This window comes from Echiichthys vipera (genome assembly GCF_963691815.1).
Source record: "Echiichthys vipera genome assembly, chromosome: 19".
Taxonomy (NCBI): Eukaryota; Metazoa; Chordata; class Actinopteri; order Perciformes; family Trachinidae; genus Echiichthys; species Echiichthys vipera.
Genome location: NC_139844.1, coordinates 4550330 through 4694508, shown reverse-complemented (window position 1 = coordinate 4694508; position 144179 = coordinate 4550330). Strand labels below are relative to the sequence as shown.

At 41.3% G+C, this 144179-nt stretch overlaps 2 protein-coding genes across 2 annotated transcripts; one reads left to right on the top strand and one right to left on the bottom strand.

Annotated features, from left to right (window-relative positions):
- Positions 1-30546: 30546 nt before the first annotated feature.
- amd1 (adenosylmethionine decarboxylase 1) lies at positions 30547-45988 on the bottom strand. Its single transcript, XM_083934389.1, has 9 exons — positions 45697-45988; positions 42398-42484; positions 37631-37757; positions 37411-37513; positions 35927-35969; positions 35395-35539; positions 33810-33902; positions 33566-33721; positions 30547-33473 (listed from the first exon to the last, which is right to left on the bottom strand). The coding sequence occupies exons 1-9, from the start codon at positions 45807-45809 to the stop codon at positions 33330-33332; spliced, it is 1011 nt and encodes a 336-aa protein (XP_083790515.1). The 5' UTR covers positions 45810-45988; the 3' UTR covers positions 30547-33329.
- Positions 45989-47524: 1536 nt separating this feature from the next.
- Positions 47525-142332, top strand: cdk19 (cyclin dependent kinase 19). The gene is made up of 13 exons (XM_083933842.1): positions 47525-47728; positions 57793-57868; positions 93179-93289; positions 97174-97314; positions 114205-114262; positions 116920-117051; positions 121018-121161; positions 122089-122158; positions 122267-122339; positions 125207-125304; positions 125517-125595; positions 133181-133411; positions 137772-142332. Exons 1-13 carry the CDS (start codon positions 47601-47603, stop codon positions 137895-137897), a joined length of 1467 nt encoding a protein of 488 aa, XP_083789968.1. The 5' UTR covers positions 47525-47600; the 3' UTR covers positions 137898-142332.
- The last annotated feature ends 1847 nt before the right edge of the window (positions 142333-144179 follow it).

The window sequence follows — 144179 nt, the reverse complement described above, 5'->3', positions numbered from 1 at the left end:
ATACTGTATGTTTATACTTTCTGTATTTATTTAAGAGTATATCGGTGATCTTATACTGTATGTTTATACTTTCTGTATTTATTTAAGAGTTTATCGGTGATCTTTGTTACGACCTGCTCGTTAAGGCCGCAACAAAGAAGGGAGGACCACACACAACAGAGTCAATTGTGAACTTTTACTTCCAGTTTGTGAATTCAATAAACACAATCACCACAGGTACAAGCTTCATCTCGGCAGTCAGGAAGAGAGTGAACTCAGGAGGCCGGGTTTTTTAAAGGCTCCCCCACAGGTGCAGCCAGTGGCAATCATAGGTAGAGGCGGAGACACACAGCAGCAGAGGCAGGGCTACAGCAGCAGAGGCAGGGCTACAGCAGCAGAGGCAGGGCTACAGCAGCAGAGGCAGGGCTACAGCAGCAGAGGCAGGGCTACAGCAGCAGAGGCAGGGCTACAGCAGCAGAGGCAGGGCTACAGCAGCAGAGGCAGGGCTACAGCAGCAGAGGCAGGGCTACAGCAGCAGACAGCTTCCCATCAGCAAAGGCAGCAGGCCACAGACACCTATAAAAGGCAACAAAAGTACACACGGCTATGGCCGTCACACTCCCCCCCATAAAAAAAAGACCCTTAGGGTCTTCATAAAGGCCCTTTCTAGGTCCGAGACAGAGTATCTGCCATCACGTTCTCCCGACCTTTAATATGGCAAATGTTCAGATTAAATGGTTGTAAAAACAGTGACCAACGCATCAACCGTTGGTTGTTGTTCTGCATACTGGATAGGAAGGTAAGAGGATTATGGTCAGTGTACACAGTAATTGGCATCATGCCAGATCCTACATAAACCTCAAAAAATTGAAGAGCCCATATTAATGCTAGGGCTTCCTTCTCCACAACTGAATAGTTCAATTGGTGACATTTGAACTTACGGGAGAAGAAACAAATTGGGTGATCAATTCCTGCTTCCCCTTCCTGTAACAGTATCGCTCCTGCACCAACTCCGCTTGCATCCACCTGAATCTTGAAGAGTCGTTCAAAGTCAGGAGCTGCAAGTACAGGAGAGCAGCAGAGGAGGCGCTTCACAGCAAGAAAAGCAGCTTGACACTGGGGAGACCACACAAATGCAGCTTTCTTACTCAGCAGGTTAGTTAGTGGAGCAACAACAGTGGAGAAGTTTTGACAGAAACAACGATAAAATCCCACCAATCCCAAAAACCTCCCCAACTCTTTTTTGGTTGTTGGCACAGGGTACCTATCAATCGCTTCCACTTTAGCCCTCACTGGACATACCTGGCCATGGCCCACAACCTTACCAAGATATGTAATGGCTGCCTTGGCAAATTCACATTTCGACAGGTTAACTGTCAAGTTGGCCTCCACTAGGCGTTTAAACAGGGCATTGAGTCTTTGAACATGTGATTCCCAAGAATCACTATACACAACAACATCATCCAAATATGCCGTGCATCCAGAAAGCCCCTGTAAAACCCTGTTCATTAAACGTTGGAACGTAGCTGGAGCATTTCGCAATCCAAATGGCATGACATTATACGCAAACAGCCCTCTAGGAGTAACAAATGCACACATGTCTTTTGCCCTTTGTGTCAATGGCACTTGCCAATACCCCTTTAAAAAGGTCAAGTTTTGTCACAAACATTGCATTCCCTACCTCGTCCACACAATCCTCAATACCCGGCATTGGGAAGCAATCAGGTTTTGTGACAGCATTGACTTTCCTAAAGTCTGTACAGAACCTGTCAGATCCATCCTGCTTTAGAACCAATAAACATGAAGAAGCCCAACTGGATGATACTGGTTCTGCCATGCCATTGTCTAACATGTACTCAACCTCTTTCTCCATTCGCCTTCTCTTGTCTATTGGAAGACGGTAGAAGCGTTTTTTAATGGGTTTAGCATCCCCAACATCAATGTCATGTTGGATCAGGTGAGTACGTGACGGAGTGTCTGAAAACAAAGAAAGATGGGAACTGATTAACTGAATCAAATCTGTTTGTTGAGGACCTGACAGGTAACTCAACTGATTGTCCAGGTTGTTCAAATAAGCAGAGTTGTTCAGTTTCCCTGTAACAGTTTCCTCTGATGGAACAGCAAAGTCTTCAGATGACCTACTAGCAGATGTTGCAACAGCCAGGACAACTTTAGATTCGCTTTTATGTGGTGATACGACACTACTCCCACTGACAGCCCCCACATTTGCCTGCCCACCATAATATGGCTTCAACAGATTAATGTGACACCATTGAACCTTCTTTCTTCTCTCTGGTGTATAGATAAGATAGTCACATTCAGATATCATACTTTTAACTGTGTATGGTCCATGAAACCTTGCCTGAAAGGGGGAGCCTACAATTGGCAACAGTGCCAAAACTTTATCACCTGGCTGAAACTGGCAAGCCTGAGCTTTCTGATCAAAGAGGTCCTTCATCTTCGTCTGAGCCCCACCAAGCTTCTTCCGGGCAGTTGCACAAGCTGTATACAAACGACAGCGGAAATCATTGACATAAGTCAAAATGTTATCAGGAGGATCCACACTTTTCCAGTGATCACTCAAAACTGCCAATGGGCCACGGACTTTATGACCGAAGACCAAGTCATTCGGGCTCAATCCTGTACTTTCTTGGCAAACTTCTCGCACTGCAAGCAAAAGCCAGGGAAGACCTTCCTCCCAATCATGTGACAACTCTGTACAATACGATCTCAGCATTGACTTCAATGTTTGATGAAACCTTTCCAGAGCCCCTTGAGACTCTGGATGGTAAGCACTTGAAATGTTATGTTGCACATGAAGCTGCTTCATCACGTTAGCAAAAGTTCGAGACATAAAGTTACTTCCCTGATCTGATTGTATGACCTTAGGAATGCCAAAAGTGGCAATAAAACTAGTCAGAGCTTTAATCACAGGCTTAACTTTAATGGAACGTAAAGGAAATGCTGTTGGGTACCTTGTAGCCTTACACATCACTGTCAACAAGTAGCTGCTGCCATTCCTACTCTTTGGCAGTGGGCCCACACAATCCACAATCAGGTGCTCAAAGGGATTCTCCAGTACCTTAATTGGACATAATGGAGCTGGCTTGATTTTCTGATTTGGCTTACCAGTCAGTTGACATGTGTGACACATTTTACAATATGCAGACACATCACGTTTCAACAACGGCCAGAAGAAATGACGAAGCACACGATCATAGGTTTTTTTTATTCCCAGATGCCCAGCCGCACCATCATGCGCCGTATGTAACACCAATTGCCTAAAAGCTGCTGGCACCACAACCTGCACCACCTGATCCACCTCAACATTGTTAACTACACAAGACCATTTCCTCAACAGCACACCCTCTTGAAGAAAATAGCCATTTTTAAGCTCTCCTACTTTGCTCTTGGGACAAACCATGTCGAGCACATGTGTTAAAGTGTGGTCCTTTGCCTGCTCAGAAATGAGTTCTTCCCTACTGATGGATAGCAAAGGGAAAGGACACAGCACAGGCTTATCCTGGACTTTCTCAGGCAGCTCCCCTTGAGAACCCAACTCTGAAGAATGTGCTTGTGAATTAGCCTTGCTCATTGCTCGAGTCACCGCACACAGTAAAAACATTAGGATGCTGTCTTGAACACTGATCTTGCTCCTCACAACACCTTGGTGATGCTGTCAGTACCAGTGGTGGTAACACATCCTTCCACACTTTCGCCCCAGCCAAGTCGTTACCCAGGATAACATCCACGCCATCCATAGGCAATGAATTGCAGATTCCCATCACCACTTCGCCCTCAACCAACTCAGAAAATAAATTAAGTCGGTGCAAAGGTACCTTTAAAGGGACCAAACTAATGCCAAGAACTGGAGTAGCGTCACCAGTATCAGTAGCTGGTGAAAATGGCAGCAGGTCTTTTACAATGAAGGTCTGTGATGCCCCTGTATCTCTCAGGATTTTAACAGGCCTCCGGTCACCTTCACAAATAGAAACAAAACCCTTTGTCATGAAAGGAGCATACATATCTTCCTTTGGGAGCACCGGAGAAGTTGATGCAGGCAGTGGTTCAGTCACCTTTGATGATCCTGGGGCCACTAAACCTGCAGACTTGACATACACATTAGATTCCATTACATTGTGATCAGACCTAGAAATTGGACATTCCCCCTTCCAGTGACCCTTATTTTTACAGGAATGACAGACCCTTCCTGGATCAAATCTACCATCTGTCCCTGGAACATTTCTGACACAAGTCTGGGAGTCTTGATGAGAACCACCATACTTGTACGGATTAGACCCCCCATTCTCTCTTTTTGAGACTTTTGCACCATATTTATATTGTTCTGAGCCACCAACATGGGTCAATACATATTCATCTGCTAAAATAGCAGCTACTGAAGCTGTTTTAACCTTGTTTCCATTAATATACACGGCAATGTGATGTGGCACAGAGTTTTTAAATTGTTCTAACACGATGAGATTACATAGATCCTCATAGTTATCAACATTAGAGGCAGAGCACCAGCGAGCAAAGTGAGCTGAAATTTCATGTGCAAACTCAACATGCGATTGCCTGTCATCCCTCCTCCATCTCCTGAACTTCTGCCTGTATGCCTCCAGCACCAGCTCGTATGCCTTCAGTACTGCAGCCTTTACTTTAGCATAATCTAAACTATCAACAGAGTTAAGGGAAGAATAGGCGCTCTGTGCCTTACCTGTGAATACACATTGTAGCATTAATGTTTTATCTGCATCAGGCCATCCTCTAGAATCTGCCAGTGGCTCAAACAAAGTAAAAAATGTATCGGGATCTCTTTCATTAAATTTGGGTAACAGGCGCAACTGAGCAGCAACATCAAAGCTGGTAGGACCAACAGGTTGCCATGGTTCTCCAGCCCCCAAGAGAGATTCGCTAGACCTTCTTTCCCTCAAAGACTCCAGTTTTAACTGTTCCAGCTTCAACTTTTCCCTTTCCAAAGCTAGCCTCTCTGCCTGTATATCCATTTCCCTAGCTCTATATGCTTGCTCAGCCTGCAGTTTTTTATGTTCCAACTGAAAGTGCAATTTTTCCCGTTCCAGCCCGAGCTTGTCTTTCTCAAGCTGCATATACTGCTCCGCCGATAACTTATCACATGTTCCTGAAAGCATCACATCAAAACCTTTAACCTGCTCAGGTTCAATAATATCCATTGACTTTGTCAACTCCTCAACAATGCCCTTTAATTCAGTTTTATTAGGCATCTGTTCAGGTTTTTGCCAGCCTAAATGCAAAGCCAAGTCAATCAAATCTGCCTTTTTAAATTGAGACAACGTACTACGCACCGGCCGCTGTAAAAACTCATTGACCAACGGATTACTATGGTCACAAGACATATTTTTGATATTAAATACCCCAATCACACAGAATTTTAAATTTCTGTTCACCAGTTACGGCAGAACCATAGCACAGCACAGACAGCCCACTAGAGTGAATGGGATTAAAAAAAAAAAAAAAGGAGCTTCCCCCCTGAACTGCCTAGCCAAATTCTAGCTAACTCAACCCTAGTCTTCGTATGTGTACTGGTGGTGGGTATTTATGCACCTAAAACCTGCTTGCACTGGGGAAGACAAACTGTCCCAGCCAATGCTACGGATGGTGCCCCCGAGACCATTGCTACTAACCACACGGACAACACACCAAAACAACAAACAGCCCTGAAAAACAACAACCTCAACAATCCTTCCTAACGAAGAACTGTTGCTACAACCTGTCTGGGGGAACAAACAAATGCTCCAGTCAGGACAACAGTTTTATATGATTAAAATCCTCCCCCACAGCCAAATACTGTCTGAGCACATGGCATGGTTCTGCAGCTACAAACAATATCCCCAAACCTCACCACAGCAAAGCAGTATGTGTTAGTATGGCCCCTCCCCAAATATTTTCCAAACAAAAGAAATATCCAACATCAATAAATATATAGATCAATGCCCTAGATGTTCATCCCGGACGAGCCCCCATTTGTTACGACCTGCTCGTTAAGGCCGCAACAAAGAAGGGAGGACCACACACAACAGAGTCAATTGTGAACTTTTACTTCCAGTTTGTGAATTCAATAAACACAATCACCACAGGTACAAGCTTCATCTCGGCAGTCAGGAAGAGAGTGAACTCAGGAGGCCGGGCTTTTTAAAGGCTCCCCCACAGGTGCAGCCAGTGGCAATCATAGGTAGAGGCGGAGACACACAGCAGCAGAGGCAGGGCTACAGCAGCAGAGGCAGGGCTACAGCAGCAGAGGCAGGGCTACAGCAGCAGACAGCTTCCCATCAGCAAAGGCAGCAGGCCACAGACACCTATAAAAGGCAACAAAAAGGCAAGCACACAAGTACACACGGCTATGGCCGTCACATCTTATACTGTATTTTCATACTTTCTGTATTTATTTAAGAGTTTATTGGTGATCTTATACTGTATTTTTATACTTTCTGTATTCATTTAAGAGTTTATCAGTGATCTTATACTGTATTTTTTATACTTTCTTTATTTATTGAAGAGTTAATCGGTGATCTTATACTGTATTATTATACTTTCTTTATTTATTGAAGAGTTTATCGGTGATCTTATACTGTATTATTATACTTTATTTATTTATTGAAGAGTTAATCGGTGATCTTATACTGTATTTTTATACTTTCTGTATTGATTTAAGAGTTTATCGGTGATCTTATACTGTATTTTTATACTTTCTGTATTTATATAAGAGTTTATTGGTGATCTTATACTGTATTTTTATACTTTCTGTATTTATTTAAGAGTTTATCAGTGATCTTATACTGTATTTTTTATACTTTCTTTATTTATTGAAGAGTTAATCGGTGATCTTATACTGTATTATTATACTTTCTTTATTTATTGAAGAGTTTATCGGTGATCTTATACTGTATTATTATACTTTTTGTATTTATTTAAGATTTATCGATGATCTTATACTGTATTTTTATACTTTCTGTATTGATTTAAGAGTTTATCGGTGATCTTATACTGTATTTTTATACTTTCTGTATTTATTTAAGAGTTTATCGATGATCTTATACTGTATTTTTATACTTTCTGTATTTATTTAAGAGATTATCGGTGATCTTATACTGTATTTTTAGACTTTCTGTATTTATTTAAGAGTTTATCGGTGATCTTATACTGTATTTTTAGACTTTCTGTATTTATTTATTTAAGAGTTTATTGGTGATCTTATACTGTATTTTTAGACTTTCTGTATTTATTTAAGAGTTTATCTGTGATCTTATACTGTATTTTTAGACTTTCTGTATTTATTTAAGAGTTTATTGGTGATCTTATACTGTATTTTTATACTTTCTGTATTCATTTAAGAGTTTATCGGTGATCTTATACTGTATTTTTATACTTTCTGTATTGATATAAGAGTTTATCGGTGATCTTATACTGTATTTTTATACTTTTTGTATTTATTTAAGAGTTAATCGGTGATCTTATACTGTATTTTTATACTTTTCGTATTTATTTAAGAGTTTATTGGTGATCTTATACTCTATTTTTATACTTTCTGTATTTATTTAAGAGATTATCGGTGATCTTATACTGTATTTTTATACTTTCTGTATTTATTTAAGAAATTATTGGTGATCTTATACTGTATTTTTATACTTTCTGTATTTATTTAAGAGTTTATCGCTGATCTTATACTGTATTTTTATACTTTCTGTATTTATTTAAGAGTTTATCGCTGATCTTATACTGTATTTTTATACTTTCTGTATTCATTTAAGAGTTTATGGGTGATCTTATACTGTATTTTTATACTTTCTGTATTTATTTAAGAGTTTATTGGTGATCTTATACTGTATTTTTAGACTTTCTGTATTTATTCAAGAGTTTATCGGTGATCTTATACTGTATTTTTATACTTTCTGTATTTATTTAAGAGTTTATTGGTGATCTTATACTGTATTTTTAGACTTTCTGTATTTATTTAAGAGTCCATCGGTGATCTTATACTGTATTTTAATACTTTCTGTATTTATTTAAGAGATTATCGGTGATCTTATACTGTATTTTTATACTTTCTGTATTTATTTATTGAAGAGTTTATCGGTGATCTTATACTGTATTATTATACTTTCTTTATTTATTGAAGAGTTAATCGGTGATCTTATACTGTATTATTATACTTTCTTTATTTATTTAAGAGTTTATCGGTGATCTTATACTGTATTTTTATACTTTCTGTATTTATTTAAGAGTTTATCGGTGATCTTATACTGTATTTTTATACTTTCTGTATTTATTCAAGAGTTTATCGGTGATCTTTTACTGTATTTTTAGACTTTCTGTATTTATTTAAGAGTTTATTGGTGATCTTATACTGTATTTTTATACTTTCTGTATTTATTTAAGAGTTTATCGTTAATCTTATACAGTATTTTTAGACTTTCTGTATTTATTTAAGAGTTTATCGGTGATCTTATACTGTATTTTTATACTTTCTGTATTTATTTAAGAGTTTATCGCTGATCTTATACTTTATTTTTATACTTTCTGTATTAATTTAAGAGTTTATCGGTGATCTTATACTGTATTTTTATACGTTCTGTATTTATTTAAGAGTTTATTGGTGATCTTATACTGTATTTTTATACTTTCTGTATTTATTTAAGAGTTAATCGGTGATCTTATACTGTATTTTTATACTTTCTGTATTTATTTATTTAAGAGTTTATTGGTGATCTTATACTGTATTTTTAGACTTTCTGTATTTATTTAAGAGTTTATCGGTGATCTTATACTGTATTTTTATACTTTCTGTATTTATTTAAGAGTTTATCGGTGATCTTATGCTGTATTTTTATACTTTCTGTATTTATTCAAGAGTTTATCGGTGATCTTTTACTGTATTTTTAGACTTTCTGTATTTATTTAAGAGTTTATTGGTGATCTTATACTGTATTTTTATACTTTCTGTATTTATTTAAGAGTTTATCGTTAATCTTATACAGTATTTTTAGACTTTCTGTATTTATTTAAGAGTTTATCGGTGATCTTATACTGTATTTTTATACTTTCTGTATTTATTTAAGAGTTTATCGCTGATCTTATACTGTATTTTTATACTTTCTGTATTCATTTAAGAGTTTATCGGTGATCTTATACTGTATTTTTATACGTTCTGTATTTATTTAAGAGTTTATTGGTGATCTTATACTGTATTTTTATACTTTCTGTATTTATTTAAGAGTTAATCGGTGATCTTATACTGTATTTTTATACTTTCTGTATTTATTTAAGAGTTTATTGGTGATCTTATACTGTATTTTTAGACTTTCTGTATTTATTCAAGAGTTTATCGGTGATCTTATACTGTATTTTTAGACTTTCTGTATTTATTTAAGAGTTTATTGGTGATCTAATACTGTATTTTTAGACTTTCTGTATTTATTTAAGAGTCCATCGGTGATCTTATACTGTATTTTAATACTTTCTGTATTTATTTAAGAGATTATCGGTGATCTTATACTGTATTTTTATACTTTCTGTATTTATTTATTTAAGAGTTTATCGGTGATCTTATACTGTATTTTTATACTTTCTGTATTTATTTAAGAGTTTATCTGTGATCTTATACTGTATTTTTATACTTTCTGTATTCATTTAAGAGTTTATTGGTGATCTCATACTGTATTTTTAGACTTTCTGTATTTATTTAAGAGTTTATCGATGATCTTATACTGTATTTTTAGACTTTCTGTATTTATTTAAGAGTTTATTGGTGATCTTATACTGTATTTTTAGACTTTCTGTATTTCTTTAAGAGTCCATCGGTGATCTTATACTGTATTTTAATACTTTCTGTATTTATTTAAGAGATTATCGGTGATCTTATACTGTATTTTTATACTTTCTGTATTTATTTAAGAGTTTATCGGTGATCTTATACTGTATTTTTAGACTTTCTGTATTTATTTAAGAGTTTATTGGTGATCTTATACTGTATTTTTATACTTTCTGTATTTATTTAAGAGTTTATCGGTGATCTTATACTGTATTTTTATACTTTCTGTATTTATTTATTTAAGAGTTTATTGGTGATCTTATACTGTATTTTTAGACTTTCTGTATTTATTTAAGAGTTTATCTGTGATGTTATACTGTATTTTTAGACTTTCTGTATTTATTTAAGAGTTTATTGGTGATCTTATACTGTATTTTAATACTTTCTGTATTTATTTAAGAGATTATCGGTGATCTTATACTGTATTTTTATACTTTCTGTATTCATTTAAGAGTTTATCGGTGATCTTATACTGTATTTTTATACTTTCTGTATTGATATAAGAGTTTATCGGTGATCTTATACTGTATTTTTATACTTTTTGTATTTATTTAAGAGTTAATCGGTGATCTTATACTGTATTTTTATACTTTTTGTATTTATTTAAGAGTTTATTGGTGATCTTATTCTCTATTTTTATACTTTCTGTATTTATTTAAGAGATTATCGGTGATCTTATACTGTATTTTTATACTTTCTGTATTTATTTAAGAAATTATTGGTGATCTTATACTGTATTTTTATACTTTCTGTATTTATTTAAGAGTTTATCGCTGATCTTATACTGTATTTTTATACTTTCTGTATTTATTTAAGAGTTTATCGCTGATCTTATACTGTATTTTTATACTTTCTGTATTCATTTAAGAGTTTATGGGTGATCTTATACTGTATTTTTATACTTTCTGTATTTATTTAAGAGTTTATTGGTGATCTTATACTCTATTTTTAGACTTTCTGTATTTATTTAAGAGTTTATTGGTGATCTTATACTGTATTTTTAGACTTTCTGTATTTATTTATTTAAGAGTTTATTGGTGATCTTATACTGTATTTTTAGACTTTCTGTATTTATTTAAGAGTTTATCTGTGATCTTATACTGTATTTTTAGACTTTCTGTATTTATTTAAGAGTTTATTGGTGATCTTATACTGTATTTTTAGACTTTCTGTATTTATTCAAGAGTTTATCGGTGATCTTATACTGTATTTTTAGACTTTATGTATTCATTTAAGAGTTTATCTGTGATCTTCTACTGTATTTTTATACTTTCTGTATTTATTTAAGAGTTTATTGGTGATCTTATACTGTATTTTTAGACTTTCTGTATTTATTTAAGAGTCCATCGGTGATCTTATACTGTATTTTAATACTTTCTGTATTTATTTAAGAGATTATCGGTGATCTTATACTGTATTTTTATACTTTCTGTATTTATTTATTGAAGAGTTTATCGGTGATCTTATACTGTATTATTATACTTTCTTTATTTATTGAAGAGTTAATCGGTGATCTTATACTGTATTTTTATACTTTCTGTATTGATTTAAGAGTTTATCGGTGATCTAATACTGTATTTTTATACTTTTTGAATTTATTGAAGAGTTTATCGGTGATCTTATACTGTATTTTTATACTTTCTGTATTTATTTAAGAGTTTATCGGTGATCTTATACTGTATTTTTATACTTTCTGTATTTATTTAAGAGTTTATCGGTGATCTTATGCTGTATTTTTATACTTTCTGTATTTATTCAAGAGTTTATCGGTGATCTTTTACTGTATTTTTAGACTTTCTGTATTTATTTAAGAGTTTATTGGTGATCTTATACTGTATTTTTATACTTTCTGTATTTATTTAAGAGTTTATCGTTAATCTTATACAGTATTTTTAGACTTTCTGTATTTATTTAAGAGTTTATCGGTGATCTTATACTGTATTTTTATACTTTCTGTATTTATTTAAGAGTTTATCGCTGATCTTATACTGTATTTTTATACTTTCTGTATTCATTTAAGAGTTTATCGGTGATCTTATACTGTATTTTTATACGTTCTGTATTTATTTAAGAGTTTATTGGTGATCTTATACTGTATTTTTATACTTTCTGTATTTATTTAAGAGTTAATCGGTGATCTTATACTGTATTTTTATACTTTCTGTATTTATTTAAGAGTTTATTGGTGATCTTATACTCTATTTTTATACTTTCTGTATTTATTTAAGAGATTATCGGTGATCTTATACTGTATTTTTATACTTTCTGTATTTATTCAAGAGTTTATCGGTGATCTTTTACTGTATTTTTAGACTTTCTGTATTTATTTAAGAGTTTATTGGTGATCTTATACTGTATTTTTATACTTTCTGTATTTATTTAAGAGTTTATCGTTAATCTTATACAGTATTTTTAGACTTTCTGTATTTATTTAAGAGTTTATCGGTGATCTTATACTGTATTTTTATACTTTCTGTATTTATTTAAGAGTTTATCGCTGATCTTATACTTTATTTTTATACTTTCTGTATTAATTTAAGAGTTTATCGGTGATCTTATTCTGTATTTTTATACGTTCTGTATTTATTTAAGAGTTTATTGGTGATCTTATACTGTATTTTTATACTTTCTGTATTTATTTAAGAGTTAATCGGTGATCTTATACTGTATTTTTATACTTTCTGTATTTATTTATTTAAGAGTTTATTGGTGATCTTATACTGTATTTTTAGACTTTCTGTATTTATTTAAGAGTTTATCGGTGATCTTATACTGTATTTTTATACTTTCTGTATTTATTTAAGAGTTTATCGGTGATCTTATGCTGTATTTTTATACTTTCTGTATTTATTCAAGAGTTTATCGGTGATCTTTTACTGTATTTTTAGACTTTCTGTATTTATTTAAGAGTTTATTGGTGATCTTATACTGTATTTTTATACTTTCTGTATTTATTTAAGAGTTTATCGTTAATCTTATACAGTATTTTTAGACTTTCTGTATTTATTTAAGAGTTTATCGGTGATCTTATACTGTATTTTTATACTTTCTGTATTTATTTAAGAGTTTATCGCTGATCTTATACTGTATTTTTATACTTTCTGTATTCATTTAAGAGTTTATCGGTGATCTTATACTGTATTTTTATACGTTCTGTATTTATTTAAGAGTTTATTGGTGATCTTATACTGTATTTTTATACTTTCTGTATTTATTTAAGAGTTAATCGGTGATCTTATACTGTATTTTTATACTTTCTGTATTTATTTAAGAGTTTATTGGTGATCTTATACTGTATTTTTAGACTTTCTGTATTTATTCAAGAGTTTATCGGTGATCTTATACTGTATTTTTAGACTTTCTGTATTTATTTAAGAGTTTATTGGTGATCTAATACTGTATTTTTAGACTTTCTGTATTTATTTAAGAGTCCATCGGTGATCTTATACTGTATTTTAATACTTTCTGTATTTATTTAAGAGATTATCGGTGATCTTATACTGTATTTTTATACTTTCTGTATTTATTTATTTAAGAGTTTATCGGTGATCTTATACTGTATTTTTATACTTTCTGTATTTATTTAAGAGTTTATCTGTGATCTTATACTGTATTTTTATACTTTCTGTATTCATTTAAGAGTTTATTGGTGATCTCATACTGTATTTTTAGACTTTCTGTATTTATTTAAGAGTTTATCGATGATCTTATACTGTATTTTTGGACTTTCTGTATTTATTTAAGAGTTTATTGGTGATCTTATACTGTATTTTTAGACTTTCTGTATTTCTTTAAGAGTCCATCGGTGATCTTATACTGTATTTTAATACTTTCTGTATTTATTTAAGAGATTATCGGTGATCTTATACTGTATTTTTATACTTTCTGTATTTATTTAAGAGTTTATCGGTGATCTTATACTGTATTTTTAGACTTTCTGTATTTATTTAAGAGTTTATTGGTGATCTTATACTGTATTTTTATACTTTCTGTATTTATTTAAGAGTTTATCGGTGATCTTATACTGTATTTTTATACTTTCTGTATTTATTTATTTAAGAGTTTATTGGTGATCTTATACTAAGCCTGTGAATGTTCTCATTCGTCCAGGTCATCGTTATCCTCAAAGCAATTTCAGTCAAAAACAACTGGACTGGTTGTTTGTCTAGGAAGACGTTTCACCTCTCATCCAAGAGGCTTCATCAGTTCATGTACGCATCTGACCAGGCTGGGACTGGTCCAACTAACTGGTGTGGAGATCCTGGTATTTAACCTCTCACAAGGCCGATGATGTCACTGAAACCCTTTGTGCTCCAAGTGCCCACGCCCGTCGTTAGAGTGACAGTCGGTGGTGGGCAGTTGGTTTCGACGTCGTTAGTGCTCTATTGAGTCTGAACGACAGTCGTTGGGGTCACCCGGGCCATGTGTGAACAGTTGTCCTTTGAGGTTAGATTGTTGAATCTCCTGGGAAGGGACGAAAGGGCGGCATTGTAAATTGGAGATAAGTGGTGTCTCAGACCCCCTCCTCTGTTTAGCGATGGTTTCTCCACTTTAACATAGATGGCTTCTTTTACTCCTCTTTCAAACCATCTGTCCTCTCTGTCCAAGATTTGGACATTGCTGTCATCAAAGGAGTGGGCTTTCTCCTTGAGGTGTAAGTGGACAGCAGAGTCCAGGCCTGAGGAGTTAGCTCTCCTGTGTTGGGCCATGCGTTTATGCAGTGGTTGTTTTGTTTCTCCAATGTAAAGATCTTTGCATTCCTCGTTGCATTGGACAGCATAAACCAGGTTGCTTTTGTGGTGGTGTGGTGTTCTGTCCTTCGGATGTACTAGTCGGATGTACTAGAAACAACATAGTCATCCCATATGTGGCTGGGGTATCGGAGAAACTCAGGAGGATTTTCAACAAACACTGCATCCCTGTGTATTTCAAACCCGGTAACACACTCAGACAGAGACTAGTACATCCGAAGGACAGAACACCACACCACCACAAAAGCAACCTGGTTTATGCTGTCCAATGCAACGAGGAATGCAAAGATCTTTACATTGGAGAAACAAAACAACCACTGCATAAACGCATGGCCCAACACAGGAGAGCTAACTCCTCAGGCCTGGACTCTGCTGTCCACTTACACCTCAAGGAGAAAGCCCACTCCTTTGATGACAGCAATGTCCAAATCTTGGACAGAGAGGACAGATGGTTTGAAAGAGGAGTAAAAGAAGCCATCTATGTTAAAGTGGAGAAACCATCGCTAAACAGAGGAGGGGGTCTGAGACACCACTTATCTCCAATTTACAATGCCGCCCTTTCGTCCCTTCCCAGGAGATTCAACAATCTAACCTCAAAGGACAACTGTTCACACATGGCCCGGGTGACCCCAACGACTGTCGTTCAGACTCAATAGAGCACTAACGACGTCGAAACCAACTGCCCACCACCGACTGTCACTCTAACGACGGGCGTGGGCACTTGGAGCACAAAGGGTTTCAGTGACATCATCGGCCTTGTGAGAGGTTAAATACCAGGATCTCCACACCAGTTAGTTGGACCAGTCCCAGCCTGGTCAGATGCGTACATGAACTGATGAAGCCTCTTGGATGAGAGGTGAAACGTCTTCCTAGACAAACAACCAGTCCAGTTGTTTTTGACTGAAATTGCTTTGAGGATGATCTTATACTGTATTTTTAGACTTTCTGTATTTATTTAAGAGTTTATCTGTGATGTTATACTGTATTTTTAGACTTTCTGTATTTATTTAAGAGTTTATTGGTGATCTTATACTGTATTTTAATACTTTCTGTATTTATTTAAGAGATTATCGGTGATCTTATACTGTATTTTTATACTTTCTGTATTCATTTAAGAGTTTATCGGTGATCTTATACTGTATTTTTATACTTTCTGTATTGATATAAGAGTTTATCGGTGATCTTATACTGTATTTTTATACTTTTTGTATTTATTTAAGAGTTAATCGGTGATCTTATACTGTATTTTTATACTTTTTGTATTTATTTAAGAGTTTATTGGTGATCTTATTCTCTATTTTTATACTTTCTGTATTTATTTAAGAGATTATCGGTGATCTTATACTGTATTTTTATACTTTCTGTATTTATTTAAGAAATTATTGGTGATCTTATACTGTATTTTTATACTTTCTGTATTTATTTAAGAGTTTATCGCTGATCTTATACTGTATTTTTATACTTTCTGTATTTATTTAAGAGTTTATCGCTGATCTTATACTGTATTTTTATACTTTCTGTATTCATTTAAGAGTTTATGGGTGATCTTATACTGTATTTTTATACTTTCTGTATTTATTTAAGAGTTTATTGGTGATCTTATACTCTATTTTTAGACTTTCTGTATTTATTTAAGAGTTTATTGGTGATCTTATACTGTATTTTTAGACTTTCTGTATTTATTTATTTAAGAGTTTATTGGTGATCTTATACTGTATTTTTAGACTTTCTGTATTTATTTAAGAGTTTATCTGTGATCTTATACTGTATTTTTAGACTTTCTGTATTTATTTAAGAGTTTATTGGTGATCTTATACTGTATTTTTAGACTTTCTGTATTTATTCAAGAGTTTATCGGTGATCTTATACTGTATTTTTAGACTTTATGTATTCATTTAAGAGTTTATCTGTGATCTTCTACTGTATTTTTATACTTTCTGTATTTATTTAAGAGTTTATTGGTGATCTTATACTGTATTTTTAGACTTTCTGTATTTATTTAAGAGTCCATCGGTGATCTTATACTGTATTTTAATACTTTCTGTATTTATTTAAGAGATTATCGGTGATCTTATACTGTATTTTTATACTTTCTGTATTTATTTATTGAAGAGTTTATCGGTGATCTTATACTGTATTATTATACTTTCTTTATTTATTGAAGAGTTAATCGGTGATCTTATACTGTATTTTTATACTTTCTGTATTGATTTAAGAGTTTATCGGTGATCTAATACTGTATTTTTATACTTTTTGAATTTATTGAAGAGTTTATCGGTGATCTTATACTGTATTTTTATACTTTCTGTATTTATTTAAGAGTTTATCGGTGATCTTATACTGTATTTTTATACTTTCTGTATTTATTTAAGAGTTTATCGGTGATCTTATGCTGTATTTTTATACTTTCTGTATTTATTCAAGAGTTTATCGGTGATCTTTTACTGTATTTTTATACTTTCTGTATTCATTTAAGAGTTTATTGGTGATCTCATACTGTATTTTTAGACTTTCTGTATTTATTTAAGAGTTTATCGATGATCTTATACTGTATTTTTAGACTTTCTGTATTTATTTAAGAGTTTATTGGTGATCTTATACTGTATTTTTAGACTTTCTGTATTCCTTTAAGAGTCCATCGGTGATCTTATACTGTATTTTAATACTTTCTGTATTTATTTAAGAGATTATCGGTGATCTTATACTGTATTTTTATACTTTCTGTATTTATTTAAGAGTTTATCGGTGATCTTATACTGTATTTTTAGACTTTCTGTATTTATTTAAGAGTTTATTGGTGATCTTATACTGTATTTTTATACTTTCTGTATTTATTGAAGAGTTTATCGGTGATCTTATACTGTATTTTTATACTTTCTGTATTTATTTAAGAGTTTATCGGTGATCTTATACTGTATTTTTATACTTTCTGTATTTATTTAAGAGTTTATCAGTGATCTTATACTGTATTTTTATACTTTCTGTATTTTTTTAAGAGTTTATTGGTGATCTTATACTGTATTTTTATACTTTCTGTATTTATTTAAGAGTTTATCGGTGATCTTATACTGTATTTTTATACTTTCTGTATTTATTTAAGAGTTTATCGATGATCTTATACTGTAATTTATTACTTTCTGTATTTTTTTAAGAGTTTATCGGTGATCTTATACTGTATTTTTATACTTTCTGTATTTATTTAAGAGTTAATCGGTGATCTTATACTGTATTTTTATACTTTCTGTATTTTTTTAAGAGTTTATTTTTATACTTTCTGTATTTATGTAAGAGTTTATCGCTGATCTTATACTGTATTTTTAGACTTTCTGTATTCATTTAAGAGTTTATCTGTGATCTTATACTGTATTTTTATACTTTCTGTATTCATTTAAGAGATTATCGGTGATCTTATACTGTATTTTTATACTTTCTGTATTTATTTATTTAAGAGTTTATCGGTGATCTTATACTGTATTTTTATACTTTCTGTATTTATTTCAGAGTTTATCGGTGGTATTATACTGTATTTTTATACTTTCTGTATTTATTTATTTAAGAGTTTATCGGTGATCTTATACTGTATTTTTATACTTTCTGTATTTATTTAAGAGTTTATCTGTGATCTTATACTGTATTTTTATACTTTCTGTATTTATTTAAGAGTTTATTGGTTATAGAACCCTAGCCAGTGTTGCAAACATAGAATTGAAGTGATTAGATCGCTGTAACTGTATTTCTGTTTATGATATTAATAATAAAGATGTGACTGGATCAGCCTCATTCATCGAATATCTGATCCAGGTATCGGATCGGTGGATCTCTATTAAATACTGTTTTTTAGCACCAGAATTTGGAAGAACATCCACTTTGGCCATACCACTGCTGTACTCCAACAAAAAACTTTATTTAGAGAAAAAAACAGTGATCAAATGAGAGATGGGTGTTCATTGCGTCAGAAGAGAGGATATATTGTTAACAATTATTATTACAATGTTTTCTTCTCTAGGATTCAAAACTGAACAGGAAGTGTAGAGGCCGCAGCTTTGAATGACCTCAGCACATCTGCGCCCACAGGACATCACTAGTTTCTCTCACTGCTCTGGTTTGATCTGCGTCCATTCTGACTCAGTCTCTTCCACAGTTTACTAACTGGAGTGGGTTTCTTAGACATTACTTTGTTACCAAGGGTTTTCCAGAGATTCTCTATGGGGTTTAGATCTGGACTCTGGGCTGGACATTTCACAAACATTTGCATTCATGCTGCCATGTAGCTGTACAAGAGGTCCAACTCCAGCTGCAGAAAACAAACCATGACACTTCCTCCTTCAAATTTAACTGACTTCTTTACAAACTTTAGGTTCAGTCTTTCCCCAGTCCTTTGCCCAACATCATGTTTCCATCAGACCCAAATGAACTGAACTGTCACCTGTCACACGGTCACCTGACGTCCTGTCACACAGCTACTGTGAGCTGTCTAGCTAACAGCAGCTGCTGTTTTACAGCTATCAACTAGTGCAAACGGACAATTAATGGGTCCAAAGAAGCTACCAGAGGTCGACGACATAAAAAAGTCGCTCGACTTCTTAGCCAAAGAAGTTTCCGCTGTCAAGCTGCAGCAGAAGGGGATCTTGATGCTGGTGGAGGAGGTAAAAGCCCTTCGCATCCAGAATGAGGAGAAGGATAGGAAAATAGCCTTCCTTGAAAACAGAGTTGCAGACCTGGAGCAATACACCAGGATAAATGACATCATAATCTCTGGACTCGATATTAAACCCCGGTCATACGCTCGTGCGGTGGCCATCACCAACGGGGATGAGTCCGGAGACCTGGATGTAAGCTCCACGGAACAACAGGTGGCCACATTTTTGCAGACCAGAGGCATTGAGTTTGACTGTGAGAACATCGAGGCTTGCCACACTCTGCCCAGACGAAACAGCAAAGAAAAAGCAGCTGTCATCTTGAGGTTTGTGAACAGAAAGCACAAGATTGCACTGCTGAAACAGGGGAGGAAACTGAAAGGGACAAATGTATATATCAACGAGCACCTGACCAAACACAACGCAGACCTCGCCAAACAAGCACGCTACCTGAAGAAACAGAAAAAAATTCAACATACCTGGACTTCTAACTGCAAAGTATTCATCAAACTCAACGGAACGCCAGAAGAGGCAAAAGTACTGATGGTTATAAGTATGAACGACCTGGACAAATACCAATGATCAACATGGGCTGGACTGGACTGTAAGGTAACAAACACAAAAACATGATGCACGTTGAAAGAACTCACTTATTTAGTCCTGGAGACAACAGCAACACAACACAGAGGATCAATGATCATGATAACCCTGAACTACAAACATTTCAATACACGGAACACAACTTATTGGATATGGTACATGACATAGACTCAGACAACTACCTCTTCAACACCATCAATAATAGCTGTTGTTATTACACTGATGAACAATATAACCAAATCAGTAAGGATGGAAAACTATTACAATTATACACATTAATAGCAGGAGTCTGTATGCAAACTTTGCAAGTATCAAGGATTACGTGAATCAGTTTAAACAATCATTCAACATCATTGCAATATCTGAAACATGGATTAACGCAGGAAAAGGGGTGTACTTTGAATTGGAAGGTTATGAGTTTGTGCATATGGATCGACAAAATAAAGGGGGAGAAGGAGTTGCAATATATGTGGACAGAACCATTAATTTTAAGGTGTTGGAAAATATGTCAATGGTTGTGGACAACATGCTTGAATGCATATCAATTGAACTGTGCAAAGAAAAAAATAGACTAATCATTAGTTGTATATATAGAACACCGGGCTCAAATATTGAACTGTTCAAGGAATGGATGGAGGAAATGTTCACAAATAAGAGTCATAAAATAATTTTTATCTGTGGAGACTTCAGTATTGATCTCCTTAATCCAAATAAATATAAAATGACTGATGATTTTTTTAACACAGTGTACAGTTTGAGCCTATACCCAAAAATCTCCAGACCCAGCAGGATAACTTCCCACTGTGCAACTCTTATAGACAATATATTCACAAATGACATTGTTCACAACACAACACTGCTCATCAGTGACATCAGTGACCATCTGCCAGTTTTTTGAGTGTATGACAATGACTACAAGACTAATCGACCTGACAATAAAACTGTACATAGGAGAGTGAGAACAGAAGGATCAATAACAGCGTTCAAAAATGACCTAATGGCGCAAAACTGGGATATTGTATACAATAGCAATAATACAAATAGTGCATATGATGACTTCTTAAAAATATTTAAAATACTGTATGATAAAAACTCTCCTGTAGAAAAAATTAATAGGAAACTAAAATATGCTGATCATCCTTGGATCACAAAGGGTTTGCAGAATGCCTGCAAAAAGAATAATACACTATACAGAGCATGCATAAGACAGAGAACCAAGGAGGCAGAAAATAGATATAAGAAATATAAGAACAAGTTAACTAACATTATAAGAGTAGCTAGGAAAGAATACTATAACAAACTATTAGATAATAACAAGAACAACATTAAAGGTATATGGAACATACTGAACACTGTAATAAAAAATAGCTCTCCTAAGTATTTTATTATCAATAACACTGAAAAGCATGACATGAATGAAGTAGCTGAAAGCTTTAATAAATTCTTTGTTAGTGTTGGACCTGACCTAGCAGAACAAATCCCTGATCCAGTAACATCTGTATAGCAGAGCGACAGTTTAATAGACCGAAATCTGAGCTCAATGTTCCTCACAGCAGTGGATGAGAAATAAATTTTAAATACTGTTACCAAATGTGCAAATAAGACATCTAAGGATTGTGATGATATTGATATGACTGTTGTGAAAAGGGTGATTGAGGGGATTTCAAAACCATTAACATACATCTGTAACCTATCATTCCAAACCGGTACATTTCCAGACAAAATGAAAATAGCAAAGGTCATACCTCTGTACAAAACTGGGAACAAACACCAATTCACAAACTACAGACCTGTGTCTTTACTATCTCAGTTCTCTAAAATTCTAGAAAAGCTTTTCAATAACCAACTGGACAATTTCATAAATAAACACCAATTACTCACTGAAAGTCAGTATGAATTTAGATCCAACAGAGCAACATCACTGGCATTAATTGATTCAGTTGAGGAAATTACAAAGTCAACAGATCGAAAAGAGTATACAGTTGGGATATTCATAGACCTAAAAAAGCTTTTGACACAATAAACCATGATATATTATTCAAGAAACTAGACCGGTATGGCATTAGGGGGAAAGCATTAGAGTGGATCAAGAGCTACTTGACAAAAAGGAAGCAGTTTGTGAAATTGGGTGATGCTTCTTCAAAGTGTTTGGACATTACCTGCGGCGTCCCTCAGGGGTCAGTGTTGGGCCCCAAACTCTTTATACTCTATATCAATGATATACTGTATGTAAGGTATCAAAAGTGTCTTAGTTGGTCTTGTTTGCAGATGATATAAATATTTTTTGTTCTGGTAGTGATCTACAAATTTTAACAGGAGTGATCAATACTGAATTGAATAAAATAAAAGAATGGTTGGACAAAAATAAATTATCATTAAACCTTAGCAAAACAAGACTAATACTTTTTGGAAGTCACAGAACTAATGTACAACCAGAGATACTATTAGATGGGGTTAGTATTGAAAGAGTAAGTGAAATTAAATTTTTAGGGGTGATCATAGATGAGAAGATTAGTTGGAAATCACAAATTAAACATGTACAAACCAAAATGTCAAGATGCATCACAGTATTAAATAAAACAAAACATGCACTGGATCATTAATCACTGTGTACTCTATATTGTACATTAGTTCTGCCATACCTTATTTACTGTATAGAAGTTTGGGGCAACAACTATATGACTACAATACATCCACTTTGAATTTTACAAAAGAAAGCAATACAGATCATTCATGGGGTTGGATACAAGGATCACACAAACTCACTATTCTTACAGTCAAAACTAATCAAATTCAAAGATATGGTGGATTTTTATACAGCACAGATACTATTTAAAGCCAAAAATAATATACTACCAGAAAACATTCAGACACTATTCACTGGAAGGGAAGGGGGTTATAATCTAAGGGGAACATTTAAATTCAAAACACTGAAGGCACGCACAACAAGAAAAACTTTTTGTATTTCAATATGTGGGGTTAAATTATGGAACAGTCTGGAGGGGACGCTTAGGGAATGTCCAAACATAAAGCAGTTTAAAAAATATATATAAGGAGATGATTTTTACAAGGTACAGAAATAAGGAGGGTGTATGATTATTACTGTGTATATTGTTTATTTACTTTGTTATTTATGTATCTATGTTTTATCTTCAGTATTTGTGTGTGTAGGTAATATGTATGTATATGTGTATATATATGTGTGTGTGTGTATGTCAGTGTGTATGTATTTATGTTATATATTATAATAATATAAAGAATAATATCATATTTTATTGAGATAAATATCTTTGTAATAGAATTATGCTTTGTTAGATATAGAACAAGGATAATTGAAGAATAACAAATGGAAGTTATTATTATTGTTATTACTACTATATAGATAGAAGGCAAAATATTTCAGTACGTGTTATTTCAGTCATATTTATTAAAAAGGGGTGGAATTAAATAAGATTACACTTCTTCCCACTCCTTTTCGGATATGTAAACAGAATTTATATTTTTTCAGTTTACTTTGTTAAGCTTTGTTATTGTACATTTATTTTTATCTCTGTTCTTTATTCCTTTTCTTTATGATTGCCCATTAAAGTATGATAATTTCGTTTTTTCACATATTCAAAATAAACTATCTAAACTACAAACGTCCTCTCATCACTGAAGTCACTCTGGACCAGTTCTCCTCTGTCCACACAACATGCTCCTCAGCAAAGACAAGTCTAGCCTTTTTATTCTTTCTGCTGATGAGAGGTTTGGTCACTGCAGAGTGGGCTTTCACTCCAAAAAGTCTTAAACAATGAGACACTGTGCAGAGAAAGATCCTTGTTCTGTTCAGCACTGAACTGGAGACCAACTCCAGCTGCAGTGTTGAATCGATTCCCCATTGAGAGTCTTCTCATAATCCTGTCCTCTTGTGCACTTGTTTTACCTGGACGACCGGCCTTTTTGAGGGACTTAAATTAATCTGTCTGCTTGGTAAGTTTCAGTATTCTTGAAATCACAGAATGTGAACGCCCAACCTCTCTCTGATGGCTGAGAGGGTCATCCCTTTGTTCTTCATCTGGACAACCTGCTGTCTCAGGGTTTAAGTCTCCTTAGAGCAGCTTCCATCTTACAAAGTAACCAGGAGAGCTGCAGCAACTGATAAATACACGTACAAGTCATATTTAAGAAAGTAACCCAATAAATAAATAATAAACATCAACCCCTGTTTGTCAACCATCCCCTTCACCCCTGTCTCTTGTTTTTGAACTGGTTCATATTTGGATGTTGCTGTTCCATAATCCTGCTCCACACACCCAAACACAAAAAGGTTTTCTGGTCGGACAGACTCTCTGAAGAAGAATTCCTTTTATTCATCCCGCAAGGGGAAATTCAGTTTTTTCACTCTGTTATTATTATTATTCATGTTACACACACAGGCCTGAAATACACACACATGCACAAACAGGACCTATATACATGCAATTAATGGAGAGATGTTAGAGCTGAGCAGGGCCCTGAGGTCCGTTTCACGAAGCAGGTTCAACAAACTCTGAGTTTAACCCTGAACTCTGAGTTGATCTACTCTGAGATAGGAAACTCTGAGTTTCTGGTTCCAGAACAGCAGATTTGCATTAGTTTGATCAACGCGGAGTAGTTTGACCTGGAGTTCAGCGCGTGCACCACAAGTATAGAACGACAGCATCAATGGAGCCCTGAGACGACGAGTCACCATGGCAATGGGGAAGAGGAGGGCTACGCTACCACTGGAATTGGAAATATTAATGCGCTCATACGGGAGTTTGAGCAGGTTCTTCGCCGTAAGTGTAACACCGCTGCAGCAGCAAAAGAGAGGGAGACGGCGTGGGAGAACATTGCTGCTCGGGTCAGTGCGTAAGTTTAAATGTAGTCCTGTTGCAATCACAGTAATATCACAGGGGGAACTGCCTGAGTGGTAGCCTATTAGTTTGTTTCATTTAGGTGCATTCCCACGGGGAGAAGCGCACTTGGCAGCAGCTTAAGATGAAAAATAAAAACATTGTTCAACAGGTAAAACCTCAGCACAGTCTCATGGTGACGCCTCATTTTGAGCATGTTTTACATTGTAAAGTAAATATTACCGTAAGTGGCTGTTTTATACATTGTATAAAAAACTCCCATTTGCAAAAAAACGCAGCGCAACACACAATATCTGCTGGGATGTGACATTATTGTTAATGTTGGAAATGTAAGGATGGATTAGGTTGTGTATGTAAATGATGGACTGTGACGTGAAACAGTACCGCTCAAAAAGATAATTGCCTGGAAATGCAAGAACATCTATGCGGTCTAATAATCATCTCCCGACAAATTTTTAATTCTCTGTGCAGTAATTCTGCACCTTCATCCACAGGATCGTTATCAAATGGACATGCCATGGTAGTGGAAATAGTCGCCACCTAATAGAACTTATAATGACTGATTTTTGCAATGATTTTCTGAAAAAACAGACGACAGAACTATACTACGCCAAAACTCGGCCGCTGACTGAATGAATGAGGAAATCCAACACCGTGTGTGGCTGAAAGAGGGCGGAGACAGAGAGAAACTCAAGGTTTTCTGAGAAAAACCTGGTCCCGACCAGGTTAGTTTCAGAGAGAATGTTACCATGGTAACTGACCGAGAGGTTAAGTTACCTCTCTTTGTGAACCAGGCTAGAGTTACCCCTCTGTCTCTGGTTTGAGTTACCTCCCTTTGTGAAACGGAAAACTCAGAGTTTCCCTCATTTCAGGGTTTACAGACTCAGAGTTTTCACTAAACCTGCTTTGTGAAACAGGCCCCTGGAGATGAACTGGCACTTCTCCAGCCACCAGTCCACGCTCCAGTCATGGTCCAAACAGGGACTCAGACCGGCGACCCTACGGTTCCCAGTGGAGTTACCTTTGGACTGAGCTACTGCCACCCCTTCTTTTTTTTTTTGCAACCTTTTAATGAAATATTCTTCTTAAATTTTAACCCTCCACTCGCTCATTGGATAATTTGTTTATATTTCCAGGTAAGTTTTCATTTTTGGCCCTAAACATCATCTGTGCTGTTTTAAATGCCCCCACATCTGTTGTTTTTAATCATTCTGACTGTAAGAATAATGGGTTAGTGGGATCCAGATACCTAAAAATGTGAATAATGCGTATAGCTCTTTTTTGAAGAATAACCAATGAATGCACTGAACTTTTATAGTCATTGCCCCAGACCTCTGCACAGTAATTGAAATAGGGTAAGATCAGTGAACAGTGCAGAGCGATCTGTGATCCAGGACTTTATGTAATACAGAAAGGCTTTTTGACACTTTGGATTGTACATGTTTAAGGTGTGATTTCAACAATCTTTTCATGAACCTGTTCAATTTCAGGCCCATTTATTTTTATATTTGCTTGTGTATTTGTTCTGCAATTACCTAATAACCTTATTTTGGTTTTAATTGGTTTAAAGTTTAATGATATTTTGTTCCTGTCAAACCATGTTTTCAGTTTGCCCATTTCTGTTATATATTCTGTTATTGTTATTTTGTCCAGTAGCTGTTTTAAATTCTCCCCAGAAAATTTTTTTTTTGTGTCATCTGCAAACAAGACCAGTCGCAAAGCATTGGACACATTACAAAAGTCTTTTATATACAGAACGAATAATTTAGGACCCAACACTGGCCCCTGGGGGACACCACAAGCAATGTCCAAACATGTAGAACTGCAGCTGCCCACTTTCACAAACAGTCGCCTGTTATTTAAATAGCTTTTTATCCCATGCAATACTAGACCTCTGATGCCACACCTTTCTGTTTTTAAAAATAAAATATCATGGTTGATCGTATCAAAAGCTTTCTTTATATCAATAAATATCCCAGCTGCATATAGTTTATCATCAATAGCGTTTGTAATATCTTCAGTTTGTTCTGAATGCATATTGGCTTTCAGTGATTAGTTCATGCTTTTCTACAAATATGTCTGGTCTATTGTCTAGAATTTTGGAGAATAAAACAGGTCGGCAGTTTGTGAAATTAAGTTTTTGGTATGGTTGGTATGACTTTTGGTATTTTCATTTTGTTGGAAAAGGACCGTTTTGAAAAGATAAAATTACAGATGAATGTTAAAGGTTTGGAAATAACCTCAATGACCATTTTAACTAACGCCATGTCAATGTTGTTCAAATCATGTTTTAACAATGTCCAAAAGTACTTTCTCATCATCAGCAGGGATTTATCTACAATAAATAGATTTGTTTGGCCAGGTCTGGTCTAACATTTACAAAAAAATGATTAAAGCTGTTAGCTACACCATCCAGATTATAATTTCCTTTGTCCTTATCAATACAATATTTAGGGTAGTTTGTTTTCCCTGGGCCATTTCTGATAATACCATTAAGTATACTTCATATTATTTTTATACTGTTTTTGTTACCATCTAATGTTTTCTCTTAAAATAAAAGTGAACTTATTCTTGTACTTTTGATTTATTTATTTTCTGAATCTTTAGTTCTGTGCTTATTTGCAGGTATTTTGTAATCCCTTTGTAATCCATGGACATTAAGTATTTGTTTTCTGTCTTTGATGGGACAGTTTGTATCATATAGTGAAAACATAGTAATGAATGTTTCAAACGCTCTATCAATGTCTCTTTTTTGGTATATTATGTCCCAGTTCTGTGCCAGTAAGTCCATTTTAGTGCATTGACAGTTTCCTTCGATCTCACTCGTCTGTCGTTGGTTTATCAGGTTCGTTGCTCCTGGTGTAGTCATAAACTCGGTCACTTATGTCATTGATGAATAATCCACTTACTGTTTTGTTTTTCATGTCATTGCTGAATATATGGTCGATGGGTGTAGCACAATGAGAAGTAACTCTACTGGGTCTGGTGATTTGGTTAAATAGAGTCATACCGTACATTGTGTTGACAAAGTCTTCTGTAACGTTGTGTGTATGTATATGTGTGAGATCAGTACGCTCTCTGTCCAGCAGGTGACAGCATGAACTACCCAGTGGGAGGGAAATGCCACAGGACTGTTCAGATTCACTCTGTGCAGGAAACATAGGGACAGTGTCCTTCACAGGTTGCATCGCTCACTCACTCACTCACTCACTCACTCGTCTTCACCCTCTTATCCGGGGTCGGGTCGCGGGGGCAGCAGCTTTAGCAGGAGACCCCAAACTTCCCTTTCCCGGGCCACATTAACCAGCTCTAACTGGGGGATCCTGAGGCGTTCCCAGGCCAGTGTGGAGATATAATCTCTCCACCTGGTCCTGGGTCTTCCCCGAGGCCTCCTCCCAGCTGGACGTGCCTGGAACACCTCCCTAGGGAGGCGCCCAGGGTTCATCCTTACCAGATAATCCTGAACCACCTCAACTGGCTCTACTCCGAGTTCCTCGCGGATGGCTGAACTTCTCACCCTATCTCTAAGGGACACTCCGGCCTCCAAACCTACTTCGGCTGCTTCGGTTATGATCAGTAGTGCATATGTAGTAATAATCCAGTAATATAATATTAATAGGGGACATTCTGCTGACTCATGTGTATTTAACTTAGTGACGGGCCAATGAGGCTTCATAGAGCCTCATGAACCATTAGCTGTATTTCTGGAGTCCCTAGATGAAGCTCTTGGTTCAAAGGAAAGGGAACAGTGAATGGTCATTCTGTGTGCTTTTAAGCCTTTGTTGAACAGAGGACACCATCCTGCGGACTTGGAAAATTAAGGGAAAAGCTTCATATAGCTCTATGAAGTCTCATTTGCCCATCACTACTTTTACTTTAAGTACAGTGTGCTGTGTGCTTATTATTCAGTTCATTATTATAAAGCTTTTTTTAGATCGCTCCAGGATTTTGCTCAACTGACATTTTCTGAACTGAGAACCAAACTGCTTGTTTCAGCAGCTTAAAGGGTGCTCTACGGTTAGGGGGATTCTTACAAAGACGGATAAAAACAGTGATCGACACTGAAGCTACAGAGGCTGAGCGATTCCACACATACGTATAACATTAAAACATTATGTATGACCCGTGAATGTCAATAATTATCTGAGTATTTTGGCACTGAATGCACCATAAAACAGTATGTGTATATGTGTGTGTGTGTGTATAGGCTTTAGTCCGCCCTGCACATTACTGTAGGTCAATTTAATATGCAACTCAATTTGGTACAGAGTATGTATAAGGGGGCCCCTGTTCCGTCTGTTTCAGCTAAGGGCTCCTTGGCCTGAAACACAGTTGGATCATTTCCTGTTTTCCCTGTGATCAGCCCACGTCTCCATGAAGTCAGCTCCTAGCTCCTATGGTAACATGATGCACTGAACATCCTCCTGAACACACCATCACCAGTTTGAGGCATGCTGGTGGCAGCAGCATCACGCAGCAGATGCTTCTCCACAGCCGCTGCTTCTCCGCAGCCGCTGTTGCATTGTGGGAAACGTAGGATCCAGTGCTTTTTGAAATTTGAAACATACAAGGGAGACCATAAGAAGGTAGTCTTTTTAAAATCTGTTAATGTTATGGTTGTGCAGCTCTAAATCTCTGGAGTGCCCTTTAAGAGCAGTCAAATATTACACACTTTGTCATTACTTCCTGATACATTGTTGGTTTGGTGTTCTGTCTCAGTGCAGGATGGTAATGAAATATCAGGGTTCCTACACATTTTCCGCTTCTCAGAGGATTTTTCATTAATTAAACATCTGAATACCAATTGTTAGATGCTTATTATGTAAATAAATGGTTTTAAATCCAACCTTTAACACATATGTTAAATTCTGACTACTTTCTATGCCATTATGTTGCCACGTAATTACAAGACATTTTTACATACGTGTTGTAGCTCATATAAGTGAATGAACTCTGTTCAACACACAGCATTTTATTCCAGCTAAATGCTAAAAGAGTGAAATGAATAAGTGTGAACCTTTAACTCTACAGACAGGAACAGTAGAGATGGATAATTAAATGAATAAGTGAACCTGTAACTCTACAGACAGGAACAGTAGAGATGGATAATTAAATGAATAACTTTGAACCTGTAACTCTACAGACAGGAACAGTAGAGATGGATCATTAAATGAATAAGTGAACCTGTAACTCTACAGACAGGAACAGTAGAGATGGATAATAAAATGAATAACTTTGAACCTGTAACTCTACAGACAGGAACAGTAGAGATGGATCATTAAATGAATAAGTGAACCTGTAACTCTACAGACAGGAACAGTAGAGATGGATCATTAAATGAATAAGTGAACCTGTAACTCTACAGACAGGAACAGTAGAGATGGATAATAAAATGAATAAGGGAACCTGTAACTCTACAGACAGGAACAGTAGAGATGGAGTAAACAGACTGTAAATAAAGAAAATAATGATCAATAAAAATAAAATGTAGACGAAGACGTATGGAAAAGATTCAATAAATGAGAATCACAGTCACACGGCCAAAGGTAACCATGGTAACCTGACACCATTCTACAGCAGCTTGATTAGTTTTATGTCATCAAACTTATTTTGATTTGTAGATATTCATATATTTAATTTTAGAAAGTGAGATAACAGTCTGTTAACAACACAAACATTTTTTCAAACTCTTTTCCAAACTTGATTAAATTCACAACTGGGTAGGAACCTTGAATTGTTAAAAGGCTCATCACTTGTCCAACTATTCAGATTATTCCTCTGTATTATGGAATATAGCAGTACACTTTAAAGTCAAATGAAGAACACCGCAGTTTCACAGATAAGTATCTTTTTTATTGAAGCATCAAGCTCGTAGCACAGATATATTCAGCACATCTTGACCATCCAAAGAACAGCAAAAGAAAGAATTAGAACAGCAAAGTTTCTCCTTCAGTACATCCTGCAACTGCACCCTCTCTGACCCGGGGGAAGGCGTTCACTTTGCCGGCCTTTGGAGAGGGGACTCAGAGGACGGCAAAGTCAAACTCAGAAAAACATGATTTCGTCAGCTTCGAAAAGGTCATCCCGTAACAAAATTGTTTCACAACAAAACAAACATCTGGACAAACAGGGGAAGAGAGAAGATTGGTCCGCAGCAAAAATACAAAATTATTTTTTGTATAAAACTCTACCGTTCAACTGCAAAAACTGCATTTGGAGTTCACTGTATAAAAAAATAAAATAATAGAATAATGATCCACACCAACGAGGCTGAAATGTACTTAATCCGAGAACAGTTAGCGCTGAACTGCTTCGGTACTGAACAGTTTAAATGTGTGACTTCGGAAAAGGGAGCGTAACAGTCGTGGCAGATCACCTCAGTCCTTGGACAGTTCATGTAAGGGCAGAGATTGGTCCTCAGGAAAAGAATGAAACCACTCCAAAGAGCCATGATCAACAAACTAGAGGGAAACTATTCCAAGTGTCAACGTCACTGCTTTTCCTTACATCAACTGTTCCGACTTCATCTACTGGTCCGACCGGCTCACGGAGCGCCTTAGGTGAAGAATGCACTGCTAAAAAGGCGCTGATGCAATTATCGCACTGACTGGACTGCACCACAGTGCTGAAAGCAGGTTAGGACTTCCGCCGCTTCTCATCCGGTTTAAAAATTCAAACTGCGTTCTCTGGCAGGAGAAGCATCATGAACGCCACGGAGCAAGGCAGAAGTTAAAGTAATAAATAAGAAGCCTAGCCTGCTTTCAGCACTTGTCCACGACTTGAAAGACGATGAATTCAAGTTACCCGACCCCGGAAGAAAGAAAGAAAGAAAAAAAAAAAGTTCCCGCCTATAACCAAAACACATCAGGATACGCCTTAAAACAAGAGGAAGGTAAAGCACACAGAAAAAAAAGGAGGAGACGGCGCTAAGCTACACTGTCAAGCAACGCGGCACTAGCAGTCACATGCACCATAGTGTCACAGGACCCCCCCCTAAATGAACAAAGGGCATCCAAACAAAAAGAGAAGAAAAAACTGCTAGGGGAGTCACATTTTCGACCAATTCACTGCAAAAAAAAAATGTCTGGGCACAATAAATTTAATAAAATGGCAGTTTATGCAGTGGTTACATGTGGAATGATCCGGGACCACCCTGGCATGCTCAGACTGGTGGGCCTCTATTGTGCGCTTACAGATTTCTGTATGGGGCGGAAAGAGACAGAGAGAGGATGGATATTATGTGGGGAAAAGAAAAATGCTTTGCTGGGCAACTAAGCAAAAAGTGTCTGATTCATTATTTCCCATTCAGAGCAGGCGCAGCCAGGAGGGCCGGCTCTCGTTATGTCAACGCTTCTGGGGCCAGCTGACGGGCCGACTCTGGCAGGGGGAGACCTGCTGGGAGACAATGACTGGTCGGCAGAGGGCATTGTGAGCTCTGTTTGTGTGCACGTGTGTGTGTGCGTGTGCGCGCGTCCCCCCACTGGACTGCTACATTCAGCTCAAACCTGGTCCAGACCTTTCTCTAGAGAAGTGTACATTCGAAAGACGGGGGACAGACCGCTGCTTTATGCAGCCTGTGCTACATTCAGGTGTTCCTTTTAACCACTTTGTGTGTGTGTGTGTGTGTGTGTGTGTGTGTGTGTGTGTGTGTGTTGAATATGACTGGGGGATTTTTAAAGACCCGGGGGCTTCCTATGGATACAGCATGCTGTAAAAACAAGAAGCCTTGGTGAAACAGTGTGCATGTTCAATGTTTCGTACACATACATTTTCCAGGCATACGACTTTAAACGCCAGTCTATTTGGGGAAATGCACAGACTGCATGATTGTCTGGAAGCACAAATGAACGGACGTTGGTGGGAGTCAGCTTCAAAGCCCAGCAAAGCAGAAAGTCTTTAGCTTTGTACGCTGCAAACCTTTTATCGAGTAGTGCAACATTAAACAGCAAGTATGGCGTTTGTTTTTAAAGGAAGTCAATTGTGACGATGCAAGGACGATTCGAAAGCCAAAAGCTCACCGCGACATACATTCAATTAGACCGTAGACTAAAAAGGCTGGCCTTCTTTTCGTACCATAAGTAAACAGTGTTTTAAAGTGCATTCAAAAATTGGTAGTGATTCATAAATACCAACTGTTGAATTGGACAGCAAATTAGGTCGAGTGGTCGAATCTGAAACAGACAAGATAGGATCATTGGGAGGCGGACCGATCTGAGCATGTCAGGGCCCTGTCCTAGTGTGGGCGGAAGCCTTGTCTGTGGGGGATGAGGGGGGAGACCTGCAGGAAGGGACTGTTGGACTGGGCACAGGTGGACAGCTTCGAACAGAGCGTGTTTAATTCCTCTACATGCACTTCAAGATCACAGCAAGAGTGAGCTAGAATATCGAAACGGAGAAAAGAGCTTTCATGCAAGAGATCTAAGTCACAGGTACAACAATGCAAACAACTCAAACTGGAGGTTAAACTAGGGCTCGCAACCGCGTCAGCACCGGGAGATTCTGAACGACGACAGCAGCGGGAGGGAGGGAGGAGGAGGGGTGAGGAGGACAAGCTGTCTACTGGGGGGTGACGCCGGCCGCGGGGGTGGAGCCCCGTGCGGCCCCCTTTCTTTTTACGCCTCTTCTTCATCCTCAACCCTCAGCTCTGCTGGTTCTGCTGGCGGCTCTTGGCGTAGCTTGTGAAAACAAAATTGTAATCGTTAAACTGAGCCAGCTGGCGGTCGAGACGCTTGTAGCCCTCCAACTTCAGGGGAGGAGAAAAGACACTGCGACATTTGGAGCTCTGTAGGGGCAAAAAAAGGAGAGAATTCATTAAGTGACAGCTTTAATAAGAATCCCTCTGAATGGAAGCTAGCCTGTGTCTTTTAAACATACCTGATTGACAAAAAGTGTAGTCACAAATTTTCCTGGCTTGAACACCTCCACCACCTTACTGACCAGATCATCGTAAGATGTCTGGGAGAGGTTGGTTTCGAAGCTGACGTAGGAGAACTCAGGCTCCGGGGTGATGTGGATGGTCCAGTAAGTTCCCTGGAGAAGACAACAGGCAGAGCAACGTCACAGAAACGCCTGTGACGTCAGCGGACAAAAGGTGACAGATCCACAAAGAGACACTCACGTCAGTCTTCATTCCATTCATTGAGTATCCACATGGGTTGAACATTGTGGCATCGATCACAGAACCTGGTATCAGGTCACGAATTCCACTCATCTGTAATAGACAACGGTAAACATCCAATTAAGCATCAATCACAGTTCTTTAAAGTCCCTGGGAAACAGAGGTTGGAGCCTCCGTGGCCTCTGAACTGCTGTGTATTGCCAAGTGAAACTGAATATTTGAGTGGTATACAGTCACAATAGGAACTGTAATCAAATCTTTTGCATTTGATCTGGCTACCAAAGAGTGGGCAGGCTTAGAGATACGGAGCTGCAGAGAGGACTGCGGGCTCCACAGTCACACTGAGACCAGAGGAAAGGGCAGAGATGACAGGGACTTTCAAACATGCAGATTAATGGTGCCCAGCCTCCCAAGTCCCATCATGCAGCCAGCTGCCCAGAGCTCCCAGTTTTTTCAGCATGTACTGCCCGCGTACAGCAATACAGGCGGCCAAAAGCATCCCAGAAATCAACCTTGGACTCACTGTTTTAGAACTGAAAAACGGTTACGTACTGTAAGCCCAGATTCTATGAACGTTAGGTGTTTTTGCCCAAACACACACCGCTCTCCATATGGCTCTGTTAGCTACTATAACCACGACTAGGAGTCGATCCACAAAAGGTAAATTGTGGTTTTCTATGACCGCTGTGGCTGCTGGTCGCCTGAAGCCCAGTTGGGTTTGAACTGAGCCGTCTCGTCTGGACTCAAATCGACTGATGGTGTCACCAGCGATTCAGCAGCCGGTTTTAGAACGTATCACCCGTTTCAACAGCCAATCAAGTCTTAGCAAAGTCCACTGCTTAAGTCACTGTCAGTTGGTTAAAAAAGGCCGTTATGGACGGAGGCACAACGTGTGTGTGAAAGACAGAGAAAGAGATGGGGAGAGAGAGGGTCGAGCGAGCAAAACAATGAATGTAATCCAGAACAAAGCAGTGAATCAGGGAAAAGAAAATGGTATTTTCTCTGTTTCATCTCTATAGAAATGCAGTTGTAGGGAATATCTCACTGTCTCTGTCCTCATTTATATTTTAGAATGCTACAAATTATATCCAGATACAAACAAAAGCCTGAAAAGTCGGAGGTTAGAGCAAAAGTACAGAGAGTTGTTGCTATGGAAATGACACACCATCCTCTCGTCTCACTGGTGTGAACATTTCAGAACGTTGCAGACCTGTACGTTGCAAGTTTCAACTTGTCTCGTTACGGATCTTTGGTCTGAACTGGGCTTAAAGTCTCTTTGATTGGATTCATTTTTATAAACGCTGAAAGCACAAGGAGTCAAACATCTGAAAACGGTTTTACAGGAAGAGAAGAGACAGGGATTTGAATGTAAAAATACTGAGTTTTTTTTATTCTAAATATTGAATATCAAGAGGCAAATTAAGTCTTAAAACAAGGCCACAAGAAACGCACTTTTCATTTCACTGGGACTTTAACCACTACGCAAACCGACTGGACTAACTGAATATTGTTCCCTTGACAACACTGGAGGGTGTTTGTGTGTACGGATATGTAAATAAACATGTGGTTGGAGTAATGTGCTTACACGAGTGACATCACTTGCAGAAACACCATCTTTCATATAGAACTGGTCCATAATGGCTGGATCGAGGTCACTCATCAGAACTTCCAGCGTCTGATCCGCATGCTTGTTCTCCCAGTACTCTGGTAAGTCCAGGGTAAACAGGTACCTGTGGGGGCACACCGTGAAAAGGAGATTCAGTTCATCACAAGCATGCATCACCAAGTATGACAATGAGAAGACAGCTCAGGAGAGTTTTCAGACCCATACCTCATGATTGTCACTATCTGCACTAAAATCAAACGCTGCTGCTGTGGCAACAACACAGAAGACTATCAGCAGCTGCAGATTCTGGCAGGCTGCTCAGTGTCAAGAAGTTTTATTATCATTATTATTATTAATTTTATTCAAAGTGAAACAAGACATTTCCTACATCGTCCAAGGATAATAATCAGTGGAGAACACAGTGCAGCACTACACAAATGCCCACTGAGGTTAGCGACACTATTGCACAATACATGAGGCTTCAACCAGTAAGTGTGTGTGTGACGCTTACCAGCAGTCAGAGTTCAAACGTCCCATACAGTAGGCTGCACCATCTGGAGGAAGCAAAAGTTAAGAGGTTTGCTTTAGTTTACCGCTGACTTGACACAATCACAAATGTGGAACAGCATGTATCATCTATTAGACTTCAACTTCTATTAGGCCTGGACCATCGGTCCAAACTCTACCCTGATAGGTCACTTCATATCCACAACGATACACATTATGATTATAGCATGTTCTCTGGCAATTCAACAGAGAAATGTCTGTATGAAACCACACGGTAAAGCCTATTTTTGGATACTCATTGTTCCTACCATTTTCCAAAGTCATATTCAGTCATTTACAAAAATAAAAAGTTGCATTTTCAAGCACCTTACAACTGTGGTTCAGTACATACTTATATACAGTACACTGATTATTGCACCTGTTCATCACATTAACCAGACATTACAGTATTATCAATACATCTTTCAATACAACAGTGACAAATTTCAAGAAAACTGTGCGTTTCAAAAATGTGTCACCTGTTTGAGTTTCTATAGGATGACAAGACTACTTGCATTTTAAATAAAGTGCTTAAAAATTTGTAAGTACGCATTGCTGTAAACTAGCGGTCGCCACTCGCCAAATGCGACTAAAATATTCCCCTGGTGACTGAATTTTGGAGGGCTCTATGCCACGGGGCAGGTAAATGTTTGTCCTGATGGTCGTGCTATTGCAATAAATCGTGCTGATTTAGCAAAACATTGTAATAGCTATAAAACGATAAATTATGAAGGTAGCAAATGTTAAACGCTAAACCGGGGATTTGTTGTGTGTCACACTGAAGTAGCTCCCCAACGACACCGCTGTAGAAAATAGTTCCCCTCAGAACGAACGTAGCGTATGCGTCACTACTCTTTAAAGTTTGGTGCGGTGACTGTGATCCGAGTGCAGCTATGTGGCGCCACATTCCCGGTGTGACTGAACCAAAGAGGAAAACACAGAGGAGATTGGTGGATTTGATCCGAGGGCAGCTATGATGCTGTGGCACGAGAGCTCAGTTAAACAGGCCGCCTAACTGTTATAATGTTATAATATATTATATATGGATGGTGGTGTACAGAGGGAGTCTGCTGAAGACAGGGATGAGGAGTTCAGACTGGATCTCTCCCATCTGTAGTTCTGATGAGTCATTAATGAGTGTTTCCTGTATTGAAATTCAATTAATAATAATAAATCTAAATATTACTTTGTCCTCTTTTCTAAGCATGTATTGCTCTATAATACTGTTATCTCAATGAAAAGGACTGAAACGGATGGATGTGCAACGAAAAGGAGCATAAAAGGTAAAGAATTTCCATGGCCCCTTAGCAGGTGCGCTAAAAGTTAGTTTACGGCCCTGCAAGTACCTCTCAAACCTCAAAAACGCATTCAAACTCAATTGTTTAGATTTCCAGCGCCTGCAAGAGCCCTGTATACAGCTGTGTGCTAGGACGCTCTAACGCTACATACTTGGGAAAATCTGGCTGAGAAAGTCCACTTCCTCCTGGAAGTTTCGATGAGGGAACTCTTGATGGGTTGGCTTCATAAAGTTCTTGCGGGAGTAGAAGAAATTCTGGAGAAAAAAAAAGAAGAAACCGAAAAGGGTGAGAACAGCCGCAGACATAAGTGATAGCTACAGAAATGAGAAGTTTGTATTTCAGTCTCCGCTTTGACTCAAATGTTGTCTTACCTCGATGGCATCAAAACCACAGTACTCCCTGGCGAGTTCCAGCAGAGGCACCAGTGCTTGCAGTAAGAGGGTGGTTCCGCATGTCTTCAAAATGAAACGTCTCTTGGAGACAAACATGCTACTCTCACTGCGGAAGTAAAGAAGTACAAAACAAGTGTAAAACATCTGTTGGTGCAGTATCATTTATTATACAAGTGATTATTAACTTCCACTTGTGCTTTTATCTCTTTAGCTCCACTGAGCTCACACAGGTCTAAAGACAGGCACAAACAAATCTCGAGCTCAACAGACATGTCTTCTGTTGGACTTTGTTTCTTCCTGTGCAGCTAAATAAGTCAAGCATAGTGCCGTCATTTCCATGATTACTAGCTAAATCCCCACTTACAGCACACATTAAACATGTCTGCACTTGTGGAACTCCTAACTCCAGCGAATTAACAGGATGGATACACCACCTGTAAATAGGGATGTCAGCAAGACCAGCTAAAGCTAAATTCCTGGTAAAGTTATTCAGCTTGGCATACAGAGGCTTTAAGAACATGGCAGAAGTCATTACAGCTGAAACTTTGAGAAGCCTTGTTGTACAACATGCTTGTGTGGGAAATCCAAGTCAGCGAGCCTATTGGGAACAGACATGCTCAGTCTAGTTGGACCACATCTTTTTCTTTCCAGACTGGCTTTGGTTGGACCGGGCCTTTTTAACCTCTCTCCGTTCACTCGGCCCATCTTAGCAGCACTTACTTTCATACTTTTATTTTTTCAGGTTTCTGCTAGATCATGTTTACATGCTTAAAATGTTCAAAAAACACTTTTTCCCCTCTTCCTGTCTGAATGTACCTGTATTCATTGACTGTAACTGTACTTTCTACCTATACAGTATAGCTGTGACATCATTGCACAGAAGTCCTGACTACTTTAAAAAGGCACAGTTTCGGAGTACAGGCTGTGAGCATTTCTCCTTGGAGTAATACTTGTCAACAACAAGTCAGGTCAGGTGCTAATTGTCATGAGTCTGCAGCACCCAGCTGTTAAAAACAATATTATTTCACATTTTATCAGTATCTGTACTTGAGGAACGCAGGGCAGCATGTCTGTGTGCAGCTGCTCTCTGCTTCATCAACACCTGCAGCCAGAGTGGGTGTGGCTTCATAGGGACACGTCACTCACAGAGAAAGACATGAGTGCTCCTGCCGACCATCCTAGACTTGTTTATAAGCAGGCGCACAGAGTGAAAACATAGCCGACAGGGTCAAGCCCACGAACAGCACAAAGCCCGTCTGTAAAGGATGCTTTAAATCGATACAGACCAATGGAGTAAGACATCCAACATGGAGCTCACAGACATGAGGAGAGCTGCAGGTTAGAGATAGATAACTTAAATATCTCCCAGATGTAACGTTAAATCAAGAGAGTGTTTACTCTGTGACAAGTGAACTTCTTTCACCATCAGAGCGGCAGGAGGCAGTCAGGGGTAAAGCTAACTGTTAAACTGTCTAATGTGGTTCACACTGGAGACATGAACTTTACCAGAACATGAGCTGGAGACATTAACTTTACCAGAACATGAGCTGGAGACATTAACTTTACCAGAACATGAGCTGGAGACATTAAGGGCGCACACACTGTCCTTCTGCACCGGGCCAAAACAGGTTTTTCGAGTCAAGCCTAGTGCGTTTGACCAGTGTGAGTGCAACCGCTCCGCACATAACTGCAGCCAGCTGGCCGTCCACGGCCCGTCTGAGAGAGGTGGGCTTTTGTAGAGCGCGTTTGCACAAGTACGAGCATGAGCATGCGCACGTGTACGAGCACGAGGCTTACGACGTTTCTGACGTAGTTTATGTGCGCCTGTTCGGACATAGAAAATAGAAGGACCGACCATGCGCGGACATTTAACAACAATGGCGGCGAAAGGTTCACGTTGGTGTAATGCGGACGTGGAGTCTTTACTGCAGATTTGGTCGGTGAAAATATTCAAAAACAATCGACAAGACGCACAAAAACTCTGAGGTCTACGGAAAGATTTGTAAACAAAGCGTCGTCAATCAATGCGTGTGACGTGTTACGGCGTGATGACGTATGGACAGCAAGAAGCATTTGCGCGAGGCCCAGGCAGTGTGAGTACAAACGGGCCTGGGGCGCGGGGGGTGAGGGAGGTGGGGACAAATACCCTAAAGCCCGGGGCGCGGTGCGGAAGGACAGTGTGAGTGCACCCTAACTTTACCAGAACATGAGCTGGAGACATTAACTTTACTAGAACATGAGCTGGAGACATTAACTTTACCAGAACATGAGCTGGAGACATTAACTCTACCACAACATGAGCTGGAGACATTAACTTTACCAGAACATGAGCTGGAGACATTAACTTTACCACAACATGAGCTGGAGACATTAACTTTACCACAACATGAGCTGGAGACATTAACTTTACCAGAACATGAGCTGGAGACGTTAACTTTACCACAACATGAGCAGGTGACATTAACTTTACCAGAACATGAGCTGGAGACATTAACTTTACCAGAACATGAGCTGGTGACATTAACTTTACCAGAACATGAGCTGGAGACATTAACTTTACCAGAACATGAGCTGGAGACATTAACTTTACCAGAACATGAGCTGGAGACATTAACTTTACCACAACATGAGCTGGTGACATTAACTTTATCAGAACATGAGCTGGAGACATTAACTTTACCAGAACATGAGCTGGAGACATTAACTTTACCAGAACATGAGCTGGAGACATTAACTTTACCACAACATGAGCTGGAGACATTAACTTTACCACAACATGAGCTGGAGACATTAACTTTACCAGAACATGAGCTGGAGACATTAACTTTACCACAACATGAGCTGGAGACATTAACTTTACCACAACATGAGCTGTTGTTCACAGGTATGATTATCGACAGCATCAATTATAAATGAGCTGTTTTAAAGCCTGTCAGTACTGGTAATATAATCACAGCATGCACATTTTCATCTATTTATATATATATATTAGTAGAAAATGATCTGTTTAGAGCACAGACCTCCACCATGTAATTTTTCTTCTACTTTATAACATCTTAAGTCGTTATAAAGCTCAACAGCTTTTACAAAAATATATTTTTATTTTTGACTTTAAGTTTAAGTGTTTTCGTTAAAAAAAATAAATATATTATTTTTCAGTTCCACGTTCTGTCATCTAATATTTTATTCCATTACTTTGATGTTTTAGTTTTACACCGTGGTGTCGTTTCAGTATAAGTATTGAGATATTATAGGCAGGTATCGTTCCAAAGTCATAATTTTGGTATCGTGACAACACTAGTATTAAAATCCAATTTTCTATTATCACCACTAAACAGGGTGTTGCCAAATGAAGCACAACTGAAATCTTCAGGATTGCTTCTCTTAAAATGACTGGTGCTAGCCTCAGGCTGTAAAATAGCAGACTCTGTTGGGCTCAGGCCAGGGAGCGGCTGGAGCTCTTGGGCCTGCGGGGCTCTAGTAGAATAATATTTCAAGAAATTGGTAATACCACTTCCCCATAGTTATGTCTCATTTAGAACATACCGGTTGGAGTGTCTAGACTTGAAAGTTGCTTAGACTGTGATCAAGTTGTTTGAATGTGAATATTGATAATCAGTGTACATGAATTCAACATATTAGCAATGGCAGGCTTACTGGCCTACAGACACATGTTAAAGTATTTAAAAACTGCTCCAATATGACTAATAGGGTTTCATATGGATTTCCCACAAGGAGTTTAAAAAAAACTCAGGGATGGAGCTGGAAAGCTCATTGACTAATTATTTCTCCCTCATTGAAGAATTCTAGATGTAGCCTCAGCCCCATGCAGCTCGTGCCCTGCTAGCTTGAGATCTTCAGTAACTACAGATCGGATTTTCATTCTGTTCCTTTAAAAGGGGCGTTCAAAACGCTTTTAAATGCATTTATGTTTAACCGGCCAGCATGGGGGACACTTATTTTATCAGAGAAATAATGAGTGGGGGGAATGAAGGGGTAAGATGTGGCTCAGAATCAATCAAACTTGGACATTAGAGCATTTCCCAACTGCCACTCAGCTCCCAGGTGGAGGTTTCATTTGTATGTGCTGGTGTGTTGAAGTTTGTCCCTCGTTGAATAGTTTGGGATAGATGGCAGACAGTGATGGGTTTATGGATAAGTGACATTCCAACTAAAGCTTGCTCAACTATGTTTGTGCACTCTGAGCTCTGACATTTCAGACATCTCCTTCAGGAGAGGAATGTGAAAACACCTGTCTAGTGACAACATTTGCTCAGCTACAAGTCACAATAGTCAGTGTGAGACATTTTAGAGGACAGGAACAGAAAAAAAACACGTTTTGAGTGGAGGGCGACTTTAAGGGTTCAATGTGCCTTCAACGCGTAGCTTTAACATTGAAACATGATGTAGAAATATAGACTGTCAATAATGATCATTTGAAGGGGGGCCCTGCTCTGTCTGTTTTAGCAAAGGGCCCCTGGCCCTAACAAACGCTAACCCCTGACTTGGACAATGTTGAAGCAGGTTTTTGTTTTTATAATTAAACACTATATCCCTCCAGGTATAACTTTGGAATGAGGGCTATGCTGTACTTTATGCATGTACCCATGTCTGTCTCATCAAGTGAGACAGAGGCTGTGCTGTCACTGACAAGCAGCTTACAGGTGACCGCTGTCTAATCCTGCCGGTCTTCTAAATCAGTAGGAAAAAAAACAGACACACTGCAAGTAGAGGCCCAGAACTCACCTGAGTATATAAGCTTCCTGCTTGTCAGACTTTGTCACACTTATGATCAAACAATGCACATTCTCCAACAGTTTGTCCCACTCAAACCTAAAAAGAAGAAGAAAGCCACAATTAGCACTTTGACATTCATTTACAGAGTTTAATCGGGTGCTTTCCAGTGTGGAAGTGAGGGCTGCGCAGTCATGGCCAAAACTGGGATCAGGGTGATTTTGATCGATACAGAGCTTATTGATTTTAGGTACACAATAGTTTTATTGCGCTCTCACATTTAAATCAAGCCAAAAAATATAATCCTGAAGAAACACATAGAGGGGGATGAATTTGATGGGTTTTTTTTAAAAATAATGGTGCCATCAGGTAAACAAACAAGCAATAATCTCAAATGGATATGGAATAGAGCAGTCTTTGGATTTGTTTGTTTGGATATTAGCCACAGTTCATTGTACCTGGGCAAACTGAAAACCTCACAGACTGGGGCAGAGCACACAGACGGCTCCCCTCGGCAGCAGGAGGGCTGCTTCTGCACCTCATGCAGGAAGCACGGCACAGCCAGAGACACCAGCAACATTCAATGGAGAATTTACCAGCAGCCCATTTTCCACAGTTCACCCTGTAAGGGATGGACAGGGCTGCGAGATTAGACAGCCTTTTCTGGGGAGCCGCTGAATGAGAAATGTGCCCGAGTGACTAATTAGACTGTCAACACAGGTTCTCTAACATGCAGGGACAGGTCTGGTCATAAAGTAGATGTGTTTTGTCTAGTTAGATTAGATAACTTTGCTTTAACATCATAAAATCACACATTTTCTTGCTCTTATCATGCATTTCACCTGATTACATTAGAACATAATGGGCTGCTCCTTCACACAAACAAGGAGAAGCCCCACACTTATGTCCTGTTTGCATCTCCTGATGACATCAGAGCTGTTGCAACATGCTGGATTTCTCAGCTTCATACCACAGGGACAATGTCACCTGAGAACTGAGTCAGCTCTCGTTTCAGTGTGAAATGTACACGGTGGGCTATTTCTGGTCACTCAGTGGGATCGTATTTTCCTACGAGACAGAGCGGGCTCTAGGAAAGGACCACATTAAAAGACTACTAGAGTTTATCTATACCCAGGAGACCAGGTCACACGGCTTACCAAGATGACAGATTCAAGTGTGGCTACTTTTGTTGATTAAAAGAATAAATGAAAAAGACTAGAAATCAAAAGAGGGATAACAAAACAAAATCATTAGACAAACTCAAGATGTCATGACTAACATTATGCTGTGGAGCCGTGAGGAAAGTGAAGGTCTCGCCCGGAGGCGTGTAGATGAGAGAATATTAACGGCCTTCAGGAGGAGTTGCTTCACAATCACTCGAGGCGGACCGACCTGCTGTCAGGCCCTGAGAAGGACGGCCGAGGAGGTAATGTGAGCGAGCTCCACATTTGTGAATCAGATGCCCTTGTGGACTTATTTGGACATTGGCTGGCGTCCAGCGAGCCTGATCCACTGACAGTGTCCCCCTGAGCCGTTAATCTGCCCCTCTGACTGGAAAATAATGCCAGGCCTCATTCACCCAACCGGCCACCCACTTTTCTTAAACTGACCCCTGTGATCTGGTTAATGACAACAAGTTACTCACAGCACAAGCACATTTAGCCTTGAACGTTGCCACAGGCCACTGACTTGATACAGTGCTGCAATAACAGGCAGTGTCGAGCAGTTTCAAAGGGATAATCCCTGACAAAAGATGTATGTCAATGGTTAAATGACTGCGCCTTATTATAGGTTTATAGTGGCTTATTCTACTCTCAAGAGTACATACAGTATAACAACTTGGCGTTCTGCTGTGTAATTGTACGGTACTGTTTTTAAACCAGGAAAGATGATTGGCTGCAGGGTTGATGATTTCTAACCAGCTGTTGTCATCGTAAATTCTTCTTAACACACGCTCCTCAGTATTTGCAGAACACTAATGGATTTAGTTCCATTAGAACAAAGGTCACCGGCCTTTTTAACCATTTCCAATCATGTCTCTGACTGCCCTATCACCCAGACCAGACATTCCCCTTTTCTTTCAACGCAGTCCTGTGCCTGTAAGCAGACCACAGCAGGGAGACCCTCTAACCAATCAGAGGCACTGGGAGGAGAGTGCCTACATGGCTGGAAACGTGACCAGGACAGGGGCTACATGCGTTGGTGGTTAAACCCCACAGCACTGGGGTAAACCTCAACATAAAACCCCCTTCCCATCAGCCACGGGATCTCAGCACCAAACACTTCCGGGCGACTCGGTGTCTCCAGAATCAAACGTATAGATGCACATGTGAAACGCAGCCACCCTCCCCCTGATCGCAGGACAACTCCCATCTGGCTGAACACAAAGTAACATCCGAGTGATCTGGGACTCGTGTGTGTCCGTGTTGGTGGAAAGTGTCGCTGCAACCGAGGCAACACGCGGTGAGGACGGGCGACCACATGCTTGACATCTTCAGCGTGCCCCCCCCCCCCTCCTCCCCCCCCCGTTGATGAATGACGCAGAAAAAATCGAAAGCAACATAAACCCAATTGAAAGCGACATAAACCCCTGAGGCAGCCTAGCTAAACCCATAAAAACAAGCAGCGTAGCATGTTTTAGCAATTTGATATAATCAGACGACGTCTCAAAACCAATGAGGGAGCAATAAAATGCGTGCGCATCGATGGTTGGGGGGGGTCCCAACTCACATTGCCTCATGTTGGCACCAGAGTGAGCGGATGAATAAAGTAGAGCCTTCAAATGATGCAGCCGTCGGGGTAAAGAAGACGACAGGAGGCGGCTGTATGCGGGTACATTTTCTCCCAGGAACTAGCTCGAGCTACCGTCAGTTAAATAATAGCTCCAGAGTGGGGGCAAACTCGCTGTCAAAGACGCCTTTCAAAACATTAGACCACTGCCGTGAACCTACCGCTCACCGTCACAGGTGAGGGATCACGCCGCAAGGTTAATCGCCATACATTTTTCCCGGTGAAGAATGAATGACTCAGCTCTGAAGTGCCACTGTTAAAGGGGGAGGTGGCCATTTTCCAGTGACGGTGTTAGCTAGCTCCCTGGTAGTGGAGCTTTGACAACGTCCTTCCTAGCTAACGTTAGACAACTTCGATAGTGAACTAGTGACTGCAGAGGAGAAAACACCGCGGGAAAACTACCAGTGTGGCGTTTCACTAGCTTCATGTCACGGCTGGACTACAGGGGGTAAGCCGAGCATGACGTTTCCCCCGGCTGCTGAGGGCTGAGCCGACACCTGACACATTCAAAAGACACGAACCTTGGGATGGTACGGAGGTCCCCCGTTCCTTTGGTCTCATCCTGCCGAGAGAACCACACCTCCAACAGCTTCTCAGTCCCCTCGAAGAAATGTGCACCATTATCTTCCATCATGAGACAACAGACACCCAACAAAAAATATTAAGCTTCGGTTGTAACGTTTACAACTTGATTAATCCTTCTTCGAGCAGTTATAATTTATTGAGGTACAGTCCTTTAAGCAATCCAGGTGTTGATTTTCTTGAGTTACCGTCTTCCCTTTTGCAGAGAATACCGTTAGCGAGTGCTAGCTAATATCGCCGGCCATACTGTGTAGAGCACTGAATGGACATGGCGCGGGGAATTTATATGCGAGCCGTGCTTACGTCAGTCTCGCGTTAAACCAATCAGGTCGTAGTATTCTGGCTAGTGATGTGCGATTGGTTGAGGGCCCGATCACTCACTGAACAAACAGGGGGTTCCTCTCGTGACGTTTGTTTTTTTTCCATCATGCATGTACAAACATATGAAAATACATTTGAGGAAATTATAATCCTATTTGAAAACGTTGGTAACATTTACCTATGTAACGCATACATAATGTATTACACAGTTCACATATGCTTAGGCAAATTTCTGTTTACACTAAGTGCTTCTTTGACGTATGTTTTTTGTGTGCATATGAATTACATGTCTGAGTATTTTATACCGTTCCAAGACTGCAATGCATTCATTTATTGTCTGTACTCCATAATGACATACACAAATAGGCCTACACACTTTTGACTCTGAATTATACATAAAAAATAATATTATTATTATACACATTAAATAGAAATATGTGTTAAAAATTAGACTCTAGGTCCGGATCATGTAAATTATATATTGTGAATTTGTGCATTTTATTAACATTACATAGTACAACTGTTATTGCACACGTCTACGTATAAGTAACTGTTTGAAACGAAATACTAATGCTAATACTACTACTACTACTACTACTAATAATAATAATAATAATAATGATAATACTACTACTACTACTACTAATAATAATAATAATAATAATAATACTATTACTACTACTACTAATAATAATGATGATAATACTACTACTACTACTACTACTATTACTACTACTGATAATAATAATGATAATACTAATACTACTACTACTAATAATAATAATAATGATAATACTAATACTACTACTACTATTACCACTACTACTAATAATAATGATAATACTAATACTACTACTACTACTGATAATAATAATGATAATACTAATACTACTACTACTAATAATAATGATACTACTACTACTACTAATAATAATAATAATGATACTACTACTACTACTACTACTAATAATAATAATAATAATAAAGGGGGCGGTACCAGTTTAGGTGTGTTAGTTTTTATAAAACACAACCGTATTTTCAGGGGAATCTTCATTTATATTGTAATTTGGTGTGGTTGTATCACCTTGATAATAATTGGTATATATGATGTGTAACTAACGCCATTAGCAGTTCATGGATCATAAACATGTTAAAACATATGTATAGAAACTGTAAATATACAGCGGTTTGAACGAACAGCCGTTTGTACACCACGGAATCCAAACCACCGTCCATGGGTACGCGAAGTGCAATAAACCGCAGCGAGAAACGCGGGCTGTAGTTTCTTCACTCCTCCGCTTCAAAGCGGGTGAACAGCGGCGCCCGCTCGGAAGAACTACTTTTCCCAGCGACCACTGCGCGCCAATTAGAAACGTCAACGAGCCAGTGAACATTAAGCGGAGCAGACCAAAATCCCAAACAAGGAAATGGTGGGGGAATAAAACGACCAGATTATTTAATTAATGCATGTAATAATTAATATTTTATTTTATTGTAAATTAAGACGTATTTATGGGTTGAAATGGATTACGACTTCAAAACGAAGCTGGCGGCCGAGAGAGAGAGAGTAGAAGATCTGTTCGAATATGAAGGTTGCAAAGTGGGTCGAGGCACCTACGGGCACGTTTATAAAGCTAAGCGCAAAGACGGGTAAGAGAACCGTGAACCTTGTTTTTTCTACCGACATACGGCTGACTGCACGGGGCATTTTCCTTGCACACCTCGGTCGGGTACGGAACGGGGCGTTAGCTTTGAACCTCCCCGGAGCGATAACCCGTGTCTCTGTGTTTTTGTTTTCATGTAACGCACTCACTCACTCACCCACCCACCAACGGTCCCCCCCTCCTCTCCCCCACCCCCCAAAACAACACTTATTTTCGGACAAGTGTGGTCTTCACTTCACGGTGGTGCCCACGGACACGGCTTGTCCTCCGTGTGTGTAAACGCGCTGGTGTCGTCATTCAACGCGACAGGGACATTTCGACGTCCCTCCGCGGCCAAGCTAACGTTACTCCCCCGCTGTAACGCTGCAGCTCGCTGCCAAACTTTGTTTACACTCACACTGAATGTAGTCCGTGTTGCTATTCCATTTTGTTTCTTGATTGCACGTGTGAATATAGGCCATACACCCTAGCAGCAACAGGAAGATGGACACATGTGCTCTGACATTTCTGTTCTACTGCATCAGCACTGTCACTGTCTGTCTTTTAACACTTTGACTTGACAGTGAAGTTTTATTTTAATAGTGAAGTGCCAAGTTAGGTTACCTCTGACCCGGCAGCATGGGTAGTAAATGGAATGCAAGCAAGTGCCCGAGAAAAGAAAGCGGCTTGCTTCATTTTCTCAGTTTTTTTGGGGTCCCCTGCTAAAGCCGCTGCCCCCGCGACCAGACCCCGGATAAACGGTTGAAGATGAGATGAGATGAATGAAGTTGTGCTGCACTTTTTTCACATTTTACATCGGTTTCGGAGCCTATTATGAGCTTACTAAAGGGATCAAATCAATCTACATTAAGTCTTTGCCACCGCTGTTTGTACGTTCCAGCCTAAAAGACTGTTACAGGGATCTGGAGAAGCATCCTGTTACCTGACTCGAAGAATATTGTGTAAGGCAGCGGTGTCAAACTCCGATTCACAGTGGGCCAAATTTAAAAACTGGGACAAAGTTGCGGCCAAACTCAATATCTACAAAAAACAAAAAAAAGGACTGCAAATGTGCATGTGTTCCCTTCTCTCCAGATGTGTAATGTTGACCCTTTCCAGTGCAGGTCCTTGTTCTTGTCGTGGTGTTTCTTATGTTTTATTCTTTGGTTACAGCCACGGTGGCTCTTCAGACGAGACAAACAGCTCTTTACCTTCATAAACAGATAATCTGCCTCCCACTGGTGCTGAAAGCTCCTGTTCTCCATCTTTCTTTTGGCCATTTTTGGGGAGGGGTGGATTAAGTTTGTCTGAAGAGACTGGTAGCATGGATGCTCATGTTTGTTAACAGAAAAGTAGACGTGTATGTGCTTTATACTCGCGGGCCAGCTCTCAGAGAACCTTGATATGATCTTGCGGGCCAAATATAATTACACAGCGGGCCAGATTTGGCCCACAGGCCTGAGTTTGACACCCCTGGTGTAAGGTAACAGGAAAAGAAAAAGAAGATCAGTCGTCAGTATCAGCCAATAGCCTGAGTCTAAGTTTTTGTGAGAGTGGGATTGTTCAGCCATAAATGTGTGATTTGCATTTGTTTGATCTTTGGGGTTTTACAGTAAGCAACATGTCTCAGATAAGTCTTTCCCCTATTCATCATTGACTCACTGAGCTGTAAAGCTGTGTCCAGGCTGCAGGCGGTGCATTATCATATTCACTTGTGCAGCATTGGATCATAGAGATGTGATGTGAGGTCAGAAGGTGAACTAATTAGCTTGTCTAATGCTGTGAGGTAACGACACCCTCATGGGTATTACAGATCTTGTCCAGGGGATACAGCCAGTGTATGCAGCATAGAATAAATTAAAGAAGAAACACAGTAGACATGTTTCTACTTTTTTCCTTTTGGATCGGCCAATACTGAGCACTGACCCCATACCAGTGTGTTTCAAGCATACATGACCGTATTATAATATATATATATATATATATATATATATATATATATATATACTATACTATTTTCAAACAGCTGTATATTATTAACCCTGCATGGGTGTGATGTGAATGTTATCATTGTGATATGGCCCGGCTCAGGTTAGACATAGAGTATGAATGCCATAGAACTGTCTTTTATCATCTAGTTTGAGTCAGTCAAAACGGAAAAGTCGATTTCTTTAAGGCTAAGGGCCCGTCCACACTGAGACGCGTTTTCTTGTAACCGCACAACTTTAGTCTGGTCCACACTCAGCCGGTGTTATCTTTAGAAACCGGGTCCCAGAGTGGGAAGATTGTAAAAGGCCCTCCATGGCGTTGTGGTCTGGACGGTGAAAGCTCAGACTTTGTTAAAGGATGGCGTCACGGCCCCACCTCCGGCCTCTAACCCCGCAGAGTCACATAACAACAACAGTGCTGCTGTGTGAGAGGAGAGAGACGGACCCAGAGACTGTTTACTGAACTGGACTCTGAGCCACATGCATGGGAATGAATTAGGCCGACCACAGATTTCTCCCTTTTCCCTGATGCTCTGAATAAGGAGCTTAATTGGTTGCTTGTTGCTTTTTATGAATAAAGTTTCTAAGAAGGTGTGAAAAGTCTCTAAGGGCGCACTCACACTGTCCTTCCGCACCGCGCCCCGGGCTTTAGGGTGTCCCCCCTCCCTCTCCCCCCGCGCCCCAGGCCCGTTTGTACTCACACTGCCTGGGCCGCGCAAATGCTTCTCGCTATCCATACGTCATCACGCCGTAACACGTCACACACATTGATTGACGTCATCGCGATGCGTCTCTTTGTTTACAAATCTTTCCATAGACCTTGGAGTTAATGTGCGTCTTGTCCGACTGTTTTTGAATCTTTTCATCGACCAAATCTGCAGTAAACACTCCACCTTCGCATCACACCAACGTGAACCTTTCGCCGCCATTGTTGTTGTTGTTAAATGTCCGCGCATGGTCCGTCCTTCTAATTTCTATGTCCGAACAGGCGCACATAAATTAAGTCAGAACCGCCGTATGCATCGCGCTCGTGCTCGTACACGTGCGCGCACTCGTGCTCTTACATGTGCAAACTACAAAAGCCCACCTCTCTCAGGCGGGCTGTGGACGGCCTGCTGTCCGCAGTTATGCGCGGAACGGGTGCACTCACACTGCTCAAATGCACAAGGCTTTAGCTGAAAAAACGGTTTTGGCCCGGTACAGAAGGACAGTGTGAGTGCGCCCTTAATGTAGTGAGAAAGTGGCGCCCGTGAGTGCTTTGAGATGGGGAAGGGGCTCCCAGCAGCAACCTCTGCTCATTGAGGACACTAACTGCAGAGTGATTGGTGCATCAGAGTCCAAACAGGGACACATTTGTCTCTAGGATGGAGGAGGATTTGGGAAGTCTCCAGATTTGGAGAGAAACTCTCCGGTGTTTGGATTCTCCACAGCATCTCCCCGTCTCTTCTTCTCTGTTGTTGGTGTATTTCTGTGGCAGTTACAGCGCCACTTCCAGGCCCGGCATGTGTACTAAAGCGTTTTTAGTCGGTTTCACTGGTTTTATATGAATGCAGATATTTCTTAAGTCAAGGCCGTGTGGACGGAAAACTTTTCAAGAACGACGGGAAAGAAAAGGTCCTTTTTCGATCGCATGGACGTACCCTAAATTACATGGTATCATACTCATCGACTTGCATACTTGCCGATCCCATCATTTTAGGTGGTACTGGGGGCATTTCCAATAATGGTATTGGTATCAGAACAACTCCAAAAATACAGTGAGGTGGCAGAAAATCATTAAAGCACAGGTATATCTAATAACATTAACGATGCTGTGGAAAAGACGTCATCAATTTGATCAAGATCAACTTGTTCAAATATAGGCAACTGTGTAAAACATAAAGCACAGTGATGGCAGGCTGTATGTTACCTGTGAGCATTACATCTAAAGCTCAAGTACCGACCTGAAGCATCTGAAAGGGAAACAGCAATCAAAAGCCAACCTCAATCTGGCTGCAGAATGTTTTTTTGGTTTTCAAAGCAATGGTTATCATAGTATATAGTATATACTGTAGTTATTATACATACTACAATGATTCATCTACATACAATAGTGCAGCATGTAAGATGTAACGCTGTGGTTGTTCACATATTCCCAGTGAAATAAGCTGTGAGGCGTATTTAAGTGAAAACTGAGGGCAGCACACCACATTATGTCCCCAGTGCATAAAGGTCTTTTCTTCATGTTTGCTGTCTTCACACCTTAACCATAAGGGATTTGCAACTTTAGCTAGTTTGGAAAACTAGTATGCCAGAGACAAGGTGTGAAGATGCATTGTCAGTGTTTTTAAAAAAAGTACAAACCATTATGAATTGAGCCTATATAGTAGGAGCTTGGATGATCAACACAAGTAACCTGACTCCTCCAGATGGATTGATTCTCATGATTCTCATTGTCTCAGCATATCCATCTGAACTCTGGTTTGGAGATCTTTTGGGAAGGGGTGAAAACACCGGTTGCTGATTGGACAAACCATCTGTCTATCACCAACATACGGACCACATCAACCAATCAGATCACTGAAGCATGTGATGTACTAACAGCGTGGAGGCAAAGCTCAGACAGGAAACATCATGTGGGTAAAGGAGATTTTCTCTTTGTGTTTAACGTGAATTTACGGATCAAAGGCCCAATTTCAGGAGCCCGGTCCATATTCAACAGAAGGATCCAGAGAAAGATAGTAAGCGGCTTGATCCATAGCTGCTCATCTCATCTGTGGAAGTATCCAGTTGTTTACACTGAACAGTCGCTTCAAGTTGTGTCAATTCAATTCAATTTTATTTATAGTGTCAAATCATAACAAAAGTTATCTCAGGACACTTTACAGAGTAGGTAAAGACCACACTCAATGACTTATTTATGATTTACATAGACCCAACAATTCCTCTGTAGAGTACAGTGGCAACGAAAACCTTCCCTATAACAGGCAGGAACGTCAGACAGACCCAGCTCTGTGGAGGACGGCCATCTGTCTTGACCGGTTGGGGAGGAAGAAAAGGAGAGAGAAAGAGAGAAAAGACACACAGATGGACAGGGAGAGACAGACAGACACACTTCCAGAGATGCAAGCAAAGCCTAACAGTAACTATAATATTTATAGTAATGTGAATATGACGTATATGTTAAGGCAGTTAATACAACAGAATAGTAGAAACAAGCACAGCTAAGGTGATAGAATATGAAAATGATAATAATTATGGTGGCAAACATGATCAATGATGAGTAGTGGCAATAGCAGCTACAATACAGCTACAAATTTTATAGTTTATTAAACTAGTGATAGTATATATGAGTAACAGTGACAATAGCAGCAGGAAGCGTCATGTAGGACCACGGCAGCAAGCACCACCACGATCAGCAGAGACCTGCGAGACGACAAAGCACAAACAGCTCCGGGGAAGAAGCTGAATCAGTAACATGCATTGATGGGACATGAATGATTCAGACAGAGAGGAGAGAAGCTCAGAGTATCAGGAAAAGTATTATCCCCCGGCAGACTAGGCCTATAGCAGCATAATTAAGCAGAATAAAGTCTCATCGTAAGCCCTAGCTGTAAGCTTTATCAAAAAGGAAAGTTTTAAGTTTACTCTTAAATAAGGGGACAGTGTCTGCCTCCCGAATAACATTTGGGAGTTGGTTCCACAGGAGAGGAGCTTGGTAGCTGAAGGCTCTGCCTCCCATTCTACTTTTGGAGACTCTAGGAACGACGAGTAGCCCTGCATTCTCAGAGCGCAGTGATCTAGTCGGGTAATACGGTACTATGAGCTCTTTAAGATACGACGGAGCCTGACCAATAAGAGCTTTGTACGTAAGGAGAAGGATTTTAAATTCTATTCTAGATTTTACAGGTAGCCAGTGCAGAGAAGCTAATACAGGAGAAATATGTTCTCTTCTATTTGTTTTAGTTAGTACACGAGCTGCAGCATTTTGGACTAACTGGAGACTCTTAACAGACTTATTGGAGCAGCCTGATAATAAGGAATTGCAATAGTCCAGCCTAGAAGTAACAAATGCATGAACAAGTTTCTCTGCATCTTTCTGAGACACAATGTTCCTAATTTTTGCAATATTACGCAGGTGAAAATATGCAGTCCTTGTTGTTAGTTTTATGTGAGAATCGAAGGACATATCCTGATCAAAAATAACACCCAGATTCCTTACTGTGGTGCTGGAGGACAACACAACATCATCCAGAGTAACAATGTCTTTAGCTATTGAGTTTCGGAGGCCTTTGGGGCCAAGTACAATAATTTCAGTTTTGTCTGAGTTTAACATCAGGAAATTGCAGGTCATCCAGCTTTTTATTTCCTTAATGCACATTTGAAGTTTATCTAACTGATGGGTTTCTTCTGGTTTGATCGACAAATATAATTGTGTATCATCAGCATAACAATGAAAATGTATGGAGTGCTTCCTTATAATAATTCCTAAGGGAAGCATATATAAGGTGAAAAGAATCGGTCCAAGGACAGAACCCTGTGGGACTCCGTGACTAACTTTAGTGTGCATGGAGGATTTGTCATTAACATGTACAAACTGAGATCTATCTGATAGATATGACTTAAACCAGCTCAGTGCGGTTCCTTTAATGCCGATCAGATGCTCTAGTCTGTGTAGCAGGATGTGATGGTCAATAGTGTCGAAGGCAGCACTAAGATCTAGTAAAACACGTACAGAGACAAGTCCTTTGTCTGAAGCTATTAGAAGGTCGTTAGTAATTTTCACCAGTGCTGTCTCAGTGCTATGATTTGCTCTAAATCCTGACTGGAAATCCTCAAATAACTCATTATTATGTAAAAAGTCGCACAACTGATTGGCAACTAATTTCTCGAGGATCTTAGAGAGAAAAGGAAGGTTAGATATAGGTCTATAGTTGGCTAGTACCTCAGGATCAAGACTGGGCTTTTTAAGAAGAGGTTTAATTACAGCTACTTTAAAAGACTGTGGTACATAACCTGCTGACAAAGACATGTTAATCATATCTAATACAGGAGTGCTAATTAAAGGTAACACTTCTTTAAGTAACCTAGTTGGAATAGAGTCTAGAAGACAAGTAGAAGGTTTTGATGCTGAAATAGTAGATGTTAATTTGTTAAGGTCGACTGTAGAAAAGCAGTCCAAGAATATTTCAGGTCGTACAGTTTGTAAGGTTCCTGGGTTTGATGAACAAATAGTGCCAAGCGAGTTGATTTTGTCTCTAATAGTTATAATTTTGTCACAGTTCAACTCACCTCTAAACCAACACGGAGTGGTTTGGTCGCTTGGCAAACTTCTCCAAATTTTCTCCTCCGCACGTCACCAGACTGATCTGAGAGTAAAATACAATGGAGCTCATGAGATCAGGACGGGCTCACAAGGCTACAACATAAGCCCCAGTGGGTGCATCTCTATGCTGTACACGATGAGAGATGAGTCAGATTTACAGCAACTTGAGAAACGGTTGCTTGGTTTCGTATCTCTCTTTGCTTGTGATGACTAGTGACCAGTCACCCGTCTGTTGGATTTTGTCTGTGAGATGTGTTCAAGAGCCAGAATAAGTTGTTTAATTAATTAGTCAATGGACAGAAAATGAATGTGTAGCACTTCTTTTTTTTAAAGATTATTTATTTTGCAGTTTTTTAACCCTTTATTGGATAGGACAGATAGGAAATGAGGTGAGAGAGAGAGGGGGAAACATGCAGCAAAGGGCACTGCCTGGAGGACCTTCAGCCACTTTACATAGGGCGACTGTTCTAACCACTGTGCCACCGACCACCCCAGCACTATTACTTTTGACCACGTCCACTCTCTTTAACCTCCTCCCCCACAGGTTCCTCTAGATAAATGTAGTGTTTTCTGAAGGAAATGGATCAAACCCTTCACCTTTTGCTGTATATCAGGCGGCTCAACCCCAAAGACAACACATTTTCATTTCTACCTCTGTAACTCTGTTTACAGTAGCAGCTAGATCTCTTCAGGTCAGTGAAGCTGCTCTCGTTCTGCCACCAGGAAGGATCTTTACGCCTGTCGTTTACAAACATTCTGCAATTCCGTATTTTACCCATATAATAATAATGATAATAATAATAATGATAATGGTACTCTGTCACTAACGTTATTTACTGTTTACTGTAGCTATGGCAACAACAATAAGCCATAAAGATAGAATTAGGCACTTTTGAAAGAACCAATCCCAACTCCCAACAGTCGAAGCCCTCAGGACCTTAACCATGTGTTGTCACAAGTTCAAATATTACAGAAGAAGCAGAAATCCCTCACTGCTGCTTTACTGGGGAAATGGAAAGAACAGTTGTTTTTTTGTTTTTAATCTTCTAGTCATTTTCGTTTTGTTGATTTTAGTATTTTAAAACGAAAAATCAAATAACCACTCATTTTTTTTGTTTTTTAATATCCAATGACCAAAAGATACATGGACCGTAAGAATTTTGATAATCAGTTCACTCTTTAAAAGCAAAAAATGCCAAACATCCTCATGCTCCAGCCTCTAAAATTTCAAGATGTGCTGCTTTTAAAAACATATATTAAATGAAAAAAAAAATCTTCTTTTGAAGAAATCTGGAGATGCCTCCTCCGGCTTCAGGGAGTTCTGAGTGGTGTTTGCAGTGGTTTCTGACAGCTTAATAGAGCAGGCTCCGACCTGTTGCAAACTGAAAAATGCCAATCGAAACACCCGGAGGACATTGTGATAAGGAGCTGATTTTCCTGTCATTTTTTTCTCTGCTTTTGCATAGTGGAGTTACTATTTAATTATGTGAATTTGACTTAATTTTACAGAGCAAATGATTAACTGTTGCTGAGTGTCTTGGCAGCTCAGTGTGTGTTAGAGATGTGTGCCTGAGGTCCAGTTAATCCATGACCATCTCCAGTGCAAAGTAGGGCGCACTCCCACTGTCCATCCGTACCGTGCCCCGTGCTTTAGGGTACTTGTCCCCCCCTCCCTCTCCCCCTGCGGGCCAGGCCTGTTTGTACTCACACTACCTGGGCCTTGGCGAATGCTTCTTGCTGCCTATACGTCATCACGCCGTAACACGTCTCACGCATTGATGACGTCATTGCGATGCGTCGCTTTGTTTACAAAAGCGCACGGTCTTTTGGCCACGTAATGGAAAGCAGCGCAGAAAACATGGTAAGGTTTTTGGCTTTGTGGTTTTTCTGACCTAATCTGCAGTAAACACTCCACCTCCGCATCACACCAACGTGAACCTTTCGCCGCCATTGTTTTAAATGTCTGCGCATGGTCCATCCTTCTTTTTTCTATGTCCCAACAGGCGCACATAAAATGACATCAGAACCGCTCGTGCTCGTACATGTGCAAACGTGCTTTACAAAAGCCCACCTCTCCCAAACGGGCCGTGGACGGCAAGTGTATGGTTGCACTCACACTGGTCAACGAACTAGACTTTAGTCGTGAAACATGCTTTGGCACGGTACGGATGGACAGGGTGAGTGCGCCCTTAGAGATGTGTGCCTGAGGTCCAGTTAATCCATGACCATCTCCAGTGCAAAGGAGGCTACAGTGGGTTTGATTAGCACCACAGGGACCTGTTTCATCTGTGCGGGCTGCTCACTGAGTGAAGCTGTTGTTGGATGCTGTCCACAATCTTGCATCTTTGAACTGTTTTAAATAGAAATCCTCCTCAATCCTCCACGCCTCTCTGCTCAGACTGTATTTCATGCACTGCTTATCTCAAATAATCAATATCTGTCTAGTGAACATGCGCCGCCCTGTCGTCTCACATTTCATTTATTAACTGGCTTTCATGCACAAATGTCACAGAAGCAAATGACTGTCTTGCAAATGTGCGGAAGTAGCAGCCGTAGCCAAGAACTGCAGTTAAGCCGGTGTGTAGTTTGAATCCTGTGTCTGTCTTTGCACCAAGGGTGGAATACTAAAGGTTTGAAAACAAATGACACAGCAGTGATCCAGCACCCGCAGGAGGGCCAACAACAGACCACTTAAGTTCGACGTTAAAAAGGCAACTGATAAAGAAAATCTGTGCCGTCTACTAATGCTGCTCACATTTTCTTTTTTCATCTCCACAGGAAAGATGAGAAGGAGTACGCACTGAAACAAATAGAAGGCACTGGAATATCGATGTCCGCCTGTAGGGAAATCGCTGTAAGTTACTTTTTTTATTAGTGCATTTGTTTCTGAGGCCTTACACAACTGTTACATTTTAAAGGAAACAACACTTTGTGAAGTATTCTGCCTTGCTTTCTTTCTGAGAGTGAGATGGGTGGATAGATATTTATTTCACGTGCGTTGCGTTGTCGGGCCGTGGTTATAGACTGTGTAATAAAGGTAGACGTAGCTTCTGGGTCTGAAACATCGACTGTATATAAAGATAGACAATTCTGCGCCTCCCGCTGTGCAAAAGTGAAGCCAAAACATACCGGGTACGCCACCATGTTGTCATTTTGGAGCCAGAGTCTCCGCAGTAGTGATTGGGCGGTAGAGTCACATCGTCGAAGTGATGCCCCTGCCTGACCAATTGCGAGTCGATCACAGTTGTCAATGATGACGTTTCACACCGTATTTAAAGCATCAAGTAACAAATAAAAAACAAACGCACAGGACAAACACTTGAGCAAATACCAGTGTGATAAAAACCTTACCTGGCATACCTTCATTGACAGAAACCATCTTTAGAAAACATTTATTTGAGAGTGTGTACTTTGGCCCATGTCCCTTGGCTACACCCTAGCTAACACAAGTAGCCCACACACTTAAAGATAAATTCAGGCGTAAAATCATCCCAGGGTCTTTTTCTGCAAATACACTCATCAAATAAGCCATCGAGACATTTCTTTTGTGTAACAACTATTAACGGAGATATTCTGGAGAGTCGCTAACAGTTGCTAACAGCTGAATGCGGCTAACACTGATTAGCTCGGGGCGTTTATTAAAAGAGCGTTTTAAAGACTTACCTACTGGCCCCTGTACCAGCTCCTCTCATAGTTAAGTCCATTCAAGTGGATTACCAAAGTCAATCCCAAATGAAGGAGCCCATTGGTGCTTTGTTTTCTGTGTAAGGACTCTTCTCATGCTGCTGCAGAGGTTTGGTGTTATCATGAGCAGTGTTAGTGGTTAAAAAAGACATTTAAATGCCTTCACCTTGTTGTTACACAAAAAAATGGATCTTGAAGGCTTATTTGATGAGTATATTTGCCTAAAAAGAGCCTGGTGTGAAACTTTTATACCTCGTAAGATTGCCACTAATAGCGAATTCGGGGTAGGTCGATCTCCCCGGAATTCTCTAGTAGGAGGTTCCACTTTAACAGGCATTCCAGTGCACTTTGCCTAGTTGGAGGTCTGAAAATTCCGACTTCCCATGACACTTGAACGCAGCATGAGCAGCACATGTGAAAAAGAGCAACGCATGACAGGCAGGAAGCTCGGCAAATCATTTTATGCGGACTGACTAAAGTGATTGGTGTGATAAGGTGTTGAACATTTTTGAGTTTCAACACCTGGTTGATTTCTTTTACATTTAAGTGGGCCATACGCTTATTAGGATGATTTTAAGATCACAAAAGAAATGTGTCAAAATGCCGGGAAGGTAAGAGTAGCTTTAAACACAACAGTATGCTTTTGAAATAATTGGCAGTTACGTAAATGATACACAATTTGCAGTGTATGAACTAAGGTATGCCAATACACATTCCTGAACGGTTACAGCCAACCAGTAGAAAAGGGGACAAAGGTCAGGCACAGTAAAGCTACTGAAGAGCACACATCAGGCAACATTGTAATGTCTTTTCTTAAAAGAGATCTATTTTCACGATACAGAAGCAAAACAGATGAAATACTATGGAGCTATCTTCTACTGGCCTACAGTATCAGAACAATACATGTAATGCATATGTGGTGTGATTGTGAACCCTTTAATGTAAAAAATAGTTCAATAGATGAAGCAGATGTATTTTTCCACAAGAATCTTGCGACCAGATCCCAGACCCCAGGTCAGAGTGATCTGAGACAGGCTGCAGAAGTGTAAACTGAGTTAGAAAAACAACTCAGCTGGAGAACAAGAGTAACCTGAAAGCACATGAGCACGCAGAAACCTGCTTGTAAAGGATCTGCATTTATGTATAGTGTCTACTCTTAGGCCTCAATACTCTTAACAGAAGACAGCACACGTATTAAAGAGAAAGTAAAGGAATAAAAGATGACATCATAAACACGGTTGACCTGCCTCTCTTTGGCAGCTTGTCTCACATACATTAACGTAGCCGGAGAAAGCTTTTGCTGATATGGGTTTAATGCTAACTCAGCATTTCTTGCAGCCACTGAAAACCATAATAAACATCAGAAAAGACCTTTCCACATCAGACATATTGACTCGTCATGGTAGGAGAAGCAAAGGTGTAATTAAGAACGTCAACAATGGCGCTGCTCTGTTAAGTATCAGTGTGCTATTCAAGTGAGCCAGCACGCACAGTACCAGGACCTCCTGAGTGGAATAAAGTCACCATTAATGTTATTCAAGGGCATGGTGCTTCTTTTTTACTTTTAAAGGGGCTGTTCTTAACATTCAATTTCACTTCAATTTCTATGTGCAACCCTGTTTCTAAAACAGTCGGGAAGCTTTGTAAGATATAAATCAACACAGAATGCAATGGTTTGCAAATCATCGGATACCCACGGAAAATAGCAGAAGACCACACTTCAAATGTTGAAACCGAAAAGTGGGATTATAACTAAAATGATATCCTCATTTAGAATTTGATGGCAGCATCACGTTTGAAGACAGTTGGGACAGGGTCATGTTTACCACTTTGCATCACATCTTCTTCTAACAACACTCTGGAAGCATTTGGGAACTGAGGAGACCAATTGATGTCATTCTTAAAGTGGAATGTTTTCCAATTCTTGCTTGATGTAGGATTTCAGCTTCTCAACAGTTCAGGGTCTCCTTTGTGGTATGGTTCAACATGTGCATGCTAGTGCATATGGGAACAGTCAGTGAGGGCCGTGTGGAGGCAATCCCAGCCCACTTGGGTTTTTTTTCAGTATTTTAAGTACATCTCCATTAAAATGAAATAACACCATTTGGTACATTTGTCCTTCTCAGCATCTCCACCATGGCCAGATTTTTCAAGACTACTATCAGGCTCATCCTAAAATAGAGTACAGTGAAATGTCAGCAAACCTCTGAAGGAAAACATTAATTTATTAAAGTTATGATAGTTTCAAAATGTGGACATTTTCACTATATATAAAACGTTTTCAATATCCTTACTCTCCCTGTTTAATAATTTGCAGTGAAACTAGCATGCAATAATAAAAGGTCAGTCCTTTGCAGCGGCCAAGGTTCGAATCCAACACATTTCTAAGTAATGATGTGTTTGCATACAGTCAACATACATGCAGAACCACTCATTCTTCCCCTCAGATGAGCCACTCATTCATTTTTAGTATGAAAAACAACTTTCATAGAGTTTGGAAAAGTGGCCAGCTAAATAATACATGCAGGAAACATGAGGCCTTCATTTTGAGGCCTTAAAGTAGTTCTCTTTGGCATTTTTTTGCGGAATGTTTTAACTGCAACATTATTGGTTAAACAACATCATCTGTAATGCAACCACAGAAGCGACTAGACAGGTTGTGAGGTCCACAGCTTATGGGCAAAGACAAATGTCAGTTATGACTCAACCTCTTGCTCGTAAACATCTATTAGATCTGGCAAATATTCAGTAGTGCTCTTCTTACTGTAGCTTTGTGAAAACAGCTTTAGGTTGAACTGAATCGTCGCAGATGTGTTCACTTTAGTTCGCTTTTGTTTTCACTTCCATGTAAAAGACTTTGATTAGGATTTTAAAATGTAAGATTGCTGACATGGGTTAGAAACGAGTCCCTGTGTTGTTCTGAACATGGTACCACCTTGAGACTGCTTCAAGAGCTTACATTTAGATTACAATCTTTATTTTAGTGTCATTTTGGTAACTATATTTTAGACTAGACAGATCAGATCCTAGACTTTAAAGTGTTACCAGGTGTTCAGACCAAACCCACTCCTGCCTAGTCCTCACCCGACAGATGATGAGTCAGACCTCAGGCCAAGGAATCTCACATATCGTCGCTGTCGAGTGGAAACCTCGCATCTCCATTTTTCAACATTTTTATTTTTTATTCATAAATATTTGCTATTGGTCACGCTTCACTCCTGTGTGCGGGTTTTATAAAGTTTTAACCAATTAAAAATATTAAAAAGAGGTTGTGAATAAACCTCGTAACTCCATTGGATCCTCAAACTGACGGCAAAACCTCGTAGCTCCACCCCCTCTCCATTCGGAATGAAGTGAAACAGCCGAGCTCGAGCTGATGTTCGCCTACTTTACCAGGCGAATTGATCGATCAGGTCAGCGGAGCTCATTACAAAATGTTTTCAAATTAGCCAGTTAGTAGCAAACTCACAACCCACAACCCGTAAGGTTCTGACCCACAACCAGCCCACTGATGATGAGGTTACTGTACTGACACAAATCACACAATTCAGGTCGCGTTGCCGTGTGACACAGAGTGAGCCCTGGACCCCAGGACCCCCGAAGTTAAAGTGTTTCTGTCCAAGCCACGCAAGTAAAAAAACATCTGACATGCTTACTGTTTAGACAGGGAGTTAGACATGGCCAGGCTTCTAAAGTCAGTGATGATCACTCTTTGTAAACAAGCAAACATTTAAACTAAAGCACACTCTCTCTTCCTCTGACAGCCCACAAGTATATAAAAACTGCCCGCGGTAAGGGACCTGTAGGTACCGCGGGCACGCAGCAAAATGCAGACCTCTACTCTGGTCAGATGTGTTAAATGAAAGAAAAACAGAGTGCACACACAGCTCCACTAAACTGTGTAAGCTGTAAATTGCTGATAATGGAATGTGACGCACTCAGCCTCAGCCGTTATAATAGCTGACGGAAAAAACATGTATCTCCATATTCGCTGGTCAAAAACCTTATAAATGCCCACAGCAGCTCGCTATAAGGCTGCCGCCTGTTAATGACACTGGCAAATAATTTCAGATTCTAATTCTGAATGTGTCAAAAAAAAATCAGCAAGGAGACAACATGGGCAGGTAGCTAGGCTAACATTACTTACATGTTTAAGGTGGTAGATCATGTTCGTCTAACGTAACTTACATGTTTAAGGTGGTATATCATGTTCGTCTAACGTTACTTACATGTTTTAAGGTGGTAGGTCATGTTCGTCTAACGTTACTTACATGTTTAAGGTGGTAGGTCATGTTCATCTAACGTTACTTACATGTTTAAGGTGGTAGGTCATGTTTGTCTAACGTTACTTACATGTTTAAGGTGGTAGGTCATGTTCGTCTAACGTTACTTACATGTTTAAGGTGGTAGGTCATGTTTGTCTAACGTTACTTACATGTTTAAGGTGGTAGGTCATGTTCGTCTAACGTTACTTACATGTTTAAGGTGGTAGGTCATGTTCGTCTAACGTTACTTACATGTTTTAAGGTGGTAGGTCATGTTTGTCTAACATTACTTACATGTTTTAAGGTGGTAGGTCATGTTCGTCTAACATTACTTACATGTTTTAAGGTGGTAGGTCACGTTCGTCTAACATTACTTACATGTTTTAAGGTGGTAGGTCACGTTTGTCTAACATTACTTACATCTTTTAAGGTGGTAGGTGATGTTCGTCGTGCATGTAACATTATTGGGGTTGTTCTTTTCAAAGTGATCCCATATTTTCCCAACTATTAGTTATTTACTGTCTAACCGCTATGTCGAGAGGACTTATCTTAAAAAAAACCCACAGACAGTGAGTGAGTGTTACAACTTCCTGTATGTGGCCCATCAAATTAAAAGCCCTCCAGCCTTTTAGGCCAGCCGGCAGTCACATTTTTCACTTCATTTTGACAAGACACGGCTCCAAATATTGTTTTTTTTTTTTTTTTTTCCTGCGACCAATGGAATTCTGGTCGACTAAAGATTTTTTGGCCGACCAGTGCTTGGTGGACTATTTGGGGGCAGCCCTATACTGTACATAGACCTCCATATCACCTGTATACATGGAGCTGAAGAATGCAGGTGGGAGTGTGTCCCTCCAACCAGGATTTCCCAGCAGAGCACGCCTCTCCTCGCTTGTCTCCTGAACATTATAACCACCAGAAATGACTTTGGCTTAAAAAAATCTTCTCGACTTGCCCAGTAGAACAAAGCAGTCTTTGTGCCTCCCAAACCACCAACTCGCTTCGTTTAGCAAGCTGTGCAGTTCAGCAACTGGCATGCCACATGCAGTGGAGCTTAGGCTGGAAGGGCGGAGAAAGGTTGGTTTGGCTGCAATGTCTTTTAGGTTTTACAGCCTTGCAGGGTCTATTATGTTGTGCATGTTGTGCTCTTAAAAATTTAAGAAATATAAGGCAAGAGCATTAAAGCAAATCAATGCAGGTCACCTTTCCAAGGTGTGTTGTTCTGATCCATTTAAGCAGACTTCAGAAAGTTTATCATCCAGTCAAGCATGCTTTCCAAATGACATGAAGTGCAGTGTAATGCAGGTTGAGTTAGAGCAGCATCCAATAAAAAGGAAAATCTGGTTGCAGATCAACCAGTCCTTATCCCAACTTGTCACATACTGCCATTTGTCCAGTAGTGTCCCGCTGTCGACTGTGTGACGTCAATAGACTGGCAGCTCTCATCTGTGATGTGCCGTGATGCGTTCACATGCTCCATATGTCTGTTGATTTTTACTTTTACTTTCAGAGGTGGGAAATTCCTGATTTTGACAATGACAACAGTCTGGAAAAGTCTGGAATTGAATTTGAGTAATTTCCAGGTCTGGATAAGTTTGTAAAAAGGTAAAAGAGTTTGGAAAAATGTTTGTGTTGTTTCCAGACTTTTATCTCACTTTATAAAATAAAATATATTACTATATACAAATCAAAACAAGTTTACTGACACAACACAGCCGACCTGTAGATGATCTGAAACTAACCAAGCTGGCTGTAGAATGGTGTGGGGTTACCATGGTTACCTTTGGCTGTGTGACTGTGATTCTCATTTTTTTTTTTCCATTCGTGTCGTCTACATTTTATTTATGATTTATTTTTATTGATCATTATTTTATTTATTTACAGTATGTTTACTCCATCTAAAGTCACTTGTCAGTGCACTGGGTAGCCCTGTGCATCAAACCAACGCACAAGGCACCCTTTTGCTGAGTGACAAAACAGGTGTATGTGACGCCCTGTGAATGAGAATGGGCTGTGCGGTGCAGCTTCTTCCTCAGGGTACGTCCACACGATCGAAAACGACCTTGTTTGTCTCTTCTCTTCTTAAAAAGTTTTCCGTCCACACAGCCTCGACTCAAGTAATATCTGCGTCCACACGAAACCAGTGAAACCGACTAAAAACTCTGTAGTACACATGTCAGGCCTGGATGTGGCGCTGTAACTGCCACAGAAATACACCAACAATAGAGAAGAAGAGACGGGGAGATGCTGTGGAGAATACAAACACCAGAGAGTTTCTCTCCAAATCTGGAGACTTCCCAAATCCTCCTCCATCCTAGAGAGAAATGTGTCACTGTTTCTGGTGTTAGTGGAGACTTTGGTGCTGTTTGGACTCTGATGCACCAATCACTCTGCAGTTCGTGTCCTCACTGAGCAGAGGGTGCTGCTGGGAGCCCCTTCCCAGTCCCAAAGCACTCACAGTCGGGCACTTTCTCACTACATTTAGAGACTTTTCACACCTTCTTAGAACTGGATTTAGAAAAAGAGACAAGAGAGCAGTTTAGCTCCTTATTCAGAGCATCAGGGAAAAGGGAGAAATCTGTGCTGGGCCTCATTCATTCCCATGCATGTGGCTCAGAGTCCAGTTCAGTAAATTATGGGTCTATGGGTCCGTCTCTCTCCTCTCACGCAGCAGCACTGTTGTTGTTATGTGAAGCCGCAGGGTTAGAGGTGGGAGGTAGGGCCATGACGCCATCCTTTAACAAAGTCTGAGCTTTCACCGTCCAGATGACAATGCCATGTTGGCGTTTTCAAATCTTCACACTCTGGGCCCTCAGAAACATCCAGTTTCATTGAATAAAGATCCCAAATGTGGTACTTGTTGTTACCACATTCAGAGTCTCCCTCACTACTTATGAGACGAGTGGACTGTGTACTTCTATTTCTATTTTGGGTGTTGAGCTCAGATGAGGATCAAAAACAGGCTTAACTTCAGGTCTCAGAATGAAAGTAAATAGGAAATCAATATCTGAAGTAGGAGTAAACAAGGAAACAAGAAATAAAACTAGCAACACTTTACTGATCCAGCTGAGGATATTTGATTACATTGATTCTCCTTCCCACAGAGGTCTTCAGATAAGCACCTCATTAGGGTGTCAAGGCCTTTTTGTTTTCCTCCTGCTCATCACGCCACCCTGCTTCTTTATCGGACCATCCAGGCAGTCACATCCCCGCTGCAGCTCGACATGGACAGCAGGTTGCATAACACGGCCCACTAAGGTCTCACAGCCTTTAAACCTCTGTGACAGAAGCTTTCTGTGTTTAGATAATGCTTGGGCAACTTGGGTTAATCCTCTGCGAGCCGGTTGTGGGAGGTGAGTTGGCCTGTGTAGGTTGAGTTCATCAGGGTGGGGATTATAGATGGAGGGTGTCCAGGTAGGGTGGAAAACAGGAACTTGTTTGTTTTTTGGATTAGAAAATGAGCTCCAGGTCATCGGCTGTAGTGTTTAGTGTTTAGTTTTGAAGTGTTTCTTAAGACTATGTGCATGAGAAGACAAAGGTTTTGCGATTGACAGAGTAGTCTGGACTTTGGTAAACCTGGGGGGTTTATTTCAAACCTGATCTGATCTCTCATACCTCGTTCTGGCAATGTGGACGTGTAGGGATGGAAAGTGAGATGTTTTTGATACAGTACCAATGCGATACTGCTCCTCGGTCTCATTCTTTATCAATTCCCCTATTGATTCCTATTCAAATGCCGGCCCACACAGGTTTTTCAGCAGCGACACCACTGTTTTATTGTAGTAAATTGTAGAGGAAATGAGGGAACATTTGTACAGTTTTCTTTGTTATTAAGGTTTTCAGGTTTTTCTCAGAAAGAATCTGCTCAGCCTGCCTGTGTGGCGCTAATGTTATTATAACGCCACACTTTGGAGCGTTTCTTCCTCTCCACAATGACTCCTTCTTGTTGCCAAGTTTCCAGCAGTGTAGAAACGAGTATGACGTCACTGTCAGAAAAACATGCCGACATTGATAAAAGCAATTGATAAGCCCAGCTATGATTCTGGTTCTGATTTGTTCATAGTGGAACAAGTTCCTAATTTACATCCCTACGGATCCTAGATCTTAGCAGTCAACCTCAGTGAGTAAACTAGTATTATTGTTATTATTATTATTAATAGCAATGATGCCAAAACATATTGTTCTTTCAACGAAATCAAATTGTCTCAGCACAATATGATTCTGTTGAAAGATATTAATATGAATTGTTGTGTTAGGAAAATCTCCAGTGGTTTGATTATGTTATGGAAGGGCATTCACCCACCTGCTCCTGTTTCACAGCTGTTCACCTCATTAAGTTTGACCTTCCTGAATTGAAACATTGTCCATGAATTTCATTATTCCCATGAAATGAGTCTTGTGTTCCCTGTCAGGCACAATGGCTTTTGTTTAGCTGAATTTCCTGACCTCATAAATACCCCCTTTCTTCCGCTCTGCCAGAGCAGTACATGTGGGCAGACACAGCACCAGTCAGTATTCACTTTATGGCTAGTTTTCCATGTGAAGATTAGTGCTCACACTCCCTCAGCAATACTGATCTGCTGCCAAAAAATGACACAGTATAATAATTGACGGTCCTTTTAACCTCAATGGTAAACTTTAAAAAACAGCCCTCCTTTGAGATGAGGCCCATTGTTTTCTGCCTCAGTCTCCATAAGGCAGCCTGCATCAGCCATTTTTCCACACCATGCAGCTCACTGTGCAAACAGCAACATATTTGAGTTGTGTTTATAGAGGGTGGAGGTTGAAAAGCTCCGATGCATGGTTTCTAGGGATCGAATGAGTGCTGATGTCTCGCTGTCAGTTAAATGGGAGAGTTTGTTGTTCTCAGGCATTGTTTAAGACTTCTGGTAAACATACAGTATATATGCACCAGTAAATCTGCTACAACTGTTGCTGCCGTAAAATAATAAGAATAATAATGAATCATAATAATGATAATATTTAAAGCTGCAAGCAGAATTGAACGGGCCCTCGCACCCCACATGTGTCGGGGGGCTGGCAGGATGCTGGCAGAACCCACCATACACAGGGCTCCACCATACACAAGGCTCCAGACTAACTTTTTTTACTAGGAGCACTGTAGCCCCCAACTAAAAATTTTAGGGGCGCAACCAGAAATTTCAGGGGCACACACGGTCAATCAATAATAGATGCAGAAATTACAATGTGCTGTTTCAAACTTTTTAAAACACTTTTATTGTGCAGTTTTGAAGATGCAACGTAGAAAGTAAACCTACAGCACCATCACATTCATGACAGTACAGTATGGGTGTAGGTCCACTAAAGTCACGGTTCAGTACATACCTCGGTTTTGAAGTAACGGTACGGGTCAGGACGGTACGTTTCATAGTTAAGGGGGGGGGGGGGGGGGTGGCATATTTGTCAGAACGAACAAAAGTTGTATTAGTAAACAATTAAACACAACAATTTTAGCTGTAACTATGAAACATACAAATATAATGTATAGCAAATATAAAAAATACTGCTGCAGTTCTCCAATAAATACAATACGTATTAAATAATTTAATAATAATAAATAATAGCATTAACCTAGGTTTTGGCATTCGCCCATTCAGAATTCCCAGGTAGGGGTTGTTGAAATAGTTTAGGGAGCTGGGTTTGAACAGCTACGGTGACAGTAACACCTGGATGGTGCCTTTTTAAATGTGTGTGAATGTTCATGATTAATCTGGAATCTGCAGTTATCCTACACTTGTATTTGAATGACGGGGACGTCTGCAAGCTCTGGTTTCATGTTGTCGTTGGCACGTAGTTCGCTCTCTGTTCGCTAGACATTGATCCACAAAGCCGCACTCACAGGGGAGCAGGGGCGCCCTGTGATGCCGATATGCTGCCTGCTCTGCTACCCCCCCCCCCCCCCCCCCCCCCTCTAACTGGAGGCTAAACAGACTGGGAGGAACTTAGGAGTTTTAAGTTACGCACGGCAAAACAAGACTTTACATCTGCCATATTAACGCTATGTACGCCACATTTACAAACCCACCTCTGTACCCGCCCAGAAGGGCCTGTACCGTGATGGTTCGGTACAAATACGCATGTCGTTACACCCCTACAATACAATATTTTAAAAAAATCATACATTCAAATTCAAAAAAAGGGATGTGATGAGACGATACACAATATTAAGTCCGCAAGAACGAGACACGATGAGATTTTAACACTATTTTCAAATGTCAGCATTTTTCTTTACAGGGGTCATTTTAGCAGAGAGCTGTGGTGGTGCTGCAGGTGTCACATTTTGTGCATCCTAGTCCTCAAACATTTTGTGCATCCTAGTCCTCAAACATGTGTAAAATTAAAATTGAAGCACAAAATCCAAGATGGCTGACTTCCTCTCCACCGGAAAAAAAATTGTGCTCTTTAAGATGAGAGCAATGATCCCACCAAATTTCAAATTTCACCAAGAACATCAAAGGACCTTTATACCAGCCATGGCGTGCGTATTTGGGCTCTATGGAGCCCGCTGGCCACACACGAGCCCAATGACTTTTGACCATTGCAACTTTCGCCCCTTCAACCTCTATGCCAATTTCTGTGAGCAGGTGGACAAAACTAAAACTCTAAGGGGTTATGACGTATAAGCAAGAAACATTTGAGCCCAGGCCCGATCATTTCAAGTACTGTAAGTGCAGGCCTGGCCTGGGATGGGGGGAAGAGGGAGGGGGGACAATCATGCTAAAGCCCGGCTCGGATCAACTGACTGATAAGTTTGATTGACCCTAAACCTCATCATCCGTGAGGCTGCAGCCTGCCGTCAATCAATAACAGCCTGGTCAGCAGTATTTGTCTGTAAATAACACCAAATGGCTGCAGCTGCGCTGATGTCTCGCTGAACTAGTGTCTCTGTCCATTTTGGAGGGATAAGGCTTGGTGTGCACGTTCTCCCGCAGACAGAGCTTTCTTTCCTTCTGCCAGTCCGGTGTGTTGTGAAGATGATTCTGCAGTTAGGGTCTTTTCTCAGAGCTGAAATCCCTTTGAAATCAGATTTTGATTTAGTTCAGTATTAGTTAATATGCATTTCAGTCATTTGATTGTTCTACTCAACAACAGCTGTGTTTTCTTCAGATTGATTTTTATGATACCTTCATTTTCATTGTGTATTTGAAACTTTCATGTCAGTGACCATCTAGCGGCGTTGAGATGACCTACTTGCACCTGCAGCTCTCTAAAGGCCCTGATGCAGCAGGCTGACAGTCAGCCATCCCACACCGTTGGCACTAGTTTGCTCTCATCATCTGCTTTTCAAACGATACAGCATGGCGAATCAGCAGGGCAGTCAGTGAGAGGGACGACTCTGATTGGCAGGTCAGTCAGTGCACCAGAAGAGAAATGAAGTGAGGAAAGTAAACAAACAAACTTGTTATATCGGGTCACATTCATTTTTTTATCCATTGAGCTCTTAACAGAAACGGTTTGTAACTGTTTGTGTTATTGTTTGCATTACATATCATTTGTTCTTTCAACATCAGCTTGTGTTGTTAATGTGTTAACTGGCTAATGAGTGTCTTGGATATATCCTGATGGTCTTCTGGTTTCCCTTTTTGAAAGTGAAATAAAGACTATTGCTGCCCGCTGGTATGGAGAGTTCTTTTTTTCTCCACACAGGGACAGGACAGATGTGTTAGTTGTCCGTTAGCTGTATTCTTTGCGGTGTCTTCATGTGCCACTATTACTGAGACAGTCGAATCTTTGTCACCACTAGTTTTTTCAGGGTTCCTACGCAGTCTGGAAATGTCTGGAATTGAATTAGAGTCATTTCCAGGTCCGGATAAGTTTGGAAAAGAGTTTGTGTTGTTTCCAGACTTTTATCTCACTTTCTAAAATCAAATATATGAATATCTACAAATAAATATCTTTTTTATGAAGTTGAAATCCAGAAACTGCCTACAAGTGTGATGTGATGGTGGGTGACCTGAAAACACATTTGGTTCTTGAGTAGCCTCCTAAAGGTGGACTGGCAGCCATGGCCAGAGTCTGGCTTAGCTGTGAATATTTGGAGCCTGTCCAGTGAGTGCTTTCTCTCTGAGGCCTTTAGGGAAACATGACCTATTTCCCTCAGAAGCCTCCACTCTTGTTCCTGCCATGCTCATATTCTGGCCTCTTCGTGCTCATTTAAACACCAGTGTACATACAGTATGTCAATAAATATTTTTATGAGTCAGAGTTTAAGCTCAATGATGATGTGGAGCATGTTATTGCAGCAAAAAACAGTAAATAAGGATAATAATATGATGAGCAGTGTTTCCCCCAGGTTTACAGCGTTCGGTGTATCACACAATGAGCTACACTCAGCATCAGAAAATGTATTTGAAATAATTAATGTCCAAAAGATTCAAATAATGTTCCCCAACAGAAACAGTCCAAAGTTAAATCAAAAATCAACAAACTAAAGAAAGAATTTCAGTTTGTTTAATTCTGTTTTAGTTGTTTTTTTGTAGGAGTGAACCCTCTTCTCAAACACAATAAAGGATCTCTGATAAGTTTCAGTTTCTTTGCCCCCCTGTAGGAGTGGAGCCTCCTCCTAAACAATTCAACAAACGATTTTTGAACAAGTGAATCTCCAATGCTGTCGGAGTTTTCTGAGAATTGTAAACACACAGCCATGTAGAGACATATTTTACATGCTGTCGTGTAAATAAGACAAATAACATAAAGCTGTTTAGTTTGTTTACTTAAAGTACAAGGTATAGAGCTGTTCTATACGAAAGGATCCTTAAATGACTTCTGTTTGGGATCTGATTCTATTCAGAAAAAACAATTAAATTAAATAAACCTGACATTCAAGGGGGGCGGGGGTGCCATTGGGGGGGTACAGCGCCTCCTTAATATAATGGTAGGGGAAACACTGATGAGGACATTCAGCAACCTGCCCTCCATCCCTGCACAGGTGGAAGAAAAGCCTCAATGGCCCTTACCTACAAGCACATTAAAGTGAGTCACAAGATTTTCTGCCCATGGTACATTTTCCCACGGGACACCAGGCTTTCTGTGGTGAAGGCGGGATTACAGGCGTGTGATTATGGCTCATGGTGTCGTTTTCCCAGGACTTGGTTTTATTGTTTTATGTTATTATATCAGCAGCTTGCAGACTTTTAAAATGATCAATGTAAGTCCTTGTTAAAATGGATTTATTTACAGCTCAGATAAGTATATGTATTACATACAGTAATGCGTCAAGAGGCTAGGAAATTCATCAGCTTTGTGCTGTTTGGCGACTATAATGTGTCCCCAGGCTGTAAAGTGTGTACTATATCGGTGACAGTCGTCCGATGCCAAGCAGAATTGTGTCACCACAGTGTGTTTTGTGTGTTTTTACTGTTAGTGGCAAAGTGTGTGACACTTTGCTACTATCAGTTAAAAGTTGTGATTAGTAACTTGGATATAGTGTATTCTGTTAGCCAATTTGACTGTTGTCAGAAGGTTGAATGGGCGTTATCAGTTGTTCATCACTAACATATACGAACTCACCAGGAATAACAATGCCTAAGCAACACTTTGCCACGGTGTCTTCTATTAATATCCCCGGACTAATCCATTTTTCTTTTTTCTTTTGATTTCTGCAGAATTTTGAATAAAGACGAATCCGGCGAGCCGTTTGTGTGTTTCACCATCTAGCAGCGCCGTCATTACGGTGGTGGTGTCTACCTCTAGTATGCGTGCATTTGAATGGGAGCTGTCATTAGAAGTGAATCTTTTCTACTTTTACCTGTACTTGTATAGTAAAAACCTGTGCAATTCTTTGCTGCTGGAACAGCAGTGGGAAACTTCAACTTTGGAAACAAACTGAATGAAACCTCAACCGTAACCTCATGCAGAGTGCCCCTGTCTGAGGCCGTACGGTCTACATGGATTCAAACCTTTACCTCATGCAGAGCGCCCCTGTCTGAGGCCGTACGGTCTACATGGATTGAAACCTTTACCTCATGCAGAGCGCCCCTGTCTTAGGCCGTATGGTCTACATGGATTCACACCTTTACCTCATGAAGAGCGCCCCTGTCTGAGGCCGCACGGTCTACATGGATTCAAACCTTTACCTCATGAAGAGTGCGTCTGTCTGAGGCCGTATGGTCTACGTGGATTCAAACCTTTACCTCATGAAGAGCGCCCCTGTCTGAGGCCGCACGGTCTACATGGATTCAAACCTTTACCTCATGAAGAGCGCCCCTGTCTGAGGCCGTACGGTCTACATGGATTCAAACCTTTACCTCATGAAGAGCGCCCCTGTCTGAGGCTGTACAGTCTTCATGGATTCAAATGTTAACCCCATGCAGAGTGCCCCTGTCTGAGGCCGTACGGTCTACATGGATTCAAACCTTTACCTCATGCAGAGCGCCCCTGTCTGAGGCCGTACGGTCTACATGGATTCAAACCATTACCTCATGAAGAGTGCGTCTGTCTGAGGCTGTACGGTCTACGTGGATTCAAACCTTTACCTCATGAAGAGCGCCCCTGTCTGAGGCTGTATGGTCTTAATGGATTCAAACCTTTACCTCATGAAGAGCGCCCCTGTCTGAGGCTGTACAGTCTTCATGGATTCAAACATTTACCTCACCAAGAGCGCCCCTGTCTGAGGCTGTATGGTCTACATGGATTCAAACCTTTACCTCATGAAGAGCACCCGTGTCTGAGGCTGTACGGTCTACATGGATCACAGCTTTAACTCATGAAGAGCGCCCCTGTCTAAGGCCGTACGGTCTACATGGATTCAAACCTTTACCTCACCAAGAGCGCCCCTGTCTGAGGCCGTACGGTCTACATGGATTCATACCTTTACCTCATGAAAGGCGCCCGTGTCTGAGGCTGTACGGTCTACATGGACTCAAACCTTTACCTCATGAAGAGCGCCCCTGTCTGAGGCCGTACGGTTTACATGGATTCAAACCTTTACCTCATGAAGAGCGCGTCTGTCTGAGGCTGTACGATCTACATGGATTCAAACCTTTACCTCATGAAGAGCGCCCCTGTCTAAGGCTGTGCGGTCTACATGTATTCAAACCTTTACCTCATTAAGAGCGCCCCTGTCTTAGGCCATACGGTCTACATGGATTCAAACCTTTACCTCATGAAGAGCGCCCCTGTCTAAGGCCCTACGGTCTACATGGATTCAAACCTTTACCTCACCAAGAGCGCCCCTGTCTGAGGCTGTATGGTCTTAATGGATTCAAACCTTTACCTCGTGAAGAGCGCCACTGTCTGAGGCTGTACAGTCTTCATGGATTCAAACATTTACCTCACCAAGAGCGCCCCTGTCTGAGGCTGTATGGTCTACATGAATTCAAACCTTTACCTCATGAAGAGCGCCCGTGTCTGAGGCCGTACGGTCTACATGGATTCAAACCTTTACCTCATGCAGAGCGCCCCTGTCTTAGGCCGTATGGTCTACATGGATTCACACCTTTACCTCATGAAGAGCGCCCCTGTCTGAGGCCGCACGGTCTACATGGATTCAAACCTTTACCTCATGAAGAGTGCGTCTGTCTGAGGCCGTATGGTCTACGTGGATTCAAACCTTTACCTCATGAAGAGCCCCCCTGTCTGAGGCCGCACGGTCTACATGGATTCAAACCTTTACCTCATGAAGAGCGCCCCTGTCTGAGGCCGTACGGTCTACATGGATTCAAACCTTTACCTCATGAAGAGCGCCCCTGTCTGAGGCTGTACAGTCTTCATGGATTCAAATGTTAACCCCATGCAGAGTGCCCCTGTCTGAGGCCGTACGGTCTACATGGATTCAAACCTTTACCTCATGCAGAGCGCCCCTGTCTGAGGCCGTACGGTCTACATGGATTCAAACCATTACCTCATGAAGAGTGCGTCTGTCTGAGGCTGTACGGTCTACGTGGATTCAAACCTTTACCTCATGAAGAGCGCCCCTGTCTGAGGCTGTATGGTCTTAATGGATTCAAACCTTTACCTCATGAAGAGCGCCCCTGTCTGAGGCTGTACAGTCTTCATGGATTCAAACATTTACCTCACCAAGAGTGCCCCTGTCTGAGGCTGTATGGTCTACATGGATTCAAACCTTTACCTCATGAAGAGCACCCGTGTCTGAGGCTGTACGGTCTACATGGATTCACAGCTTTACCTCATGAAGAGCGCCCCTGTCTAAGGCCGTACGGTCTACATGGATTCAAACCTTTACCTCACCAAGAGCGCCCCTGTCTGAGGCTGTATGGTCTTAATGGATTCAAACCTTTACCTCGTGAAGAGCGCCACTGTCTGAGGCTGTACAGTCTTCATGGATTCAAACATTTACCTCACCAAGAGCGCCCCTGTCTGAGGCTGTATGGTCTACATGGATTAAAACCTTTACCTCATGAAGAGCGCCCGTGTCTGAGGCCGTACGGTCTACATGGATTCAAACCTTTACCTCATGAAGAGCGCCCGTGTCTGAGGCTGTGCGGTCTACATGGATTCAAACCTTTACCTCATGAAGAGCGCCCCTGTCTGAGGCTGTACAGTCTTCATGGATTCAAACATTTACCTCACCAAGAGCGCCCCTGTCTGAGGCTGTATGGTCTACATGGATTCAAACCTTTACCTCATGAAGAGCGCCCCTGTCTGAGGCCGTACGGTCTACATGGATTCAAACCTTTACCTCATGAAGAGCGTGTCTGTCTGAGACTGTACAGTCTACATGGATTCAAACCTTTACCTCATGAAGAGCGCCCCTGTCTAAGGCCGTACGGTCTACATGGATTCAAACCTTTACCTCACCAAGAGCGCCCTTGTCTGAGGCCGTACGGTCTACATGGATTCATACCTTTACCTCATGAAAGGCGCCCGTGTCTGAGGCTGTACGGTCTACATGGATTCAAACCTTTACCTCATGAAGAGCGCCTCTGTCTGAGGCCGTACGGTCTACATGGATTCAAACCTTTACCTCATGAAGAGCGCGTCTGAATCCATGTAGACCGCACAGCCTTAGACAGGGGCGCTCTTCATGAGGTAAATGTTTGAATCCATGTAGACCGTAAAGCCTCAGACAAACATTTACCTCATGAAGAGCGCCCCTGTCTAAGGCTGTGCGGTCTACATGTATTCAAACCTTTACCTTATTAAGAGCGCCCCTGTCTTAGGCCATACGGTCTACATGGATTCAAACCTTTACCTCATGAAGAGCGTGCCTGTCTGAGGCTGTACGGTCTACGTGGATTCAAACCTTTAACTCATGAAGAGCGCCCCTGTCTGAGGCTGTATGGTCTTAATGGATTCAAACCTTTACCTCATGAAGAGCGCCACTGTCTGAGGCTGTACAGTCTTCATGGATTCAAACATTTACCTCACCAAGAGCGCCCCTGTCCGAGGCTGTATGGTCTACATGGATTCAAACCTTTACCTCATGAAGAGCGCCCGTGTCTGAGGCCGTACGGTCTACATGGATTCAAACCTTTACCTCATGAAGAGCGCCCGTGTCTGAGGCTGTGCGGTCTACATGGATTCAAACCTTTACCTCATGAAGAGCGCCCCTGTCTGAGGCCGTACGGTCTACATGGATTCAAACCTTTACCTCATGAAGAGCGCCCCTGTCTGAGGCTGTACGGTCTACATGGATTCAAACCTTTACCTCATGAAGAGCGCCCCTGTCTAAGGCCGTACGGTCTACATGGATTCAAACCTTTACCTCACCAAGAGCGCCCCTGTCTGAGGCCATACGGTCTACATGGATTCATACCTTTACCTCATGAAAGGCGCCCGTGTCTGAGGCTGTACGGTCTACATGGATTCAAACCTTTACCTCAAGAAGAGCGCCCCTGTCTGAGGCCGTACGGTCTACATGGATTCAAACCTTTACCTCGTGAAGAGCGCGTCTGTCTGAGGCTGTACGGTCTACATGGATTCAAACCTTTACCTCATGAAGAGCGCCCCTGTCTAAGGCTGTGCGGTCTACATGTATTCAAACCTTTACCTCATTAAGAGCGCCCCTGTCTTAGGCCATACGGTCTACATGGATTCAAACCTTTACCTCATGAAGAGCGCCACTGTCTAAGGCGGTACGGTCTACATGGATTCAAACCTTTACCTCATGAAGAGCGTGTCTGTCTGAGGCTGTACGGTCTACGTGGATTTAAACCTTTACCTCATGAAGAGCGCCCCTGTCTGAGGCTGTATGGTCTTAATGGATTCAAACCTTTACCTCATGAAGAGCGCCCCTGTCTGAGGCTGTACAGTCTTCATGGATTCAAACATTTACCTCACCAAGAGCGCCCCTGTCTGAGGCTGTATGGTCTACATGGATTCAAACCTTTACCTCATGAAGAGCGCCCGTGTCTGAGGCCGTACGGTCTACATGGATTCAAACCTTTACCTCATGAAGAGCGTGTCTGTCTGAGGCTGTACAGTCTACATGGATTCAAACCTTTACCTCATGAAGAGCGCCCCTGTCTAAGGCCGTACGGTCTACATGGATTCAAACCTTTACCTCACCAAGAGCGCCCTTGTCTGAGGCTGTACGGTCTACATGGATTCATACCTTTACCTCATGAAAGGCGCCCGTGTCTGAGGCTGTACGGTCTACATGGATTCAAACCTTTACCTCATGAAGAGCCTCCCTGTCTGAGGCCGTACGGTCTACATGGATTCAAACCTTTACCTCATGAAGAGCGCGTCTGAATCCATGTAGACCGCACAGCCTTAGACAGGGGCGCACTTCATGAGGTAAATGTTTGAATCTATGTAGACCGTAAAGCCTCAGACAAACATTTACCTCATGAAGAGCGCCCCTGTCTAAGGCTGTGCAGTCTACATGTATTCAAACCTTTACCTCATTAAGAGCGCCCCTGTCTTAGGCCATACGGTCTACATGGATTCAAACCTTTACCTCATGAAGAGCGCCCCTGTCTAAGGCGGTACGGTCTACATGGATTCAAACCTTTACCTCATGAAGAGCGCCCCTGTCTGAGGCAGTACGGTCTACATGGATTCAAACCTTTACCTCATGAAGAGCGCCCCTGTCTGAGGCTGTACGGTCTACGTGGATTCAAACCTTTACCTCATGAAGAGCGCCCCTGTCTGAGGCTGTACAGTCTTCATGGATTCAAACATTTACCTCACCAAGAGCGCCCCTGTCTGAGGCTGTATGGTCTACATGGATTCAAACCTTTACCTCATGAAGAGCGCCCGTGTCTGAGGCCGTACGGTCTACATGGATTCAAACCTTTACCTCATGAAGAGCGTGTCTGTCTGAGGCTGTACGGTCTACATGGATTCAAACCTTTACCTCATGAAGAGCGCGTCTGTCTAAGGCCGTACGGTCTACATGGATTCAAACCTTTACCTCACCAAGAGCGCCCCTGTCTGAGGCCGTACGGTCTACATGGATTCATACCTTTACCTCATGAAAGGCGCCCGTGTCTGAGGCTGTACGGTCTACATGGATTCAAACCTTTACCTCATGAAGAGCGCCCCTGTCTGAGGCCGTACGGTCTACATGGATTCAAACCTTTACCTCATGAAGAGCGCGTCTGTCTGAGGCTTTACGGTCTACATAGATTCAAACCTTTACCTCATGAAGAGCGCCCCTGTCTAAGGCTGTGCGGTCTACATGTATTCAAACCTTTACCTCATTAAGAGCGCCCCTGTCTTAGGCCATACGGTCTACATGGATTCAAACCTTTACCTCATGAAGAGCGCCCCTGTCTAAGGCGGTACGGTCTACATGGATTCAAACCTTTACCTCATGAAGAGCGCCCCTGTCTGAGGCCGTATGGTCTACATGGATTCAAACCTTTACCTCATGAAGAGCGCCCCTGTCTGAGGCCGTACAGTCGTCATGGATTTAAACCTTTATCTCATGAAGAGCGCGTCTGTCTGAGGCCGTAAGGTCTACATGGATTCAAACCTTTACCTCATTAAGAGCGCCCCTGTCTTAGGCCATACGGTCTACATGGGTTCAAACCTTTACCTCATAAAGAACCCCCCTTGTCTGAGGCCGTACGATCTACATGGATTCAAAACCTTTATCTCATGAAGAGTGCGTCTGTCTGAGGCCGTAAGGTCTACATGGATTCACACCTTTACCTCATGAAGAGTGCCCCTGTCTGAGGCCGTAAAGTCGTCATGGATTCAAACCTTTACCTCATTAAGAGCGCCCCTGTCTTAGGCCATACAGTCTACATGGGTTCAAACCTTTACCTCATGAAGAGCTCCCCTATCTGAGGCCGTACGGTCTACATGGATTCAAACCTTTACCTCATGAAGAGCGCCCCTGTCTGAGGCCGCACGGTCTACATGGATTCAAACCTTTACCTCATGAAGAGCGCCCGTGTTTAAGGCCGTACGGTCTACATGGATTCAAACCTTTACCTCATGAAGAGTGCCCCTGTCTGAGGCTGTACAGTCTACATGGATTCAAACCTTTACCTCATGAAGAGTGCCCCTGTCTGAGGCCGTAAAGTCGTCATGGATTCAAACCTTTATCTCATGAAGAGTGCGTCTGTCTGAGGCCGTAAGGTCTACATGGATTCAAACCTTTACCTCATAAAGAGCGCCCCTATCTAAGGCCGTAAGGTCTACATGGATTCAAACCTTTACCTCATTAAGAGCGCCCCTGTCTTAGGCCATACAGTCTACATGGGTTCAAACCTTTACCTCATGAAGAGCTCCCCTATCTGAGGCCGTACGGTCTACATGGATTCAAACCTTTACCTCATGAAGAGCACCCCTGTCTGAATCCGTACGATCTACATGGATTCAAACCTTTACCTCAAGCAGAGCGCCCCTGTCTAAGGCCCTACCGTCTACATGGACTCAAACCTTTACCACATGAAGAGCGCGTCTGTCTGAGGCCGTACGGTCTACATGGATTCAAACCTTTACCTCATGAAGAGCGCCCCTGTCTGAGGCCGTACGGTCTACATGGATTCCAACCTTTACCACATGAAGAGCGCCCCTGTCTGAGGCCTTACGGTCGTCATGTATTCAAACCTTTACCTCATGAAGAGCGCCCCTGTCGGAGGCCGTACGGTCTACATGGATTCAAACCATTACCTCATGAAGAGCGCCCCTGTCTGAGGCCGTACGGTCGTCATGGATACAAACCTTTGCCTCATGAAGAGCGCCCCTGTCGGAGGCCGTACGGTCTACATGGATTCAAACCATTACCTCATGAAGAGCGCCCCTGTCTGAGGCCGTACGGTCTACATGGATTCAAACCTTTACCTCATGAAGAGCGTGTCTGTCTGAGGCTGTACGGTCTACATCGATTCAATGTCATAAGTGATCCAATGCCATTCTGTGCTTCTGTTCCTTTTTTGGTGGTCCTATGTAAAGTTGCTCCTGGCATTTTCATGTTTGCAGACAGCATTTCTGTGTACTTCTGTGTTACTCACCAAACAGCATTGTTTGTATCCTTGAGGCCTTACAAACATGTTGAGTTCAGGTCCATCCTTGTCAAATATTTGCGAAGTTTTTTTTTTAAAGTTTGCATGGCTTGCAATGTTTTCTTGTCTGTGTTGTTAACATGTTTACTTAATTCTTCCCTGACTTTGTTGGCACATTGCTGCGTTTCTTAGGTTGGTCATAGAAAATGTGTCTTTCATAGCTTTTCGGCCATGACCTACCACCTTAAAACATGTAAGTAACGTTATACGAACATGACCTATCACCTTAAAACATGTAAGTAACTTTAGACGAACATGACCTACCACCTTAAACATGTAGGTAACGTTAGACGAACATGACCTGCCACCTTAAAACATGTAAGTAACGTTAGACGAACATGACCTTCCACCTTAAACATGTAAGTAACGTTAGACAAACATGACCTACCACCTTCACATGTAAGTAACGTTAGACGAACATGACCTACCACCTTAAACATGTAAGTAACGTTAGACGAACATGACCTACCACCTTAAACATTTAAGTAACGTTAGACGAACATAAGCCTGTGAATGTTCTCATTCGTCCAGGTCATCGTTATCCTCAAAGCAATTTCAGTCAAAATCAACTGGACTGGTTGTTTGTCTAGGAAGACGTTTCACCTCTCATCCAAGAGGCTTCATCAGTTCATGTACGCATCTGACCAGGCTGGGACTGGTCCAACTAACTGGTGTGGAGATCCAGGTATTTAACCTCTCACAAGGCCGATGATGTCACTGACACCCTTTGTGCTCCAAGTGCCCACGCCCGTCGTTAGAGTGACAGTCGTTGGTGGGCAGTTGGTTTCGACTTCGTTAGTGCTCTATTGAGTCTGAACGACAGTCGTTGGGGTCACCCGGGCCATGTGTGAACAGTTGTCCTTTGAAGTTAGATTGTTGAATCTCCTGGGAAGGGATGAAAGGGCGGCATTGTAAATTGGAGATAAGTGGTGTCTCAGACCCCCTCCTCTGTTTAGCGATGGTTTCTCCACTTTTACATAGATGGCTTCTTTTACTCCTCTTTCAAACCATCTGTCCTCTCTGTCCAAGATTTGGACATTGCTGTCATCAAAGGAGTGGGCTTTCTCCTTGAGGTGTAAGTGGACAGCCGAGTCCAGGCCTGAGGAGTTAGCTCTCCTGTGTTGGGCCATGCGTTTATGCAGTGGTTGTTTTGTTTCTCCAATGTAAAGATCTTTGCATTCCTCGTTGCATTGGACAGCATAAACCAGGTTGCTTTTGTGGTGGTATGGTGTTCTGTCCTTCGGATGTACTAGTCTTTGTCTGAGTGTGTTACCGGGTTTGAAATACACAGGGATGCAGTGTTTGTTGAAAATCCTCCTGAGTTTCTCCGATACCCCGGCCACATATGGGATGACTATGTTGTTTCTCCTGTTATCTTTTTCTTTCTCAACCACTTTGGTTTTCTTTCTGGAGGCAGCTGCCGTTTTAACAAAGGTCCAGCTGGGGTAGCCACAAGTTGTGAGGGCGCCTCTCAGGTGCTTGCGTTCTTCCCCTTGAGCCTGTGAGCTAGTGGGTACGTTATCAGCTCTATGTTGCAGTGTTCTGATAACGCCAAGCTTGTGTTCAAAGGGTGGTGAGAGTCGAAAAGTAGATATTGATCCGTGTGAGTGGGTTTTCTGTATACCCCTATGTGGAGGCTCCTGTCATTCTCCATATGGACGTCACAGTCCAAGAACGGCAAGCTGTTGTCCTTAACTTCCTCTCTGGTGAACTTGATGTTTCTGTCCACTGAGTTGATATGTTCAGTAAAAGTTTGCACCTCTTTGGATTTGATCTTCACCCATGTGTCGTCCACATATCTGAACCAATGGCTTGGGGTTACTCCTTTAAAGGAGTTCAACGCCTTGCCCTCTACCTCCTCCATGTACAGATTTGCCACAATAGGGGATACTGGTGAACCCATGGCACAGCCGTGTTTCTGTCTGTAAAAAATGCCATTAAACTGGAAATATGTGGTATTCAGGCACAAATCCAGAAGTTGGGAAATGTGGTCTGGTTTGAGATTTGTTCGGTTTTGTAAGGAAATGTCCTGTGTGAGCCGCTCTCTTACCGTGGCCAAGGCCTCCATGGTTGGAATACAGGTGAACAAGGAAGTCACATCGTAGGACACCATGGTTTCATCTGGATCCATTTTTAGGTCTCGGACTTTGTTCACAAAGTCCATGGAGTTTTGGATGTGGCGTGGGGTGTTTCCCACCAGTGGTGCCAGAATATTGGCAACATGCTTGGCAATGTTATAAGTGACCGAGTTTATGCTGCTGACAATGGGCCTGAGCGGGGCCCCTTCTTTATGGATTTTTGGGAGTCCATATAAGCAGGGGGTTGAGTCCTGGGGGTAAAGCCTGTAATACTGTGGTTTGCTAATGACTCCTTCTTTTTGTAGTTGCTGTAGACATTCTATCACCTTCTTTTTGTAACCGCTGGTAGGGTCTCGTTTCAGAGTTTCATAAGTGTTAGAGTCACTGAGTAATGCAGAGATCTTTGCCTGATAATCAGTTGTATTGAGAACAACTGTGCATCTACCCTTGTCTGCTGGAAGGATAGTGATGCTGTGGTCTTTGCTCAGTGCCGTTACTGCTTTTCTCTCCTCAATGGTGAGGTTGGATGGGGGGACCTTAGCCTGGGACAACGCTGCTGACACTTTCAACCTTAGCTGTTCAGCCTCAGTTCCATTAAGGTTGTTTTTCTTTACAGCTGATTCCGTAGCCGTAATCAACTCCACAACGGGTACCTCTTTTGGTGTCATGGCAAAGTTCAAGCCCTTGGCTAAGACCTCCTTCTCTGGGTGGGAAAGATCTCTGTCCGACAAATTCTTAACCCATCTGTTTTGTGTTGCTTCCTTTGCTGGAAAGTCATTTTTTTTGCCTCCAAGTGAGTATTTCTGTGTTTTTGCCAGTGTCCCGGGATTGCAAATTGTGAAATTTCTTGGTTTGTCTCTCTTTGCTCTTGTTGTGCTGCGATAGTTGGGCTTTCTGGGTGAAATCCACAACTCTTTCCATGATAGAGACAGGTAGGATTGATGTGAGTTTCTGGAGTGAGAGGTCCGCTGTTAGACGAACATGAACTACCACCTTAAACATGTAAGTAACATTAGACGAACATGACCTACCACCTTAAAACATGTAAGCAACATTAGACGAACATGACCTACCACCTTAAACATGTAAGTAGTGTTAGCCATATATATACACTATATATGCGTTGATTAGTCGACTAATAGCTCTAAATGACGACCCCTGGTCGAACAAGAAAAATTCTTGGTCGGGGGCAGCCCTGATGTTAAGGAAGGAAAATAGTCCAACATCAATTGACAAGTGCATGAAAAAAGGATGGTCCCTTTTAAGCAGCTCTTCAGGTACCCATGTCAGAGTGTCGACTGAGCCCATCAACAGTTACAGTACAGGAGGTTTAGCTCCCCTAAAATAGAATTAAACTGTCCTTAAAACAACAAAATTCTTTTTGGCAGGTATTAATAACTTACTAGCCAGTTTGGCCGGTGATGTAGAATATGAGGCATTACATGCTTGATACAAGGTTCTGTTCTCAGTCATTTATTCCTTTTGCGTTACTGCCTGTATTTCCCAATGCACGCTGTGCCGTAATGCTACGTGATGATGTTTCATACAGCCATTGGCAGTGTGCAGTTTGCAGTGAAACCATGGAAACAAGCGTCCAACAGAAAACACAAGAAGAAGAAGAACGTACCTATTTAGTCATTTATTTTAATCTAAACTTTTGACTTTACTAACGTTAGCTAACTCCCTCCTCTTTAGTCATTTAGTTTAATCCGAACTTTTGACTTGACTTTACTAACATTAGCTAACTCCCTCCTCTTGAGTCATTTAGTTTAATCCGAACTTTTGACTTTACTTTACTAACGCTAGCTAACTCCCTCCTCTTTAGTCATTTAGTTTAAACTGAACTTTTGACTTTACTAACATTAGTTTACTCCCTCCTCTTTAGTCATTTAGTTTAATCTGAACTTTTGACTTTACTTAACTAACGTTAGCTAACTCCCTCCTCTTTAGTCATTTAGTTTAATCTGAACTTTTGACTTTACTAACATTAGCTAACTCCCTCCTCTTTAGTCATTTAGTTTAATCTAAACTTTTAACTTTACTAACATTAGCTAACTCCCTCCTCTTTAGTCATTTAGTTTCATCTGAACTTTTTACTTTACTTTACTAATGTTAGCTAACTCCCTCCTCTTTAGTCATTTTGTTTAATCTGAACTTTTGACTTTACTTTACTAACGTTAGCTAACTCCCTCCTCTTTAGTCATGTAGTTTGATCTTAACCTTTGACTTTACTTTACTAACATTAGCTAACTCCCTCCACTTTAGTCATTTAGTTTATTCTGAACTTTTGACTTTACTAACGTTAGCTAACTGCCTCCTCTTTAGTCATTTAGTTTAATCGGAATTTTTGACTTTACTAACCTTAGCTAACTCCCTCCTCTTTAGTCATTTAGTTTAATCTGAACTATTTTACTTTACTTTTATTAGCTAACACCCTCCTCTTTAGTCATTTAGTTTCATCTGGATGTTTTACTTTACTAACGTTAGCTAACTCCCTCCTCTTTAGTCATTTAGTTTAATCTGAACTTTTGACATTACTAACGTTAGCTAACTCCCCCCTTTTTAGTCATTTAGTTTAATCTGAACTATTTACTTTACTTTTATTAGCTTACACCCTCCTTTTTAGTGATTTAGTTTAATCTGAACTTTTGACTTTACTTTACTATTGTTAGCTAACTCCCTCCTCTTTAGTCATTTAGTTTAATCTGAACTTTTGACTTTACTTTACTAACGTTAGCTAACTCCCTCCTCTTTAGTCATTAAGTTTAATCTGAACTTTTGACTTTACTTTACTAACGTTAGCTAACTCCCTCCTCTTTAGTCATTTAGTTTAATCTGAACTTTTGATTTGACTAACATTAGCTAACACCCTCCTCTTTAGTCATTTAGTTTAATCTAAACCTTTTTACTTTACTTTACTAACTTTAGCTAACTCCCTCCTCTTAAGTCATTTAGTTTAATCGGAATTTTTGGCTTTACTAACATTAGCTAGCTCCCTCCTCTTTAGTCATTTAGTTTAATCTGAATTTTTGACTTTACTTAACTAATGTTAGCTAACTCCCTCCTCTTTAGTCATTTAGTTTAATCTCAACTTTTGACTTTACTTTACTAACGTTAGCTAACTCCCTCCTCTTTAGTCATTTAGTTTAATCTGAACTTTTGACTTTACTTTACTAACGTTAGCTAACTCCCTCCTCTTTAGTCATTTAGTTTAATCTGAACTTTTGACTTTACTAACATTAGCTAACACCCTCCTCTTTAGTCATTTAGTTTAATCTAAACCTTTTTACTTTACTTTACTAACTTTAGCTAACTCCCTCCTCTTAAGTCATTTAGTTTAATCTGAATTTTTGACTTGACTAACATTAGCTAACTCCCTCCTCTTTAGTAATTTAGTTTCATTTGAACTTTTGACTTTACTTTACTAACATTAGCTAACTCCCTCCACTTTAGTCATTTAGTTTATTCTGAACTTTTGACTTTACTAACGTTAGCTAACTGCCTCCTCTTTAGTCATTTAGTTTAATCGGAATTTTTGACTTTACTTTTATTAGCTAACTCCCTCCTCTTTAGTCATTTAGTTTAATCTGAACTATTTACTTTACTTTTATTAGCTAACACCCTCCTTTTTAGTCATTTAGTTTAATCTGAACTTTTGACTTTACTTTACTAATGTGAGCTAACTCCCTCCTCTTTAGTCATTTAGTTTAATCTGAACTATTTACTTTACTTTTAATAGCTAACACCCTTCTCTTTAGTCATTTAGTTTAATCTGGATTTTTTACTTTACTAACGTTAGCTAACTCCCTCCTCTTTAGTCATTTAGTTTAATCTGAACTTTTGACATTACTAACGTTAGCTAACTCCCTCCTATTTAGTCATTTAGTTTAATCTGAACTATTTACTTTACTTTTATTAGCTAACACCCTCCTTTTTAGTCATTTAGTTTAATCTGAACTTTTGACTTTACTTTACTAACGTTAGCTATCTCCCTCATCTTTAGTCATTTAGTTTAATCTAAACTTTTGACTTTGCTAACGTTTGCTAACTCCCTCCTATTTAGTCATTTAGTTTAATCGGAACTTTTGACTTTACTTTTCTAACGTTAGCTAAGTCCCTCCTCTTTAGTCATTTAGTTTATCTGAACTTTTGACTTTACTTTCCTAACGTTAGCTAACTCCCTCCTCTTTAGCAGATGGATCATTAATGAAAATTATCATTAGTTGCATCCCTCAGTAATTAAGAGACATGTCACCCGGAGCAACAGTGAGGCTCATCAATGAGTTTTTAACAGTTCAGGAAGAAGAGATACCGGGCCGCGATGCACACTAGACACTAGTAGATACATTCACTGCTGGTTTGAGTCCTTTCATTAGATTAATCAGAAAAATATAGAATATCACCAGAATTATTCTTTATACAATATCATTACTCTATGTTCCGAGTTCTGAAAGAATAAAATGGCATTTTACTTACTTACTAGTTGACTGTGACTTAATTACTCAACATAATGGTGTTGAGTCATTTAAGTAAATACGCTATGTAGCTTTGGTACCTTTTTGTCTGCAGCAGAAATTTAATACACTGTGGTTTTGTGTGAACTGCAACCACTAGAAATAAACCTATTACACTACTTGTGAATGTTCTCATTAGTCCAGGTCATCGTTATCCTCAAAGCAATTTCAGTCAAAAAATTTAGTTATTAGTTAGTAATATGTGTAATATAGTTATTACACTAATATGTGTAATATAGTTATTACACTACTACTACTACTACTACTGCAGTACTACTACTACTAAAGTACTACTATTGATGAACATGTGTCCATGATCGGGTTTCAGATGCTGGGTTTGTGTGTGGAAGTAGCATTAGTGTTCATATGAGGACTCAGAGGGTTAGTCTGGTCCAGCACACAGCCTCCAGCGTGTTGAGCGTGGTGCCACAGAGCTGGGGATGTAAAAGCCCTAAGCCCAGGGCTCATTACTACAATGTCCTATTATAGCCTGTGGATTAAGGTTGTGATGAAACACAAACCTCTTTTCCCCAAGCATACAACTCCTGCATTATCCCCCTCAGTTTGTCCCTCCCTCTGTCACTTCCCATGCCAAGGCCGTCCTCAACTTCTTTTTGGGTACAACATTATCACAATTGATCCAGTGCATATTTATTTTGATTGATTTAAGATAATTAAAATACATTGGCTCTGGGTAGAGGTGTTCAGGTCCTGGTTTTTATGCTGTACCTCACTGTAATGAAAGGTTCTTTCCACATTAAGGCCTTTACACACCAGGGGCATGGCCAGGGCTCTAAACTAGCGGTTGCTACTCGCCAAATGCGACTAAAATATTCCCCTGGTGACTGAATTTTGGAGGGCTCTATGCCACAGGGTGGGTAAATGTTTGTCCCGATTGTCATGCTCCTGCAATAAATCGTGCTGATTTAGCAAAACATTGTAGTAGCTATCAAATGATAAATTATGACGGTAGCAAACGTTAGCGCTAAATCTGGGATTTGTTGTGTGTCGTACTGAAGTTGCTCCCCGACATCACAGCTGTAGAAAAAAGTTCCCCTCAGAAGCAACGTAGCGTACGCATCACTGATCTAGAGATAGACCGATACATCGGTTGACTGATACCATCGTCCGATATTGCGTTTTTTGAGGCCAATGTGGTCTGCTGCATTCGCCGATAGTTTTTAGCATTTGAAATGATTCAGCTCAGTCTTCATTCTTTAAAGCACACTAAGGTTTCAGTACAGCTCATGTTCTCTTGCCTGAATAAAAACCAAAGCCTGAGTAAAATTTAATTACACCTTTTATTAAGTGATGTCTCTTCCATGTACACACTCTTTAACAGTCACATCCTGACCACATCAAACCAACATGTACTGCAAACTTTGCACAGGAAAACACCACCTTCCGCTTCATGCTGCCCCCATGGAAGCACACCGTTCCAGTCATCAAATGAGTGTGTTTACATGGACATGAATATCCAGTTAATGAGGCTTATGATCATATTCAGGATATGGTGTTTACATGAGCACAGAGAACTCAGGTTATTCATATTCTCCGTACACATGAGGAATACTCTGTTATATATATTATATATATTATATAATATTCTGTTAGCAGAGGCACTGTTTACACAAACAAACCAGCTTCAGGAAATCTGAAACATTTAATAAAACGTAACAACTTAACTGCTATGTTCTCCTTCTCCCGTCTTGGGTTTTTGTCTTGTGAAATCCATGTTTTATTTTTATTTTGTCTCTCTTTTCTCCTGCACTAACACACAGACTAGCCTCCGTAGCTTACAGAGCTATTCCTGTAAGGATCTACGTAATAACTTGCTCCGCACTTCTACCAGCCTGTGTCACTGACAGCGCGTAGGACAGGACATCAGTGGATGAAGATACACAACGTCTTTCACTCCCAAAAGACAAAACTGCTGGCAGCCGCCATCTTTGCACCGCTGTCAAATGAGGCGACTGACGGAGAACGTCAACAACGGAAGTCAAAAGTAGATAGCGCCCTCCTATTCCTTTTTCGTCTCAACCTACTTGAATCGTCACACAATCAATTTGAACTGTCTCAAGATGAATGGATACATCCCTAGCTCAGATTTCAGCACCAACCAGAAGTTAGAGCGAAACTGGTGTGTGTGTGTGTGTGTGTGTGTGTGTGTGTGTGTGTGTGTGTGTGTGTGTGTGTGTGTGTGTGTGTGTGTGTGTGTGTGTGTGTGTGTGTGTGTGTGTGTGTGTGTGTGTGTGTGTGAGAGACAGGGAGAAAGAATGCTATGCGCAGATGAATAAACGGAACAATATTTACATTTCAATGTCGCGTTGAAAAAAACCAAGAAAGAAACAATCAATTTGTGGCGCTCGATGTTGATTCTATGGCACAGTTGCCACACATTGGTCTATGCATGGGACACACGGAATAAAGTTGTACTCCATAAGACTTGCATCTATTAATTGTCTGTTAAGTTCCTCTCTATCACAGAGTGAGTTAAAACAATGCTGATTGAGCATATGACCCACTAATGAAAGCACTTTTTTACTCCACTCAGCAGCGGACGGTCTGCCCAGGTGGAGCTCGTCACTGCTGATTATGCTGCGTTCACTTGTTCTTGGAAATCAGGAATTTCCAACTTCTGAAAGTAAACGTGTAATGAAAGGGAACGTTCGAGTCTGAATTCAGAGTCAGGCTCAATCTGATGTGTCTGACCGCTGCAGTAACATTTCATTACTGCTGACTCACACTGGAGGATCAACAGACATATGGAGCATGTGAACGCATCATGCCAGGTTTCCAAAGGAACTCTGGGAGTTGAGGACTTAGAGGCTCGCCTGCAGTAACATCTTACCGCCAAAAACAATGTATCTCAATTCAAATTTAAACTTTAACCTCGCTGTGAATCTACCAACCACATCTGAAATAAAAGACTATTTAGGGTACATCCCCGCGATCAAAAACAACCTTTTTTTTTGTCGTTCTTAAAAAGTTTTCCGTCAACACAGACTCAGCTCAAGAAATCTCTGTGTCCACGAGAAACCAGTGAAACCGACTAAAAACGCCACAGAAATACACCAACAACAGAGAAGAAGAGACGGGGAGACGCTGTGGAGAACACAAACGCCGGAGATATATGATGCTGTTAAATATTCTTTAATAAAGTTATTTGTTTAGGAAAGAAGCATTCTTAGTACCTTTGCAATGTCATACCACCATATCGATAATCAGTGAATTTTCCCCATCTAAAATAGGTATTGTATCAGTCTCCCCCCTCCCCCACCAACCAGGCCCGGCCTGCATTCAGACTTCTTCAAAAGATCTGGGCCAAGGCACGAATGCCCTCTTGCTGATACGCTGATATATACATTTTATGCTTGAGCTCGTACATTTGAACTTGTCCAATTCTGTCGTGCCAAAGCCCACTTCTCAACTGTACCGTGCCTGGACGCGGCTCTCACACTTGTCAAAAGAACTCGACTTTAGCCGTGAATTGTGCTTGGGCAAGGTACGAATGCCAAGTGTGAGTGTGCCCGCTCACTGCATCATTCATTTGTCCTTCTGTGATACTCAGTTAGTAAGAAATGAGGACGTTGGACTTGAGTCAGCCACTCACGGAGCCTGTGTCAGTGAATAATTCATTCAGTGTGTTTCAGTTCTGTTGCCGTCCCAACTGAAACACCCTGCAGACATGGAGGCATGTCAAAGGGCATGATTGATTATGAACAGTCTGTGGTGGGTCAGCAAATGGCGTAGTGTGAAAGGGAGTGAGTAAAACCAATGATTATGCATTATGCAGCTGCTGTCTCACTGCTGACTTCCATTAGGCCTTCAGCTGCTGTTACAGCCAGAGACTCACTGATACATGAACATACAACAGTACAAGTTTCCATCCTGGTACAATGGATTCATCTTATTTTCACTTGGGACATTGAACCACTGCATCTCTTTGACTGGGATAGTTGGTTGCCATAGGAATCACATTATGTTATGTTCGACTTACATATGGTGTTCATCATATAATGGTCAATAAATTATGATGAAAATACAACTCTGCATTGCATGTATTGTGGGTAAGCTGCTGAGGGTGTGTGTTCAATGTAAGCCAGCCTTGTATTTAATCTAAGGAATTCTTCAATGCCTTAGCAAAGCATTTCAGAGTATAGCTTGTTGGTATACCACTTTGGTATAGATTGTTAGCATTAAGAAGAGGCAACAGGAATGTGAGAGTGAAAAATGTGAATTCTTAAACTGTGAGGCACACCCCTCTGGGGAAGTGTGGGAAAGTTGAAGGGGCTGTGCAGAAGGAAGCGGTGAAGCAAACAAACACGTGCATGCTGGGAAGTTATCTGATAGATTTTAGTTTGACCCTCTGTTTTAGCCAGCTTATCAACGTGCTCAGCAGCTGCAGCAGTGGCTGTGACACAGCTCATGGAAGACATTAAGGTACAGGACAGCCCTTAGTGCCCGATTGTTGCACTCATTCTCTGTCAGTCCAATCTGAACACATAGACATGATGCACATCATTGTAGATTCAGCGTGACTTACACATTCTGAGGTTATCTTTATCTTCAAGGTCCAGAGGATAGAATAAATTTGCTAAGAAATCTAAGGGAAAGTTGCAGCCACAGAAAAAAACGGACGTAGTCTCTGTGTCGTCCTCACCCTGAGGTTTCTGAAGAGCCAAAATGGAGCTCAAAGTGGGCGTCTTTCTGTGGCTCCGGTCATCGCCATCTCTGCATTGTTATGACTCTGCCTGCTCCTGGCTAATCCAAAAATGGTGAAAGAGGTGCAGCTGAGGTGGGCCAAATGGGGAGCATTCCTATGTTCCCCGGGTCCTATGTTCCCCGGTCACAAACAAGGCAGGGAACATAGGACCTTTTTTAGGAAAAGTGGGGAACATCTGACCGTTTTTGTTTTTTTAAAAAGGGTCCTATGTTTCCGGGTCACATACAAAGCGGGGTCTGCTGTTCCTCGCTTGTCACAGAAAGGGTCCTATGTTCCCCTGCCTTTTTTCCCCCCCCCGGCAAATAGGCCTATGTAGACCCTAACCCTGACCCCAATCCTGACCCTAACTGTAGCTTCTAACAATAACAAAATGCTGCGAAGACAGAGGCATATGCGACCAGGGAACATAGGGATGCCCCCGCCAAATGAAGCCTAGCTGATAGCTAACAAGCTAGGCTAAGAAACTAGCTAGATTGCTTCACCAGAGAGGAGAGCCGAGGGCAACAGCCTAGAGAGTTACTTAGTGCATGTATCATTTACAATCAAGGCAGCGCAAACCACAGAACCAGCAGTGGGTGCATCCGGAGTCCGATCCCTCTGCTGCGGTTCATGCCATGCGGCTAACTGTCTCCTCCAGTTAGGTACCCCCACAAATAGAACCTAATACATGTCTAACAAACAATATGAAGCAAATCAATTCACCTGAATTTAGATTAAACCGACAGATCATCAATGAGATAATATTGCTGTTGCAAACAATGAACATATGTATGGATGTCCGCAGGGAACTGAAACTGTAATGTTGCTATAGACAGCATTGTGTGAGATTACAATCTTGAATATGACTGTTATTATAAACTGAGTACTCCTGTTTTCGATTAGCGCCTATAGAACACTGAGGTCTTCTCCTTTGTTTTCACCGTAAGGGGGCGTTTGACGTAGGGTTGCTCTCTTCTATCGAAAAGGAAGGAGCCCATTGGTGCTTTGTTTTCTATGTAAGGCCTCCTCTCATGCTACTGCAGAGGTTTGGTGTTGTTTGGAGCAGTATTACTGGTTAAAAAAGACGTTTGAATGCCTTCACCGTGCTGCCCCGAGCTAATCAGTGTCTTAGCCACATTCGGCTGTTAGCAACTCTCCGACATTTCTCCGTTAATAGTTGTTACATGAAAAAAAATGTCTTGATGGCTTATTTGATGACTGTGTTTGCCGAAAAAGACCCTGGGATGATTTTATGCTGGAATTTCACTTTAGGAGGCTATTCAGGGGCCACCACACTGAAGGAATTTGCCCTTTGTCCCATCCATCCATCCATCTTTTCATTTTGTGCTCTTGCCAGTCTGTAATTATTACATATCAAGAAAACATATTTGCTGTGCTTACAGACAGAGCTTAAATTGAAACGTTATCTTATCTTATTTTAAAGTGATTCACATATTTCCGTTGTGTCTTCCAGCTGTTACGAGAACTGAAACACACGAATGTGATCGCCCTGCAGAAAGTGTTCCTGTCCCACAGTGACAGGAAGGTTTGGCTCCTCTTCGACTATGCCGAACATGACCTTTGGGTGAGTGTCTCCGCTACATGCAACAGTACAATGTGTGTAACCTGATATGTCCAAAACACTGTCACATGGTTCTCTGTCACTATAACGGGCTGCAATCCTGCACGGAAAAGGTTTCCTGATGTTCAAATGGATTATTTGGCAACATACTGTAGGATATAACACATTATGATTATTATTCATTACTCATCTGTATATCCTCTGAGCTGTGCAGCTTATTTCAAACCTAGACTGAAACATAGAAACATCATATCTTAAGGTGAGGCGATCGACGTAGAGCAGCGGTTATAGTTCAACAGGCGCAGTCCTTAGACTTGTACCAGTCACGAGGACACACACACAGTTCTGTCATACCTTATTGAGGTCCGCTCCGTCAGGCGTTTCAACATGTGCATTTCCACATTTCCATGCACTGCATGCAGGTGGTGCATGCGGACCATGAATGTATTATTAGAACTGGATATGGCGTCGCTCGTAGACTTTTTTCCAGTGGCCACTCTGCAACAAAAAACTTTTTCTGTATTGACCAACATTGTAAAAATAACATCTGTACAACTGTTGACTGGACACCTCCAACTGCAAACAAGGTCATTTATGACTCTCATGGATTTTTATAATTGTACTTGTATTTGTTCCTCGAGCTGATAAAAGTGATTTTAGTGAGTCAGACCTGATAACAGCAGCATCTGCCCCGAGTCACTGCACTAAGAGAAACAGTACTGTAAGTATACAGTACAGAATAGTGCACACAGGTTATATTAATAATAGAATATTTTTCATTTTAGGCTGTTGGTTAGATAAAAACATGCACTGCAAACCTGAAATTATCCAATCATTACCCAAAAGGAGCTGTGTGTGGGAACCCAAATGTCTGAATCAGTTGGACCGACATTAAACAGACTTTAAACTGCCAGCTTCCCTCTAGAAAAACTGTCCATCTCTGTGTGAGCCCATGTGAGAATAGAGCAGGTCAGTGTACTGAGGATTCACAGTCAGTGCGTTTACGTGCACATCAGTAACCCGAAAATGGTCTTTCTCCAGTTAAGGGAATACTCCAGTAACCTGGGTAAAATCAGAGTTCTCATACCCCGGTTAACAGACCTGGACCAGACATGGAAACAGCTTTCCCGAAATTCTATCGGGTTTCTTGTCTGCGCATGCTCCGGAGATTATAACTCCCCCTCCCCACTCCGCGGCGTTGGCTTTTGACCCAGAAATAGAATAAACCAGGAAGCAATGGCGCCGACAACAATGTGAAAAAAACAAAACAAAAGTAGAGCGTTACCTTTAAACCGAGGGAGGACTTCACCACGGCAAACATCACCACCAAGAACACCCGTTTCTGTCATAATTCTGTCCAAAAGTCGTTTGTTTGTGATTTTGACAAAGGTGAACCGTAAGAAAAAGCCGTATTTCGCCCAGCTGTATGTTGGCAGAGTCAACCTACTTTACAGGAGGAAGAGTTACTCCCGTCATTTTCCCTTTCAACCCCCTCTTATGTATATGTGGGGAACTTCAATAATCCAATCATGCCCTAATCATATAAACATATAACATCATATAACCCGAATATAATCGTTTTTAAACTGCATGTAAATGAGTGAGTAAACGGGCGTGTTGATGGCTTTTAATTCATGTGGCAGGAGCGAAACAGGAATAAAACAAACATCTGAGGATGAAGAACATGGATGTATTATTTGACCTGGATAGGACCCTGCAGCTCTGCCTTGTAGTCAATTATTTCCAAGGGTCACTGCAACAAAAAATCCTGCTGTGGCCCAAAAAGCATTTTCTCCTTTGACTACCATTGTAAAAGAGACATGTGTAAAACTGTTGACAGGACACCTCCAGCCACAAACCTTTTAACCCATTAAGCTTTCATATTTGTAGAACTTTCTTGAAGCCTAGAACAGCATGATCCCAATATAAAGTCTAAGGAGCGAGCAGGAACTCCGGGCGTGGCCAGCAGGACAAACACTACAGCACATATTCAGTGGGCCACACATCGTAGAAGTAAACCGGGAAGCCCAGAAACTTTCCTTGTGTATGCATCAAGTGAGCAATTCTCATTGAACTGAAGGTTCAATGGTGTCCAGTATCCAGTATCCAGTTGTAATAATACATCCATGGGCCGGACCCTCGTGGACATGGTCAGATGACAGGCATTTATGTCAGGCGAACCCTCACGGACACGGCGAGGTTGAGAGTATGATCTTTGCGTAGCGTAGGCTCGACCAGACTAACTATATCTGAGCAGTGAGCAAGATCAGAGCATCAAAATTTCCATATTAGTGAATATCTATGAAGATGAATGTATTTTCTTTTGATTTGACTTCATCACGTAATCCTGATTAAACTTCAAACTATTTCTCTTTTAAATATTTTCCAGAAAACACCAGCCAGCCGATTTCTGTAAACTCAGGAAACCTTTTCTGTACCACCAGCTGCCAATAAGGTCACACAATAAAACACCTGCTTCCAATGTCATCCCTCCATTGAATGTGTGTTATCAGTGGTCATCAGCCTCATAGATATGTGTTAGGAGGAGCCTGCTGCACCACTAGGTTCAGAAGGCCGTTATCGCCTGTTCCCATGTATGGTCACTGTTTAAACCCCTGGGTGTCACCTATGAACAGACACTTTTTCACGTTCTGGGAGTCCCATTGTGAATTCAAACAAAACTGTGTGGTTAGGATAAGGAAAAGACTGGTCTAACGTGTGCCGTCAGTTAAGATTGTTTCAGAAGAAATGTTATGTGAGAAAGTTAACTTGCATAGATTACTCAATTTTAATAAAGTCCCAGTTGACTCTTGGTTTCACACAGGACATGAACACCGGTCCCCCAGGTGAAGGTCCCACCCACCACTCTAAAGCTGCGTTCACACCAAACACGATAGACACGAATACAAGATGCTTGAGATGCTTGCATCGCGCCACTTGCACACGTTTCTCACATTTTTGATCATCACTTCATCGCTTCGATCTCAGCTCAGCCTACTCTGCTGTTGTGCTAAATGTGAAGTGATGCTAGCGCTAACAGGGGTCTGAATGCTTTTAAAAGAACAGAAATTAGCTCTCAGATGAAGTGTGTGGCTCTTTAAAGAGCCTTTGTGTTGTAGCGAGATCAGGCCGTCAGTGATTTAACCTCTGAAGCTGTACAGGTGCTGCCCAGTCTCCTGTAGATCAGAATGGGATACGCTTCACTCTGCAATGACGGATTTCTTCTTCTTCTTCTGGATTTCTGGCAGACTAGAAGCCTAAAGGCACCTTGCTGCCACCCACAGTTCATAGTTATTTTATATCCGGAACTGTTGAGGACTGCAACAATGGCAGCTTTGGTGAGCCCCTGGATGTAATAAGGAGAACTCCGATGACGCTTACTGCAATCTCAATGCTGATTGGCTGTCGCGGCACGATGCTGCCTGAAAAGTTCAATGTTTTCAACTTAATTCGCGCCGCATCCCGTCGCACTAGACGCTCTATTCGCGTCTATCGCATTTGGTGTGAACGCAGCTTAAGAGGGTTTCATTCTTTTAACACTCCTCCCTGCCCTTGTTGCTCTTCATACTCATCATACAGTGCTGCAGTCAGGCACTGATCACTGATGGGGGATCCATCCTACCAATAGAATAGATGATAACTAGCAGGTAGAGTAGGGTCATACCGCCTCATATATATGGTAGTGATAACAACTGATAACATCCATTCAGTTGGCTGATAACTTTGGAATAATAAAAAATAAATAAAATTACAATACACATCAATCCCTTTGCCTAATATACCGATTAGCACCGGATGTGGAGAAGCAGTTTGTCTTGTCAATATTGTAGCTACATGGTCCGAACTGACGAGACACAGCTGAGGTGAAACCTTTCTCTGCCTCGTAGCACATCATCAAGTTCCACCGTGCCTCTAAGGCCAACAAGAAGCCCATGCAGCTGCCCCGAGGGATGGTGAAGTCTCTCCTGTATCAGATTCTGGATGGGATCCATTACCTCCATGCCAACTGGGTGCTCCACAGGGATCTGGTGAGCTGCTATATTAGTTTCAGTGCCCCAGTTCCCTTTACAGACACACCAGCTCCTGCACACACTTCATCCTGGAGCTGTTTCCAAAACAGACCATGTTACAGCAGCCACGTGTGGCGTCATCGCTTTAGGCCATGACGCCACACGCCAGGCAATGGACAAATAAATGGCGACAGGCCACAAAAAGGAAAGCTGAAAAAAAAACATCAACATACAGAACCAATAACTTTATTCTACAACACCATAATGCTGAATTTTCAGCACATATTTGCAGGATTCTAAATGAACTTTTTGGATCACCACCCAATCAGAATTTCCACTAGCCAATTTTTTTCCGGAGAAATAAGAGAAACTATGAGTGCGACTGACTATCTATAGATATCTGTCTATATATCTATATATACATATATATATATACAGTGGATATAGCGTATATCAGGGCTATTCAATTAATGTGGAATTGGGGTCGGTTGACGAAAATGATCCAAAATGAGGAGGGGGGGGGGGGGGATATGAGCATCACATTAATGGATATTGTAAAACAATGCAGTGACATAGGAGTGCATATATTGTCTTTATCTTTTTATCAATGTAAATAGTAGCAACAGGCCTCAAAGTGCAACAAGCTTGTCAAAAACAATCCTTGTTAAATGAACAAATCTGTGAACCAGAGGTTTTCACTCAATTATTGGACTAAAGTAAAGTTTGAGGTTCTTCTCCTTTACTCAAGTATTTTATTTACATGCTACTTTATACTTCTACTCCACTATAAATCAGTGGAAATATTCTAATTTTTACTCCACTACATTTATCTGATTACTTCTAGTAACTAACTAACTAGTTACTTTACCAGGCTTACAAGTGCATATGAAACATTAGTTCATTAATAAAAAAAACTGGACTGACAAGAATTATTGTAACATAAATGCAGAGTAGCATGATTTTTCTGAAAATGCCTTCTCAACTTCTCCTCTTTACACAAAGATATGGCTGCAGAGTGAACACAGGCACACAAACACTGACAGAAACGTCTCTGTCCATTCTCTGGTAAACTGGTGGTTTTCTGTGTCAACTTTTCTTTTTTTCAGAGTAGAAAGAGACATTGATGTGGTGATTTAGCCACGGGTTTATCCAGACAGAAACGATTGAGAACAACAACAGAGCAGAGCTTAGCGAGCTGTTGCCAAGAGGATTCAGAAACCACCGAAGAATAGCATAGTGGGAGTGTGCGTAGCGTTGTGGGAGCAAGTCTCCTAGCGCGCCGTATTTGACGCGCTGAGATGGATAGAAAGGACAGAGGCCATAAATTACTTACTAAATAACTTAAGTCATTTAATTTAATCTGAACTATTTACTTTACTAACGTTAGCTAACTCCCTCCTCTTTATTCATTTAGTTTAATCTGAACTTTTGACTTTACTTTACTAACGTTAGCTAACTCCCTCCTCTTTATTCATTTAGTTTAATCTGAACTTTTGACTTTACTTTACTAACGTTAGCTAACTCCCTCCTCTTTAGTCATTTAGTTTAATCTGAACTTTTGACTTTACTAACGTTAGCTAACTCCCTCCTCTTTAGTCATTTAGTTTAATCTGAACTTTTGACTTTACTTTACTAACATTAGCTAACTTCCTCCTCTTTAGTCATTTAGTTTAATCTGAACTTTTGACTTTACTAACGTTAGCTAACTCCCTCCTCTTTAGTCATTTATTTTAATATGAACTTTTGACTTTACTTTACTAACTTTAGCTAACTCCCCTCCTCTTTCAGTCTATTTTCCTGCTATAGCTCCATTCGTTCTTCTTCCTTATGTTTTCTGTTGGACGTTCTGTTCGTTTCCATTGTTTCTCATGCTGGTTTCACTGCAAACTGCGCACAGCTAATGGGCGTATGAACGTCATCATTGCATTTTTGCGGGTGGGCAGGTGTTAATTAGGAACCCTGCATTCTTGTCTGTATGTTTAAGAATTAGTTGTCTTTTCAGTTTGCAGCAGCAGCACCTGAGCTTGTTACATGTTTAAATATCCCCCATCGTAGTGTTTATCCTAGTTTCACATTTGTCACCTGTTTATGAAACAATAAAATGCACATGTAAGTATCCAGGGCAGCCCAGCTCAGCTAATAAATGTGTTTTCTCTGCGTTGGAAAATGGACATTTGGTGTGAGAGCATGTTGTGAGAGTTCGCAGCCCTGCTCTAAACACAGAATTAATCCAAAATAAAAGTCAAACATTGGAGAAATCTGTTCCCATCACATACTGAAGTTCATTGTGTTGATAACTCTCGCCTTGTTACACAAGGTTATTTTGTTACGGTGCACCGTGTCTATCTCTCATGTGTTATGTCTTGGTATGGAGTGGTATTATGAGTTTGATTGTAATGCTGAAGAGCAAAACGTCCTGAACTCTGAATGTTGTCTCACTCTTGTCTACCCTTTAACCTTCCTGTGAGATTCTATCCACACTGGTTTTCCCACAGTGCTTTGGTTAGACTGAGATTCGTGAGAGTCATGCTGGTGCCAGAACAGGGCTTCTCATTGTGTGTCTTCAGATCTCTGGTAGGATGACAGATTCTGAAATCAGAATTGTTGCAGTTACAAATATTTACAGGAAAGCTGCGTCCATTTTACCACCTGCGTCCATGAACTTTGATTCACAGTCTTCGTTGGCGAAGCTAGATGAAATGCTCACTGACAAACAACTCTTAACTGGTCAATAATAACACAGGACATGGTTTTTATGTCTATTTTGTTTGTTGTTTGTGAAGTTGTTTCTTTTATGCAAATGATGAAACTGGGACCTTTTACTTTTAAAGAACCAGGTTTATGTAAGATGAATTGAGTACTTCTAAAGCTGTTTTCTTAGTTTGAAAGTTGTGAAAAACGCACCAGTTGAATTCATAAAGATAATGATATTTAAACTTAAAAAATAACCTATTATGCTTTTCTGTCTTTGCTGACCTATAAATGTAGTTATAATGTTTTATAGTCATGTAAAATAATACCAAAGCATCAAATAGTGAAGTACTTAGGTTGGCTGTACTCAGCTCTGAACGCTAGGGTGTCGGTCACTATTAGAGATTTCTCCGTATTTCCAGAATTTGTCTCCATAGAAGAATCCTGACTTCCCTATTGGTCACGCTGCTACACACAGACTCAAACTGTAAGCTGTGAGTTCGGCCACTTTTTTGGTGTTTATTTTTGAAAGTAACCTGTTAAAGCTAACGTTAGCATGTTGCGCAGCTAACATGGCTAGCTTCCATATAGACAGTGTTTTCAGCTGCTTATGTAACTGATCTGTTTATGGTAAGGGGCATAACATTTTCAGCATAAACAGTTGTTCAATCACAGCAGAGCAGACCAGCCGACCAATAAGGGCTCACTGGGCTTTTTTGGGGGGGGGCAGAAGCTCAGACAGAGCCTGCCACACAGAGGTGCTGCAGCAATGCACGATATCAGAAATAAAATGTGTTTTTTAAAGATCAAAGAATGTAAACCTGTTGTAGTTGGCCTGAAAAATACGAATAGGACCCTGAAAACTAGCATCATGGGGCCTCTTTAAACTAGTGTTCCTAAACAACAATAATAGCGAACTAATAGCTTAATGCACTTATGCTATTTTACATCATGTAGTGTCATTATTTTCTGGTTTGCATCACAAAACAAATGAGTGTGCCGACTTGTTGCACACGACCTTCCACCTTAAACATGTAAGTAACGTTAGACAAACATGACCTACCACCTAAACATGAAAGTAACGTTAGACAAATTAGAATTAGAATCTGAAATAATTTGCCGGTGTCATTTAAAGGCCGCAGACTTAGTGCACGTTGCTGTGCGCACTTAGGGTATATATACGTCAATTAGCCGACTAAGTGCTCTAAATGATGACCACTGGTTGGTCGGGGGCAGCCCCAGATCCTATACTAATAGGTGGAGTTTAGAAACACTACAGTCAGTTGATTGATGCACATTTTTTCTGCATCGTAGATGAAGAGGAAATACAGTGAGAGCTAGATGGAGCAGTGAGGAATGAAAAGGCTCAGCTCGTTTCTCAGCACATGCCCACGCAGGTAACGCACGGTTCTAAAGGTACTATACCAAAGTGTTTGATGGAAATTTGAGACTGACAAACCCCTGATTCGGGAGTGACTTTCACTACTGAGCCGGAAGGGAACAGGAGTGAAGGTCAAAGGGAGTTTGTGAGTCAGTCATAATTTAAATAAAGGCTTTACTTCTCTCGTGTCTGGTCTTTCTTTCTGGTCGTTGCCATGGAGCTATCCTTGTTTTTATATGCAGCCAATTCCTAACCAGCTTAATGACGCGCGCATACTGACAACGCACTTTGCGATAGGTTGATGCAAGACACACAACCTCATGAGATTTTCAAACGGGAGTGGGAGGCAATGATGAAATTTTTTTTCCGACACTGGGAGGGAAAGGGAGTCATTTTGGGCGGGAGGCTGCAGCCTAAAACATTACCCAAAAAGTTCAAGGGTCAATTTATTGAGTAACACATACACATTCATAGTGTTTCATTAGATTCATACCTACCTTCACAGCCAACTAAAGCAGTCCTTCTGGTCTTTGACTTGCCCACTGCTATTCATGTAGTTGTTGTGTCTTGTGGTTCCTGGTATAAACTGCTATTTATATCAAAAATAATGACAACTGTGTTACGTGAAGCGTAATGGACTTATTTTCCTTATAGCATAGACAAACAGTGAGTTGAGTGTACAGTTACAATGACTTGATATAGCATTGCTGCCCTGCAACTTTGTCAGACTAATAATGGACAATTTCAATGCAGAAGAACTCGAGAAAGAAATACAGTAAAAAATTTTATCCCACACGTTATTTTTCCTTGTAGACTGTATAGAAAATGGACGTAGCATTCCTGTCGGGGTCAGTTCTCTCAACCTAATCCAATCGTCCTCGCCTACGGGAGTCTCCATCTTGTCAGACTTGGACTCCTCCTCATTTCCTATTTTAAAAAAGGACATGTATGTGACGTTGGGGGGAGGAAGATACGTCCATCTGGCTGACGTTTACCTCCGAGGAGAAGTGAGGGCCAGAGGCTAGCTGTCACTCAAGAGGCCCCGCCCCTAATTATTCATAAACTTAAACCTCCAATAAAATAAAAACTAGCCTGGTACAAAAAAATTCACCCCTCTTAGTGTTGTCATGGAGATATGACCTAAACATACAGACTAGTATGTTTTTTTGTCCTCCTTAAACAGGTTTAATGATGCTGTGAAAACGCCCTGCTAACATGGGGGTCAATGAGAAACTGCTCTGTTATGAAACCTGCCCCTAGTGGATACTCAAAAAACTGCAGTTTTTGGAGCTTCCTTATTGGATCAACCAGGAAGTCGTTGTGGTGGTCAAAACCTGGCCTAAGTTACCCACAATGAAACTTTGACGGCTGACTGTGTGGTTCAAAGTTTTAGGTGTGTTAAGCTAGTAGCAACAAATTTAGCCTTGAGCCTCTAGCCTCTAGATGAGCAGAGGGCTATAGAGTCTAGTTAGAGCACTTTTTTCTAACTCCAAACCTTCACTTTTCTTTAATTTTGACACTTATTAATCTTCAGCCAACGATGACTCAAGTGACATCACTCGAGGACATTTACTTACTTTAGGACATTACGCCCTAGCGAGGTACATCTGTGCCTTGGAGGAAAAATTATAATTAACCAAACACATCAGATTATGTGGCAAAAATTTAATTTGATTACCAACGTCTGCGCTTTGATGTCAGATGTCCCAGGGGGATGCTATTTACAGATAACGCTCATGAGAGAATGGAAGAGTGAGATAATATAGTCTGACTGAATGGAGATAAGATGTTGGTTGATTTCTCTGAATGGATAAGTTGGGTTCAGAAGTCACTCAGTTCAGGTTCTATGTTTTTTGAATAAGGTCATCCACTCTTATGTAATCCCTGGCAATCCTCAACAGTTATTTGGTGGTTGGACATCACATTATGTAAAGCAGCAGGGATCAGGGAGTTTGCTCTCACGGGACATTTCTGCAGTTATTATATTTGTAAAACTTTCCTAGAGCCCAGAAAATGGATTTAAATACCAGTGACTTTATGCCAGTGTGCTCTGTCTCTGCCACTGTCAATTTATCAATAAGAGAACTGTCGGCTGTTTTTGATTCCATTGCAGTCCTCTGTGTAGGGACACAAAAAGGATATTGTTGTGCTGAAATGACAATGATGAATGTTGGTTAAAAAACAAGCTGACTCTATTTGAAGGATTTAGTTAGTTTCAGATGGTGAGTTAAGCAAGCAATTCCCAGAATCTGATGTCAGAAAGTTTGTACTTTGTAGTCTTGTTGCACCAGGTAATCTCAAATGGCAATGTACACTTACTGACTTTAACAAAGATTTCAAGAAATGATCACCTTTTGGCTCAACCACCTTTATCTGTCTAATACTGGGACCAGTTTTACACGCATGGGTAATCTGGTGATCTCTAGGGTACGTCCACATGATCAAAAACAACCTTTTTTTTCTCTATCGTTCTTAAAAAGAGTCCACGAGGCCTGGACTCAAGAAATATCTGCGTCCACACGAAACCAGTGAAACTGAATAAAAACGCTGTAGTACACATGCCAGGCCTGGATGTGGGGCTGTAACTGCCACAGAAATACACCAACAACGGAGAGGAAGAGACGGGGAGATGCTGTGGAGAATCCAAACACCGGAGAGTTTCTCTCCAAATCTGGAGACTTTCCAAATCCTCCTCCATCCTAGACAGAAATGTGTCCCCGTTTCTGGTGTTAGTGGAGACTGTTGTGCTGTTTTGGACTCTGATGCACCAATCACTCTGCAGTTAATGTCCTCAACGAGCAGAGGGTGCTGCTGGGAGCCCCTTCGCCTGTCCAAAAAACTCACTCACACACGCCACTCAGGTGGCCACTTTCTCTGTCTTTCTCTACACAGCAGCACAGTTGTTGTTATGTGACTGGGGTTAGAGGTCGGAGGTGGGGGCGATGACGCCATCGTTTAACAAAGTATGCGGTTTCGCCATTCGAGTTGGGGGGCGTTTTCAAATATTCCCACTCTGGGACACGGTTTCAAAAAATACAGGCTCCGATAACACCGGCTGCATGTGGATGGTCAGCCAAAACGATATTAAAGTTGTGTGGTTACAGGAAAACGTGTCCTCGTGTGGACATGCCATTAGTTAACCGGGGCCGTTTTCACATATGAACTCTGGATAGTGTCTAAAGTTGCACTGGATTGTATTGGACTGGACATTTTCCGAAGTTGCACTTACAAACACGTCTGTGTTAGATGTGTTCTCACTTACTAGAAAGTCTGGTTTTGGTAAGAGGTGGCTCCTAGGTACATGCAGCATCTCCTTGTTCTTGGAGCCGGTTCATAAACTACTGAGTCTTTTGTCTTCCTTTTTATTTGTCTGATGATTTTAGTGTCATTCTTTGCGGATAGAAGTTCTTGAATCTTGACGTCTCTCCAGTGAGACATTTTTGTTTTCCGTCTTTGTATAAAGCACCCATCGTTTTCACCATGTACTGTATGTATTATCACAACTGGATACTGGGTCCCAAAAAGTCACCTACTCAGTTCAATGAGAATTGCTCACTTGATGCATATATGAGAAAAGTTTCTGGGCTTCCCGGTTTACTTCTGCGATATGTGGCCCCACATGATTGAAACACCATCAACATGCCCGTTGGCTCAAGATCCAGCTAATGCTAGCGCTAGCTGGCTAACGTTAGCGTTGTTAGCAAAGTGAAACCGAACACTAATAAAGATATTTTTAGGCAACCACCATGTTACAATAAACTCTAATGAAGTGAAAACGCTTGACGGTGAAGGTCCTCAGAATTGAACAGTGACAATACCCCAAAGCAAGTTCTGTTACTTTAATGTACACAGTGCCGTGTATTTGTATAACCTCTACCCTATCACTAGCACAGCAACCTGTCAATCACGAAGTAGCTGTCTAGTTGACTCTCAATAGGACCATTATTTACTAAATAAACATCATGCTGCATAATGATGACTTAAAACTTGCGATTAAGACCACAATTAAGAAAATGTTTACTGAGGTAATAAAACAAGTGAGCTAGTGGCGTTGCCCTCTGCTGGACATTCGAGAGAATTCTGGTGTATCTTTGTTATACAGTCTACAGCTGCACCGTCTCACTTCTAATCCATGGTCTCTGGTGAAGTGTGAACATGTAGCAAAACACAACCAAAAGGCAACAATGTATCATTATTCCCTTTAGTCTGAAGGTGTCAACTTCAGTTTCTCACAATAACAGCATCAGCTAAGTGTACTTTAATGGTGGCTGACATGAATCCCTTAATGACTTCAGTTATTTTCAGTACATATAGTTATTTATGTCACGGTATACATGATTCTTTTTGGAATGATATGTAGAGTACAGTAACACTTGGCATGATAATGTTTCTCCATATAAATTAAATAAAAAATGATAATAATGCCTAAAGAGTAAAATACTCATTGTTCGTGATGATTTTGTTTCATTACTGAATATATAAATGTGTTAACTAAATCCTAAACATCCTAAATGTACTGATCTAAGTCAAATGTTGTTGCTCCATGCACATAATAAAATCCTCATAAGTCCTGATAACAGCAGCATCAGCCTCTGTCCTGTGCTGCTGCAGTTAGGCATACATCACATATAGGTTAGTCTGGATTTACTACAACCACTGATCACCTCACTCACGCCCCCCCTGGCAGAGATTGTTGGTACAGTCCACTGAGATGCTTTGGCCTGCAAAGCTGCTAAGTCAGCATCTTGACTAAGCTAGCCGTGCAGGGCGGGGGGCTGTTACATAAGACTTGTAGGGGCATAGGGGTGGGGGAAGCACACCAAGCCCCTGCGGTGTGGGGGTTGGTAGGGTTGGGTGGGACAGGGAGAAAGTAGTGGAGGAGTGGCTGGAGTGACGAGTGGGGGATGGGAGCGATGCAGTGTTGCAATGCAAAGCACATGCTTGGTACCTGTGGTGCAGAGACACAGAGCATGCTGCACACCAGCACAAACACAGTTATGTAACAGCAGAAGTGCAGGAACCAGAAGAGGTGCACACAGCAGCACATTACATATACGACTCCATGCTAAGCCTCTCACATGTATTAACATAGTTTTCACATAAACTATAAAAGCAATAAGAAGCTTTGGGGGCATTGAGTTGTGAAGGAGTTTGTTGGCCCTGTGAAAGAGCAGGTCCAAAAAACGGCCACTCAAACCCTTGAGAGAAGCCCTGTTGGTTACTGGATGCAACTCTCTGCAGGATGTGAATCATACAGGCCACCTTAAATCAAACTAAAACTATTCTGTATTTGTCACTTTGAGAAAGAGGTAAGCGCTGCTGTATCACAGATCAGCGACGATCTAAACCCATTCAGAGTGATACGTCACCCCCAGAGTCTCCTAAATCCCTCTGGGGCCTTCTTTTGTAGTGGACACACTGCAAGTGAACGGCCACTCGCTCGGACTGAAACTTTCCAAGCAGCAACATTTGACCCTGATGGAAACAGGCCTAGAATTTCAGTCAACCAGATCCTTGCTGGGCCAATCACAACTGTTTATCACATATAGGGCGGGTTCTAATCTTTCACTTCACAAAGATGAGTACATTTGAAGTCACATAGACTTCCAGATACTCATTGACTGGACAGTTTTGGTAACTATCATCTTGCATGATCAGTGCGACATGGACCTATAGAGGAAAATCAAATTCAGGTTTACTGACAGCATGTCATCTTCACTTTACTGTGACATGTGTTCATTCATCTTCTTTGGAGTCAAGAAGAGAGCTCAATAAGATATAATTTATTATGAATTTGACTTTTGTGTAAGAAAAAATCAAGCCCCCACCACAGCCACTTCCTGGTTGATCCAATCAGGAAGTGTCAAAAACGTCAGTTCTCTGAGTGTCCACTAGGGGCAGGTTTCATAACAGAGCAGTTTCTCATTGACCCCCATGTTAAACAGGCCGTTCTTACAGCATCATTAAAGCCTGGGACAAAAAACATTCTAGTCTGTATGTTTGGGTCATATCTCCATGACAACACTGAGGGGGTGAACTTATTTTTACCAGGTTAGTTTTTATTTTATTGGAGGTTAAAGTTTATGAATAATTAAGGACGTGGCCTCTTGAGTGACAGCTAGCCTAACCCTGTTGGCCTTGACCCTTTGGTTATAGGACAGTCTGTTGTATCAACTTGCCCAAACAGTTGTATAAGTGTGAACTGGCCCAGTTTTTGAGACAAAGATGTAGATAGTTTTATAAAGGGTGTCATGTCCCTAAGGATTGAGTTTAGCAGTCCTCAGTGGGATGGAGACGGTTTATTTTCCCTTGGCTCCTGATCCATTTATGTAACTAACCAACTGTAACTGATTGATTTCACTGGATGATTTAAAAAAAGGAAGTCTCAAATTTGATCTGTGAAACACAATTAGGTGCATATTTCAGGATAACACACACTTACTGTATTTCACCGTAACAACAGCATATTATTTGACCCTGTTTAATGTCTTTATCCTCCACTGTTTTAAGCTGAATGTAGTTTCAGTTCCATTTCTATTTTTCTATCTCTTTTTTTCATTAGAAACAGTAGCTTTTTTTCCTCAGCTCTTATGTTATATCTCATTTTGCATTCAAGCACTGACACTCACGCAAGCCTTTAACACAACGTTCAAGAGCGAACAACTGTTTTTCAAACAGCCATTATGAATATGTTCCTATTCATTCACTTAGGCCTGTGTAGAATATGAAAGAGATGAGCCTGAACCCTTCTGGCCTTTTAAGAGACATTTGTCTTTGTGTTTGCCATTGTGGCGTGTTGTGTTGTGGGCGTGAATAATAACCTTATTAGTGCTGTTTCTATAGTAACCAGATGTGTTTGCCAGGAAGATCTGAGTCCATAGAGCCAGAGGGTTCACGTTCACACTGATACCCAGGGATATCCGACTGCATGACTATAAAGTTTAAAACATGGGCACATTCCCCTCTGATTGATTGAGTGTTTGATTGTGCCATTCAGTGTATACCAACACAGTACTTCTAACCCATAATTAAGTAAGAATTGGTGTGCACATAAAACAAATCAGTCCCAATGTTGCCCTCTCTGTGACCCCTGTGGTGAAAGGGCCTGTTCACACCTGGACCACCGGCCTTTTTGAGGGACTTAGGGCGCACTCAGTTTAGCCTTCGTTTGGCGGATTTTCAAGCTTAGCCATGTGATATAGTCACTGTTAATCGTCAGTGTTTGTGCTCGGGGACTGTCATGCTGCTTCTGTTCTTATGTACATACACACTGTCCATCCGTACCGTGCCCAAGAACGTTTCACGGCTAAAGTCTAGTTTGTTTGACCAGTGTGAGTGCAACCGTACCGCGCCTAGTTGTGGTACGCTTGCCGGCCACGGCCCGTTTGGGAGAGGTGGGCTTTTGTAAAGCACGTTTGCACATGTACTAGCACGAGCGTGCACACGTGTACGAGCACGAGTGCGAGGCCTATGGCGGTTCTGACGTCATTTTATGTGCGCCTGTTCGGACATAGAAAAAAATGTTTACTGCAGATTTGAGCAGATGAAAATATTCAAACACAGTCGACAAGACGCACAAAAACTCTGAGGTCTATGGAAAGATTTGACGTCAATCAATGCTTGTGACGTGTTACGGCGTAATGACGTATAGGCAGCAAGAAGCATTCGCCGAGGCCCAGGTAGTGTGAGTACAAACGGGCCTTGACCGGGGGGGAGAGGGAGGGGGGGACAAGTACCTTAAAGCACGGGGCACGGGACGGATAGAAAGTGGGAGTGCGCCCTTAAATCAATCTGTGTAAACTTTCAATCTTCTTGAAATCCCAGACTGCGAACACCCAACCTCTCTCTGATGGCTGAGAGGGTCGTCTCTCTGGCCTTCATCTGGACAACCTGCTGTCTCAGGGTTTCTGTCTCCTTAGAGCAGCTTCCATCTTACAAAGTAACCAGGAGAGCTGCAGATAAATAGGTTGTGTCCAACAATAAAGTCAACTGTCACCAGGTTCCAGATTAACACCACTAACTGGGAGGGATCTGAAAGTGTTCTCTCATTTTGCTCACTGTTCTTTTCACAAATAAAAGGTTGTCTTGGTTATTTAAAAAACATGCTAGGACAGCAAAAGGTTTAGCCACAGAGGGTATTCTATCAAGTTATGCACAGTAAAAAACAGCAGTATTCCAGAAAAAATCAAGAATTAATACTTTGTTCTCTAATTTTGATCTCCGCTGTAGGCCTGGCAGGTGTACTACAGCGTTGAGTTGGTTTCAATGCTTTCATGTGGACACAGATATTCGTGAGACGATGCAGTGTGGACGTAAAACTTTTTAAGAAGGGGGGGTGTTTTGGGGCATGTTGACATACCCTTAGTCTCTTTTAGCTCATCGTTTCATAGTAGAACTGCAACAAGTAATGGATTAATTGTCAACTATTAAATTAATCAAACGATTTAGATTTGGAGATCCCCTCAGTTACTGCACTTTTTCATATACACAGTGAAACTGAAGCTGTGTTTAGACCCTGTGCTGGTGATTTCCTGTTGATTATCCTGGTTTACCAAGTCATTTTAGAGTCGGTTCAGAGCCGGTGCCCAATCTTGAACCAGTTCTTCCAGTTTCCACAGCCAAAGAAGCGGCTCTCGGCCAGGAAAACTGGTTCCAGAGCGTCACCAACTCTTTGCTGGTCTTGAACCGGCACCACTTCTCACATGCTTTAAAAAAAAATTTGATTTTAGAATTTGTGTATTTCATTGTTGTTTTTTGTGTCAAAATTATCAACTTTTCTAAAGAGGCATGTCTTCTTTAGTTTGCTTCATCAACAGAGAAACACAGTTTAAGTTACATTTTTTCAAATGTTTTTTCAGTTCTGCACAATAATTAAACACAGTAGATTTCAGAAAATCAAAGAACCATTAACAACTTGGAAAGCAAACGTAAACATGGACATGTCTAGTGAACAGCAGTTTGCATTGAACACAGCTACAGCTGCAATCTTTTGATTCTGACGTTGTGTTGTGATTTGGACAGTCTCTCGTTCTCCTCTTTGGTTGTTGTTTTTGTCTCCCTCTGTCGGTGTTTTTCTGTATGTGCTTTCTTTCTCTTCTCTGGTTTTGAGTTTGTTTTCCTGGCAGGTGATTCTTGTTGGCACTAATCACCTGCCACTCTGTATATAATCCGGTCCTGAGCATGACTCAGTGCCGTATCATACCTTCTACCTACCCTGATGTCTCCCTGTGTACCTGTTCCTCTTGTGTCCATTCTCCGTTTAAGTTAGTATCTAGTTCTTCGTGTTTTTCCTTTGTGTTAGTGCACCTTTTTTGTAAATTAGTTTTATTAAATTTCTTAATACCGTCTCCTGAGTTCCGTGTCTGCATTTGGGTCCCCTCCTCCGTGTATCCTCCGTTGTCAATCTTGACACGTTGCCTGTAAAGACATGAATCGGTGGATCATTAAAAAGGTTGAATACGGAGAATGAGCAGAACACCTCCATCCAGTGTCTCAAGATCGTAGTCGCAACAACAAAAAATAATTCGAGCAGTCCGGTTGCCAGGTTGGTTGCAGAGTGTGTCAGTGATCAGCTGCTCCATGTCAGTGATGAATTAGACAGGGTAACCACTAATTTGGACTAATCAATGAATTTACAACAGTATTTAACTTTAGCCGGTCTTCAACTGGGAGTCTTTCTTTGAGTGCTGTGTAATTCACTCAAAATGATTCCTTGTTTCTGTAGCAACAACAGACAGCCCTGGCAACCAGAAGTGCCCAACACTATTGGCTGCTATGATGGAAATAGAACGGGACAGAAAGTCATTGTCAAACCTGTCAAACATTTAAAAAATATTAATTCAGACTAAATATTTTATTTATTTATTTTTTTATGGAAAAGCAATACTTTCATTCTGTACCCCTCGGAACGCTCTGTGGATGTATTATTTGTCTTGAAAAGTATAGCTTTATATAAAGATTTTACATATTCAGCCTTTAATTTTAACTGCAGTGTGGTTAGTTGCAGGTAGTCTGTGCTGGGTAAGGTTAGCTAATGATGCTATGAGAATAATAGCAATATGATGTCAGGACACTGACAAAGCTAGTTAGCAAATAGAGCTGCAATGTTTAGTTGATTAGTTTTCAACTATTAAATTAATCTGAAACTATTTTGATAATGGATTAATCCATTTGAGTAGTTAAAAAAAGAAGGATCCCAATCTTAAATGAGTCTTTCATACATGCATAAACAATACAGAAAAAGAATCAAAATGCAGCTTATTAAATAGCATATTTTCTGCTTTATTTCCTCTATGACAGTAAACTGAATATCTTTGAGCTGTGGATGAAACAAGACATTTGAGAAGGTCATCTTGAGCCCAAAACTCTGATAAAGCCAGTATATGCTCAGCAGACACAGCGAGGGGCGAGCTGGTGAACATAGAGGAGCGTTTCAGCAGTAAAAGAGCAGATAGTTCCCTTAGGAGTAAGTGGGAAACAAACCGGAGCTAGAAGACAATTAAATATTAGACTTACACTCATCAAGTGAACAGAAACAATGCCACTGTTGCTTTGTGGGTGCAGGATGTGTAAATGGGCTAACATTTGCTGACTTGTTTGAAAAAAGATATTATAAGGTGCTAATATGTCAATATTGTGTTTGCAGCTCGTTCTGCAAACACAAAATGTATACTTTAAAGCTTTGGATAAAGTCCTAAAGCCGAACACACAGGACTGTTTGTACTCTAAGTGTTTCATCAGAGTCTTTTTAAACACTACTGTCTCACTTTCATCAACCCTTTGACAAGCACCGGCCCAGCAGCCTCACTTTTAGAGAGATAAAGTAAAAAAAATGCTGATATCATATGAAACTAGACAATCAACTATAACATAAGGGGGCTAAATAAGGCTCCAAAGTTGTCGAGGGAAAAACTGGCACGTCCATTTTCAAAGGGGTTCCTTGACCTCACACACGGACGCAGGTATTTTTGAAAGTGTGTGTTTCTCTGTTTCATGGTTTGTCCTTTCATCCACACCTAACCACAGTTGTTGCTCCTGAAACTGGAGTTTTTTGTAACAGGAGTCCAGGGTGAACTTTTTGGAAAAGTCCAGTTTCAGCAGTCATGTGTGGACAGGAAAACTGAGGAAAACCGCATTTTCTTGTCGACATTGTTTGACGTCACACTGTGTGACGGTAAGCAGTCAGTTGTATCCATGGAGACGCGTGGAGCGCTCTAGACGTGACCAGCTGATGGAGTTGCTGTTATGGAAGACCGAGCCAAAATACTGCTGCCATTATGCATCTTATCAGCACTCTGTGTGTCTGTACAACTACAAGGGCGTCAGCGGGATCTATTATTATTTTTCCATCCTTGTGATTGGCTAAAATGGCCTTCCTGTAAGCAGCACTATCGCCACCTACTGCTTTTGTGGTTTCATGTGGACAGATATTTTTTATCACACCGGCGCCGGGGACGGGAATTTGTATTTAACCGCGAGTGGAGTTCGGTTTCAAAAATACCCATGTTCATGTGGACTAGCTAAACTGCTCTCTAGTCTCTTTTTATAAATAAAGTTTCTAAGAAGGTGTGAAAAGTCTCTAAATTTAGTGAGAAAGTGGCGCCTGTGAGTGCTTTGGGACGGGGAAGGGGCTCCCAGCAGCACCCTCTGCTCAGTGAGGACACGAACTGCAGAGTGATTGGTGCATCAGAGTCCAAAACAGCACAAAAGTCTCCACTAACACCAGAAACAGTGACACATTTCTCTCTAGGATGGAGGAGGATTTAGGAAGTCTCCAGATTTGGAGAGAAACTCTCCGGTGTTTGTATTCTCCACAGCGTCTCCCCGTCTCTTCTTCTCTGTTGTTGGTGTATTTCTGTGGCAGTTACAGCTCCACATCCAGGCCTGACATGTGTACTACAGCGTTTGGAGTCGGTTTCACTGGTTTCATGTGGACGCAGATTTTTCTTAAGTCAAGGCCGTGCTGACGTAAAACTTTTTCAGAACAAATGTATCAACCCAGAAACTGCTGCAACAACTTATGAGACATAACGGATCATGAGAATGACCTTCATATATTTAAATCTTAATGTGCTAATCCCATATACTTTACACTTGCACAGTTTATTTATTTGTAGAGCAGCACGGGGTTCATTTCCCCTTGATAGGGGTTTTAGTTTTCATTTCCAAACATGAAATCCGTGTTTTCATAAGGCTAACATCACACTGACAGTATTGTACATTTTGCATCCTTGCACACATTTCTGATGGAAAAAAATAATACATATTGGTCAAGGTATTACATTATTGTGTTTTATTACATCAGGTTTCCACCAGGTTAAGGGCAAATTTCATGACATTTTATAGGTGGTATTACATTTTCAGGAAATGATTACATTACTGGGTGCTACAAGGTGTGTGTGTGTGTGTGTGTGTGTGTGTGTGTGTGTGTGTGTGTGTGTGTGTGTGTGTGTGTGTGTGTGTGTGTGTGTGTGTGTGTGTGTGTGTGTGTGTGTGTGTGTGTGTGTGTGTGTGTGTGTGTGTGTGTGTGTGTGTGTGTGTGTGTGTGTGTGTGTGTGTGCGTGCGTGTTTGACCCCATTCCTGTGTGGGCTCCCACAGGAGTCCATTAGAGTTTTCAGTGCTTTCACAAAATGGCTGACTGACATGCTGCTGTGGTTCAATAACCAACAGGGCAGCAGTACAGGCCACTGAACACCAACATGCTCAGCAGGGGCCTGTTGTTACTTTTTGAGAGAACCCCTGATAAAATTGGGTGTATTGTCTCTTGTTGTAAATGAAAGTGATTACTGAGTGGTTTATGTGACACAATTTTCTGATATTTCTCTGCCTCCTGCAGAAACCAGCGAACATCCTGGTAATGGGGGAAGGTCCTGAACGAGGAAGAGTTAAAATCGGTAAGGAATCTTTCTGTGAAGTGCTCGACTGATTCAGATTTGTAACTACCACTATCACTATGGCAGTGGATCAATGAGGCTGTTGACTTGTGTGCATGTCCTAGCTGCAGTGTTTAACCTTCTGGCTGAGAGCTTGACAGGGAGCTCACATCAGTGCAGTTACATAAGCCAGCTGGCCAGGGGACTGTTGAAGGGTAGTGCTGCAGTGCTGGAGTCTATTTATAAACCGTGTGCACGCAGTAATAGTACCGAGCGATTGTTTCACTGCAACTACTTTTATGCCCCTATACACTTTATATTTCAGTCCAATATTTGAGCTGCTGCACTATTTTAGGTCTTAGATGCTAACACCGTTTTGTTCCACTTGCATGATTTTCTCTTCTGTTTTATACATATATATCTTATTTATACATGACATATTTTATTTATTTACACACACACACACACACACACACACACACACACACACACACACACACACACACACACACACACACACGTATGTATGTAAGAGTGCAGTCAGAAGGATCTAACAACAACTAGACATGAGAAATTTAACTCATTAAACAGCACTTTATAGAGCAACAAAATTGTAAAGGTGATTGTTACATGTCTATAATGTTATTAATGAAATGCAGGCCTTATTTTTTTTTAATAGTATTTCAAAATTCTCTGGACCACTCTTTGACCTCTGTTGAGACACTGTTCCTAATTGTAAGTGCAGTTGGTTTCAGTTTAATGCATTGTATGTTGTCATTGTACACATTTCAGATGCCATGCCAATGAAGTCTTTAGAATGTAAGTGAATTGAGAGGTGATGACACACAGCAAAGGGCCACAGGTCAGATTGGCCAGAGAAGTGCACATAACTACAAACAAGGCCTCTATTTTTCACACTGCTACAGGTGAAGTTCTGGACTCAAATTAAAAAATCATACAAGTAACATGCTGAGAATCAAAGCTTTTTACGTGCTGGTACGGAGGCATCGTGTTTTCACTTTGTCCGTCCCATTTCAGGAACCCCTGGAGGGATTTTTCTAATTCGGCCCAAATGTCCACCTGATTTAGTGATGCCATTTTCGATCCAAAAGGTCAAAGGTCAACTTCACTGTGACATCATAATGTTTGATAACTCAGAACAGAAGGGGAGACATTTGGTCCGGTAGTGAACTGGTGACACTAATGTTGATTGTAGAGCTCTGTGTAGAGATGTGTGTGAAGCGTCAACGTTTCAACAGAAAGTACACTTACTACCTAAAATTCAATTCCTCTAGAGTCTTCACTGCGTATGTTATGGAAGTCTGGACAGTTTGGATGTGAACTGCAGAACTGGTGCAAACAATAAGAATAAAGTTGATCCGTGTGGCTCTACTTTCTCCTGATGATGGGTTTTCTCTGTTTCACCTTATCAGCAGAGGAATGTGTTTTCTGCTACAGCTTTACTTTGCTCTGTTTCCATTTCGCAACATTTCCTATTATTATTAAACATTATTATTATTATTATTATTATTACTATTAAGGATTAACAATTTAAAAATATATGGTAGATATAGGTGAAACTTTTGTCATCAGCTGAGAGCTGCTCTTAAAGATACTCTTACACTTTACTGTAAATATGTGATTGTGTATTTCAACAAAGTCACTTTTTGCTCTTAAAGTAAAATTCCTGTGTAAAATCATCCCAGGGTCCTTTTCGGCAAATACACTCATCAAATAAATCATAGAGACAACTTTTTAAAATATAACAACTATTAACAGAGAAATCCAGGAGAGTCACTAACAGTCTCTAACAGCTGAATACGGCTAACACTGATGAGCTCGGGGCAGTACAGTGAAGGCATTCAAACGTCTTTTTTAACCACTAATCCTGCTCAGAATAACACCAAACCTCTGCAGCGGCATGAGAAAAGTCCTTACACACAAAACAAAGCAGCAATAACGTAGTTTATTAAGTTTATTAAAAAAGTGTTTTAAAGACTTACCTACTGGCTCCTGTACCAGCTCCTGTCATAGTAAAGTCCATTCAAGTGGATTACCAAAGTCAATCCCAAAGAAAGGAGCCCATTGGTGCTTTGTTTTCTGTGTAGGGACTCTTCTCATGCTACTGCAGAGGTTTGCTGTTATTTTGAGCAGTATTAGTGGTTAAAAAAGACGTTTTAATGCCTTCGATGTACTGCCCCAAGCTAATCAGTGTTAGCCGCATTTGGCTGTTAGCGACTCTTCAGGATTTCTCTGTTAATAGTTATACGAAAAAAATGGTCTTGATGGCTTATTTGATTAGTGTATTTGCCGAAAAAGACCGTAGGATGATTTTACGCTGGAATTTCACTTTAAGTTAGGCCTTCAGAGCACTCTGATGTGTGATTCTAGAAGCTCGATAGGCCTCAATGAGACACTCTTCTCTGTGGATTTAAGTTAGTTTTCACATACAAATATTGTCTTGTCAGCTTAAACAGCTGTAGGCGTTTCAGGTTTAAGTGTAGTGTTGGTACTTTGTTCAATTATTCAGCCCTGAAACCTGACTGACACCATCAGTATACGCTCTGAGGCTTTGGCTCCATTCATACCACTCTTTGATAAAACCTTTGTTTTCTTACTTCCTGCTTCTGATAATATCTGTGCTCACTTCCTGTTTCCTCTCTACACACCTCCTGTAGCTGACATGGGTTTTGCCAGACTCTTCAACTCTCCCCTCAAGCCTTTGGCGGACCTCGACCCTGTGGTGGTGACATTCTGGTACAGGGCCCCTGAGCTGCTGCTGGGGGCCCGGCACTACACCAAAGCTATTGGTGAGTGTGGGCTCACCCTATTTGCATGTGAACATACAACTCTGTGCACTCACTCAGGACTAGGATCAGTGAAACAGTGGAACAGGAACATGTAGGTGTGAGTAGCTGGCATTTCAGCAGCATAATTCATCTTAAGCCGAAGGTCTCTGAGTGTAGGAACACACAGTCCTTTTTAATCTATGGTCTTCATCGGTGTCTACATGTATATATTTGTCCTTCCTGGAACATGAGACAGCACTGTCACTCACAGGTCTTCACTGTGTTTGTGATTTTCTCTGAGGGTGTAATCGCACTGTCCATTCGTATGTTGCCCAAGCACGCTTCACAGCTAAAGTCTAGTTCATTTGACCAGTGTGAGTACAACTGTACCGCGCCTAGACACAGCAGACTTGAGAGAGGTGGGCCTTAGTAAAGCACAGATGAACATGTCACGCACAAGCATTGATCGCGATCCTGACACTATTTATATACGACTTTTCCCTGCGACAGACGTTAAAAAAGATGCTGTTTAATGCAGATTTGATCAGATGAAAACATTCAAAAACAGTCAGACAAAGCCAAAACTCTGAGGGGTGATGACGTATAAGCAGGAAGCAATCAAGTCGAGGCCCGAATTATTTCAACTAGTGCGAGGTCGGGCCTGGTCCGAGGGGGAAGAGGGAGGGAGGACAATTACCTTAGAGCGTGCTCACACTATCCTTCTGGCCGCGGCCAAAACCGGTTTTTCAGCTAAAGTCTAGTACCTTTAAGTAGTGTGAGCGCACCCGCTCCGCGCTCAACTGGGGCCAGCTGGGCCGCCACGGCCCGCTTGAAAGAGGTGGGCTTTAGCGGAGCCGTTTGCACATGTACGAGCACGAGCGTGCGCACGTGCACGCGCACGAGCACGAGCCCTACGGCAGTAGCGTTATGTCCGCCTGTTCGGACATGTAAATAGAAGGACGGACCATGTGCGGACATTTAACAACAACAACAATGGTGGTGAAAGGTTCACGTTGGTGTGGTGCGGAGGTGGAGTGTTTACTGCAGATTTGGTGGATGAAAATATTCAAAAACAGTCGACAAGACGCACAAAAACTCCGAGGTCTATGGAAAGATTTGTAAACAAAGCCACACACGCGTGATCAATGCGTGTGACGTGTTACGGCGTGATGGCGTATGGACAGCAAGAAGTATTGGCCGAGGCCCTGGTAGTGTGAGTACAAACGGGGCTGGGGCGCGGGGGGGAGAGGGAGGGGGGACAAGTACCCTAAAGTCCGGGTCTCGGTCCGGGAGGACAGTGTGATCACGCCCTTAAAGCACAGCACAGGTCATCTGGGCCAAGTGTGAGTGTACCCTAAATGTGAGAGAGACAGAAAGACAGTCAGAGATATACTAAGGGCGCACTCACACTGTCCATCTGTACCGCGCCCCATGCTTTAGGGTACTTGTCCCCCCCCCTCCCACTCCCCCCGCTGGCCAGGCCCGTTTGTACTCACACTACCTGGGCCTCGGCAGGCCATACTTCTTGCTGCCTATACGTCATCACGGCGTAACATGTGGCACGCATTGATTTACGTCATCGCGATGCGTCGCTTTGTTTACAAATCCATAGACCTCAGAGTTTTTGTGCGTCTTGTCCGACTGTTTTTTTATATTTTCATCCGACCAAATCTGCAGTAAACACTTTTTTCTATGTCCGAACAGGCGCACATAAAATGACCTCAGAACCGCCGTAGGCCCTGTGCTCGTACATGTGCGCACGCTCATGCTCGTACATATGCAAACGTGCTTTACAAAAGCCCACCTCTCCCAAACGGGCCGTGGGCGGCAAGCGTACCGCTCCTAGACGCGGTACGGTTGCACTCACACTGGTCAGACAGACTAGACTTTAGCCGTGAAACGTGAGTGCGCCCTAAGAGCTGTCCTGGTGTTTAAAGGAATTGTCTGACATTTTAGGAAATGAAAAGACACTTATTTGGTTTCTAGACTGTATTTTTGAACCTGGACCCTATTTCCCCATGAAATTCTGTGTAAGAGACTGTGTTCAACTTGAAAAAAAAAAATTGGTCCAGTATTGAGTGCGAGTGCTGCAGCCTGGCCGCTGTGAACCGAGCTTGCCGCACACCCACAATATGTGTTCGCTAAAACTGTTTTGTTTTTGTATTTGCAGGCATTTTTAGTGGACGTACATGGCTGTTCTTGGTTCACTGGTCTGCCTGGTTAGTCACTTACAGAGAAATACATGGGGAAATAGTGTCCACGTTGAAAAATACTGCAATTCCCTTTTAACCCCCTGTCAGAAAGCATGTAAGCCAACCTCCATCTGCTGGCTGACGTAAAAAGCGTCACTAATAGAGCGCAGTGTTGAATTTTGCGCAAACAGACGCTCAAATGTATTTCTGGATAAAGCAGCAAATACAAGTGCTTTCATTTGTGGGTCAGATGATCAGTTACCAAGGTTTAAACTCATTCTTTGATAGAGAGGAACTTAACAGAAAATGAAATAGATGCAAATCTTACAGAGTATAACTTAAATAAAATTCTAAAGCAACACATCAAATCTTGCGGCCGCCTCAAGATGTATAATAGAGGAAACTCTGCTGAACCCTAACCTGACTCCTCCAGAAGGATTGATTCTCATTGTCTCAGCATATCCATCTGGGAACTCTGGTTTGGAGATCTTTTGGGAAGGGGCGAAAATACTGGTTGCTAATTGGACCAACTATCACCAACATTCTGGCCAGATCAACCAATCAGATCAATGAAGCGTGTGACATACTAACAGCGGGGAGGCAAAGCTCAGAAAGGAAACAACATGTGGGTAAAGGATATTTTCCCTTTGTGTTTAACGTGAATTTACGGATCAAAGGCCCAATTTCAGGATCCCGGTCCATATTCGACAGAAGGATCACAGAAAAAAAGAGTTAGTGAGTGGCTTGACTGAACCCTACTGAACCCTGCTGAACCCTACTGAACCCTGATGGACCCTACTGAACCCTGCTGAACCCTACTGAACCCTACTTAACCCTACTGAACCCTACTAAACCCTACTGAATCCTGCTGAACCCTACTGAACCCTACTGAACCCTACTAAACCCTACTGAGCACTGCTGAACCCTACTAAACCCTACTGAACCCTACTAAACCCTGCTGAACCCTACTAAACCCTACTGAATCCTACTGAGCCCTGCTGAACCCTGCTGAACCCTACTAAACCCTACTGAATCCTACTGAGCCCTGCTGAACCCTACTAAACCCTACTGAACCCTACTGAACCCTACTAAACCCTGCTGAACCCTACTAAACCCTACTGAATCCTACTGAGCCCTGCTGAACCCTACTAAACCCTACTGAACCCTACTAAACCCTGCTGAACCCTACTTAACCCTACTGAACCCTACTAAACCCTGCTGAACCCTACTTAACCCTACTGAACCCTACTAAACCCTGCTGAACCCTGCTGAACCCTGCTGAACCCAACTGAACCAGACTGAATCTTCCTGAACCTTCCCGGGTCAGGTTAGTTGACGTCTAATCCAAGTCCAGTTTTGTCAAATAATCTGAGTTGACCTGTTTTACAAAAACCTGATTCCCAGATACTTTTCTCAGCAGAAACCAGTGGAGGATTTGACTTTTTGCATTAAAATAGTCGAAAAAATCTACTTACATTTATCATTTGGGTTCAAACTGATCCGGGTGCATGCAGGTAATAAAACGTAAAGCTTTTCTTCCGACTTTACTTTTCATTTATCTAGAGTACTATGCATTGTAGCTAAGTGAGCACTCAGACTCAGTGGCATCTGTGTGTGTGTGTGTGTGTGTGTGTGTGTATGTGTGTGTGTGTGTGTGTGTGTGTGTGTGTGTGTGTGTGTGTGTGTGTGTGTGTGTGTGTGTGTGTGTGTGTGTGTGTGTGTGTGTGTGTGTGTGTGTGTGTGTGTGTGTGTGTGTGTGTGTGTGTGTGTGTGTGTGTGTGTGTACATGTACCAGATATTTGGGCAATTGGCTGCATCTTTGCGGAGCTGCTAACGTCCGAGCCCATCTTTCACTGTCGCCAGGAAGACATCAAGACCAGTAACCCTTTCCATCATGACCAGCTGGACAGGATATTCAGCGTCATGGGTTTCCCCGCAGGTCTGCACACAATACACACAACTACACACAGACAAGGCCACAGAGGAGCAGTCAGCCACTGGTTTTGTTGTCATCACACTAGTTTTCATAACCAATGTGATTGTATTTAGTATAAAGTAAAGGGCTACATAAATGTCAAGTGAATTCCGGCTTCCCAGTTCTGTCGAGTGTTTACCTAAAGGAGATTGTCTGAAACAAACAAAGCGATGTTTGCATTCCTTGTGACTACATGACTTCATATCCTCCAGGTCTTATAGACACCATGAGTACACTTACTTGTTAAACACATGCAAAGCAGTTGCAAATGTTGCTCCAGGAGAGGTCAAAAATGTACAAAGCCTAACACGTTAAACATGTAAAACAAATGTTTGAGTATAGTGTAACATAGTTAGTGTTTGCCTACTGAGCTGTCACTAACCATTATTTGCATTGTTGACTAATCTGTCTCTCTTTTTCACCATTTTATTTGGTCTATAAAATGCTGAGAAAATGTGGATCAGTGTTTCCCAAAGTCCAAGATGACGTCCTCAAACGTCTTGTTTTGTCCACAAACTCAAAGACATTCAGTTTATTGTCACAGAGGAGGAACGAAAGCAGAAAATATTCATATTTAAGAAGCTGCAGTCAAAGAATTTGGACTTTTTTCCTTAAAAATGTACTCAAACCAATTAATCGATTCCTGGAATAGTGGCGATTCATTTAATATTTGATTGTTGGCGTACTGCCTTTGTCAGTGTCCTGACATTATACTGTATAGTGATTAGCTGTCCCTCTGTACCAGGAAATCCAGCACAGGGTCAGTTTCCCACTCTGTATATGAAAAAAGTGCAGAAAGTGAGGGGAGCTCCAGTCCTATACATATACTGTATAATGTATTTGTATGTTTATAGACCTATGAGCTGGGTTGTGTGCCTTTGTATTCCACAGATAAGGACTGGGAAGACATTAGGAAGATGCCAGAGTACCCGACACTGCAGAAGGACTTCAGGAGGACAACGTGAGTGCGGATCTGACCATGATCCCAAACTCATAGAACAATAAAGAAAATATGAAATACAGTCAGACTACTTGTTTAAGTGTATTGTTGTGTTTTCTCATCTAACAGGTATGCAAACAGCAGCTTAATCAAATACATGGAGAAGCATAAAGTCAAACCAGACAGCAAAGTGTTTCTGTTGGTAGGTACACAAGATTAGCTGCACACACGTGAACATGGGAAAATGGACAGTCTGTGCAGAATCGCTCGGGAAAAACTTTTTGAAAGTCTTGTTTTGCCCTTTAGAACTTTGCATATTGTGTTGAACTGCATTATGACTCACAACCCCGAGGTATGTTACACTTTACATGTATTAACACATCTATTTTGCGTGAGTTAGTTAGTAAGTGCGTACTCCTAACTGTCATTTAGAGTCACTAGTTATGCAATATTGCAGCTTGAACTCCAAAGAGACCAATACATTTTCCACATGTGGAACAGGAGCCTCAATCAGTTCACACATTGATTTAATAAAAGAGGTTAGAAATGTCTGTGTGGTTTCAAACATTGCAGTAAAAGATCCTTAAAGGGATAGTTCAGATTTTGTTGAAATGTGGTTGTGTGAGATTCTTCTAGTCAGTGTGTTTCCTACAGTAGATGACAGTTAGCACGTGGCCAGTTTGGAGAAGCAGACAGGAAGTACTGACACAGAAGCTGCTGTGGACGGGGGCAGCAGCTAAACTGAAACCTGCAGGAAGGAGCTTGAGGCAGCTGTTTAACATCTACTCAACTGTTGGCCAACGATGCTGTGTCCATATATGCAGATAAATTACAAAAAATCTGAACCTCAAAGGAAACTGATATTCATTGATAGAAGAAGATTTAGTCACAATTCAAATTCCATTCACACATCGCACATACTGTACATAGTAAACGTGAGGTCAAATGGTCGGAGAAAAGCCGACTGTCTGCCTACATGACTGGAACAACAGGTTAGAGAAAATTCTAAGTATGAGAATTAGTCAATGCCACTGTCAAATCTGACAGTGCTCTAAACTGGAGTAGCCAAGTGTAACCAGGGCTAAGAGTCCCACGCTGCTCACTCAGTACGGGTATGGGTGTGAACGCCCTTAGGGCGTGATCACACTGTCCTCCCGGACCACGACCCGGACTTTAGGGTACTTGTCCCCCCTCCCTCTCCCCCCAGCGCCCCAGCCCCGTTTGTACTCACACTACCCGGGCCTCGGCCAATGCTTCTTGCTGTCCATACGCCTTCAAGCCGTAACACGTCACACGCATTGATCGCGTGTGTGTGGCTTTTTTTACAAATCTTTCCGTAGACCTCTGAGTTTTTGTGCGTCTTGTCGACTGTTTTTGAATATTTTCATCCGACCAAATCTGCAGTAAACACAACGTGAACCTTTCACCACCATTGTTGTTGTTGTTAAATGTCCGCGCATGGTCCGTCCTTCTATTTACATGTCCGAACAGGCGGACATAACGCTACTGCCGTAGGGCTCGTGCTCTTGCTCGTACACGTGCGCACGCTCGTGCTCGTACATGTGCAAACGGCTCCGCTAAAGCCCACCTCTTTCAAGCGGGCCGTGGCGGCCCAGCTGGCCCCAGTTGAGCGCGGAGCGGGTGAGCTCACACTACTTAAAGGTACTAGACTTTAGCTGAAAAAACGGTTTTGGCCGCGGCCAAAAGGATAGTGTGATCACGCTCTTAGACTCTCTTGAAGAGTATGTCCTACATTCTGACTACACTCTAGACCAATCCGACGAGCCGTTTGTGTGTTTCGCCATCTAGCAGCGCCGTCATTACTGTGGTGGTGTCTCTCTCTAGTATGCACGTGCTTGAATGGGAGCTGTCATTAGAAGTGAACCTGTTCTACTTTCACCTGTACTTTTTATGCAGCATTACTTTTGACAACAATGTCTAGGAAGAACCTGTGCAACTCTCTGCTGCTCCAACAGCAGTGAGAAACTTCAACTTTGGAGAAAAAATGAATGTGAACGAGACAAACCTTTACCTCATGAAGAGCGCCCCTGTCTGAGGCCGTACGGTCTACATGGATTCAAACCTTTACCTCATGAAGAGCGCCCCTGTCTGAGGCCGTACGGTCTACATGGATTCAAACCTTTACCTCATGAAGAGTGCCCCTGCCTGAGGCCGTACGGTCTACATGGATTCGAACATTTACCTCATGAAGAGCGCCCCTGTCTTAGGCCGTACGGTCTACATGGATTCAAACCTTTACCTCATGAAGAGTGCCCCTGTCTGAGGCCGTACGGTCTACATGGATTCGAACATTTACCTCATGAAGAGTGCCCCTGTCTGAGGCTGTACGGTCTACATGAATTCAAACCTTTACCTCATGAAGAGCGCCCCTGTCTGAGGCCGTACGGTCTACATGGATTCAAACCTTTACCTCATGAAGAGTGCCCATGTCTGAGGCCGTACGGTCTACATGGATTCTAACCTTAACCTCATGAAGAGCACCCCTGTCTGAGGCTGTACGGTCTACGTGGATTCTAACCTTTACCTCATGAAGAGCGCCCCTGTCTGAGGCCGTACGGTCTACGTGGATTCTAACCTTAACCTCATGAAACCCCCCCCTCTCTGAGGCTGTACGGTCTACATATATACGCTGGGCGTGCAGAAGTTTGCCAGAAGAGGAACAAGAATATTAACAGAGGGGAAGTTTTGGTTCACACTTGTCAATCTCATGAGGCTGACTAGCTTAACACAGTGAAAAAGTAATGTCAGCTAAGTAAGTTGCTCTAACTTGGGCAACCTAATGACCACAATGTAAACGTCAAGTATCTGAGTTAATCAGTGATGGAGGTAAATAATCACAAGCTCTCTTCATGAGGTAAAGGTTTGTGAAGGTTGTAGAAAAGGTTCACTTCTATGACAGCTCCCATTCAATCACATCAGACTGGAGGGAGACGCCTCCACAGTAATGGAGGCTCCTTCACTTCTGGTACTTCGCCTGATTTGTCTATCGAGACAGTGGTGCATTATAAAACCATCTTGTAAGACTGTCTTACTCTTCTCTGCCTTCAGCTCCAGAAACTCCTCACCATGGACCCCACCAAAAGAATCACATCAGAGCAGGCGCTGCAGGACCCGTACTTCCTGGAGGACCCATTACCGACCACAGAGTGAGCTTTAGTAAACCTCAGCAAGAGGCTTTCCTTTGTCTTGATTCAAGCCCACCATGATTTACTCCTTTAAGTATGAGGGGTTTGCTCTTAAAGTGTGAACCTACCTGCCAGTTATTATCCTGTGATCTGGTTGGTATGGTGGAATCAGAGCGGTACATGATGTTAATGCAGAACCATTTCAGTGACTGACTCTCTGTGATTGTCTCTAGTGTGTTTGCTGGGTGTCAGATCCCCTACCCAAAACGAGAGTTTCTAAATGAAGACGAGCCTGAGGAGAAAACAGAAAAGGTAACTATCCACAGCATGCCACCGCATGAAATCGTGTTATCATCTGGCCACCACAGCAATCTCCTTTCATTACTTCCAACACAGATTTAACAATCAAGACACATACTTTATTTTTAAAAAATAATTTGATATAAAGATTCTTTTTTGGCAGTTTCAAGCCTTTTATGATATAGGACAGATAGGAAATGGGGTGAGAGAGGGGGGGGGGGGCATGCAGCCGCAGGTCGGAGTCGAACCCATAGCCCCTGCCTCCAGGACCTTCAGCCTCTTTACATGGGGCCACTGCTCTAACCACTGTTCCACCAGCCGCCACACATACTGTATTTAAGGTGTTGTTATAACACAGCCTATGTTTATATGTTTATTCTGACACATCATTATTATAAATCATTGCTCATTTCTGGAGACAAATGGCTTCAAATGTTACTTCATCTTGTTGAAATAGTAAAGTGATCTTTATTCTACATATATTGCTAACACAAATGTTACGTTGTGGTATTGCCCACACTTTAAAGGCTGAATATGGAGAATGAGCAGAACAGCTCCATCCAGTGTCTCAAGATCGTAGTCGCAACAACAAAAAATAATTCCAGCAGTCGGGTTGCCAGTTCGTTGCCAGGTTTGTTGCAGTGTGTCAGTGATCAGCCTGCTCCATGTCAGTGATGAATCATACAGGGTAACCACTAATTTGGACTAATCGATGAGTTTTATTTTTTCATTTTCATTTTTTAAGTATTTAACATTAGTCAGTCTTCACCTGGAAGTCTTTCTTTGAGTGTTTTGTAATTGATTAGCTAGCTCTCAACTCAAAATGATTCTTTGTTCTGTAGCAACAACAGACAACCCGGGCAACCAGCAGCGCCCAACATTATTGGCTGCTACAATGGAAACAGAACGGGACAGAAAGTCATTGTCAAACCTGTCAAAAATTTAAAAAATAATGAATTCAGAATACTTTTATTTTTTGTGTACCCCTCAAAACACCCCGCGGGTGTATTATTATTTTTTTTTAAACATAGCTTTAATAAAGATTCCACGTGTTCAACCTTTAAGGACACAACAGTGGTGAGTGGCTGTGGTTTAAGCAGAGTAGTCCATTCCAATCTGTGCAGTTATGGAAAATAACTATTTGGTGTTATATAGAGTAAGTCCATGCACAGCATATTGTATATTATCTGTAATATTGTCTGTCTGGATAGGAACCACCATATTAACAGAACACAGGCCAATAATCACAGGGGATATCAGACACTTTAGGACACCTCATTAGCTGTTTCATTGCATTTTTTAAAGGCAGGCTGTGGAATGGAGTGAGATTGTCAGAGAGAATAATGATGAATAATGAGGAAGAAAAACACAAGCTGGAAATGCAGCAGCAGCAGCATGTTATAGGGAGTTTTCAACAGTACACTTAAAAATCATGAGTGGGTGGTTTCATTCAGGTAGGTGATCATTTGGCCATTTGTGCTCTGTGCTTTTATCAACTGAGCAGCTTTGAAGTAGTTTTTCAGCACTGTAGGATAAACATTCAGAGAAAAAGAACTGACTTGTATGGAAAGGATCATCCTCTTGGGGACATTTAAGAACCTAGTCAAGTACAATATTCTATATTCCACTCATGGACTGGTTCTGTCCTTTCACTTATTTTAAAATGTAATTAATCAGAGGGCCTCATCTCAGAAGGTGCGTTTTCACTATGGTCGAATACCCAGAATGAGGCGGGTCTATCTCTATAACGCCCTTAATTTGCATGTGAGTCTCCGTTTGTTGGCCCTGTGTATTTTTAAGGTGGAGTGTTTTCTTTCATGTTATTTGTACATAAGTTGATGTTGTGAATCATACGGCCACCTTAAATCATACTTAAACTATTCTGTATTTGTCACTTTGAGAAAGAGGTAAGCGCTGCTGTATCACTGATCAGTGATGATCCAAACCCATTCAGAGTGATACGTCACCTCCAGAGTCTCTTAAATCCCTCTGGGGCCTTTTTTTGTCATGGAAACATGGCGAGTGAACGGTCATTTGAGAGGGCGTGGTCTGAAACTTTCCGAGCAGCAACATTTCACCCTGATGGAAACAGGCCTATAGAGAGACTTTTTACTGCACTTCATTTATTTGACAGCTGTAGTTACTAGTTATTTTCTATAATAAAATTGTACCTAAAAAACACATGATAAGCTTATAGAATACAGCCCACTGCTAAAGAGTCGCACCACTTTACGTGTTTCAGGGAGGAGTTGTTAGTAGTTCCCCCAAATAATTATTTCTTCAGTTCAATAACTTCACAAGGCCCAAACAGGTGAAAGTCCTGAATATTTCACCTAAAAAGCAATGATTAGAAGAAAGTTTAAGTGAACCCTCAGATTTATCTGGTGACCCTTGGAAACCACTGAATTAAACTAATATAACTGTATATAAAGTAGTTAAACTAGCTGCACCTACAAAGGTAACATGCTGCTCAAACATCAGTGTATGAACTTGTAATGTAATGTTATTTATTTGTACTTGTAATGTCATTTATTGTACTGGGGCAATGCCTGTTAGGAGCACATGCCCATTAGGAACGGGCCAATTGCTTTGCTTGAAGTGGTGCTTGCAGCTTTCTCGAGAACCGCTCATCCGATCTATTTCACACTTGACACTGCAGTCAGTCGGGTTCTCCATAACACACCTGCCACGTGGAAAGTGGATTGGATGAATGGTTCTTGAGACATGCGAAGGACGTGAATGCGTACATACACAGAAAGATTCCTCCCTTAAAAGTAAGATGATGCTGCTACAGTGTCCTCTATTGGCCAAATAGCAGCAAATGTGTCATGGCCATTCAGACATCATATCTACCGTATTTTCACGACCATACGGCGCACAGTACTAAAAGGCGCAGTCTCAGTTATGTGTGCCATTACTGTATTTAACACACACATAAGGCGCACCGGATTATAGGGCGCGGGTTTTATATACCGGTACATATTCTCTACTACGTTTAAATACCTCTACTGCATATTTAAAAATAGAGCGGGAGCAAAACTGAGTATGTATTTCATGTATTTATTACATGTATTTATCACAAAGTATTTAATCAAAGCCATCAAAGTCATCATCCTCTGTTTCTGAATTAAACAGCTGCGCTAAATCAGACATGCCAGTTTCCCCTTCTTCGCTGTCAGACTCACTTTCCGTGCCGTGCGGCTCCTCGGAAATGATGCCGGCTTTTGCGAAAGCTCGAACAACAGTGCCAGCAGACACGTTAGCCCAAGCATCTACAATCCATCCGCAAACTGTGGCGTAACTTGCCCGGCGCTGCCTTCCACTTTTCGTGAAACTGTGGTCTCCGTCGGTCATCCATCGCTCCCACGCCGCTCGCAGCCTTACTTTAAACGGCCGGTTCACACCGATGTCGAGCGGTTGAAGTTCCTTTGTCAGACCTCCCGGAATAACAGCAAGCACAGCGTTCATTTGTTTCACCTTGTTTTTCACATCGGCTGTGAGATGGGCACGCATGGAGTCACAGATTAACAGCGATGGTGATGCGCGGAAAAAACCACCTGGTCTCCTTACATACACCTCCCTCAGTCACTCTTTCATCATCTCCTCATCCATCCAGCCCTTTTCATTTGCCTTAATAACGACTCCAGCTGGAAAAGTCTCTTTAGGCAAAGTCTTCCTCTTAAAAATCACCATAGGCGGCAGTTTCTGTCCATTTGCGTGGCAGCCAAGCACAACAGTAAACAAAGCTTTTTCATACCCTGTTGTGCGTATCGCTACCGTTCTTGTCCCCTTTTTCTCCACCGTGTGACTCACCGGGATGTCGAAAGTGAGCGGCACCTCGTCCATGTTGGTGATGTGGCTTGGCTGGATGCTTTTGTCGGCGATGTGTTTGCTGCAGAAGGAGTGGAAGCTCGCCAGCTTTTCATTATAATCTGCCAGACGCTGCTGCGCTACTGCAGTCCTGGTCCGGATGGAAAAATGGCACCGTTTCATAAAACGAAAGCACCACGACGGACCTCCTTGAAAATGTTCAATTTTCGTTTCTTCAGCTAGCGTTACTGCTTTTAGTCGAACAGTGACCGTCGAAACGCTCGCCCCACTCGTTCTTTGCTCAATGATCCACCGCTCGAGTCTTTCCTCCAACTCGGGCCACCTCGCCTTATGTCCGCGGAAACTCAGCAGCGTCTTCTTCACCTGTCGGAGTTCGTTTTCCATCTTCCTCCACTTGCGAACCATCGATTCATTAATCTTGAATTCTCTCGCGGCTGCTCGATTTCCATGTTCCTCTGCGTAGCTGATAGCCTTCAGTTTAAACTGTGCTTCATAGGCGTGTCTCTTTGCCATTCTCAGGGTTGTTATCACAACAATGTTCTGCGTAAAGCACATACCTGTTCTTTTATACACAATCCACGCCCACTATCCCCCTTGAACGTTCTCACGGTGGTCTCAACAACGTCCGCAGTAACACACATTATACACACGCACTATAGGGCGCGCCGCAAATTTTGAGGAAAAAAAAAGACGTTTATATGCGCCTTATAGTCGCGAAAATACGGTACACATTTCCACCAAATGAGGTTGCAATAGCGCAGAACGTTCAGAAGATATGACATGTTTTGTACATCAAACATCAAATATTAAAGTCACTTTTTTTGGCGTGGTCTAGGAAAGTTCAGTACCAAATTTAGTGGTGATGTGCAAAATGTGTAGGAGCAGCGATGGAACAGATTTGGACACAGTTCAAAATGGCGAAAAAATCGTTCAAGGCACAAATGTGCGTGGTCTATGTGGATAGATGTGGCTGTAAAACAATTAAATAAGAACTTTGTTTGTGAGGCTTACAGTTTAAAGGTTACAGGCCGAAACGTAAAGTGCATTTTAGCGCCGCCGTCTGGCCAAATTGCACCAAAGAATGTCACTGGGTCCCAAGTATCACACCTTCCAAATGTGAAGTAGATCGGATAAAAGTATGCAAAGGACCCACACACAGACAGATTCCTTTAGATGTCAGTTACAGGAGCAGACTTTGTGCAGAACGCGTACTTTTACTTTTGAAACTTAAAGTCATAACCTGTAAGATTTGAGATATCTTTCTAGCGGCCTCTGTGGCAGTAAGTTGTAACTGCAGGTGAGCCTGTTCTTTCAGAGCCTCCATCACAGTCAGGGTCACGGTCTCTGTGTTGACTTTTTTTTTGTTGCTCTTTTGTAAACTTTATATAAAACACATTCACCCCTCTACTTCCAGTCCTTTCCCTATATGTGACCCTCTTAAATCCACACACACACACAGATGTTCCTATTGATGTTCAACTTCTGCCCTTACTACAAGCCTGACTCAGAAGTTGGAAGTTCCCGATTTCTGATTACAAGTAAACGCAGCAAAACCGATAGTGACGATGTGGGCTGACGGACACACATATGTATATTGGAATACTCGGCAACAAGGCATTAAGTGTTTTCATTAGTGGGTCACATGATCATTCACCATTGTTTTAACTCACTCTGTGATAGAGAGGAACTTAATAGACATTTAACTGGATGAAAATATTATGGATTATATCTTTAAAATAAATCGAGCTCATAGTAGTCATGTACCTTTACTGAAGTAGGATTTTAAATGCAGGACTTTTACTGGAGTGTTTTGACATTGTTGTACGGGCTTTTTTGAAGTTCCCATTTAAGTTACTATTAAAGGATCTGCAGACTTCTCTCACCACTGTTGGGCCCATCATGTCTCATCGTTGCATTATGAGAGACGAACGCTGCTACATGTTAGTTGCATCGTCGCAACGCTGAGAGACCTGAGACAGAGTTTTGCTTCACACCAGAGTCTGAGGAGGATAAGGGGCTTGATTTACTTTGGTTTTACCGTGTCATAAACAACCTACATATAACACAAAATATTCAAACAACATGCAGAAAGATACAATATACCAACTGAAACAAACCAGGTGGTGTATATAAAAGCATGACAGGATAAAAACAGTGACAATGTTATACACTAATTGTACAAATAGCACATTTAGACTGAAGAACTAAGCCCATTCACCCACCTCCTCTTTCGAGTTTGTTATAATACGCAGTTTTTAAAATCTATGACAGATTCTGTCAGTCCATCTGGTGAGCTGTTCCAAATGTTCCATCACATATTAAAAAGCTTTAGCGCCAAACGAACCAGATCTTTCAATCTACCTCGCGCTGTTCCTACGCAGACATGGGACTAAAGTCATTTGGTCGACGTCCCGAAATATTCAGGTGGTTCAAATCAGTTCTTTTCAGGGCAAGTCAAGTCATTTACCTGCACTTTCTGGACTTTCTAGAGATTCTTTTTTGGCAGTTTTCAAGCCTTTATTATTTTAATATTAAGGACAGACAGGAAATGGGTTGAGAGAGAGAGGGAGACATGCAGCAAAGAGCCGCAGGTCGGAGTTTTGCCCGTCTCCCCTCACTCAGCTGCTGGGACAAATAACGCCCCCTGCACTGAGGCTCCGAAGCAGCTGCAGGATTGGCAAACTCCATTTCACCCAGTGCCGGCCTACAGTAGCTGCACCCAACAACAGACAACCCTGGCAACCAGCAACGCCCAACGCTATTGGCTGCTACCATGGAAACACAACGGGACAGAAAGTCATTGTCAAACCCTTCAAAAAAAATTCTAAATATTTTATATTTTCCACCTTTATTATTTTAAAACCTATAGCTAATACTTTATGAAGTGATTTGTTTCTTAATTTCTTCTCAATCAAAATATCAACATTTTATTCTGGTGCTAGGGTTGATTCGTGACACAAGTTACTAATTATCAGGCTAATGTTAGCTAGCTACAGAGTTGTGAGAGAACGGATTGTATCCGGCTAACATAAGCTAACATCCGCCCTCACAAACACCAGGTAACATTACACAGGCTCCAAGTCCAAGGTGAATCTCAAGTAATGTGTTTACTGTCAAGTCAAGCTGCATGTCATCAAAACAGTGACCTGAGGGGCCTCAAGGCCAAGTCGGGAGACTTTAGTCGTAGCTAGGTGGAAAGAGTCTGTTGTCCTGTCATGGTTCAATCAAATGGAAAAACTTAAAGGGCATCCCAGTGTGACGCCCTCAGAACGTGAACACATTTATGTAAAAGATGGTATATGAATATCACCTAACACTCTTAAAAACATCATTACTGTCTAAATATTATATGAATGAACCACCTGGCCACAGCTTTGAAGTCATTCAAAGCTGGAGCCTCTACACTTCCTGTTCATTTTTGAATCCTAGAGAAGAAAACATTGTTGAAATCTTCTCTTCTGACACAGTGGTTACTGTGCTCTCATTTTGTTCACTGTTTTTCCACAAAATAAAGGTTTTTGTGCCTTGGTTACATATAAAACATGCTGGTACAGCAGTGGTATAGACACAGGAAATTCTGTCAAATTCTGAACAATAAAAAAATAACAATCAGAATTAATCAAGTATTTATCATTTGTTCTTTAATTTGGATCTCCAGTGTAGATGCACAGTGCAGTTTTGGTTTTCTAATCACATCTCCTCTCCCTGCAGTCTCTTGATCACTGTTGCTAAGTTGTTCTGGGTTGCCCTGTGTGTCCATGTGCAGAACCAGACCCAGCAGCATCAGCAGACGACGGGTCAGACTCAAGCCCAGAACCAGCAGCAGACGGCAGCCCAGCAGGCTCCATCCCAGCAGACAAATGGCACTGCTGGAGCCACGGGAGCTACCGCCGGCGGGGGTTTACAACACCAGGACCAGGGTCCCCCTAACAAGAAACCTCGGATCGGGCCCTCCGGGGCCTCCTCAGGCACCGGGGTGCTACAGTCAGAGTACCAGGTTTGTGGGATTTACACTCCAGAAGGAAGTTGTTAGCTAATGATATCTTATATTTTTCTTGTCAACAAATCCCATAAAAAGACCCAAACCAGTAGTGAATCTGTCAACAAGTATAGTATGATATCTCTTCTTCCTCGGTCATTGTTGAGCCACACTGCTGCACTGTTACATGTTCCTTCATTACCATGAACCAAAGACTGTATAAAAAATGGATGTAGCATACCCATCGGGGTCCGTTCTCTCAACTTGATTTAATGAACTATAATCAACCAGGGAAGTCCCAGAACAACTGGGGCATTGGTGGAGGGCATGACATGAAACACAATAGCCTCTGAGTGGTTACCAACCAGAGACATTGTTAAGGGCAAAGTCTCCGCGGAGATCTGAGCAAGTTCGCTTCCACTGAGACTGTTGACACTTAAGGGGGTCTCTAGCTGGCTCACGGGAATGGCGTTATTGGCAACAAAATCACAGTCAATAATGTTCGTGTCGGCACCTGAGTCAACGAGTGCCTGAAGGGAAAACTCCCTGCCCTCACACGACAAGACCACTTTCAAATTTATGCGTTGACGGGGATTATTAGGAACCACCGAACGACTCACCAGAAACCCCGCCTGTGACTGGTGAGTCTGACAGTTTAACCTCTTACGACAGTTAGAAATCTGGTGGTTCGGATCCCCACAATAGATGCATAAACGGTTCCGGAAACGCCGTTCGCGTTCCGCGGGGGTCAGATGGCTACAGCCGAGCTGCATGGGTTCCTCTTGGTCAGGGACGGAGAATAAGGGAACCCGGCGGCTCACGGGTGTCACAGGGATCCGCTCAGGAAAGCTAACTGAGGGAACAGGAGTCAAGGGAAACTCAGACCGTCTGTCGCGGCGTCTCTCACGCATACGGTTATCAATCTTAATGGCGAGGTTAATGAGTTCCTGAAGGTTAGCAGTTTCAGATCTACCCACTAAACTGTCTTTAACCTCCTCATTAAGACCCTTAACAAAAAAACACTGAAGTGCCCGATCATCCAACCCTAATTCTACCGCTAACGTGCGAAACTCAACGGAGTAATCCGCAGCGCTAGCGGAGCCCTGACGTAAATCCAGCAACCGGTTGCTGGAATCGCTATTAGCGACGGGATGATCGAACACAGACATGATTTCACTGGAGAACTGTTAGAACGAAGCCTGCCGAGTCAGGGGATTGTTCCAAAACGCAGCATATGTGCGGGGCTGCTGACCGAACACCAGAGAGCACTGGAAAAGGAAAATTCCACAATCACCCAGCGTTCCACAGTAACGCTCTGGTGCCGGTACATAAGGCTCACGAGGTAAGAAAGTACTCACAGCAGTAGCGGGTGACTCAGCATTCACGGGAGCAGCAAGGACGGGTCTCACCTGGCTCGACTCCAGACGAGAGACGCAGGCAGTCAACTGACTGAGAGTCTCCAGAATTCCTTGCAGCGTCTGAGAATGTTTACCGAGGAGTAAACCCTGAGAAGAAACCGCGTGACGCACGGAAAAACCCGGGGGTTCGGTTTCCATGTCCGCGGAGTCCATGTTATGGCCGGACCGTTCTGTCATGAACGGTACAGGGATAACACAAAGGTGGACTCAATGCAGACACGGACAAAAAGAAAGTTACAAATTAAACGTTTAATAATACCAACGGAAACCAACTACAGATAATCACACAAAAGACTAACTAAACAAACACGGAAATACAAGAACGGGGAGACGTCGGGAGATCGGGAGACGGACGGGGAAAACGGGAACACGGGAACTACGGAGAGAAAACAGAACACAAAACACGATTAATATGCTTACAACGGGGAGCGTGAAAATCACTACGAGAAAGGGGATGCCAGTCTGGGGGGAATAGTTTTACCAAGGTTGGGTCGACGACGGTCCGGCGCTGCATACCTGCCAGCTTCAGCTTCTTTTAGATTTGCCACTTTTTTCTCAAAATAATAAAGGGTTTGTACGGGTGCTTGAAATCCTTGAAAATGCTTGAATTTTAATGTTGTATGTATTTAAATGTATTTTTAACGTTTGTAAGGTGTTTAAATTTCGGATTAAGTTGTTGAAAATGCTTGAAATTGTATCCACATTTACACAAATAGTTATAGAATAGAATATATACTGTATAGATAATTTATATAATTTAATTTCTTATTCTTCTGGTATTACAAAAATATTTTAGTTGTTAATAACATTATTCAATCTCTTTTGACATCATGTTTAACGAATAAAAATGGAGAAATAATAATTTGCATTGTATTCGTAGAAATGGACCTTGAAAGTGCTTGGATTTGACCTTGGTAAAGGTGTACAAACCCTGATAATGCCCCCTCCTCTGGGTCCGTAGTTTTGCTCTTTTCATACAATGGCCCTAATATAGTTGCTTAACATTTAAATGAAAGAAATTGCTACATGACACCATGTCTAAATGACCCCAAGCATCGTTTTCTCCCTTATATATTCAGCTAATGAGGTTTCTATATCAGTGTATATATCAGAAAACCTGTACATGGATACTGATCGATACCGATATGTCTGTTACAGGTCAGTATGGGCCGATAATAAGTCTAGCTCTATGATACTCTAAAGTGATTCATTAGAGAAGAACTGACTGATAATGACAGTTGTTCCATGCAGCTTAGGTTCTAAATATTCAGTGTGTGGCTGTGCTGTCGCCTGTCAATGCTACAGATAGAACATGTACACAGAAAAGTAATATCAGTAGTGTAGCGGTAGTGTCATCTATAGTATGTGTGTCTGGACGACGTGTGTGCACAGAGCAGACAACAACAGCCGGTGGTGTTTCCGGTAAGGACTGTTCAGGCCACATTGTTGTGCTGACGGAGCTGATAGGGAATCACCGTGGTGCCGGCTCGCTTCTGTTTCCTACTCTGGCGGCGTTGGCTCTTATCGAGAGGCCAGAGACAGCCGGGGTCTGAGTGATGGAGAGAGCGTGGTGGAATAAGGCCAGAGATTTGTCACTGAGTGTACCGCAGGGCACAGTGCCACAGAGGTGACTGTTGTGACCTCTCCCTCCTCTGTATGAGTGTGCTGTGTTGGGGCGTCACCATCAGGTGTACAGATAAGTATATAAAAGATATAGATTTATATATAGCAGTGGCTGAGGCTGCGTGTGAGACAGCTGTCAAGTCTCAGCATGTGTATAAATAAACCGGTGGAGGGGGGCTAGCCGTCGCTGTCAGCATGGCTGTCCCACCGTGCACCACTCTGCTATCATGCTCCTTAATAAATGCAGTGTTGTAATCGACAGTGAGCTGGACTGAGTTCAGCTGAGGTCCCAGTTTCCTGTCATTGTGTGACTCAACTGGTTTAAGCAGCAGCCAGTCTGGACGTCCAGCTTTACTTCTGTCTCTTTACTTGTGATGACATTTTTTTTGTTAAAGATTATTTTTTGGCAGTTTTTCAAGCCTTTATTAGAAAGACAGGAAATGGAGTGAGAGAGAGAGTGGTCTTTTCCTAGTTTGTAAAGTGTCCTGAGATAACTTCTGTTATGATTTGGCACTATAAATAAAATTGAATTGAATTGAATTTGAAGGGGAGACATGCAGCAAAGAGCCGCAGGTCCGCTTGACTGGAAGTTAGCGTTAGTGTTAGCCGTTCCAGCTAAGTAAAGATGAAAGTGATGTTAGCATCAAGGAGAAATGTAGTCATTTGGGCGTGCGTTTGGATGGCGTTTCTCTCCTTTCTCTCAGTCCATGGAGTGAATGCTCGGCCTATAGTGACTCTGGTTTTTGCCCGTCTCTGCTCACTCAGCTGCTGGGACAAATAACGCCCCCTTCATGTATCCTCTATACAGTTCTCTACACTCATTCAATTTAATTTCCTGTCAATTTCATTTAACTTGTATTCTTATCTCTACTTTATATATATTTAGCTAAGAGTTTATTGTTTACTGTTTTACTTTCTATATTTATTTAGCTAAGAGTTTATTGTTGATCTTATACTGTATTTTTTTTATTCCTTCTTATTTTCTAAGTGTTTTGTAAGCTGCTGGAAACTCAATTTCCCTCCGGGAGTCATCCCAAAGGATCAATAAAGAGAAGTCTAAGTGCTCAGAACGCCTCTGATTGTTAGTATAGGTAGGAAAGCCATCCATCCTCTGGATGCCCTCGGTCTATAGTTTGTGGTTGTTATTGAGTTAATGAATAAGCCGATCCACTGATAGGGGAGTCAGATCATTAATTGCAGCCCCACGTGTTAGCGGCCTCTGTGTCAGCACTCTCAACAGCTCCTGATGAGGCTGCTCACACAGTCAGTCTCTATGTTCAAGAAAAACATCCCACAGCATCACAGAGCTGCTCACTCCTGTGGTTTCTCTCCATCAGCACTCCAGCTCCCGCCTTGGTTACCAAAGCAACGTCCCAGGTTCCACCCAGCCCCAGAGCACCATGGGATACTCGTCGTCATCCCAGCAGAGCTCCCAGTACTCCCACCAGACCCACCGTTACTGAGGCTCCCAGTCACTCCGGAACCAGCAGAGGAGTCAGCTCCTCCGGTCCCCGGCTCCGTCCAGGTCATCGCTCCCACATCCTGGTGGGACTCTCCCTCCATCTGTGCATTACATCGTTCCAACTCAACCACCCTCCTCTCCAGCCCTCTCCCCCACCTCTGACCTCTTTCCTGACAGCCTTAATGGCACCCTAACATGAAGGCAAACGAAAACAGGAACCAAGACAATGTAACAAGAGATTCTGGTGAAGCGTTGTTAAAACCAGTGAAAATAATGTAAGATAGATGTGAAGCATCACACACACAGAGTCCCAACCATGGCACTTACAAACACAACGTTCCTCACCAGGAAGAACCAATCGCAGCTCTGTTCGTATATGTACATTATATAGCACCTTTTTCTATTTGATTTGTTTTCAGTCACTGTAAATATTACGTATGGAAGTAATGGGATGAGACGAAACACAGGAGGAAAAGCCCTTTACCGTCCCCTCCAGACTAATATCACCTTGGATAATCAAAAGACAAGTCCGAGCTAACCCAAGCTCCAAAAATCAGCACTTCAGCTGATGCAATTGCAGGGAAATATAAAATGCGCAATTTAACTCAATCTTCTTCTTATAGGGTTTGTGTATTATCTAGATTTGGATTTGGAAGGTGAGAAAAGTGGTCCAGCTCTAAGTTCATTATATGTTCCACCCTGACGTAAGAAACATTTGAGAGCTGAGCACTGTTTCCTCCTTCAGCAGGTCGGACGTCTATCCTTAGTGGCTGAGACTCGTCTTATCGGAGACCCTCAAGACTTTCAAGGTTTCTGAACACAGACGTGCGCATAAACGTACAGGGCAGCTAACAGTACGCCCCCGATATGCTTCTTCAGACTGTTACTGCCTGATGTCACATTGATTTTTTTAACGTTTTAATGGTATCATTATTGCTCTGTGAGAGTGTGTGTGTGTGTGTGTGTGTGTGTGTCTGTGTCTGTGTGTTTGTACTTACTAGAACTGCACTGACTGCTGAACTGATCTGCAAAGAGCTGGAACAAACATGGGGTGAGTGTTGTTGAGCAGACACTTGGTAGAAACTGGGACACATTCAAAGACAGTCAGTGCGTTCTGTGATACACGCCAATGAGACAGGAGCAAATGAAAATCCTCAGTGCCCCTTGCAACGAGTATTCTTTATTTTTGTATCTAACTGAACTCAGTCTATGAGAAAACCTATAAAAGAACATTTAAAGGTCAAAAATAGTGCACTTACTCAAGTACTGCACTTAAAGAATAAGCTTGACATTTTGGGAAATGTTTTGTTAGGAGTACATATGTACATTAAATATGAAGTGACTGCCGGTTAACCTAACTTTGCATAAAGGCTTGAAAGAGAGGGAGCCAGGCTATTTGTGCTAAGCTAAGCTAACCAGCTTCTGGATGGTACAAGTTTGAGGTACGGGTGCTTTACCTGCGTATTTCCATTTCATGCTATTTATTACTCCTGATTTACTGCATTTAACAAAGAGATTTATTTACTTTACAAGTGAAGATGTTATTTCTTCATACAAACCGTCGTTAAACTAAGATGCATATCCAACCTTATACCGTCCTTAGGACGTTTGAAATAAAAGCCAGTTGAAATAATCTTTAGGAGTTTAAGAGCTGGTTGTAGTCAGAGTTTTATTTTTTAAGATTCAACTGCCGACAGTATGTAAAGTAGTTCAAATCAGCAAACACAGCTTACACATTCATTCTCATTCAACAGCACTGAAAATAACACAGACGACACTCTTCAGTGGCAAAGCTCAAAGTCAGGCTTGCTTTCTCTTTTTTTGTCTGCCCACAACTTGCTCCATCGTCACTGGTCCTGCTCGCTCACATGCAGGTTGTATTATAGAACGCACCCAATGACCCCACTTAAAGTCATCCGCTCCAATACACAGGCGGGGGGGGGGGGGGATGTAATGATGGGATAAGGAAGCACTGACACCTTGTGGCTGAAAAGAGAACTGGACCTCTGTCCTCCTGAAACTGCAATTTCACAAGTAACGTGTATACTGTATATACCATATATATAAATATATATTGCTACAAGAGTTTAAGGGATAGTTTGGTTATTTTGTGTTTGTATGAGGTAGTTATCCATAGTCCATGTGTTTCCTACAGTGGATGACAGTTAGCACGTCACCAGTATGGAGGGACGTAGACAGCTAAAAAAATCTGTATGTCCCCTATATTTAGAATATTTTCACAGCTTTACCACGGGCTGGACTACCGCTGCATCAATCACTTGCTGTTTTGTTAGTTTCTAACCCTTTAAAACAATTCAATTTAACTTTATTTGGAGTGACAAATCATAACAACAGTTATCTCAGAACACTTTACATATACAGTAGGTCTAGACCACTTTCTTTGATTTACAGACACCCAACAATTCCCCCCTGGAGCAAACCGCAAGTGGTCACAGCAACATCAGAAACTCAACAGAATTTTTTGAAACATGAATAATAATAGCAGGAGATGTCAAGCTGGACCACGGCAGCATAACCTGACTCATAATTCGCATTTTTCAGCAGAGCCATCTGGGAACTCTGGTTTGGAGATCTTTTGGGAAGGGGTGAAAATACTGGTTGCTGACTGGATAAACCATCTGTCTGTCACCAACACACGGACCAAATCAACCAATCAGATCACTGAAGCATGTGATGTACTAACAGCGTTGAGACAAAGCTCAGAAAGGAAACAACATGTGGGTAAAGGAGATTTTCTCTTTGTGTTTAACGTGAATTTACGGATCAAAGGCCCAGTTTCAGGAGCCCGGTCCATATTCAACAGAAGGATCCAGAGAAAAAAGAGTTAGTGAGCGGCTTGATCCATAGCTGCTCATCTCATCTGTGGAAGTCTCCATGTTGTTTACACTGAACAGTCACTTCTCGTTGCGTCACAGTTCAACTCGCCTCAAAACCAACTCTGATTGGTTTGGTCACTGGTCAAACTTCTCCAAATTTTCTCCGCCCCACGTTACCAGACTGATCTGACAGTAAAATACAATGGTGCCTAGAGATCAGGATGGTCTCACGAGGCTGGCAGTAGACCAGCAACTCCTGTATTTGCGATCTAAAATCACAGTTTTTGTCTCCAGGGCTGTCTGACTTTAAGGTAACGTTCAGGAGTCAGGACTGTAGCTAACTAACTGACTATTAGTAAGCACCTCATACAACCTCACTTCATAACAACCAAACTGTCCCTTTAATGCAGTTTTTCCACCAGAACGTGCAAAGCACAGGCTGATATTATTATTGTGAGGCTGAAAGTATCTCCTGCTTTGCTCACAGTAACACAGTACTGGTTATTGTTTCATGCATTGATACCAAGTTGTGAGAAAAAATCTCTGCAGTGACTCCTCAGTGCGCCCCACTGTCCCTGCTGTCCCACACTGGCTCTTTCTCCGCAGCACTTCAGTGGACTACAGTCGATGTTACGGGTTTGGCGTCACTTCCATCCAAATTGTGTCAGTTCTGCAAAAAGTTGTAAGGTTTTAAAACAAAACCAAACAAAATGCAATCGGAGGGATTTGAAGCAGATGAACTTTACAGGATCCATTTCAAATCCTGACACTTCGTTGTAGAGTTTCACTCCAGAATGACATTTTAAAAGTCACTTCTTCTTTAAGAAAAAATTGTTTATTGCACAAATTGAAAAAGAAACGAATAGTTGATTTTTATAAACGTCAGTATTTGATTGACAAAAGTTGATTTTTTTTTCTGCTTTCACTTCAGCTTTCTATAAAGTTGACTTGTTTTTACAACTGGTAGATATGGAGCCATGTTTCTGTCCAATATTCACTCAGCTTTTAGTCTCCTTTGGTCTCCAACTCCTGAATATAAATATGTGGCTGAAGTGTTGCAGAAGTGAGATAATTTTGTAGTGTGACCCTGAAGTTAGCATCACCCTGGTTCCATTGACCAAAAGCAGTGGAATTTTGGATTATTGCGGAAAATAAAGTTCATGAAATTTACACATTTTGTTCAGCAAGATAATCTTCGCAAATTAACTCAACTGTTTTGAAGCATAATTGCAAAACTTTTATTAAAGTGAAATTCTGGCATAAAATCCTCCCAGGGTCTTTTTCGGCTAATACATTCATCAAATAAGCCATCGAGACAATTTTTTTTATGTAACAACTATTAACAGAGAAATCCTGAAGAGTCGCTAACTGCAGAATATGGCTAACAGTGATTGGCTCGGGGCAGTAAGCTGAAGGCATTAAAACGTCTTTTTTAACCACTAATCCTGCTCAAAATAACAGCAAACCTCTGCAGTAGCATGAGAAGAGTCCCTACACAGAAAACAAAGCACCAACAACGTTGTTAGTGAAACCAGAGTTTATTAAAAGAGTGTTTTAAAGACTTACCTACTGGCCCCTGTACCAGCTCCTCTCATAGTAAAGTCCATTCAAGTGGATTAGCAAAGTCCATCCCAAAGGAAGGAGCCCATTGGTGCTTTGTTTTCTGTGTAGGGACTCTTCTCATGCTGCTGCAAAGGTTTTCTGTTATTTTCAGCAGTATTAGTGATTAAAAAAGACGTTTGAATGCCTTCACCGTACTGCCCTGAGCTAATCAGTGTTAGCCGCATTCGGCTGTTAGCGACTGTTAGCTACTCTCTTGGATTTCTCTGTTAATAGTTGTTACATGTAAAAAATTGTCTCGATGGCTTCTTTGATGAGTGTATTTGCTGAAAAAGACCCTGGGATGATTTTACGCAGGAATTTCATTAACAAAAATTCCAGCATCTAACAAAAAAACCCACTGACTTTGAGACAAGGGAACCTGAAGTGCAAACATGCTGACTCATTTCTGGGGTTTAGGACTCATTGCTGCAGTACTCTATAGTTCATTACATACACTAGCTACGTAGCTAGTTACTAACTTTGTCTGTCTGCCGTTTGGTGCTAGGCAGCTAGTTATTTGAGTGAAAACAGATGTGGTGAATAAGAGCAGAGTCTGTGGGCTTGAAGACCAAAACAAAGAGATTCAAGTAGCTAAAATGCTCAGTAGATATGAAGAGGGAATCATTCTCTGTGGGTTCTCTAACATTATACTGTCAATTTGATCAAAGATATTGATAAGTGCAGCTTTAAAGACCAACTTGAGGTACTGAAAACATAAACACGTGTTGCACATAGAGCGCGTGTTGCTTTAGCTCCTCTGGTGTTGTGGCAGTGTGGCAGGCAGATCCAGAGACACAGTGTGTTCACTTCTCTGTGTGTGTGTGTGTGTGTGGGGGGGGGGGATCAAAACCAGCAGCTATTCAAAGGTTCTCTCCTCCTTCAGTGTGCATTTGAAGTCAACGTGAGCAGCAGCGAGGACACGTACATTTCTCTCTGCACACAAACGAGGTGTCACAAGTATTATTGAGCGTGAGGCTCCAGTGGAAGACAAGTTGGTGTCAAACAACTCCTATGCAAAAAAGATCCAGAATGAAGCTTTCACTTAGGTTGCTTAGGTTTTTGAAGTTGACAGGTTTTATTATATAGTCATGTAAAAAAATTACCCTAGGAAAACATGGGTTTTTAACATATTTAAAAATATGGATCTTTTATATCAATTTTGACAATAGTGAGAGATTCAAGTAATATAACTAAACAAGTAAAACTGAAAGAAAATACTTTTTCAAACTCTGTCAAATGTAATAAAACACAAATGCAAATTCTGGTGAGGAATAAATTAGGACACCTCCACATTTCTTCCCACTTCAAATGGCTGTAATCGCACACTGGTGTGTCACATCAGGGGCACGTGATTAGAACATTGTTACTCAGCATTTTGAAGGAGGCTTGGTGTGCTCCTGGCTGTTGACATGAGCATGAACACCATGGTGAGATCAAAGACCTGTCTGAGGCCTTCAGAGAGAAGAGTGCAGCAGCTTATGAGTGGTAAGGGATTTAAATAGCTCTCAAAAGACTTTAAAGTCAGCCCTTCTGCTGTACGGAAAACAGTTTACAAGTGGAGGACATTCGAACCAACTGCCAACGTGCCTGGGTCTGATCGTCTCAGCAAGAGCAGACTGCGAAGATGCTAAAAGAAGTCTCCAAAAGCCTTCAAATGTCATCACAGGACCTACAGCAGGCTCTGCAAGTGTTGATGTGAAAGTGCGTGCCTCTATCATCAGAAAGAGACTGCACAAGTTTCACTTTCATGGGAGGAAGATCTCTAAGAGAAACATTAAGGTCAGAGACAACAAAAAACAGGATTTCTGAAATAATGACAGATGAGCCCAAAATTGAATTATTTG

Coding starts and splice junctions, on each gene's coding strand:
- amd1 (XM_083934389.1), bottom strand. CDS start 45,809: ATGATGGAAGATAATGGTGCACATTTCTTCGAGGGGACTGAGAAGCTG. Junction 33,903..35,394: donor CTGCAAGTGATGTCACTCGT/GTAAGCACATTA, acceptor TGTCTATTACAG/ATGAGTGGAATTCGTGACCT. Junction 33,474..33,565: donor CTACACTTTTTGTCAATCAG/GTATGTTTAAAA, acceptor TTGCCCCTACAG/AGCTCCAAATGTCGCAGTGT.
- cdk19 (XM_083933842.1), top strand. CDS start 47,601: ATGGATTACGACTTCAAAACGAAGCTGGCGGCCGAGAGAGAGAGAGTA. Junction 47,729..57,792: donor AAAGCTAAGCGCAAAGACGG/GTAAGAGAACCG, acceptor TCATCTCCACAG/GAAAGATGAGAAGGAGTACG. Junction 114,263..116,919: donor ACGAGGAAGAGTTAAAATCG/GTAAGGAATCTT, acceptor CACCTCCTGTAG/CTGACATGGGTTTTGCCAGA.